We start from the raw sequence: 142,207 nt of genomic DNA, 5'->3' as shown, positions 1-142,207 counted from the left end.
CGTCATAGTATAGTATGGCGTTTTTTTCATCACAAAAAAGTCAAAAATTTTTTTGACCTCAAAATGTCATAAAAAACGTCATAGTATAGTAAGGCGTCAAAATTGGACAAAAAAAGTCAAAACTTTTCTTGACCTCAAAATGTCATAAAAAACGTCATACTATAGTATGAAGTTTTTTTCGGGCAAAAAAAGTCAAAAATTTTTTGACCTCAAAATGTCATAAAAAGCGTCATAGTATAGTATGGCTTTTTTTTCGGGCAAAAAAAGTCAAAAAGTTTTTTGACCTCAAAATGTCATAAAAAACATCATAGTATAGTATGTCGTTTTTTTCGGTCAAAAAAAGTCAAAAATTTTTTTGACCTCAAAATGTCATAAAAAACGTCATAGTATAGTAAGGTGTCAAAATCGGACAAAAAAAGTCAAAATTTTTTTTGACCTCAAAATGTCATAAAAAACGTCATACTATAGTATGACGTTTTTTTCATACTATAGTATGACGTTTTTTTCGGACAAAAAAAGTCAAAAATTTTTTTGACCTCAAAATATCATAAAAAAGTCATAGTATAGTAAGGCGTCAAAATCGGACAAAAAAAGTCAAAAATTTTTTTGACCTCAAAATGTCATAAAAAACGTCATAGTATAGTAAGGCGTCAAAATCGGACAAAAAAAGTCAAAATTTTTTTTGACCTCTGAATGTCATAAAAAACGTCATACTATAGTATGGCGTTTTTTTCGGGCAAAAAAAGTCAAATTTTTTTTTGACCTCAAAATGTCATAAAAAACGTCATAGTATAGTATGGCGTTTTTTTCGGGCAAAAAAAGTCAAAATTTTTTTTGACCTCAAAATGTCATAAAAAACGTCATAGTATAGTATGGCGTTTTTTTCGGGCAAAAAAAGTCAAAATTTTTTTTGACCTCAAAAAGTCATAGTATAGTATGTTGTTTTTTTCGGAAAAAAAAAGTCAAAATTTTTTTTGACCTCAAAATGTCATAAAAAACGTCATAGTATAGTATGACGTTTTTTTCGGGCAAAAAAAGTCAAAATTTATTTTGACCTCAAAATGTCATAAAAAACGTCATAGTATAGTATGCCGTTTTTTTCGGACAAAAAAAGTCAAAATTTTTTTTGACCTCAAAATGTCATAAAAAACGTCATACTATAGTATGACGTTTTTTTCGGGCAAAAAAAGTCAAAATTTTTTTTGACCTCAAAATGTCATAAAAAACGTCATAGTATAGTATGGCGTTTTTTTCGTCACAAAAAAGTCAAAAATTTTTTTGACCTCAAAATGTCATAAAAAACGTCATAGTATAGTAAGGCGTCAAAATTGGACAAAAAAAGTCAAAAATTTTCTTGACCTCAAAATGTCATAAAAAACGTCATACTATAGTATGAAGTTTTTTTCGGACAAAAAAAGTCTAAATTTTTTTTGACCTCTGAATGTCATAAAAAGCGTCATAGTATCGTATGGCTTTTTTTTCGGTCAAAAAAAGTCAAAATTTTTTTTGACCTCAAAAAGTCATAAAAAAACGTCATAGTATAGTACGGCGTTTTTTTCGGACAAAAAAAGTCAAAATTTTTTTTGACCTCAAAATGTCATAAAAAACGTCATAGTATAGTATGGAGTTTTTTTCGGACAAAAAAAGTCAAAAATTTTTTTGACCTCAAAATGTCATAAAAAAGTCATAGTATAGTATGCCGTTTTTTTCGGACAAAAAAAGTCAAAATTTTTTTTGACCTCAAAATGTCATAAAAAACGTCATACTATAGTATGACGTTTTTTTCGGGCAAAAAAAGTCAAAATTTTTTTTGACCTCAAAATGTCATAAAAAACGTCATAGTATAGTATGGCGTTTTTTTCGTCACAAAAAAGTCAAAAATTTTTTTGACCTCAAAATGTCATAAAAAACGTCATAGTATAGTAAGGCGTCAAAATTGGACAAAAAAAGTCAAAAATTTTCTTGACCTCAAAATGTCATAAAAAACGTCATACTATAGTATGAAGTTTTTTTCGAACAAAAAAAGTCTAAATTTTTTTTGACCTCTGAATGTCATAAAAAGCGTCATAGTATCGTATGGCTTTTTTTTCGGTCAAAAAAAGTCAAAATTTTTTTTGACCTCAAAAAGTCATAAAAAAACGTCATAGTATAGTACGGCGTTTTTTTCGGACAAAAAAAGTCAAAATTTTTTTTGACCTCAAAATGTCATAAAAAACGTCATAGTATAGTATGGAGTTTTTTTCGGACAAAAAAAGTCAAAATTTTTTTTGACCTCAAAATGTCATAAAAAACGTCATACTATAGTATGGCGTTATTTTCGGGAAAAAAAAGTCAAAAAATTTTTTGACCTCAAAAAGTCATAAAAAAACGTCATAGTATAGTATGTCGTTTTTTTCGGACAAAAAAAGTCAAAATTTTTTTTGACCTCAAAAAGTCATAGTATAGTATGTCGTTTTTTTTCGGCCAAAAAAAGTCAAAAATTTTTTTGACCTCAAAATGTCATAAAAAACGTCATAGTATAGTAAGGCCTCAAAATCGGACAAAAAAAGTCAAACTTTTTTTTGACCTCAAAATGTCATAAAAAACGTCACACTATAGTATGGCGTTTTTTTCGGACAAAAAAAGTCAAAATTTTTTTTGACCTCAAAATATCATAAAAAACGTCATACTATAGTATGACGTTTTTTTCGGGCAAAAAAAGTCAAAATTTTTTTTACTTCAAAATGTCATAAAAAGCGTCATAGTATAGTATGGCTTTTTTTTCGGGCAAAAAAAGTCAAAATTTTTTTTGACCTCAAAATGTCATAAAAAACGTCATAGTATAGTATGGCGTTTTTTTCGTCACAAAAAAGTCAAAAATTTTTTTGACCTCAAAATGTCATAAAAAACGTCATAGTATAGTAAGGCGTCAAAATTGGACAAAAAAAGTCAAAAATTTTCTTGACCTCAAAATGTCATAAAAAACGTCATACTATAGTATGAAGTTTTTTTCGGACAAAAAAAGTCTAAATTTTTTTTGACCTCTGAATGTCATAAAAAACGTCATACTATAGTAAGGCATCAAAATCGGACAAAAAAAGTCAAAATTTTTTTTGACCTCAAAATGTCATAAAAAACGTCATAGTATAGTATGACGTTTTTTTCGGACAAAAAAAGTCAAAATTTATTTTGACCTCAAAATGTCATAAAAAACGTCATAGTATAGTATGGCTTTTTTTTCGGGCAAAAAAAGTCAAAATTTTTTTTGACCTCAAAATGTCATAAAAAATGTCATAGTATAGTAAGGCGTCAAAATTGGACAAAAAAAGTCAACATTTTTTTTGACCTCAAAATGTCATAAAAAACGTCGTAGTATAGTATGGCGTTTTTTTCGGACAAAAAACGTCAAAATTTCTTTTTGACCTCAAAATGTCATAAAAAACGTCATAGTATAGTATGGCGTTTTTTTCGGACAAAAAAAGTCAAAATTTTTTTTGACCTCAAAAAGTCATAGTATAGTATGTCGTTTTTTTTCGGCCAAAAAAAGTCAAAATTTTTTTTGACCTCAAAATGTCATAAAAAACGTCATAGTATAGTAAGGCCTCAAAATCGGACAAAAAAAGTCAAACTTTTTTTTGACCTCAAAATGTCATAAAAAACGTCATACTATAGTATGGCGTTTTTTTCGGACAAAAAAAGTCAAAATTTTTTTTGACCTCAAAATATCATAAAAAACGTCATAGTATAGTATGGCGTTTTTTTCGGACAAAAAAAGTCAAAATTTTTTTTGACCTCAAAATGTCATAAAAAACGTCATAGTATAGTAAGGCGTCAAAATCGGACAAAAAAAGTCAAAAATTTTTTTGACCTCAAAATGTCATAAAAAACGTCATAGTATAGTAAGGAGTCAAAATCGGACAAAAAAAGTCAAAAATTTTTTTGACCTCAAAATGTCATAAAAAACGTCATAGTATAGTAAGGCGTCAAAATCGGACAAAAAAAGTCAAAATTTTTTTTGACCTCTGAATGTCATAAAAAACGTCATACTATAGTATGGCGTTTTTTTCGGGCAAAAAAAGTCAAAAAATTTTTTGACCTCAAAATATCATAAAAAACGTCATAGTATAGTAAGGCGTCAAAATCGGACAAAAAAAGTCAAAATTTTTTTTGACCTCAAAATGTCATAAAAGACGTCATAGTATAGTAAGGTGTCAAAATCGGAAAAAAAAGTCAAATTTTTTTTTGACCTCAAAATGTCATAAAAAATGTCATAGTATAGTAAGGCGTCAAAATCGGACAAAAAAAGTCAAAAATTTTTTTGACCTCAAAATGTCATAAAAAAAGTCATAGTATAGTAAGGCGTCAAATTCGGACAAAAAAAGTGAAAATTTTTTTTGACCTCTGAATGTCATAAAAAACGTCATACTATAGTAAGGCGTCAAAATCGGACAAAAAAAAGTCAAAAATTTTTTTGACCTCAAAATGTCATAAAAAAACGTCATAGTATAGTATGGCGTTTTTTTCGGACAAAAAAAGTCAAAATTTTTTTTGACCTCAAAATGTCATAAAAAACGTCATAGTATAGTAAGGCGTCAAAATTGGACAAAAAAAGTCAAAATTTTTTTTGACCTCAAAATGTCATAAAAAACATCGTAGTATAGTATGGCGTTTTTTTCGGACAAAAAACGTCAAAATTTCTTTTTGACCTCAAAATGTCATAAAAAACGTCATAGTGTAGTATGGCGTTTTTTTCGGACAAAAAAAGTCAAAATTTTTTTTGACCTCAAAATATCATAAAAAACGTCATACTGTAGTATGACGTTTTTTTCGGGCAAAAAAAGTCAAAAATTTTTTTGACTTCAAAATGTCATAAAAAGCGTCATAGTATAGTATGGCTTTTTTTTCGGGCAAAAAAAGTCAAAATTTTTTTTGACCTCAAAATGTCATAAAAAACGTCATAGTATAGTATGGCGTTTTTTTCGTCACAAAAAAGTCAAAATTTTTTTTGACCTCAAAATGTCATAAAAAACGTCATAGTATAGTAAGGCGTCAAAATTGGACAAAAAAAGTCAAAAAAATTTTTTTGACCTCAAAATGTGCCAAAAACTCCAAAAATTTTTTTTACCTCAAAAGTTCATAAAAAACATCATAGTATAGTAAGGCGTCATAATGGGCCAAAAAAAGTCAAAAATTTTTTTGACCTCAAAAGGTCATTAAAAACATCATAGTATTGTGAGGCGTCAAAATGGGCCAAAAAAAGTCATACTTTAGAACGGCCTCAAAATGTCATAAAAATGGTCATCGTATAGTAAGGCATCAAAAGGGTCAAGTTCATGACGGTGCCACGGGTAGACCGTGTAACCCACACCAAAACTTTTGATAACTTTTTGTCCTTAATGCCTTAAGATTCAACAGACAAAATTTCAGCCCGATCGGACCAATCCCCTAGGACAAGTTCATTAAAGTACGGCCAGTCCGAAACGCCAAATGGCGGCATTTTTCCAAAATGGCAGACTTCCTGTTAGAGATAGACCAATATGGGTTTTTCAGGACCAATACCGATTATTAGTAGTCAAGGAGGCCGATAACTGATACTTAGAGCCAATATTCATTTGCAGTAAAAGTGAAAATATTGGTAGCAAAATTTTAAATAATACAAACTCGAACGCTTAACTTCGTTTAAATGCCTTAAGCATATGTTTATGAAATAGATTTTCAGATTTGCTACACATTAAATCTGAGACAATAGACATCTTTGTTTTAAAATTCTAATAGTGTAGGGAGTTCCCAGATTTTGCAGATTGTGGTGCAAAGTTGTTCAGCGTGCTCTCCAGTGAGACAGCTTCTCTTGCTCCCATAAATTGCAGAAACTTCACTGAAGACTTAAGTCATGTGGTTCATGTAGGCTTTATAATGCAGTTACATTATGTCTTAAGTCTTGAACAGCAACATCCTGCTCCTCTCTACAAGAAACTATCAAAGACAGCTTCAGGACACACTTCATCTAACAATGTGTCATTTTCTGCTGCTTGGGATCTCAATCAGCACAGAAAAAGGTAAAGTAAAATAACTTGGTAGTTAAACATACATTACTGCCCTACAGTTTTCTCTCAGACAGATGGTGCTTTGCTGTCAATTTCCACACACACACACACACTAATCTCTAGCCATCCCCTCAACGTGCTTCCCTGCAATAAAACTAACTCGATTTTACTCTCTCTCACACACACACTCCTTACTATTTTCACTATTTCCCTATCAATATTATCAGCAACCTTGTTTCAAGTGATTAAACCGTTAAAAACACTAAATAGTCTACAGCATCTTCACTTTAATAATCAGTTTTTATCATAGGAACAGACAGCTGCCGCTAATGTATTGGGCCTCACAGTAACATTAGCAGTCGTGAGTTGTAGAGTTTCTCATGTAGCTTCCACACAAACACACACTACTCTCTACCATAACAGACATTCTCCCCATTGCTACAGTCTGCTGAGCATCTAGAGCCAGAGGAGGAGAAAGCTAACGTTATGCTAAAAGCTAATCAGTTGCGCTAAAAGCTAATCAGCCTTCACCTCAACGTGCTTCCCTGCCATAAAACTGGACTGAATTGAGTTCATTAGGTTTTTACTCTCTCTCTCACACTCACACACACATTGTAACTACACCGGTCCAAAGAAATAATGGCCACGCATCATACAGATGTCTTTTTGAGTTTTATTCCACCGTACTTCCTCCTCCGCAGACACCGTGAAAACTACAAAATAAAGACATAAAATGTTTGAAATACACATTTCTTGTTCTTTAGAGTCTCTCAAAAAATGTCCAGAGTTTAGACAGGCTCAACAATAGCATGGGCGCTAATACCCAAACATAGACAGGTCCCGACTAGCTAGCATAGCAGCAGAAACATATTGTCTATTCAAGGCCACATAAACATTATAAACAATTACAAAACCATATAAAAGTGCAAAATGAAGGTTACCGTGTGCGCCTCCTGGACCATGCAGTATATTAATATTTTGCGGCCATATGTACTTCTTTTGTAGCCATGTTGGCGCTCTGCTCTGTAGCCGTGATGGCGCACTCCGCCGCCGTACTGCTTCACCCCACAATGCCACAGGTGCGACCTCTGAACTCTGATCATGTGACCAATTACTCTGAATCAAAATAAACTTAAACCTACATAAGGAACAACACTTCTTTTTCAACCAAACAATATTTCTACAGGTAGTGTATTTTGGATCATTTTCAAATTAAGGTCATCTTTTTAACAACCTAGTTCTTACATTTTTTTAAAATCAGTTTTTAATAACCATGAACTGAAACATTAATAAAATTATGACAAAAATGTAAAATAAACATCTCAATTAAATTTCAAGAAAAATGTCTCTCAGACAGTTACACTCCCACCAAATTACTATGATTTATGATAACTTTTGTGAAAACATTTGAATAAATCAAGTAATTTCTAGAACAACTGGTATCTTATACCTCTCACATCTGAACTGATACTTCTGACTTTCTACACAGATATATGTTTACAGATTGGTTACATTGGAACACATTTTAGTTGTTTTCTACAAGCACAACTAATTTATGAATGGGACGTTCAAGGATAGATAGATAGATTAGTGAGTCCTTGACCCTCTTTCCCTAGCTTTCTGTTTCCCATTTGTACAGTGTTCCTTTTGAACCAGTCCATCCTCATCTTTGCAAACATCTAGCACCCTTCCAAGTCTCCACTCACTACGGGGAATCTCTTCCTGTTTGACAATGACGATATCTCCAATCTCTACATTTCGTCTTGAGGAATGCCAGCGTTGTCTGAGCGTGATGTTTGCCACATACTCCTTCCTCCATCTACTCCAGAATTGCTCCGTCAGGTACTGCACCCTGCGCCACCTTTTCCTGGCGTACACATCTTAAGCCACAAATTTTCCTGGGGGAGACAGCGGGATGGAGCTTTTCATGGTTAGTAAATGGGTTGGTGTGAGTGGTTCTAGACTTCTGGGATCATTGATACTGTTGGTTGTGAGTGGGCGGCTGTTAACAATTGACATTGCCTCATAGAAAAATGTCCTTAAAGAAGCATCATGTAGTCTTCCAGCACTTTTGGAGAGGACCCAGCTTAGGACACTCCTAACTGTCCTGATCTGCCGTTCCCAAACCCCTCCCATGTGACTGGCATCAGGTACGTTCATAGTGAAGTCACGTTGTCTCTCAGCCAGGTAAGCTGTCAGTCTGTCTTTGTCCAGTTCTTTCAGAGCTTTTGTCAGTTCATTTTTTGCTCCAGTGAAATTTGTGCCTTGATCCGACCTGATTTGTCTTACAGCTCCACGAATTGCTATAAAACATCGCAGTGCATTGATGAAGGCATCCGTTGTTAAGTCTTCCAAGATTTCAATATGGATTGCCCTTGAGGATAGGCAGGTGAATATAAGCCCATACCTTTTGTACTCTTTGCGTCCCTGCTTTGTGAGAAAGGGTCCAAAACAATCCATTCCACAAAAGGAAAATGGTGGTGATGGATCAACATGGCTAGCAGGGAGATCTGCCATTTTTTGTTTTTCTGTTGGTCGGCGAGCTCTCCTGCATGTGACACACTGTCTGATGTAGTTAGCTACAACTTTGCTGCCACCAACTACCCAGTAACCATTTGCTCTGAGCTCATTGAGGGTCTGGCCTCTGCCTTGGTGCTGAGTTTTTTCATGACAGTAGCCTAGGATCAGCTTCGTGACCACACCGTCTCTTGGTAAGATCGCTGGATGTTTCAAGTCGTAAGGTAAGGAGGCGTTCTTTAATCGCCCTCCCACCCTGAGAACACCATCTTGCAATACTAGGTTAAGCTGAAACAACTGATGGCTATGAGGCAGTTTGTCATGGCTCAGTGTTTGCATCTCCTCTTTAAAGGCATCCTTTTGTGCCAGCTTTACAAGCACAAGACTGGCTTGTCTTTTGTTTTCAACAGTTATGGGCTCTGCTGTTTTGTCTCGTTTTGCCAGTTTCTGGATCCGAGCCACAACATTTAATGCTGTATGCCATCTTGAGAAACGCTCAAATCTCTCCAAAAACTTGTCCTCTTCCATTACATTTGTTTGTAATGCTTGTGTTACTTTGACTTCTGGATCTCCCACCATAAGCTGTGGATTTGGTTTTGGTGTCAAAATCTCTCTTTGCCACAGGAATTTTGGTCCAGTAAGCCAAGTCGAACTAATCAACTCTGCCACCCTGAGGCCTCTGGAAGCGTGATCCGCCGGGTTTTGGTCAGTCTCAACGTGGTACCACTGTGTTGGGTCTGTTGTTTCTCTGATTCTTTGAACTCGATTCGCTACAAAAACATGAACTCTTCGAGCTTCATTGTTAATGTAGCCTAAGACTACCTGTGAATCTGTCCAAAAGTATTCTTGGTCGACTTTGAGCTCCTCTTTGAACTCTTCCTTTAACATCCTGCTGACTGCTGAGGAGACCACTGCAGCTGTTAACTCCAGTCTAGGTATGGTTACAACTTTGGTGGGTGCGACCCTTGCCTTACCTATGACTAGGGAACAATGTACTTTGTCTTCTGTCACCACTCTGATATATGAACACTGGCCATACCCTTGGCTGCTTGCATCTGAAAAATGGTGCAACTCAATCCTCTGAACCTTCCCTAGGTTTTCAGGGGCAAAGCATCTTGGGATCTGGAGCTTTTGCAGATTTTGCAGGTCGATCAGCCAGCTCTCCCATCGTGGCTTTAGCTCTGTGGGCAGTTGTTCGTCCCATCCAATGCCCTTTTGGCACATTTCCTGGAGTATTTTCTTTCCCAGTAGAAGGAAAGGAGCCAAGAAGCCTAGTGGGTCGAAAACAGAGGCAACTGTGGAGAGAATTCCCCGCCGTGTTGCAGACTTCTCATCCAGGACAAATTTAAAGGAGAAGGTGTCGCTGTTTACACTCCATTTTACTCCCAACACGGTCTGGACTGGGAGTTCATCATGAGTGAGATCGACATCTTGAACTCCACTAGCTCGTTCACTGTTAGGAATAGATTCCAAGACTTCTCTATTATTCGAGATGAACTTGTGGAGGTGTAATTTCCCCTTTGCACACACATCTTGTGCTTCTCTCACCAGTTTGATGGCTGTGTCCACAGATTCTATGCTGACGAGGCCATCATCAACGTAGAAATTCTTTCTGATGAAATTGGCTGCTGCGGGATAGTCGTTTTCGTTTTGGCTTGCAAGGTGCTTAATTCCATAATTTGCGCAGCCAGGAGAAGAAGCTGCTCCAAAAAGATGGACCCACATGCGGTATTCCTTTGGCTCTGATTTTGTATCGCCGCTTTCCCACCACAGGAAACGTAAGTAGTCTCTGTTCTCTGGACTTACATGGAACCTGTGGAACATTTTCTCTACATCACAGATCACTGCAATGGCATGTTTGCGGAACCTGCAGAGCACTCCTGTCAGTCCGTTGGTGAGATCAGGTCCAGTAAGTAAGTGATCGTTCAGAGCTGTGCCCTCATACTTGGCGGAGCAGTCAAACACAACCCTAATTTTTTCTGGCTTTCGAGGGTGATATACCCCTTGGTGAGAAATATACCAAACATTTCCTGTTTTGGGTTGGTTGTCAGCTCTCTCTGCGTCTCCATCCTTAAAGACACTGTCCATGAACTTAATGTAGTCATCCTTAAATTTGGGATTTTTCTCAAATTTCCCCTTCAGCTGCACCAGAGCCAGCCACTTGTTTTCTGGCAGTTGTGGGGGTGTCTTAAAGGGGAGAGGCACTTCCAGGTGCCCATCTGCATTCTGATGTATTCTTTCATTCAGTAACTGTGTGAACTGTATGTCGCCTTGTGATATACTCTTTTCCCCAGGGTTAGTATCTCTGAAGTCAGCTTCAGGGGCTTTGATGACAGTGGCTGGTGTCAATGGTGGTAGTTCTTTGACAGCTATGCGATGGCACAGACCTGTCACTTCAGTTGACTTTGCTACCTGTGGTGAGCTGCCGACAATGCTCCAACCTAGGTCAGTCTTGATGCCATACGGCTCATCATCACATCCTGTGATGACTTGTCGTGGAGCCAAGGCTTTGGGGCAGTCAACCTCACACTCCATCAGCTCTGGTATTTCCTGAGCTATTCTGCTCAGATGTTTCCACTTTTTGGCAGTTCCAGGGGTAGGAATGTGAGAACGCTGAAGTGGGATGAAATCTCTGGTATAAGCAGGTGGCAAGTTGACAAAGCCTTGTCAGGAAAATCCTCTAACTCTAAGACCACTGACTCTATCACTCTTAACGATGGAATCTTTTCCCACCATAGTGGTTAGCTTCAACTTGACAGGCTCTAAACCCACCCCCATCTTCTTACATAGCCCTTGGTCTACAAAAGTGTTGCTACTCTGTGTATCTAACAGGGCAAACACTAAGGTCTCTGTTTCAGGGGTGGTGCTTGAAGATATCCATACAGGCACTATCATGGATGTGCTCCCACCTTCGTTTCTGTTCACATAGCAAGAAAGTGCGGATGTGTTTTCTTCTGCTTGCTTGGCATGAGAAGAGGATGTGTCTGTAGCAGCAGGACGTTCCTCATGAAGTGGTGTTGGATGAGGTTTCTTACAAATGCCACAAGTGGCTTTATTCTTGCAGTCCTTAGAATTGCGTCCTCTCCTAAGATAGCCATAGCACAGGTTATTGTCCATTATGAACCTTCTCTTTTCCTCTACAGGTTTACTGGCAAGCTTCTGGCATTTATGGATGGAGTGACTTTCTCCACAGAATATGCATGGGACTGAGTTTGGAGATGTAAATGAGGTGTTCACTTTCTTTGATCCGTTTGAATCCTTTGAGCTGTTCTCCACAGCACTGTGTGTTTTCAGCACTGTAGTTGATTTATCTGATGCTTTCATGTTTGTAATGAACACATTAGCCTTTGGGCGCTTTATGTCTCTAGTTGGCTTTTCTTCAACATGTTTTAAAGCATGAAATGATGTCACAGGATTGCATGCAATATCTGCCTCCTTAGCCACGAAATCAGCAAACTCCTTGAAATTGGGGTATTCCTCTGTTTGTTGCAGCTGCTTTGTGACATGGCGATTCCAGCGAGAGGCCAACCAATCTGGGAGCTTTTGGAGCATCTTTTGATTTTCCTCACAGTCATTTAGCACCTGGAGCCCTTTGATGTGTGGCATGGCGTTGCTGCAGGCTGACAGGAAATCACTGAATTGTCTCAGTTTGAGCGACTCTCTTGAGCCAATCTTTGGCCAGTTATTCAGTTTTTCTCTAAATGCACGCTGGATCACGAAGGGGTGGCCATACCGAGTGTTCAATGCCTCCCATGCTTGGTCATAGGCTTCGTCATCTTTTCTGAAGAAGCTTCCTTCCACTGCTGATCGTGCCTCACCACTGATGTATTTCTGTAGGTAAAACAATCTGTCTGCTGGATTTGTGCATCGCCGTTCAATCAGTGCCTTGAAACTTGTGCTCCACTCTAAGAACTTAAGTGGATCTCCTGAGAAGACTGAAGGCTCAGGTGCAGGAAGTCTGGTAAGTACCATTGTGTCATGAAGGGCTTGTACTAATGATGCTTCATGTACTCAGTATTGTTTATTTGGTCTTTGTTATTATTGTGACATGTTTGTTCCCTTTTAATTTCTTTACAGGGCACTGGAGGACTGGTCACCTTACTGTGTGCTGCTTTATCTTCGTGGCAGACCTCACCTGAGTCAGCCTCAGAGTATGCTTTAAGCTTAGCAGCTATCACATCAAGATCTCTCTGATTTTCCAGTCTTTTAAGTTGTTGCTTTTGTGCAGCAATTGCCTCTTCCATGTTCATTTCAGCCTTCTTTGCAGCTAACTCTGCAGCGCATTCTGCTCTTTTTGCTGTAATGCTTTGCTGTTCTGATGAATGGCTTAAGTGGTGACTGCGAACATTAGATTTGGTGATTGTAGACCCAAATATGGACTGGGCATACTCTCTATCAAGCACCATATGAAGCCTTGCATTTTCTGCTTTAGCGTCAAATTCCTCTTGTCCCACTTCACTCATGCGCACTTTCATCAACTCCATCAAATCTCTTGTTACTGCTGTGCAGGAGTCCATTTTTCTTCTAATCTCAGTAGAAGGTGCTGAATGAGATCGTATATTTACATATGCATCTTTCACTTGTGACTCCAGCCCCTCAACAGATCCATCATGTCACCCAAGTCTCCATCGGAGCATTCATCTTTCAGTTTGGTGCGTGAAGCTTTAACCTGCTGTTTCCATTTTTCGTACAGTGTGATGAATTTACTCTCTCTTTGAGAAGCCTCTTATTGCTTCAGTTCCAGCATTTTAGGGGTTAACTTTCTCTCTCTTGAAGATTTCCTGGGTTGAACTGTTTTGGAGGTAGGCTCAACAGCTGCTACTCTGAGTATTTCTATTTCAGCATGAATATCACCTATAAGTGCCTCTAATCTCTCCTTTTCAGTGTCATCCGTTTGTGATTTTAATTGTTCATTTAAACTGGCCAATTCTTCTTGGAGGGACTCTATTTGTTCACTTAAATCAACACCTAGTGATTTTTCCTCATGAAGTGACATTGTACCTTTTTGAAAGGACACTATTTAGAAAAGGCACCTCTTTTTACAAAGTTGTTGTTAAATATGCAAATAAACCCTTTACCACTATGTGGTTATCAGTGTAGTCAAAGTACTAATGTTTAGTAACAATTAACTCAACTAAACCTCTTCGGCCCTTCAGCCCAATTCACTTCTTTGATTATGAATTCAAACTTTCAGATAGAAAAACACCATTAAAACATTAATAACAAATACACTGACAAAGCAGGAACAATGAAGAAAAATCAATTACTCTTTCAGTAATGAACCAGTATTTTTTTTTTTTTGTTAAACAAGACTTGTCTTGCACAGTACCTCTCTTGAATAACTGCTTTCTTTGAAGTTGTAGAAACTATCCATAAGGAAGTAGAGATGGTACAGTCAAACCTGGCGCCGTCAGTAGAGCCGCCCTCTGTGTTGACAGCGGTGGGATGAAACAGTCACTGCACGCTGAAGCCTGAAGAGGATATTTGCAGAGCTGTAGTCGCGCTGATGCTGCCCTCTAGTGGCGAAGTCGCGATACTCTCCACCCGGTATTAGGAGCGGCTCTCCCGTGTCCTCTCAATCGGCACGCCTCTTCTCCGGTCTCGTCTCTGGTCACATGCTGCTCCGGTGATTGCGCTGCCCTCTCTCTCCTGGACGAACACCCGCTGCTCTGGACTTTCACTCTGAACTCTCACTCTGGATTCTTGGCCATACTGGCGTTACGTTTTCACTGTAACTACACCGGTCCAAAGAAATAATGGCCACGCATCATACAGATGTCTTTTTGAGTTTTATTCCACCGTACTTCCTCCTCCGCAGACACCGTGAAAACTACAAAATAAAGACATAAAATGTTTGAAATACACATTTCTTGTTCTTTAGAGTCTCTCAAAAAATGTCCAGAGTTTAGACAGGCTCAACAATAGCATGGGCGCTAATACCCGAACATAGACAGGTCCCGACTAGCTAGCATAGCAGCAGAAACATATTAAATTGTCTATTCAAGGCCACATAAACATTATAAACAATTACAAAACCATATAAAAGTGCAAAATGAAGGTTACCGTGTGCGCCTCCTGGACCATGCAGTATATTAATATTTTGCGGCCGTATGTACTTCTTTTGTAGCCATGTTGGCGCGCTCCGCCGCCGTACTGCTTCTCCCCACAGTGCCACAGGTGCGACCTCTGAACTCTGATCATGTGACCAATTACTCTGAATCAAAATAAACTTAAACCTACATAAGGAACAACACTTCTTTTTCAACCAAACAATATTTCTACAGGTAGTGTATTTTGGATCATTTTCAAATTAAGGTCATCTTTTTAACAACCTAGTTCTTACATTTTTTTAAAATCAGTTTTTAATAACCATGAACTGAAACATTAATGAAATTATGACAAAAATGTAAAATAAACATCTCAATTAAATTTCAAGAAAAATGTCTCTCAGACAGTTACACACATACTTCTACTATCACTGTTTCCATATTATCTGCAACGTTTCCAGTGATTAACACACATCTGAAGGGACTGCAAGCGAGCAGAGCTGCTGCTCTGTTTATATAACGTTATTGGGCTCACAGTAAAGTTACTAGTAGTTGTGAGTTGTAGAGAAATGGGGTCTTTATTACAATTTCGGGAGAGTCTGCTGCCCTTACTTACATTCGACACCTGCGCTCCGGAGCTTGTCCACTCGGCAAAACTTATTCTCTGTCGTGTGTGTGAGCACTGTGCATGCACAGCTTTCACTGCTGATTGGCTGTTACCCGTGCCAATCAGTTCTGCTTGTAACCAATCACGCCCAACTAAAACGGTGCCCTGTGGCAAGACTTGTAGGGGATTATAGGTTTCAAGGCGGAATATTAGCCAGAATGGATGATAAGTGGGAAAAACCCAAAATCCTAATTTTCACAAATCGGAGGGTGAGTTTGCGGTGGTGCTCCGCCCACATCTTGTAACATAGAGAAAAGCTTTTGATCATTTTGGACAATAGTGTCTTAAGAACAACATGACAAGATTTCAGCCCCATCCGATGATTCCCCTAGGAGGAGTTAATTAAAGAAAAAAATGAACCACTGCCATTAGGTGGCCCTGTGACGATATCATCATATTAGCATATCAATCTGTTCAGAATCAAATGCTCGTTGTGCCTGATTTTTTTCATCCACATTAGATGAAGTATGTGTGAGATACAGCCACAAATACATTCATTTCCTGTGTGTAAAAAGTTATCCTGTACATCGTGGAATTTTGCTCCAAGAGGCTTTTTTCTTGTCTCAACGTGATGCATCTGTGTACCGATTTTCAAGTCCGTATGTCTTACGGTGAATATTTTCACACTTTAGGGGGCGCTGCAGAGCCGTTTGGCCACGCCCGGTCGCATGGACAGTGTCAAACGAAAATTTTCGTCAGGGGACAATTTTGAGCAAAATTTGTTGAGTTTTTGTTTTATGTTGAGGGGGGTAAAAAAAAAAAAAAATAAGAAGAAGAAGAAGACGAAGAAGAAGAGGAAGAAGAAGAATCATAATAAGAATCATTCCAATACCAATAGGACCTCGTACGAGTTTTCGTGCTCGGGCCCTAAATAGTCTGTTACACTTTAAATCCCCCAAAACAGCTTTGGGAACCATTCGTCCAACATGACGTCGGCGAGCAGCGAGCCTGTGATTGGTCAGTTAGTGTCAGGAAGCGATGAGCTGACTGTTGACAGCTCTCTGGTGTAGTAAGATGGTGTAACGTTATTATCCACCGAATCGGTGGCAACGCACTGATCCTACGGCAGTTTGCTGCGCTCCAGATTCGTGTCGTCCCCTGTAACTTTGTGGGTAACAGGCAGGGTTGGAAGTGGATCATATTAATGCTTTTTTGTTGAACACGACTAACTACTAGCATAGCTTGCTAACTAGCTTAACGTTATTAGTTAGCTCACTTTGGATATTCTACCATCTGGATCCGGCGCCATTCATCCGTTCAACAGCCGCCTGTCGGTGGAGGTCTCGCTGTCGCTAACGTTTATCAGTATTTAGACTTTTGAGAAATGTATATTTTTGCATAACTACCTAGCTTAAAGCTGCTAGCCTCGCTTAGCCATAACATGATTATTAAACGATGTAGCTACGTAATAGCTGTTTATCCAGCTGGTAATGCCTCACATGTAACCTCACATGATGTAACAAGTGAAAACCTCAATATAGTTTATTAGACATAAAAACACTTCGCTAATGTTATGCTTTACATGTTAACTTCAGTTTCTCAGAATTTTAACAGAAATTTCGGTAGCAGTTTCTTATCGATATATACACTTGTTGAATTGTTTCAACTGCAGAGCATTGTTTTTCTGTAATTTGGCAATGGCATTAAAAGTTGAAAATCTGCAGACATATGTGCGCCCTGGTGAATTATGTGAGTGCCGAATTATATTTATAGAGAAGTAGAGTTATTCTTTTCTTTTCATTTATACTAAATGTGAAATAATGTTCTGTTTGGTGCATTTTTACGGAGCATCAGTTAAATTGCCATTATTTCAACGGAGTTTGGAAGCTTTTTCTCCATGCAGAGGAGATTGGATGAGAGCTGTCTGTGTAACTAAAGTGACTAATGATTGTCACATTGCCTGTTCACATTTAACTTGAGCTTCATGAATGATTGATGTTCCTGGTCTGTCTACTTGCAGCCTGACTGCCTGAGATGGACGGTGGAGAAGAGGTGCGAGTGGAAGCTGCCCCATACTGCTGCTCCACCTGTGATGGAGGGGAGGTCACCAGCCATGGCCTGGCTCGACACAACAGGAAGACCCGCAGTCTGAGCACCTCCTCAGCCAGCAGCTCCTCTGAGTACAGGTAGGTGTGGAAGAGGGGGCCCACACAGAGTTATTTCAAACCAGAAATACTGACACTTGTATTTCCCGATAACTGCATGTCATTATTTCCATCTTCTCCTATACTGTGCTTTAAACCAGCTTGTGTTCTGGCCAAAATAGTACAAAATAGGAATTTATAGTGATGAGTAGGATCTCACTGGTAGATTCAGAATCACCCTTTTGCCAAACCCTTGTTGCTATTTACTTATCAGACTTGTGACCCTTGTGTGAACTAATCTTAAAGCAAACATATCTGGGTTTGCATCTTGGTGTTATTAAGGATCCAATCCAGTCCATGTGTCGGTTTCACATAATGTGAAGCATTAAAATGTTATGTCGTTACCACTCGCTTGACAGAATCTGAGATATGAGTGTCAATTCAGACGACTGACACCAGGACACACCAACACTTGTTCAGGTGTTCAGGCACACCTAGATGTGTTCAGCTTGAATGAGCACATCTAGGCGTGCCGGATCCTGAAGGATAAAGATTTTGATTTAGTAGAGCTCATTGCCACAGCACAAAAACCTGGCTGAGTTACTGCTGTGGGGGTTTTTAAGAACAGCTGCTGTTGCTCTAGTTTGCTTGGGAAATGCCTGAAACAGCCTTGTGACATGATCTGTGTTGCATTTGTGACAACGGTCACACGAATGACTTTAAAGAAACAGAACCTATGAAGCCTGAAACGTTTGGTCACTGTGGGTGTTGCAAGGACTTTGTGTGTTTTAGCAACTGTGATGAAGTTTCTCATAAGGAGAAGTGAAGAGATGCGGACCTGTCTTAACAGCGTCTTCAAAGCACCAATCTGAACTGTGACATTATTAACTAACCAGTCACTCAAAGATTACACTCACACAAGATGTTGAAACACACTCCCACAAATACAGTTTTATTGAGTTTTTCCTAATTTGTCAATGACACTTCTCGTTTTTGTGACATTTGACAGAAGAGTTACTTTGTGATTATAGGGCAGTAGGGGAAAAAAACACCGAACATGAGGGAAGTGGGTTCCCTTGGCTGAAAGGTGCTTGGGATTTGAATGTAATTTTGTTTGGTCAAAAGCCTGACATAAAGTCTGAGATTGATCCAAGCTGATCATTTATATTCGGAGTTTAACATTTAACATGGCTAAATAATCTCTGAGTGTAATACTGGTGGTATTTTATTTCTTTTAGTTCAAATTAGCCTATTGTTAGCTTTTTACTATCATAAGTATCACATGGATATTTTACTATCATGGGATTAAACACATAGATTAACTGTTAGTTGAAAAACTAATCAGGGTGTTTTGGTACCACTCCTGTTTTCACTACTTTGAACTCACCCAACCTCGCGGAGAGTTCAATGTCTAACTTATTTAACATTTACTGGACGTTTGCACAGAGTCGGCTCCAAACTCGTTGACATCATGTCAAAGAAGTCATTGGTGCGGCTGTATTTTATCAAAACAAATAGTTGGGTGTAAACTTTGCAAACAGCAGTTTGCATATGACAAGTCAACAACCAACATGCCCTGTCATCTAAAAATGATAGGTTAACTCATCTGCGTTAGGATGCTCCGTCAACTTTTGTCAGTCAAAGCTTGAGGCTTTGAACATAGCAGAATTGGCATATTTTAAATTGTTTTGCTGCCAAAACTAACTATTAATGTTTATTTAAAATTACACTGATAAGATGACCAGGTAGAGAGCCCTCAGGGCACTGTGGCCGATTTAGTGATCTACAGATAACATGCAGATGAGTGGGTACAATTTCAGTCAACCAGAATTTTTGTTGGTTGACTCCCGCCCTTCAACACTGACACATTTAAAGTGCTAGCAAACAGTTGCCTACAGTCACTATCAAGCCACTGGATTTGTGCCTCCGGGCTAATACCAAAACACTGAGCTAAAAAAAGGCTTGAAAACACTTAAGAGTTTTGATTTGTCACTCCTGAGCATCTCCTGTCACGTTACACACATTCATTTTGTTCAACGTTAATATGAAAATATTGATTAACGCAGCTTTAAAGGCCCGGTAAATGACAGATGGTGAATTTGCAGAATCAGACTGCTAAGAGGATTTGTTGGCCGAGTGATGTGACCCAGCATGAAAGCTGCTGTAGTTCGAGGCAGCCGTCTTGTTTTGCTTCACAGCTCGACATCGCTGACCAGAGAGCAGCCTTTCTGTGCACATGAGCTCCAGAGCAGATTAAGACATCTGACACTGTCATGTTAATGGTTATTAAAACTGTTGGGGTGTGTTTCATCATTTACTGATACAGTGTTTGTTCTGCAAATAGGATAGATAGAAGTGTTTGTTTTTCAAATGTTTCACAATGCTTTATTACCTTTTGCCAACAATTGTGAAATACAGACTAGTACACTACATGGTATCAGACTCATTGTTCAGCATTAAAGTGCTGCAATAATAAATAATTAAAATGTGGAAGTGTTTTGGCCCAGGCTCTGATTCTAAATGTCTTAATCACCGTCTCTTCATTTCTCTTTTTTTATTTAAAAACAAAGAAATGAAAGTGAAATTCATTTGGTCAGAAAATTTAGTAATGCAGAAATTTCAGAGGCCTCCATCATGAGCTACAAAGGATGCACAGCATTGACTGTCCTTCCCGTTCTGTCCTGTGAATGCAGTAGAAGAGGTTATGAGGTTATCTTTCATATTGCACCTGAAATAAAATGAAACTTTCACTTCTTCTTTTACCCGTTTAAAAAAAATGCACTTCAAAGCCATTGTGTTTTTCTTTAACAAATCGTAGTGCTCTTCATCTGCATACTCGCCCAGCAGCTTCCTTAATTTAAACCTGAATATGTCTCTTTTTACACTCTCTTTCAGGAGAACTCAGTCACTTCATGGACCAAGCCCTGTGACCACGTTCGGCCCGAAGGCGTGCATGCTCCAGAATCCACACGCTGTAATGTAAGTTGGACAGAGTCAGTGGTTTCTACCTCATAAGGAGTGTTTGTATGTAACAGTCATGAGGGTTTAACCTGTTAAACACTAAAAACCCTGAAGGCCGTTTGCTGGTGCTTTTAGATCTTGCTGGTCATTAGTTAAACCTTCAACACCAGGTCCACCAGTATCCAAAGATGCAGGGAGCAAACTGGTTCTCAGTTTTAGTCAACTAAAATCACATCTCATCATAAATTACTGCTTCACAGTAACGGTTAATATTTCATTGACAATATTTGCAGTGTTACAACTGAGCTGTAACTCTAAATATTAACCGTGTCTGTGGAACTTTGTGGAATTGGACACTACTGATTTAACTAGAGCGCAGTTAGCTGCTTATTTGGCAAAGGTTACTATTTAAAAAAATAATATGTTATTTATTAAATGTATTTCTTTAATCTGGCAAATGTATATCTTTAATCTGGTTCCCATCACAAACTTGTTTGTGATGTGAGCAGGTTAAACCCATCGTCCCCTGCGTGTTTCCTGTGTCACTGCTAAATACAGCTTACCACTTTACAGTATGTGGTAAACTTCTCCTAAACTGGCTGTTTAACATTTTAACCTTATGAGCCCACTCTTCCACTTAAATTTCCTAATATCCTCTTATGTAACGTCCAAATTAAAAAAGAAAAAAAAAGGTTGCCACACACTGTATGGCAATGTCACGTACGCATTATATATATATATTTATATTTATATTTATATAAATATATATAGGACAACCATCCTAAACACTGAGACAGGGCAGCTCTGGAATTTAAAGGATCATTGTCCTTGACTGGTCAAGTCACCTGACTTCTGTCCAAATGAGCATGTGTGTGACTTGCTGTAGACCAGACTGACAACAAAAAGCCCCTGGAATCTGTAGAAATGCATACTGACCTTTTTTTTTTTCCATAGTAACTGAAATGTGTCTCCAAAGACTGTCCAGTACAGAAAGTTGACATTAAATGCCTGGTCAGATTCATAATCTTGTTTATTTTTGTTTGTAGGTTCATTTAATACATTTATGAGCCCTTTAGATGTAGTACCATGCACTTACCAATCTAGATTCAGTATGTAATGCTATTCATTATATACAACGTGGGCCTTAAATTACTAGAAGATTTTATCAGCACCACATTCTGGCAGATGATCTACGGAGGCTGACTACTTCACAAACGTACACAGGTGTTTAATTGTTGCTGAGCTGTAGCCTTGGATTGTGTTATAGATAAGAGGAGGTCACATTACTGTATTGTGTTCACCTACTGAAACTGCTGCATAGATCTATATAGTAAATCACCAGGCGGAGATATGAAAGACTGTTGGTGTCTTCCTGTCAGAGCTTGGTCGGACTGTTGGCCTTTTTAACTCCCCCCATAGTCACATAAGTGGTTTCCAGCACTGTTTGTTTTTAGGCAACAGTAATTGAAGGATTAGCTTCCTCAAAGCTGCTGGACAGGTTAAAAGTAGCAAAACCAGGCTATCTTTATTCCAAAACAAAGGTGAGGCTGAAGTACTTTTAGGGTGACCTAGTTCCACAGAGAAACACTGTGCAAATGTACTGACGTTGCTTGATTGCAGACAGTGGGTATTGTGCTTTACTGCATGAAGAAATAAAAGAAGGTGTTATTGCACCAAATATGAAAGTGAAGTAGTTGCTGTTTCACCCTTCAGGACAGGAAACCAACACTGGTCACTTCATTCGTTCTCTGTGGAAGGGTGTGGTTGTACTACTGCTCATTATAGATCGTCACAGACACCTTGTTTTTTTCATTTGTTTTTTTTTTTTGTATTGCTTTTAGCATAAATTGTTGGAAAGCATTTGTTGTTCCACTACAGAGAGAGTTTCCACCCTTCAGGTTGGCCACCGACGCCCTAAACACACCCTGAAACGAAACACAACAATGAGCCAAGTAGTCTCTTTAGAGGCAGACATGTCAGTACACTATGTCCCACATTTAGTCTTTTTCACTTCTTCAGAGTCAAGCCTTACAGCTTACTGAGTATCTGCTGTCCAGTCGAGGATTTGCTTACTTTGTCACCAGAACGTTTTGACGATTAAAAAGAAAGAGAATTTACCTAGAGCCAGTTACACAGGAGGGATTTATTTAATCTGGACCTGTGTGTTTGTCAGTTTAACAACTTTAATTACCACAGTTTCACCTTGTAAAACAAAACCTCTGCCATGTTTTCCACATTCATGCACAATTATAAATGCAAATTCGTCCCAATCAAAAGCATATGCAGCTGTCGTTGTTTTGTCTTTGTAGTCTGACCTGGAAAGTAGTTGGAACAGCCTTCATGTCTAAATGATCGCTATCATGGCAACTTGTGACATTATAGAAAAAGAAGAGATGAAAGACCTATGGATGAGATAAAATTGCCTGGTGAGAGTAAAAAGCAAGTCACAGATTGGCAGCCAGTGAAGATGATACATATAGTGTCAGCATACATAATACATACTAATGTAGGTGCTAAATCTTTGGTTCAGGCTTTCCTGAAAGTATAAGAACACGTGAAAGTTACACTGCATGGCCCGTTTATCCTGAGGATGATGTTATGCAGCTACCACATGTCCTTAGTACTGTAGATAAAGATGAATACCATCAATAAGTTAGAAGGTTTGTTCTCAGAAGTCTTATATTGTGCATTATCTCAAAAGTGTGATATTTTACATTAACAGAACTGCTTAATTCATTATGGTGACCGTAATGCGACATTAGGAAGCTCAATTACATCCTGTTGTATTCCCATAATACATAATTGCATCACTTACTCACGTGGCCCTGTTGATATATTTCACCCTGGACTTCCCCCACCTGCAGCTCACCAGACCATACAGCCTCTTCCTCAAAAATGCACATGCAGTAACGTGAAGGTGGTGTTCTTCTGAAGCCTGACAGAAAAATACATCAGTTGGTTCATTTGTAAGAGCTGAAGTTTGACAGTGTTGCGTAACTGGAAGATAGCAGACTTAAAAAGAAAGAATAAATGTGGAACAATACTGAGCTCACTGAGCTATAATACCTGTCATTACTGTGGTTGTACTAGTCTTAGGAACAGCCGTGTCATTGTTGTGTTTCAGTGAATCACACCTGTCCAATAAGGAAAGCCCTTCCATGTGATAGGCGTGTTCAGCTCAGCAGAGTGGGCGGGGGCTGAGATAAAGTCAACCTTAAGATGAGTGAGAGCTTTAATTCAGCAGGGGAATGCACCAGGAAGCTTTAGTGTTAAGTCCTCACGGGAACAAATATAGACACAGTGTTTCCAGCTCGAGGGGTTGGTAGCTGATACCAGAACCTGACCATAGTGCATGGAGAGGCTCTCAGCCTCACTCAGCCTCTCAGTCAGCCGTCAGCCGGTCGCTGACTCACAGCTTGGCCGCAAGAAGCGAACAGACTCTGTTGCTGCTGCAGCTCTACAATGTGGAGCATTCGAGGAAGTTGCTGAAGGCAGAATGAGTTGTTTTGACAGAGTGCACCGCGTGGACAGAGCCCTGTTCTCCAGCTGAGTCGACCTGAAAGCCAGCATCCTTGTTACATGTGTACAGTCATGAAGTTCAACCAGTGCGCGCTGCAAGACACACCTGGGAACCACGAGGAGAACAAAGTGTGGAAATGGTGAGAGGAGTGTCTAGCATCTTCGCTGTCTGTTTCTCAGCAGAGAGAACACGTTTGATATGTGAAATATTAAGTGGCACCAACAGGCAGTGTATGAATTACTGCCAGCCAGATGTTCAGAGGGCTTCACTTTTGTGAGCTAATAGTAATATTAACTGTCATGTCAGAGCTGAGAATAATGTCTTCCTTTTCTTGGGGTTGTTTTTTAAAGAAAAGGGAAGAAAGCTAACAAGGATTATATTTGTCCCAAGTTTTGTGGTAGATTTTTAAAAAATATATATCAGAGTTTGGTTGTACTGTATCAAGTGTTAGTTGGAACACTGAAGTGTCCGTGCGTGTTATCACATTCATGTTGTTGTAACATCAAGGCTCTGTGATTTGGACAGAGCGGGGTTTGTTGAATGAAACGGAAGGTCAGGGTGTGGATGCTTTGAGGTGGTCAGAGGAGAAAATGTGCATGAATAGAGCACAGCTCGTCTCCTTTTCAAATGCTAATGAAGTTTTGCTTTGAGTCTTGTGTTTGTATTTGAAACCCAGCCTCACGCAATTTCTGTTTCCTATTTGTATTTGCCCACATTTGGGTCATTGAGGTTCACTAAATTTAGAAAATATTTTATGAAATGTTGGTGTTTTCTTCCAACTGGAGCACTTTTTTTTTAGAAGTTTAGGTGCCACAGGGATGGACACAATAACCTCTACACACAATGCAGTCTGATACTAGTGGTTAGTATACTTCTGTAAATCACCTGTGGGAATTTCAAGGCTTTAGTTTGTGATGTTTTTGATTCTAAAATATTGTTTGGTGATTTCATACATTTTGAGCGTTCAAAAAAAAAAAAAAACAGGAACAGGATATGTTATAATGATGCTTCTCTCTTACATTGTATGTTTGCTGAGAGGAGTTTTCTGTGTGTGTGTGTGTGTGTGTGTGTGTGTGTGTTTAATTGAAGCACTGGTCACAAACTACTTTGAGTATCACAGAGTTTGCAGGAGTTCACAGGCTGTAATACGTTGTCCTCTCAGGGTCCTCAGGTGTAGAAGAAACCTGCAGACTCGTGTGTCATTCTGTCAGAGGTCAGTTCACAAGAAGTGAAAGAGCAGGATTAATTCCTGTTGGCACAACGTCCAAGTAATCACAATGACTTTCACGTTGTTGTGTTTGATTTAGAGTCTATCTGATAATTTTAATATTTATCTTGGACTACCAACAATAGCAGAGCGGTTGCCACATGTGCGGCCGGTGTTGAGACAAAAAATTCATTAGACGCCCTCCAAAAAATGACTTATTAACCCTTTTACGGAGCCGTAAACCTCAAGTATTTGCAGTAAATCTGACATGGTGTGAACGCAATGTTGATTCTCCATAGCACATTGGCTTTCCCTTGTGGTACATATATGATCAGTGGGAAACAATAAGTAAAAGGTCTTTCACACTAGTAAATATTTATCAAGATTTATTCAGACAGAAAAACAACATGTTAAGGACAAAATAGGCACATTTTTGTCGGAGAAGAAAAGTGATGCTCAGCCACCGCTGCAGTAATAAGATGCATGGACTCACATGAGCTGTTGTAATACGTTGTTGTGTAATACCTCTCAGAAATCATTTAGCTTCATAACACTTCAGTTTCATATTATGACAACTGGATATATTGAATGTAACCCCCCCACCACACACACACACACTCACCACCACTGTGGGCTTGAGCTGTCCACACAGCTTTATTGACACGTTGAATTAGTCACTTTTGTTTTCTGATAGAATTAAATCGAGTCAAATGATTTGTTTCCTTGTGCAGATGCAAACCAGGAATCATTTCCTCGTTCTCTCATTCAGCCTCAGTGACGTCACCTGATGGATACAGCTGCTTTTAACGGGGCTTGAAACTGCCATTCTCCTCATGTGATTGCCGTAAATGTCATAGTGTGACACTGATGCTAATTCACAAGCTATTTAAAGCAGAGAAAATGGCCATGAGGTACAGTGTTTGGCTATGTGGACAGCCTGTGTCAGGATAGCCCCGCCCGCAGATATAGATTATGTATTGGCAATGTGACTCCAATTAGATATTTTATAGAGATTTAGTAGATGGACTAAAGAGGTGTGTTGTGTAAGATTGTTGCTAGCATCAGCACAGTATTTTCAAATCCATGACTTACATTCAAGTGAAAAAGACGTAGACACGTAGATGTGTTTGTGATAGTTTGGATTTCTTCCTGAACATTAGTTAGGGCAGTTTGATCTGATGACTTTTTTCTTAAAAATCTGGACTTATCTTTTCAACACTGTTGTTCAGTTAATGCTGACACTGAGGCAATACAAACATTTAACAAAGCTCACTTCTGTTACGTGAAAATGGCTGCTTCATAGCTATAATCATATCAATCACACAAATAAACTCTTGTGTAAGAAGCAGACTCAGCCTGTTGTACAATCAGTAACGTTCCTAACAGTGTATATATATAACCGAGACGCAGCTAAGTCAAGTCAACAGACCTGTGTTGGTCAATAATCCTAGACTTGGACCCCTTGGCAGTTTCAGCTCTTACCCATTTTCCATATGATTTGGTTTGGTTTGTGCCAGTGGGCAGTTCAGATTTTCATGCCTGCTCTTACTTAAGTCGTTTTTTTTTATAGTGTGTTTTTACTCTGAGAACCTTTGTCCTCACAACTCGTGGCTCCTCGCTTGCCATCCCAGAATGCACAGCAGCTTTAAGAGCTGACTTTTTCTCTCCTCATTTTTTTTTCTCTCAAAACACCCCTCTCCCATTTTTATCTTGCCTTTTTCACAGATGTGTCTTTTTTTTTAAACATTTCACATTGTGCTAATAATATCTCACGATCTCTGTCAGAGGTTGAGTTAAGGTGAAGGCCCTGCAGACGACACATGGGGGTCAGCAGTACGGTACAGTGACTGAAAACAGAACTAGACTTTAAGCCGATGTCTCTAATTGGATAGGTACTAAGCAGTCCAGGTTATGACAAATAGTGCAAAGCTGCAGTTAGTTAACAGATCTTACATCAGCTAAGATCTGAGGCTCAATGTTCAGGTCCTAGCTGCTGTAAGATCTTATTGTGATTTAGATGTTTTGGGTTTTTTTTTTTTTTTTGGTTTTTTTTTGTTCCTGGTGAATCCTTGACAAGGGATTGTTGAGTCTGTTTTGCCCTCCTGAGGTCAAAGTTGTGTTTTTGTTTTCAGGCACATTCAGGATCCCGCCAGCCAGAGACTGACGTGGAACAAGCCACCAAAAAGTGTCCTTGTCATCAAGAAGATCCGAGATGCCAGTCTGCTTCAGCCTTTCAAAGAGCTCTGCAAATTTCTCACCGAGGTACGACCACATACTGACAGCACCCAGTGTGAACCACAGACTGCGACAGGCATTAAACCATGAACATAAGAGGCAGTGTCTGTGGGTGTGAAGCTGGTGAGGGATCAAGCTAATGAACCTTATGTTGTAGTGTTATGTTGTAACCTTATGTTAGTGTTAACCTTGAAAATAATGGGTTGAGGAGATCATTAAGCCACATGAGCACGTTATCCTTTGCATGGATATGGTGTAATTACATACTGATTTTTTTGAAGGAAATGTTCATTTAGCTGCTGTTTCTTTTCTTGTGTACTTTTGTGTTGTTGTAGGTGAAAAACATGATTGTTTACGTAGAAAAAAAGGTTCTGGAAGACCCAGCTATTTCAGGAGATGAAAACTTCGGGGCCATTACCAAGAAATTCTGCACTTTCCGAGAAGGTATGAAAACCAGTCAGTCATCTTTGTTGTGATTACTAAGGGCACTGGCTTTTGTATAAGTCCATTAAATGCTTTATTGCTTTGATTTTTTTTTTTAGATCTTGATGACATCTCCAATCGTGTAGACTTCATCATCTGTCTTGGCGGAGACGGGACGTTGCTGTATGCATCTTCGCTCTTCCAGGTATTCAGCAGCCGTCACTTTAAAACCAGCCTATGTGGGTTTATACATTTATTGATTTGACCTCACAATCCTCTCCTTCCTTCCTGTGTTTGTTTGTTTGTAGGAGAGCGTTCCACCAGTTATGGCCTTCCACCTGGGCTCCCTGGGCTTCCTGACTCCTTTCAAATTTGACACCTACCAGTCTCAGGTCACCCAAATTATTGAAGGTACTGAATGTTCTCTAACTCGTTTCTCAGCCTCGGTCTTTCTGCAGCATAAACCGCTCCTGTTCATTTGTGCAAAGCATATGTCATGCTCCAATTTTCATTTACAAATGGAAACTTCATATATTTGCGTGTGTATTCTTTATAGGTAATGCAGCCATTGTCCTGCGAAGTCGCCTGAAGGTCCGGGTGCTTAAAGAGAACTGGGAGAAGAAGGCCAGAGTGGACGAAAAGGGCATCATCCTGACCAATGGGGACATCGAAAGTAGCCGCAAAGCCATGCAGTATCAGGTAACATCAGCACTTTAAACCAGTACTTTGTTATCACTTGGTAGTAAGAAAAAAACATCTGATGTCTCTGAACGTGAAGGATTGCTCTGCTCATCAGTTCACGTTGGAGGAAGTACGCACCAACCCAGGGAGATGATCGGCTTCTCCCAACACTTTGTAGAGTGACTGGAGGCAGATAACATCCAGGGTGGAAAGTCATTAACAACAACAGTAAAAATATAATTACATGAATATTTGCTGTGACTACTATGACAGAGAGAAAAGGGGGCAAAAAACCTTTAGCAGTCAGACTCTACCCTGTAAATATTTTAACACCAAAACCACTCACCCATGTGATCTCTGTCCTCATAATGACTCAGCTGTCTTCAATCTGATGCCTGTGGGCTTTGAACCTGTTGGTCAAGACCCAAATGAGCAAACAATGTCTCTGTAACATGGAATGTAGCTCTGGCTGCAGGTTTGAGGTTTTACTGCTGAAAATCTTCCTTGAGAGAAGAGGCAGCTGATGTTTTCAGTTGTGGATGAGTGTGACCTGAGAGTCTTTTTAAGCTTTTGCTCAGTGACTGCAGATGCTGTCACTGATATCATTTCAAGTGTAATGCAGACACAGGAATTTATGGCAGACTGCAAAAGTTAACCTGTAAACCTGTGTTCCCTCTGTGTGTTTCAGGTTCTGAACGAGGTGGTGGTGGACAGAGGACCCTCCTCCTATCTCTCCAATGTTGACCTGTTCCTGGATGGACACCTGATAACCACAGTGCAGGGAGACGGTGAGTGTGCAGATTACCTGTCTTTCTTTCCCGTGGTCTGGGAAAATGTAAATACTCAGACGTGACGTACCACTACTTTTTAACAAGTCCAGAGTCAGAGAGTGCCGACACATAAATCAGATCAGTGTTATGTGTTCTTAAGGATGCCAAGCATGCACTTTCATTTCCAGGACTGACTGGTATTTAATGTGAAATCTCTCTGGCAGCCACAACAAGATATGGATAAATGTGGATGGGGCAAAGTTTAGTCTCTGCACCTTTCACCTCCCAGCAAGCAGTGCACTTTGTACAGACGTTTCTAGACATCACTGTTGTGTTAGACAGGGCATTCATTAAATAAACAATACATATACAGAAAAATTCTAGTTTGACACTTAAGCAAAATATTTGAAGAACACAAAAGATTCACATCTGTCAAAATAGTAATTAGTAGTCAAACCCTTCCAAGCGAGTCACACTTAATTATGCTGTAAAGTACTTGAGAAATTGTAGGTTGTTTGCAGCTGAACAAAATATTTATTGACTTACTTGCAAGTAAGCTTTATACGCACCCCGCCCTGCACTTTGTCACCATAGTCCATGTTCTAATGAAAATGGTACCGGTTTAAGCTGGTCATCAGTCAGGTAATGTTAAACCAAACAACATGGACATGTAATCCACCAGCAACAATACAACTTCATTTGTTTCTGTTTTTTTTTCAATGGGGTATAGTAGTATATTAAGTCCTCTTGAAGTATTGTTATAAAAAAGTAAAACCTACGCGCCACTTAGCACAGAGGTGACATTTGCCTTTAAAACATCCATTGTTCAATGCCTGTTGGAATGTTAATGAATAATAATGTATGTCTAAATTAGTGCTAAATGTAATAGTGCTAAATGTAAAAATAAAAGTACCATTTTATCAAGCCAGGTGTATTTAAGTTTTCAAACAAGTTGGCATTTGTAGAGAAAAAAACTTTTATTGTGAAAAATGAAAATGAAATACAGGAACCTTTTTAATGCCTGTGGCAGAGGGGAGATGTTTGCCATGTGGTCACGCTGTCACCTCCTGAGGTGACTGTTAAGTAGCTGTATGAATGTCATGTGCCTTAACACAGTCTGTGCATGTGTGTGTCCTCAGGTGTGATAGTATCTACACCTACAGGAAGTACAGCGTATGCTGTGGCAGCAGGAGCTTCCATGATCCATCCCAATGTCCCGGCCATCATGATCACCCCCATCTGCCCACACTCACTCTCCTTCAGACCCATTGTGGTGCCTGCCGGGGTGGAGCTCAAGGTATTTCCACTGACTGTTTGAGTCTGTCAGGGAAGTGGTTTGGCTTGCACTGATATCAGATGTCAAAGCTTTTAGCATTTTCTTCCTCAACAATCAATTTTTCACATGCAAGAGGGACAACGCCTACACAAGTAACATTTTGATGAAGATCCTAATCATAAGTTTTAGCTTTTTCGTCTGACTGTATTTTGAATTTAAGAATGAGTAAATTTCATTTGAACTGAGCCGTGAGGACATGTTTTCTCTGAGCCATGCAAACAAAACTGTTTCTTCCTGTGACTTTTCTCTATTCTTTGTCTTTTTTGTTTAGATAATGCTGTCATGTGATGCCAGAAACACAGCCTGGGTGTCATTTGATGGAAGAAAGAGACAAGAGATCTGCCACGGAGACAGGTTAGTTCACACACGAGTCAGTCATCACACCTCAGCCACACACAACAATGAACAAAAGAGACAACATGGGTGAAGCAGCAGTAAATAAGTCAAAATAAAGCCCAGCAGATTTGGTGATGGATAATGAGTTTAACCCCCTCACCAGCTGCCTCAACACTTCCAGGCTTTGTTACATAACCTTATCAACCTGCTTAATGGGCTTGGGGCCAGGAGTGTCCCTTGTACCAGATCCTGCTTCTTCCTTTATGTAACCCATCCAACCCACCTGTCTGCTTCTTGAAATGAGCTGTCAGTCATTTTGAGTTAGTGAAGTATTTTTCAACAAATACCCAGTGTTGCTTCACGAGGAAGTTGTGTTACTCCATCTGATGTCAACACCTCCTTTTGTGTTCTAATGATTACAAATACCTGTACATTTCTTTCCTCGTTCAGCTTGCAGCCTTTGAAGCATGACACCTTCTCAGACTTTGATTCTCTTTTTCACATCCCTTTTCCAGTATTACCATCACCACTTCCTGCTTCCCCGTTCCCTCCATCTGTTTCCGGGACCCAGTCAATGACTGGTTTGAGAGCCTGGCCCAGTGTTTACACTGGAACGTGAGGAAGAAGCAGAACTACCTCAGCTCAGAGGATGAGGAGTTCTGAGGCCGATTCCACGATCTTCAGGGTCTTCTCCAAGGTCTCTATGATCCCAAGGTCTTGGTTTTAGCTTGACGGTGCTGTGTGCCGTTTTGTCTTTTATGGATGGAAGGCCTCATCAAACTCGATACAACAAATGCCTGTCATGTTAGTGCTGCCCTTCATGTTCATATTAAAATGACTCCATAGAGTACTGTGGTAAATTAACAAGTATTGGGCCAAAGAGCACAGAGTGAAACATGAAATTCCCAGTCTTCAATTAAATTTAAGTGAATTAAATAACTAAGGCATTTAAAAAGAAATAATCAGGAATAACTTGCGTAAAATATAAATAAGTGAAATAATTTAAGAAATGACTGAAACTCAAATCATTATCATAACATAACAGTCTTGTCTTTTTTATAGCAACAGTTTTAGTTATTTCATTTTTATTTCAGTCTGTAAACTTTTACAAATGCTACCTAGCTAACTAGCTAAGTTTGTCTCGTAGGCTTTGACCATTACTCATCATCAAAGTGAAAAGCCAGTGTTACCAACCACAGCCAGCTGGTTAATTCAGAGTTATCTGTGTTGTCACAGATATCCCTCAGAGGACGACACATAACTTATCTATCTACTATAGTCTTTGGTTGTTTTAGCCAACAGGAGCTTGTTAGCTAGCTGTCAGTTGCTAACAGAGTCTTGCTGAGAGGTTGGAGCCATGTGATTGGCTGAAATTTTGAAATAAAAGTGTCATTAAGAAAAATGCAAATATGAAATAGACTTCTGAAAAAAGCCATTTTGAAATAATTTTTATAATGAAGAAAAAATGAAATTTAAACACTAGTTAGTATGAAAAAATGTTGAAATAATGTTCCATTTAAAATAAAAGTTGAGTTTTTGTAATTTACTAAATTATTTCACTATTTATTGAACACTCTGGGGCCCCATAGTAAACAAATCTAAACATCAAGCCTAATAAAACTCACTCATGTTACTCAGAGAACAAGGATTACCAGGATTATAAGTAACTACCTACCTGTTTGTATGTTAGAAATATGCAGCATTATCAGGAGCCTGTAAAATTCCCCAAAATACCATGTTCTGATGTGTAAGCATGTTAAAATGGTGGATTTTTTAATGGAGTTTGGCCTTACTGTTGGTCCACGATTGCTCCTGTGTGTTCTCTGTCTGTATACTGTGGAAACTGAAGTTTGTCAAGATGCAGGCTGTAAGCAAAAGTTGTTAGACTAGTAATCGAACAGCTTTTCTTGGGATGATCTTGGACTAAAACACGCAAGGTCAGTTGTGGATGGCAGTTACAGTATTGCAGTACTATTGACGGGTGTTATCAAGTCTGTTCTAGCACTTTTTAATCTTTGAGACAGATGGCAGAGACACAGCTACTACTTTATAAACAACAAAAGCTAGTTCTCTCAGTAGAGGTGAAGGCCGGGTTGCACTTTTATCTAAAAATTCTTTGGAAAGAAAAAGGAAAACTTTCCTGAATTCTGTTAATTAAATCAGGACAAACTGATGAAATGCCATCACTGAATGATAAACGTTGTTTTACATGTTCAGGTGCATCCTGACGAAGAGCAGATTTACAGTACATCTACTTGGCAATAGAGGCCCCAAGTGTACAGACTGTGCCTTAAACACTGGTATCATTAATGTATAGAAATATTATTTTTCAAGGTTTACATTATGGTATTTTTTTCTTAAATCACACTCTTGCACAGATTTGTGGTTTGTGCATTTTCACTATAACCACATCGACTTGTCTTTGCTGTCTGCAGCACATGACACTTGATTCACTAACTGAATTATGTAGTCTGTTCCTTAGTATCTCTGTCCTGCAGTCATGTAGTGAGGGCGTTGGATGACATGTCAAGTGATTTTCATTCCAGGCAAAGAGACGACAGCTCAGATGTCTTTAGCGTCTTTTTAACATCTGTTTTTTCAAACATCCTTTAAGCCATAGCTGAACTCTGTGTAGTTTTTATAGACCAATGTCTGTGAGCTGCAGGTGGTTTAATGATCTGTGTGTGTGTGTGTCTCTGTTGAGGGATTGAATCATTGCAGACCTGGCTGCGTCCTTTCTTAGCAGTTTTCTACAAGTCTGCCACTGCACAGCCTTTGCTGAATATTTTGAGGTGGCCTACCTTACATATCTTTTCAGACATAATGTCCAGATGTTTATATATATATATATATATATATATATATATATATATATATATATATATATATATATATATATATATATATACACACACACACACACATATACATTGTGAACTGGCTCAACTAAACGTGTCAGGATGAAAAGATTAACAGTGGTGTCAACGCTCAAGAGGACCAACCGAGCTCTGAAAGGCAATCATTCCTTTAAGTATGTATATACGTATGATGCTTGAATAAGATGTATTTTGTAACGTCTATATGTTTATTAACCAGTTTACAATGTATCATTGCTGAAAATAAATCTGTTTGGTACTTTTTTACATTAATAAGCTCTTGGTTGTTAATTCTTTTTACCCATGGAGAAAAGTTTTATCAGTTTTGATTCCATGACCCGACAGTTTTTAATTGGGCAGAAGTACATGAAGTAGAGTAGAAGAAGCATCAAGTGCTTCAACTAGCGAGTCTAACAGTCTAGTTTTCAGATGGAGTTCTTTAGTCCATGTATCAAAACAGTTATCGCCAGCAGATGCAATTTATTTCAAATACTGGTCTGAGTGGTTTAGTCCCAGTAAAACCCAGATCTACAAAAAGCCCAGGCTTTGGCTTCTCTTTTCTGAAGCTCTGTCATTTCTTCTCTCAAAGTGCTTTTCACTTTTGTAACTCTGAAATCCTCTAACTCTGACTTTTGTATCAGTAAGTTTGTTAATGTTTCTAAAATGAATTCTGCTATTTTCTTTCTCCAGAGCACTTTAATAAACAGAGAGGAAGTTTAACCAGGAAGTGTGTATCTGCCTGTTTGATCAATGCGCTTCACACCTGAAACCAGTCCTTGCGTTCATGTTTGGTGTAAACTACAAGAATGCGGTGGATGTCGTTCAGTTTGTTAGCACTATTCACTGGATTGAGGAAAAAAGTAAGTTTAAAAAAAAAAAAGTTTTTCAGATGTAACACCGATTCAATGACAATGTGCTCAGCAAAGAACATCATAGAACTGATGTTACATCCAAATAACTTACTTATCAAAGCAGCAATCTGGTTTTGGCATTTTATTAAGAACCTTGAATGAAAAAACACTCGAGGAAGGGCAGTAAGGTGCAGCAGAAAGTTTTGTTTAAAAAATAATAATAAAAATAAAAATTAATAAAAAAATTTCCAGTGTTGCTCAAAGAAGTAGTCTAGACAATGCACATCACAAGATTTAAGTTAGACAGTTACAATTTACAAAAGCAAACTAAAGTAATTTACAGAAGGAAATCAAATCAAAAGTTTTTTAAAAGGTTTTCAGGAACATTTTAAAGAACTTTTTTTTTTAAATTAAAGGATGTTGGCCACTTGGAAAAAAATAAACTTTGGCGTCTACACATGGAGAACAATTAATAATCACCATGAGTCCATGTCAAGGCATGTCATGTAGTTCCATAGAAAAGTGTTTGAATACAGTGTTACAGTTGATCTGTGGTGCTTTATATGCTGTAGATACAACAGGCACACTGACAGAAGAAATGATGGCTGAATAAAATAAAATCTATGCAGGAAACAGAACATTAGGCTAAAATGTAAAAAGATCTCAGCTCACTGATCATTTTGGTGGAGTTGATGCTGAAAAAAAAAAAATCTGAGCTTCACAGAGCTAAAGCTAACTTTTAGGCCCTCAACATGCAGCTGTCTCCTTGATCCAAGACCACTGGGTGTTTTATCACTTGCTGGCTGCAAACACTGCAAAACATACATATATATACGTAAGATTGACAACAACATTTTGGTATTCTGACGCTTTCTCTAGCCAACATAAGCAACCTCAAGGCTGGTACGGTCAGGAAAACGCAGGTTTCTCAGAATAAGAGATGTGATCGTTACAACGTAAAGAGGTACGTAGAAATTTGTTACGCTGATTAGTCAGTATTCTAATGTTTGTTTTGTCTTCAGCTCCTCTGCACTTCTGAAGGACTGAAACCAAGAAAACATGCTTGTGTCAGACAGCATACTCACTTCTCTCCCTCAGGCCTTGGCCGAAGCTGTGCACCAGTCTGATGAGGCCCCAAAATAAAACCACTTTGATCACCAGTGAAATGGAAGCTCCAGTGATAGCAGCTGCCTCCAATATGTACGAGTCGTCCTCAAACCATTTCACCACCACCTGTAATTAAAGCAAACCGTCATTTTCACTGCGGGGAATCTACTGCTGAAGGTGCAGCTCATCAAAACCGGGACACAAAGGACACACATGAAGGAGTTAGCCTGGCTCTACCCAAAGGAAAAAAGTCAACCTACAAGCACCTCTGGAAAAAAAAAAAGCTGGTGATATTTCATATTTTTGTATTGTTAAAAAAATAATAACGAACTGATCATAGTAACAAGTATTATCTGTGATTCCAAACCCTGACGTAGCGTATTCCTCTGCACCACTGATCTCTATCATTGTCCAAAAACAATTAAAAACACACTGTCACACTGACATGTTCCTTCAATACCATGAAAATGGACGCTGTAGTTTATATTGACTAAACCCTCGTACTCCATCATGCTACTGTAAGTACTCACTAATCATCAAACGTTTATTGAAAATAGTCCCCAACTGATACTCATGCCTGAGTAATGTTTGCTAAAAACAACAGCGCCCACATACTTTAAGAAACTATACGGATACAGAAAAATTAGAAGACTCAAATAAATCAGGGAAAACGTGAAGCTCACCGTATACAGCAGATAAACAAAGAAGGCTCCTTGAGGAAGGTTCTGCACCATGAAGATCCAAACCAAGACCTTGGCCTCCTTTAAAACCTGAAAAGCAACAAGTGTTTACAACGACTGACTGTTTTTGAATTTCCAATGTGTGAGCTCTTGACTGTTCAGAGTGCATCCTACATAATCTGTTTGTCATTAGTCGGTTTTTTCTCTCATCATGTGAACAGACACTGGATAGAGAGCTCACTCACCGCAACAGCACCTACAGCGGCGGTCAGGCAGGCCCAGACTACGCCAACACCCAGGATGATGGTGTTGCGAACAGACATGGACGCGTCCGACGTCGTGATCAGGATGCACAGGCACAACTGAAACACACCAACAACACATCATTAATGAAGCCAGTAAGCAGTTTATTTCCTCTTCTTCTAAAATCACATGTTTCAAGGTTTTTTATGTAGGTCTCCTGTGTACCAACAAACACAGGAGGCACAGAGACCAGTTCCTCCAACAACTGCTCTACCAGTAGAGCTGACAAGAATGCAACCACAACACGTGCTGTGCTCTCAAAGTGGGACACACGACTCGACTGGAAAAACTTGCCTTCTTGCTGCTCTCACTGCCGTCACCGTTTTTACTCTCTCCATGATCACAACAAATCTAACCACACACGTTCTCTGGAGGCTGATGAAAGTTTGTCTGTGACAACTGGGAAATCTCTGACTGAGTCTGGATGAGGGAAAACTGGCTCAATTAAAACTAATCACGAGGAGAAAAAAAGAAAATCACAGATTTATCATTCATTTTACAGTGTGAAGGACAACTAACGGTAGATTTTACCTCACAGAAACTCTGGTATGAACTGTATTTTTCTTTATTATTTTATTTAACTTGAGGTTAGTTGTCAGAAGTTACAACACAAAACAAAACCAAATTATTACTTGGCCTCTGGCTGGTGTTGAAGCTGTCACATTTTTGCAAAGAGGAATGTAAATGTAACCTGAGCCTGCAGGTCAAAGGTCACCATGGAGAAACAGAGGTTGAGCAGGAAATACTGCTCCTGGAGGCTCTCTAAGGCCCCGCCCACACGGAATGCCATCATGTTGGGCCTCCGGATCAGCAGCGAGGTGCAAAGGACGTGCACCGCACCCAGGCTCATGATGCACACGAAACGAACCTGTAACACAAACAGATCACAGCCAGTTCATTTTACAAATACCGGAAATATTTTACAGTCGCTCAGCTTAATGGCATCCTTTCACAAATCACTGCAAACAATCTAAAACATTTTGATACGCATCAGTGATGTTACAGAGAAACTGCCAAAATGAGTTGGTGCGCGGTGCTGTACAATCTAAGTCAGGCGATCAATAAATCATTAGGATTAATCTTCTGGAGATCACAAACGTCTGTACAAAACTCTCCAATTCTTGGTGAGATATTTCAGCCCGGAACAAAATGGTGGAGATTTCTGTACAAACCAAACTCATAATTTACCATCAGGTAAATTTCACCAAATTAAGACCAAGTTATATACTATTAACATACGTACAAAAATTGTGTGAATTATTTATATACTATTTATTTAATGTAAAGTTGTTTAACAACCAAGGACAAACCCTGCACTTTCCTGTACAGCTTTTAAGAAAATCCACCTGACTTACAATTAGCAAAGTGTATTGTTGTATATAACTATCATAGTACAGCGTATATTCAGCACATAGCTTAGTCTAGTTATGCTCTAGTTAAAGTTATGTTCTATCTGTGGTCTCTATTTTATTTTTATTTTTAATAGGGTTCAAGATCTGAAGAGGCAGAAGCCTATTGTTTAATAATAATGGTTTAATAATTGTATCTGCCATTTGTTATTATTATTATTATTGTTGTTGTTGTTGTTGTTGAGTTGTTGTATTATAATCATATTTATGTCCAGTGCAGTAGCTGCTGTAACAATTCTTTTTCCTTTTGGGATCAATAACCAACCTTTACCTTACCTGCTATCTTTCTGTGACTGATACCTACAGCAATAGTGCCACCAAGTGGTGGAACCGCAACTTCTTTCAACAGGAGGAAAGGAAGCTCATTTCCCCACTGTCATTAATAAAGTGAAACTAATGGCAGCAATCACCAGCTGATATGAATCACTCTGTCAATGAGGCTGGTGAATCAGTGCCAATCTTCTCTTTATGTTGGAATTTTGATGTTGGAAAGGAATTCAAGTGGTTTGGCTCAGGTTTCCAGTGACTCCAGTGAGCAGAGAGTGTTTACTGTCAACTCTTTTAGCTGCTCAAGTATAATACTAAATACAAATATAACACTAAACGCAAATATAATACTAAAAGTTCATCTGTATCTGTGGTAAGACACAATCCACCTGCAAAAATTCAGTTTTCAGCTTCTTAAACGTGATTGTGCTCTAGTGTTTGCATGTTTCCCTACGCTGAAGTCCACTCGAGATTCTCTCCCAAACTTAAAGATACTGTGTAGACTTTGAAATTCGAGCTGTAACATATTTTGACTGATGCCAGGTTGAAAGGTATAATTTGCTCTGGGAACACAAGGGCCGCCCCAGCAACCTCTGCAAAGAACGCAGACAGACCTGTTTCTTCTGAAGCTGATTTAAACAGTTAGGAATTAGAAACTAATTGAAAATTTAATAATTTGTCTATAATGATTGAATGTTAGAGTTTTAGATTTATATTTTCTCTTTTCCCTATGCGTTCTCACATTAACATGTTATCTCTTATAATCTTATCTGTCCTGAAAATCCATAAATGAAATCAATAAATCTCAAACTTAACTAGGTCATGAAATTAGAGTACAGCATCAGCACTTCCAAAGCTGTATTTGCAGGTATGTTTTTTTTATTATAATAATTTAAATAATGGTTCATCATAAAAAACAATACATAAACTTTTTGGGTGAAGAAGCTTCCACAGACATCTCATCATGCAGTGTGTTCTCTCAGTGTTCGGTAGAGGACGACCTACCAGCAGCTCCTGCTGGCCCTTCGACCCCAGCACGGAGAAGTTGACCACCGATCGAATCATGACCACCAACACGCTGAGCACAAACACCACCAGCTCCTGTCTGTTCTCCTGCAGCACGCCACGGATGATATAGTAGATGCAGAACACTGCAGGAGACAGACCATACAATGTCTTTCAACATTACTTTATTATCTTATCCAATCTGTCCTCTCTGTATGTCTGAGTGTAAAGCCCTTAGAATGCTGTGATCAATCATATCTTCTTCTGATTAAGGTCCTGATACTGCATCAGCTGCATCTGCTCCATTTGCTGTATCCTTATGTTGCATCTGTAGAGAGGCACTTGCTCATTTGTCTTACTACTGATCAATTTTGAGATGATCTTCTGTTTTACGACATAAACTGTCTGTAACAATGACAAATGAATGCATATCACACATTAAATGACTGAACTTTTAGATATGAAGACGTCACCTCGGGCTCTGGGAACTCGTGATGTGCAGTTTTTGCTATTATCTAACATTTTATAAACCAAACAATTATTCTAGAAAACAATCTGTAAATTATAGTGATAGATATGGTTAATAAGTATTAGTTGCAGCCCTACGTTCATTGGTTATTGTATAGTTTAATTGGAAATGACAGCTGGAAATCCATCATTAAGAAAAGTTAAACACTGGAAAAAAGATCCATCCAGACACTTTACAAAATAAGTCTTCAGCATTTAGTGGAAAATGAATGAAAAAGAATTAAGACTCGCTGCAGGCACCATGGGATCATTTCATCAGATCACACACAGAGTAGCATGGTTACGCCATTGCATTCACCTCCTCCACAGTTTTCATCACATTTACACCAGGAAACATCAGTGTGGTCGGCCGTTAAACAGGCGCGGTGTGAAATCAACTTCCTGAAGACACTGACAGCACACAGCTGTCTTGGTGCTGATGCTGTGATATTACTCACATATTCCCACCAGCTGGATGAGAGACACAGTGAAGTTGTCTTCATCGGATGCATCTGCTGCCATGTGCTGCTTGTAGACGCTGGTCAGGGTGAGGCCGAGCAGCGCCAGCAGAGATGCTATGGTGAAGCAGAAATAGAGCTTCACCAGACATGACAGCTCCGACCAGGGCTTTATCTGCCAGAGGGTGAAGAAGGAGAGAACAATGAATGTGAAACAACCTGTGGTCGCCACAAAACTTGCATTGGAAACAGTGTCTGCAAGTCTAAGCAAGTTAAAGAACTATTTCGCAAGTGAAACCAACTCAGGTATGAGGATGTACAAAGATGACGGAATGGAATTTCTGGAACCTTCTTCGCAACTTTTTTTTTTTTGAATGAGGTTCAAAATTAATTAAAAGATTACATTCATAGAATTGCAGTTTTTCTAACTCACAAAATTTGTTTCACTTTCATTATACCGTGCAAACCAAACTGAACTTGAAGTCTACTTGCAGAATAACTAATGTTTTAGTTCCTAATGTTTTGGTTTCCTCAGTCACACTGATGCACCGTGATAATGGGATAAAAGTAGCTGCTATCTCACCGGACCACATGGCGTCGGGATCAGTTCCCGGTGTCTCGGCCTCAGGTTTGGAGACGGAAGGTCTGGGCTCTCTTGTGGTTGGTTGCCTAACAAAGGCCTGCAGTGGAAAAAACAACATGAATTATACACAGGTGCAGCTTTGTTAATGCAATGCATGAATCAACATGAATCAAATGAACTTTATAATAAAGTAAATCAGCTGACAACTCTTTATAGCACCTGTCAGAAGAAAGAGCCACAAAGACAGTCACTCACCCAAGTCAATAAAAACAGAGACACGAGACAGACACGAGACAACAAACCAACACCTCACACACAACATCAATAAACAGTCTGATTGTATAAGAAGGACTTCAGGCAGTTTCCGCAGTCCACACTGATAACTGATGCTGCTGCCTATAGGAGGGGGCCTGCTGAGGCCAGGAACTGAAACAGTCAGAGCAGGAAACTGATCCTACTGTGAGACCAGAACAGCGTGGGTGTGGATCTACAGTTGGTTCTACAGTCAGTTTTTTAAATTTCAAGTCAATTCAATTTTATTTATATAGCGCCTTCCACAATCAAAATTGTCTCGAAGCGCTTTACAGAGCCCCAGAGCCAGCACTTAAGGCGACAGTGGCAAAGAATAACTCCCACCGATGATTAGGTTTAGGCAAGTTGAAATTTTATTTTTAAAAACCAAGGAGCATACTTAGATCTGACATGATTTTGTCACTGAATATTTGCTTTCAGTGGAGGCTGAAACTTTACATTTTTCTGTGCTGGGACACTGAATGTTGCTTTGAGTGCAATGCTCTGCTTTTTTTTTATGCCTGTGCTTTTAAAGTGGACCACGGGACAGTACTGAGGACTCCCTTTGGGAAATTTTTATTACTATTATAACTAGTGAACTGGGGGTGCTGTCATGGACAAATAAAACCCCCAAATCCTAACTGACAGCCCATTTTCTACTTATTTCTTGAGTGATGTCTGACATTTCACTCTGCTGTAGATCACCCTGTCTGTTTTGCTTGTTTTATGTATATATTTTGTTTTGTAAGTTTTTGTTCTGTTTAATGCAAAAAATAACAGTAAAAAACAAAGTAATTAAAAAAAAAACAAACAAAAAACTACAGAGCAGCCAGGATGAGGACAAAGACAGGAACACTGGTGGAAAGTAGGAAATTTGGGAACATGACAGTTACTTGAAATGTTCAAGGTTAAAATACAACAGATCTTTAAGAAAAAAAAATCAGATTTAAAAAAGACAAATAGCATGTAACAGATCAAAACTGACTTATTGCAAGAGCAAACAAATAAATGATTAAAATGGCCAAATAAGTAGCACAAACATCTGTTTTAAAAAGTTAAACAAACTAAAAAATGTACAGACAAATAATGGATTGCTACACAAATCAAACAATTCAAAAACACACTTTCATATTTTATCAGCAAAGGTTTGACCACAGCTGGGCAAATGAGGATGAAGGGAAGACAAACAAAAACAACCGTGGCAGCTGACATAAAAAAAAAAAACAATCCTTTCTCAAATCTTACTCCACTGTTACTTTGGGTTTCAACTTAGACGTTAATGGACTCTTTGGGACTGGGTTGGGTCAGGATAAACTCTATTGACTCTTCAAACCTTTGTTAACACTCACCAACCATGAGATCAACAACTGACTAATGACCTGAAAATGAAACTAATGCCTACAAAGTGGTGTGTGTGTGTGTGTGTGTGTGTGTGTGTGTGTGTGTGTGTGTGTGTGCGTGTGTGAGCGTAAAAAGATATCAAAGTACTTAAACAGCTTAAAACAGCCACTGTCCGAAATGTTGAGAAAAGGCACATAAGGGGAACTGAGTAAATCAAGACAAGATCTGGAAGACCAAGACAAGTTTCAGATGAAACTGGAACTGCACTGAGCTTCTTTGCAGTCATACGAGGATGCACAAACTTCTGTATACTACATATATATCTTCATATACCTAATAATATAATAAAGCAGATCAGTCAGTTTTTTTTTTTTTTGGATGGCTAATCTTAGATCTTGGACTTCCCCAATGTTTCCATTTGGAAAGGAAAATCCACGGGACCTGTCTGCACACAGAGGACACATCAGGACATGCCTTGGAGGGGAATCTTGAGGAGTAGTTTAAAGGCTGCATGAATGTAAAATGCACTGAAAAACACACACATACTGTCGCTCAGCGTCTGTGAGCATTTTATATTTTATATTATACATTTACTTTATCTGTATATATTTCTGATTGGTATATTTCTGAGCTTTAATAACCCGTGTCAGGGTTAGTCAACACGTGGTTCTGTTAAATAAGGAAGCCAGCACACAGACTACATATTTAAACGATCCTTATACACGATCTCATCCTGACAGTTAACATCACATTCAAATAACACTGGATGTGACGAGAACATGCCGACATGAGTAACATCTCCCTGGACACACAGGCTGTGACATTTTCTCAAGACGAAAACGACCGAATAGCATCAAACAAAAAAAACATAACCTGTTATAAACAAGTCTTCGAATTAAGCTGCTGACCTTATCTCGTCCATTTCCCTATGGACCAGAACGAGGGACGCGGAGCTTACATTCCTCTTGCTGTCTGACTCTGCCCACCTCCACCTGACAAAACTTCGGTTTCACATCTAACAATATAAACAGGAACGAGTCTCTTCTTCTTCTTCTTCTGTTCTCACTCGTTCTTCCTCGTTTTACTTTGGGTGCGCCAAAGCGCTGCTGCCCCCCAGAGGACCCGAGAGGCTTAGCTCGCCTCAGATACACCAACGCTCATGGACGGTCCCTGATGTCCCACCTCTCCTGTGTAGGACCCACCTGACTGAGGGTTTGTGTGTCTTTATAAACATTCTTAGCCTCTTCTGTAGTTGTTTTGCTTGTCTAGTTGTTTCTGTGGCTGGATGGTAACTGATACACAAAACTGGCGCGCGGTGCGTGCACAACATTTCAGAGTAAAAGCCCACAATAACACAATGAGTGAAAGTTCTTATATGACAATACTCAACACCCCCACTCGCTTTTAACTCATTATCTGTTATTATCTGTTGAGTTACCTGAAAACATAACAAAAACACATCTTCCTCTTTTGACCTAAATGTAGGCCTATACAACAAACACAACATTAACACGTTTATGTACCAAACATATCCTGAGCAAACCTTCTTAGTTTTACTTTAGTGGCCGGCTTTGTCATCACATCAGCAAGCATTTGCTCAGTAAGACAATTAGCCGTTTCAGATATATACATTCCTGTATAGCTGATGCTAAAGCAATGTATTCTGCTTCGCCTCAGCTGTTTTCATCTTTTCTGCGTCTTCAAAAATTCTTAGTCTCCTCTTGAAGTCTGTGAATGCAACATTGTCTTCGTTTTGTGTTACATGCACAGTCTGGTAGCCCGCCAAGCATCATGATTAGCCCATCATCCATTCTTTCACCTGCATTTCTCAAAGTTGTAATAAGATTCTCTGTTCTTATTATATAAGTCGGTAACACTTTCGTTGTCTGCCATCCGCAGTTTGGTCAGCGTCATGTATAGACTTATTATTCTTGGCTTGATTTTCCCAGAGTAATGGTCTTTCAATATTTTCAGGGCTTTCCTGCCATCACCTGCAACATCATGCCTAATTAGCAATAAACTTATCATCTATCAGTCTTATCAGCTCGGCATAGCAGCCAGCATTCTTATGCCTATTTTTGGCTAGCATCTCTCCACAAGCCTCATTAGGTTCATGCAAGATGGTCTCTTTTAGCTTTAAAATGTGTGCGTGACCAAGAAATTTTGTTTCTCACAGGTGATACTTACCTCCTGTTCCATCATAAATGAGTTGCGGTGATATCGCTCCTGTCCCTCCTCTGTTCGCCATTTTCGCGCGCGTATATTTGTTGATAGTCTTCTTTTCTGCTAATTTCTTAGCTCTGGCGTTCGCTTAATATCTCGCGAAACTCTTCTTGGTAACTTCCTCGTTTACTTATCTCCGAGTTGGCCCTCATCTCCCACAGAAACTCCGTGTAATACTTAGCGATAAAACTTCTGGTAATGGTTAGCCGTTAGCCGTAGTATCCAACTCTGCCTGGGCCCATAACCTATTAGGCAGTGTGCGCAGTCTCCTTTCTACGTGAGGACCAAACAAACGCGCATCGTTACCTTTTAGCCTTTCGGCATATTTATTCATTCCATGAACACGTTATTGAAATGGAAAACAATCATGCCAATTATCTTCGTTTCTCTGGATGGTAACTGATACACAAAACTGGCGCGCGGTGCGTGCACGTCACACCCGGAAGTTACAACACATTTCAGAATGAGTGAAAGGCGTTCTTATATATAGAATAGAATAGAATAGAAATACTATATATATGACAATACTTAACGATGCTTTCTTAACTATCAACTAATCTTCTCATTAAAATTAAATATAAAAGTTTTATTTCATATTTCAGGTTAATTCAGCTTAAAACTTCCTGTTTCATTTTCAGAGTTTAGTCAACTCATAGTTTTGTTTTTTTTTTTTTGTTTTTTTTTTTTGTTTTTTTTTTAAAACATCAGCATCAGATTTTGAAGTGTGTTTTGTAGTTAAGAAAAGATAGATACTGCAGAAAGACAGACATCAGTAAGGGGCTGCCAGATAAAGCTATAAAATGTTATCTTAATACAAAATCTACTTCTTCTTCTAAATATTCAACAGTTAGAAGTTACATACAATGTACTTCCAGTTTTCCAAAGAAACAAACAAACAAACCAAAGCTAAGTGATCTGAGGCCAGTGAATGGGGTGGAAGGCTTTGCTAATGAGTGTCTAGGGGTGCTAACATATACTCACCAGTAGTGTGGTCACAGCACAACACACTCATACAGCCAACAGGTGAACCACTTGGGTGACACAATCCCAACAAACCATGAAGGGATCTCACCCAAGGTGATAAACCTTCCCAGTAGACCAGCACTCAGCTGCGCTAAATATAAACTAAAGAAAAATAAACTACAAACAAAGCTAACAGAATAAACTAAAGATGCTAGTATTTTAAAATGGTTACAAGCATCACTGTATAAGCAGTGAAATGGATATGGTATCTAAAAATATGGCAAGTATTTGAGCCAAGACCAGACAAAAGCAGCAGCAGGTGTGGACAATCAATATAATTAGAATCATCCTCAATCTGCATATACAACAAGACCCTTTAACAGATGTCCAAGTCCTACTTACCACCATGGTATGAAAAAGGTTACAACCAGGAGGTCTCACTGGAATACAGTAACTGTGCCCACCGGTAGAGAAGTCCCATCATAACGCAACTTCTTCCTAAAGCAAACAAAACATCAGACTATGTACCTCTGCAGTGGGAAAGAGGTTTGCCAGTGTTCTCTACTGCAAAAGAAAATCTGACTGTAAAAATTGTCAGTGTGACTAAAACCTTGTTGATGCAATGTGATATCAGTCTACTAGACATGGGAAGTTCATTCTCCTCTGTGAAAACAGATGGAATGTCCCGTGTGGCTCTGGAGGAGCTTTATCATGTCTGAGAAAACACCCCTGATGGTGCCATCAGAGTTATCTCAGCATGGGTGTGGAGATTTCAACCTGCTAATGGACACACCAGGGGCAAGAAGTGGAGAATTACTAGGCATTGAGGGTATAAAGATGATACTGGCTTCATTATGGTGAAATGTATAGGCTCCAGTTTTTCAAGCATGACCCATTAATATCGATGTAATTGTTACTGGATGTCTATGGGTGCAATTTTGTATTAATGTGATTGATTCAAATCGAAAACAAAACTTCACTTCGACCCACTACCAAACAAAAAAAAAAAAGGAAAAATGGAAGATGTGCTTTGTTGTATCAGTATTAGCAAATGTCTAATGTCTCACAGCCATTGGTCATGTGTTCACTGCCCTCTCCTGGCCACAGCCCGGAACTGCAAGACACAGATTTGATGCAGGGCTCCAGAACAGGGCCGTCTAATTATTTCCGTTGACACGAGTTTTAATACATTTCATTGTCAAATCAGATCATTTTTTTCCTGATCACTAAAAACAGGTTACAGTCAGAATGGAAAGCTTAGATGAAGAACATGAAGGCATCATTTTGAGCATCATGTATTTTGTCTCGTGGCAGCTGCGTCAAGTTCAAATGAGTCTTACCGGAAACTCGGTGATTGTATCCTAAAAAATAAAAGCGTATTTTATCAATTCAGAAGAAAAGTATTTATTTAGGATTAAGCTTTTCAAAAAAAAATTAAAACTAAAAATCTGAAAATGTTCACTGTAATGGAAGACCATTACAATAAAATAAGCTTGAACTCATCAACCACCGGGTTAGTATTGAATTTAATTCGCGGATAGGGGATTTAATTTGAAGGATTTTTTAAAGCTTGTATACTGTTGTTGTTTCGCGTTGTCTTGACAGTTTACGGTGCGTATTAGCAGCCACGTCTCAAAGTCAGGTGCATAGATATGGGTGACTGAGATTGATAGGTGACTGTGTGTGTACAGTGGGTGTAGTCTCATATAACGCCTCATGTTGTGGGCGATGGCGGACAGCACCGCTGGCTTGTCAGCTTTCACTCCTTTACATCCTTTGTTGCTACAAACAAATAGCGGTTAGCTAACGTCAATGTGCAACTTCCTCCTTCTGTATCAGTCGCCGCTGTTTCTTTGACCACCTGGGTTTATTTTTCAGTGCAAGCCGAAGCGTCCAGATTCACAGAGAGGTAAGAGTCCGTTTTCTTGTTTTTTTCTACGTTTTTTAGTTTGCATTGAATCCTGACACCTTGTGCTCTTGCCAGAAGAAGCTAGCTACACCAAACTTAATATCCTCTGTCTGTGTGAAGGTAACGTTACGTTGTTTTCATTAGAGGAAAACCTAATGTATATGTGTTGTTTTATTTGTTTTGTTTTCTGTGTGTGTCTGTTGTATTTCATAGGTGAATTAAGAAGAAATACTGTTTAAAATGAGGCGTTTGCAGCATCAATACAGCGGGCAGTACATATTTATTAAATACAGTATGATGAAAAAACGAAACTAAGTTAAAGTGTAGTGAATAGTCAAAGAAATAGCATGGATGCATTAAAAACGTGCATTATGATACATACACAAGCGTAAGACAAAACACACTATATTAACAAAACTCTAATAAGTAGATGGACAGTTACTGCTTTGCAAAGATTTGTAGATTCTTCTGTTGTTCTCTCACCTGACAAATGATAATTTTTATTATTTCCAGCTGCTGCAGCGGAGAACCGGTACTTAAAGCAATCCCAGCAGCCCCTGCACTACTGAGAGACTGAGCAATTGCTGGACCAATCAGAAGATGGACTAACCTTTTTCAAACTTCATCAGCTCCTCATCTCCCCTCTCATTACCCACCTGTTGGGCCCCTGAGGGCCCTCAGGCAGCAGGTGCGATGCCGGGCAACAAGCAGAATGCCAGGCACCCGCTGTGGGGCCTCCTGTCACCGTTCCGCACTCGCCAGGAGCGAGTGGTGCTGGCCCGCAGTGAGAGCCTACCAGGGGAGCAGGTGCTGAAGATCACGGTCACAGAGACCACAGTGATCGAGGCGGAGTCCGGGGTGTGGAACTGGCGCTCCCTGACTTACTTGGGCCTCTGGTACTTCTTCAGCTTCTGCACCCTGTTCCTCAACAAGTACATCCTGTCACTGTTGGAGGGGGAACCCAGCATGCTGGGTAAGGAGGCGTTAAGTACATATAATAACTTGTATGTTATTGCTTCGTATGTTTGTTTTACAGGTATTAGCTCTTTAACTATGCTGTATATTGCATATGCACTTTGTGTTGGTGTTGATCATTACTTACGCACCATTAGCTTTAAGATTGACTTCCTTCCAGGCATGAAAAAATAATTTGCTCAAGTCAAATTGACTGCATAACTTGTGACGCATTTATGAGCAGAGACAGTTTTGAAGAAACTCTTCTGGTGCATTCAGGGACTGCTCAATCTTCCCAATACCAGAAATTGCGATGCAAGAAACAACCAAGTGCAAGTGACCTATTTCACAGTGACTACATTTGGTTACTCTTTTCCTTTTAGTTTTAAGACACACAAGTTACATTAAAGTTGCATTTGAAGATAATGTAACATCAAATTGTTTGCTAGGTTTCCTAACTTAGCCATTTATATGTCGCTGCAAGTTAATTCTTGTTGTTCACTAAAACAAATGGAAATTATTAGCTCTGCCTAAAACACACAAAACCAACAGCAGGAGCTGTACTTCTGTATATAATTAGGATAAACTTGTTTCTGTCTTTACTGGTGTAGCAGCAATGGTAAATATTAGGTTACAGGTGCAGCTCAAGAAATTTGGCATTCATGCTGCAGGGGTTTGTTGCTGTAGCTTGTCGTTCATATTCTCCCCAGGTGCTATTCAGATGCTCTCCACCACAGTCATTGGCTGCCTGAAGATGTTCGTCCCCTGTTGCCTGTATCAGCATAAGTCAAGAACTGAGTATCCCCCCAACTTCGTCATGATCATGTTATTTGTTGGACTCATGAGGTGACTTTCAAACTGCACTTACGAATGATAATATTTTTACTCATGTTTCTTCATCCTAATTCACCAGTTTGAAACTAACTAGTTTCTTCTAAGAAAGTCATACAAACTTTATAATGGATTTTACAAATACAATGTTTCTAAAAGTCCAGTATTGACCCCACCTTTGTCAGGTTCACCACAGTGGTTCTGGGATTGGTGAGTTTGAAGAATGTGGCGGTGTCATTTGCAGAGACAGTGAAGAGCTCAGCACCCATCTTCACTGTCATTATGTCCAGACTGATCCTCGGAGAGTACACAGGTACACGCTGTTAAAAGGCTCAGGTACACTGATGTATGTCTGCATGGGGGGCCTGGGTGTGGAACGTTTATACCTCAGTGAGACAAGGACAAATATTGGACTTCCGCATTATACTGTGTTTGCATGCAGGACACACTAACATCAGCCATAATAGAAAACAGAAAATTCTGCAAGACGGCAAAGCTGTTACTTGAAGTTTTCACGATTTGCCAAATTTGTTGTAGATTTGTGATATGTGAGTTTCCTCTCCATATCTAACAAACAACTTTTTGCTTGTCGTCTTTGCAAATGTGGAAGTTATTACAGATTCTTGACTTGACAACATCTTGATAGTGTCGTTGTACCTTGCAAGCCTGTCACGTGTTACTGTCCCAGTGTCAGTGCTTGTAATGTTAGATGAGAGCTGTGATGCACAACACTGTCACTAATATTAAATGTCCTTGTCTGAGAATAACTAATAATAATTAATGCTGTTGCATAATGAATAATGTTGGATCACTGTTTCTTATTTCATGGGCTTTTTGCGATTTTTGTAGTGAAGCATATATAACGATAATCATTATTAATAAATGCAGCGTTGGATTAGTGATTTGGACGTTGAGTACCTTGACAAAACCTGAGGTCTTCTATTTCACACAACACCACCTTGATGTAATTCTTTGTTGGCATATGCATGAAATGTGCTCATACCAGTAGATCATCCACAGGGAAATGAGGGCATGGGTTACATGGTGATAAGTGTAGAGACTCATTTTATTGTGTGTGCAGGGCTGTGGGTGAACCTGTCCCTGTTCCCTGTCATGGCCGGCCTGGCCCTCTGCACAGCCACGGAGCTCAGCTTCAACATGCTCGGCTTCTCCGCCGCTCTCTCCACCAACATCATGGACTGGTACTGCAGCGCTCTACACACAACATTCCACAGCAGTGTAATACTTTAACCTGTTTATTTAATTTACTATTTATTTAACCTTTTTTTTAAATTTCTTATCTCAGTTTGCAGAACGTATTCTCCAAAAAGCTGCTAAGTGGAGACACATACAAGTTCAGGTAAAAGACTATGATACTTCCTGTTCACACATTATTGTTACACAGTACAATCACACATTTCTGTGCCATGAAAAGTCATTAATTATCTAATTATCTGACTTATTTCAGCCCTCCAGAGCTGCAGTTCTATACCAGTGCAGCAGCAATCATTATGCTTATACCTGCCTGGGTATTCCTCTTGGTAGGTCACAATATAATTAGTGCCACAATTATTGTTGTATTAATTTATTGTCAGGGCCGTACCAGTGTAATTACTGTAGATACTGTACCTAAAGGCTGTAGTCATTTGTGGGATTAGTGCTCTTGAATAGAAGCTAATAACTGGTGAACAATTTCCACTAGTTATTAGACAATTGAGTAGCAACCCATTTGTTAATAGTGTATTAATTTGAAATGCAGAATGTGACAGGACTGAAGGTTAAGGATAAAGCACCGGTTTTCATGCTTGTCCCACTCTGTGTCCATGTTTTCAGGACATTCCAGTGATTGGGAAGAGCGGGCGGAGCTTCATCTTCAGCCAAGACATTGTCCTGTTGCTGCTTTTCGACGGCGGCCTGTTCCACCTGCAGAGTGTCACCGCCTATGCTCTCATGGGACGGATTTCCCCTGTTACCTTCAGGTAGGAAAGCCCGTCTGTAACAGGGATCTTAATCCGTACTGGACTTGGTGAGTGAGTGTTATCCAGTCTAGTGTTACCCCTCCATATTTGTGGCCCTTTGTACCAGCTGGAGGTTTTGGTTTTCTGATGAAGCTGATGCTGAAGATGATTATACACATTTTATTTTATTACATACACCTTCCTCATGCTGAGTATGATCGGTTTTATCTCCAGTACAGCAGAGTTATTGGTAAGGTTTATGCTTATTAGATAACAACTGCTGAGTCCTCAGAACACATGCATGTTGCACATCCTCATCTTTCTTATCTTAAAGGGCAGATGCACTGACTTTACACATCAGAGTCTGTTTACAGGTCTTTGGGTGTAGTAATGCATATGTGTGGGAGCTGCACAAAGTCTGAGTTGGAGTCTACATGTTTGAAAATGAAAAATAAAGTCTGGGAAGTGGAGTTAGAGGGAAGTGAGCTTACCAGACGTCAGTAGCCCACTTCTCAGGTCTGCTTAAGCTACTGCTAGCATGACACACCTAAATCACACTGAGCAAACTGGGGTGGGGAGACTGGGGAGAGGTGAGACGCGGGATCATAACTCAGTCAACACACAGAGGTGAAACACATTTTTAGAGCAATTTACTTCCCATTGATCTTCGATGTCCGTTGGGAATAAATGTCAGTAAATGCACTTGGACAGAAAAACAACACTCTTTATAATGCCAGAACTTTCTCCATGTTGCAATATCAACATCTTTTTGACTTTCCCAAGTCTCAGCACGCCTCAGATGAGCGGCGTTGGAGGGTGTAGTTGGTTGTAGTAGTCTGGATTTTGTCTTAGGAGGGACCCACAGTTTTGGACTTTGAAAGATCCTTTTCTAATGCATAGTCAAACAGTAACTAAGCCTCTTGACTCTGGCTGCATGCCTTATATATTGAGTTGCAGCCACATAATTGGCTGTTTGGAGGTGCCGGGAAACCACATGATGTGAGTGTATGTTTGCTAAGTGACTTCAGAAGGACCCATAATGTGAGCCTTACTGCTGTGTGAAAGCAGTTAGATTAACTAGTTTAAAATGCATGTGACCTAGTCATATAAGCAGTGTTTTCTCATAACAAATAATGACCTCACTCAGACCACAAACTGTGTGAATTTGATATTAACGCCCACCCTTATTCCTTCCTCTCTCAGTGTTGCCAGTACTGTCAAGCACGCCCTGTCAGTGTGGCTGAGCATCATCGTGTTCAATAACCACATCACCATCCTCAGCGCCACCGGCACTGTCCTCGTGTTTATCGGAGTCTTCTTGTACAACAAGGCCAGGCAGATCCAGAGGGAAACCTTACAGGCCATGGCTGCTGAGCAGAACCACAAACCACTACTGCAGGACCAGGACTTCCAAGCTTCTCAGTCTCACTGAGGACTCAGCACTTAGAGGATTAACAAGCTGCTTGAAATGGGATCAAGGTATCAACAAAATTCAGTTTGCTTACCTGTGACTGTCCCGACGAGTTGACTGGATATTTTCTTGTTCCTCACTGTGCACACATTCCAGTTCAACAGGTCCCACTAACTTTTTTTTTTTTTGTTCCCAGTTTCCTTTCAGTGTCACTGTCATGTCTTAGAGCTTAAAGCAAACTTTGGTGACTGACCTGGTAAAGGTCACTGCTTGACCAAGCGTCACCACTCCTGTGGAACATTATACACAGTATTTTCTTTATCCTGATGACTTTACTTACTCCTTGATCCTTTGTCTAATTTTGTTCCGTACAAGAGGAAGCTCAGGGTGTCCTTCAGCTTTTTGAAGGAAGTAAGCTTTTTGTCTTACATCTGCATTCCAGAGTGCGCTGGTTTATCTCTCATATGTGGTACAGCAGCTGCTGAATGTATGTTATTGTGAATATCTGTGGAACATTGAAGCAGTAAGATTTTAATTTGTGATGGTGAAACCTACACTGTATCATACAATGTAAAGATTTCTCTTCATTGCATCTGAATACGAGATGTGAATCGGGCACAAGCGCCTGAGATGTTCGGAGGCTCGTCCAGCCAAAGCTGAGACCGGCCGTGTGACACATTGGTGAACAATGTGTGGAACACTTGAAAGCCACATACTGCATTCTACGAATGCTCATCGTCTATCACAAGCTGTTGTTGCTGTATATAGAAATTTATTTACTGTTTTTGTTTTTGGGTTTTTTTTTGCGAACTGACTCACCCCCAGTGCATGCTGGGATAGCAGCCTGGCAACCCTGATCAGGAAAAGAGGCTACAAAAATGAATGGGTGAACGCTTTTACAATATTAAAGGAAAAACAGGTTTATTACAAGTTGGGTTTTGTTTTTGTTGTTCAGCCCATTGGCTTGGATCGGTGATGTCTGACAGTCAGATGCTCAAACAACACCCCAAGTTAGTAAAATAAAAAGGTTAATGGTAAAATGAATATACAAACATATACAAACCAAACTTTCTGGTTCAACTGTGACCGACTGCACTTACTATAGTTGTTTGCTATGCTTCTTGTGCAAGGAGGGATTATTAGAGACATTACAGACGTATACACGTTTGATTTTACCCCCAAGTAAAGTGGTAAACTCAGTATCAGTCGTCTGATTTATTGATTGCCCCGTTGGATCTATTTTATCAGTGTCACTGTGTTCAAAGAGCTCAGGTGATTGCTGTGTTATCATATACAAATATAAAACCTAACTTGTAATAAACCAGTTTTCTTGTAAACGTAAAAGCTTCATGACACTTGCTTTAAAACAGGTTCAAAGCCCTGTCAATTTCTACTTGTAGGATTTAATGTAAAACCCATCTCTATGGGCTCTCGTAGCTACTTCAAAACAAACAACATACATCAGCTGTTCATGAGTAAGTTCACAAATACACATTCACTAAGTGTTGCCACTGCTTCCCTTTCTGTCCTTGCTGAGTCTCACTTCAGCATCTGTGGTGAAAGTGAAGCTTCTTTCAGAGAGGCCTTTCTTCTATAGAAACACATCAGTGCCACATCTCGCCAAAAACAGTCTCCTACTCTGCTCATGCGTGTGTCCAGGCTCCTTTTCCTGTCTTCAGAGGTCAGTGACTGACAAAGTCCATCAGGTGTCTGATAGGACAAATCTGTGTTAATCATTGTCTGATAGCCACATGTTTGTTTTTGAAAGCATTTTTGTAAAGCTTTATGCTTGCTTTACTTTTTTTGTGCCACAAAAAGAAGTTTTCTTTTTCTTGTCTGACTTGCACGTTTTTTGGACTATGATTATGTTGACTATGATTTAATGTTGATTCCCTACGAATATATCTTTTCACACTAATCTTCCATATTAAGTCTTTGTAGTGCTGCTTCAAGAGGCAAGTTCAAACAAGTTCATGCAGAGTTTTTCTGGTTATTTGTATCATCAAAGGCTCATAAGTGGAAAGAGCTGAGGTCGGACAGAGCAGTTATGATCTGTATGTTTGGGAACATGCAAAGATATTCAGCGATGTAACTCCTTAGTGAGGATGTCATGGTGTTCGGTGGACACTGTGCAGAAAATAAAAGTATTTTTTCTTGAGCACCTTGTGAAAGTGTGTTTTGTTTTCAGACCAGTCAGCAAGTACTGGCAACGATCTCATGTTGCTTTTCTGATTTAAATGCACACCAGCGTCCTGTCTGGTATATAATCTGTTTATCCCACATTTGCACATGTAAACACATTTTTGTTGCACTTGAAGTTTCACTTTCACTCTTGACGTGGGTCAAGAATTCTTAAACCTGCAAAACCTGATTTTTTTTTTTGTGCGCCACTTGCAGCAGCACAACAATCTGTAAACGCAACACTGACAAATCACCTAAAGTTAACGACGAATGTGTTAGCAAACATGAATCAGCATTAGCTTTCTTTTCCAGTCATGTTCTACCTATGCATATATATTATTTATATAGAATGCTTGGACCATAATGAAATCAGCTACATTCTCTGTATTATTTATTAGGAAATCGTGTAATAATTTTGTCCAGCTGATACAAATAAAATGCTTCGAAATAAAAAAACAGACCTATAGTGAATAACATGAAGAATGTGGCACTGTCTTATATATAAGAAATTATAATGTTTACATTCACATTTTGTCAAGTAAAATGGATTTGGTTTCCAGTAAATACAAGCTGCTTAACCTTGATACTGTCCATCTAAACAGGTTTATCCACAGAGGACTCCACAGGAACTTCAACATTTCCATCAAACAGTTAAATTCAAAAGTGTGTTCAGGTTTCTGACACTAGCCAGATGAGAGTTGACCTATTCTACATTGACTTTAAAAAGTTCAAAAACAGTATCTCAGTACTCATTGTAAAAAAAAAAAGTTTAAACTGAGACTGTTTCAGCTGATAATTTTAAGTAACCCTGAGAATATCCAGCCTGCAGTCAAATGGTGTGTATTAAAATCACACTGTGGGAAGATCTTTCAATTTTCAATACAAAGAATGTATTTGCTTCGTCCATTCGCTGCCAGGACTGAGGTCATCTCGCTGGTGGACATAAAATCTTCATCAGACTCTCGTAGCTGAGGAAGGTGACGGCGTTGACAGGGAAGGCCCTCAGGCTGTTCAGCAGGAGGCCCTTGAAAAAGACCCTCACTCCCTCCTCTCTCACACTCACTCTCATGCAGTGGAGGACTCCACTGTACTCCCGGCCGCCGGCCCCTGACATCTGGAGCCGGGCTTTCACCACGTCCATAGGTGTGGCAAAGGCCCAGGTCACTACGCCCGCCACGCCGCCTGCCATCAATATTGCAAAGGTACCTGATGACAGAAAAGTGTAGCAATTAATGTAAATCTCTGAGGTCGTGTGTGTAGTGAAGAACTACTGTATTTTAAACGAACCATGGACATGTGGAAGTGCTGCTATAAATCCAAACTTTAACCTAAATTCAAACTTTCAATCAATTAAAAAGAGGTCTGTCCACAGAAAGATGGGACTCACCAATGTTACATATTTTGCTTTTTTAAACTATCTTTAGGCATGTTAAATTTTCACTTAATATATCACAATTTTGACCAAGTAAATCAAATTTTTATTTATAGATTTGACCTATAAAATTTGGACCTTTTTTTTTTTTTTGTCCTGACAGAAATGAGCTTCCATACCTCACAGAGAACTGACTACATAGGTACTGTTGCTCCGTGGTATAGTTGTGCTCTCTGTAACTGACCTGGCTGTTTGCCGCTCTCAGTCAGAGCCTTTCGAGTGACCTCATAAGGCAAAAAGTAGAGTCCATAGCAGGGTACATCCCTCAGGGCGAGGGCCAGTCCTCCTCTAAACAAACCCCTGAGGCCCTCCTCCTTCAAGATGATGGCAACACAGTGAATGGGTCCACGGTATCGGTCAGCAGTTGTTTGACCCTGCAGACGCACCTTCACCAGGTCTATGGGTGCACAAACAAACACCTGAAAGCAGATCATGGTAAAGGGTCAGTTCACACAAATGATGCAGTAAATATTACTGTTTCAAGATACCAAGCTTTTAAAGTCATATCACCTTAAAGGATAAGGCTGGTGACAAACAATGAACTGATCCTACCAAGGAATATTATCTGCGCATCCAGAGCCTGATATAACTCATCTGTTTCATAGAAATTTATTGCTTTTGAGGAATAAAGTTACTGAAGAGGTCTGAAAAGGCACAGAGTTGGCAACACCGACCGTAAACGCCTCCTTGTGATGCAACAGCCAATTGGGAACTTCATTGCTCAGTCAATCTTCATCCATCTTACCTCAGAAAATGCGTCTCTTATAAATCATAGTTACAATGGTCACACCAACATCATCATCATCATCATCCATAGCAACAAAGTGCTTCCTTTCTTTTTCCTCAACACGTTGACTGTCAGCAGTATTGTGAATAAGAGAGAACTCTTGTTTAGGAACCTCTAGGAAGCCCTCTGGTGGTCAGATAAAATATTGTGAAAACTGACTGTCCGCAAATTTTGATGAGGTATTCATGATCCTCTGAGGGTGATACCTAATTACTTTGACCTTTCCTTCAGCACCATCGGGGCAGAAATGAATTCTTGACCAGTACTTGGTCCACGATGAGGATTCACCATTGACTGCTCTTATGGTATGGTGTTCATAGTTACCTCAGGATGAATCCTAATGATGTTAGTGAACCCCTGACTCTTCTATCTATTTTCACACTTAGTTCAAAATTCAACCTTAACTGACACTTGTGACAATGACAGGGAATGTTAAAAACGAAAAATCCTGTTGTTTCAGTCTGTACTTGGGCATAAGAATCTATGAAATTTCCTTTTGAACACAATTACTATCAAACTTAACACACTTAACACTTTCTACAAGAGTTTTGTTCTGTGGGTTGTAGTGAACATTGCAACCTCTAGGGCCCAGAAGCACCTTGCACTTTAAATCTTTTTTCGCACCACATTTGAATTCTCCTTGGTGCTCCCCCTCCACACCTGCCCTTGGGGAACACACATGCTAAATGAAACTAGAAATAATTTGCGAGAATGGTCAGTGTCTGGACCCCTACGGTTATCATGCCAGTAACATCTGCAGGTGTGGTCCTGCAAGATGCTTTGGATGAAACCAGACAGTGAACGTCAGGTATTCTTACCTGCACCAGACCTGAGAAGCAGCCAGCAGTGAAGACCTGTGCAGCAGAGGCTGGTTTGCCTTGACTGCGGTCCCTTTGCTGAGACTGAGTGAGGTAATCTAAGGCATTACTGTAAGAACCAAAGACAACAGAGTTGGTGATGCCGGTGGTCAGCACCGGAAATGCCATGCCCTTGAAGAATCCATGGAGCTGATAATAAAAGCATAACAAACAGGTGTGGATCAAGACTTTGTGTCATATGAAGGCTGAGGCTATATACAGTATGAAGTGACACAACACCTACCCCTTCATGAGAATATGTTTTAGCCACACAGTGAAATATGCCTTTATACACAGACTGGGCCTGCAGGCGCACCTACAAATAAAACACGAGGTGTTACAAAAAGCGTTTTTATACACATTTGGGCATGTTTACAGATTTCAGTGTATCATGTAACCTTCACGGTGTCTAATGGATGTCCAACTGCCAGTCCGACTGCACCTACAATATGATAAAGCATAAGGAAATGTTATTTCTCCAAATGCATACAACTACTATAGTGTTATACAAAAAATATACTGAAATTAATAAATTTCTGTATTCCGTCACAAATGTTTTTTTGTTTTGTTTGTTTGTTTGTTTGTTTGTTTGTTTTTTCACCTGAAATGCTGCCAGCTATGAATTCCAAAAAAGGCATGACTCACACAATTTCACAACCTGCAAAAAAGAGCAATGTGTTTGACCTGTCATAAAGATAAAATACAAGGATGGCGTTTTACAGCTGCTATTAAGAGAACTGACAATGACAGCCAGGGACAGTTAATATGTGACTGATAGTAACATATAGGTAAGGTATACGTTTACATGCAATTAAGGACCAAGGTGATGGCAAAATCCTGCCAAGCAGTCAGAAAAATATAAAACACACAAGTACTCTTGTTATAAGTGGATTTAACATCATCTGACTGATGACATTTCTTTTTTGGAGCATTTTCCACAACTCTGCATTTGATTTTTCCTCCAGTTGTGTTCGGCTTGACCATTAATAGCTTAAAATATATATTTCGCAAGCAGAAACCATTTACACGATTATACTATGTTATCATACGATGCATTGATGCCGTTGTTTCACGCGAAAAAAGATTTGTTGTCTTAGACCAGGTGGCTTACCTTAAGGTAAAAGTCACCTCATTGTTAGAACACCTTCGGAATAGTCTACCTTATCGCCGTTTTCTTGCAGTGCCACAGCTCACAAGTGAGCTATGGCTCAGCGGCCAGAGTCACATCCACCGACATTTAAAAGGCTACATTTCCTGTTTGACTGGGTTCCTTTTCAAAATAAAAGCAACCTTGAGCTACATTATGGTGTGGTCGATGCAGCCTAGTATACAGGCCAAATATATAAATAAATAGATAAACAAATTAATTAATTAATTAAAAAATAAAAATGAATTACCCACTCACGTTTGAAACAATTTGGTTGGCGCAGTAATACTGAAATGCAGTCACAGGTGCGCTTGTATAAAAAATTTTTACAACGACTTCAAAGGCGGCTCAGCAAATCATGATCAATGTCCGGATCTATCCATTTAATGATATAAAAGTCGACATATATATATCAGCTGATTATGCAGGTTTAAGCACCACGTCGGTGTGTTACAGTGAAATGGTTTGACCATTAAATATTTTAGTAAACCACACTGTGAAATCACGTGATTTCCACTGATTTTATTGTGAAGGAGAAATCGCCTGAGTTCCGCTAATTTTATTGGGGTTGGCTTGACTGTTGGTGTGGTCTGAGTATTCTTTTGTTCAAAGGGTTAATTGTTGTAAAATCGATATGATTTGACTTATTCCCTGACAGCTTTTTAGTCTCTGGAGAACTGCACACTAGATACACATCACGGACAACAACATTTGAGTCCACCGAGCTGAGGACTGGGATTGTTGACTGATGCGCTGCCCCTCTTTAAGGGGCCTGTGGAGTACGGAGTATAAATGCAGTACATGAGTATTTGTAAAGGGAGCGGTTTATTTAGTTCTGTATTTTAAGACATTGATTAGAAATTAAACTAACGAGTATGAGTGCAAACTCTCATTTGTATGCTTTCACATTCACATCACATTAACAGTGAATCCCTACTCATACACAGTCTTTAGAATAGGGTGGCGGTATTGCACCTAAAAGCTGTTTGCCAGCCGCTAATAAACACAGAAGAAGAACAAGTAGAAGCGCAGCAGGAGGAGGGGGGAGAAGAAGAGGAGGCAAACGAGAAGATGTGTCTGCATTTTTTTGTAATATCTTTTTAAAAACGGATTTTTTTACTTTCCTGCTGGTTAACATCGTTAAACCAGGCAGCGACCAAAGAACAGTATCGTACAAGTAAAATCAGCCTCGAATAGAAAATGACCGATTAACAGATTGCTGCTTCGCTAACTTTAGCCAGCTAAAAAACAAAAATAGCTATTTGTGTCATCTGACAGTTTCTGGGAAAGAAAATATGACAACTCTAACCAGACAAGACCTCAATTTTGGACAAGGTAAGGCAACCAAACTAGCATGAAATGGTCAAGCTGTGTATTCCTCTAGCTGTGGACGCCCCTACATCGCGAAACGAATGCCTCGACAAAGCCTTGTTGATATATTTGGCAATTAAAGTTGACATTGCCAAATAGTACATAAACCATTTACATAGAAATGGTACAATACATATGCTGGATCACGGACATATGCTGTCCATTTCGGCCTAGCATAATACAAATAAGCGGTGTATTTCTATAAAATCTCGCTTACTTGCTGTTGCTCTGTGTCGCTTGTTAGGAAACAGCAAGTGAGCTGATGAGGGAAAACTAAAGCAACCAATATTTGCATTGAGTTCGGTGGGAATTTCTCTCAATCCAAGCACAAGGAATGCATGGAACATCTTTATCACCCTATGGATTCGTCTCTTTTCAGTGGTTGCTGACATCCTGTGTGAGTTCCTGGAGGTCGCTATTCATCTCATCCTCTATGTCCGTGAAGTTTATCCTTCTGGAATATTTCAGAAGCGAAAGAAATACAATGTGCCTGTGCAGGTACGGATGAATATATGTATGTAATTATTATATGCTCACAGTTTGTAGGAGGTCACATCTATTTATATCTCTGACACTGGTCTTCTGTTTTTGGTGTGTGTGTGTTTTTTTGTTTTTGTTTGTTTTTTTTTGCAGATGTCATGTCATCCAGACCTGAATCAGTATATTCAAGATACACTACATTGTATAAAGCCACTCATTGAGAAGGTAAGACATGACCTGAAGCTGATGGCTTAATATTAGGTAACATGTGTCACCTCTGCTGAAGTCCTCCATGTCCCTCTCAGAATGATGCAGAGAAGGTGGTGGTGGTCATCATGGACAAAGAGCATCATCCAGTAGAGAGATTTGTGTTTGAGATTTCCCAGCCTACCTTGCTGTCCATCTGGTATTTTTTTTATTTTTTTAGAAATGAATGTAAACATATTACATTTTCTTCACATACTGTTGAAAAATGAATGTGCTTGTTTTGTGATACGCTGTGAGTGTGAGCGTGTTCACTAACTGTGGCTTGGTGTTTACAGCTCTGACACATTACTTTCACATGTGGAGCAGCTGCTGAGGGCATTCATCCTGAAGATCAGTGTGTGTGATGCTGTTTTAAATAATAATCCTCCAGGTAATATCATGGATGATTACTTTAGAAGTACACTACAAACACATATAAAAACACATTATTATTATACTCCTAAATCTAAAAAAGGGGTTTGATCTAATTCCTGACATTTTATAGTTAGCTGGTTAACACTGCATGTAACTGTCTTTTATGCTGAAACAGTATAACATTGATGATGGCTCACTTCCTGCAACTAATGCAGTGTATAGCGGCACTTAATACTGTTATTAGTTACACCTGTGTTTGACAGAGCCAATGTAATTTATCACATCTGCTCATTCATAAATACGCAGATGCTCGCTGTATGAAGTAATCTTAGACTTAATTGATCTTCGTGTGCAGTTGGTTGGAATTCAAACATTAATAGACTTGATTGCTTCTCACACCATGGACAAGGTAGTCTTTACAGGTAACTGAGTCCATCAGGCTGTGTAGCGCCCCATCTGACTGGGGTTGGAGCCATATTTGGAATTAACATCTGCCAATCTTGGAAAAGGAGGCAGGATTTGGGTGTAACTTGAGAGAAGGGGGAAGACTGTGAGGTGTAGTTCAGGGTATAACATTATCCTGGGTCCTATGCATATCTCTGAGACAATTCTTCAGAAGCACTATGCTTACTGAAATTACAGTAGAGTACTATTTCACAAGCATACAAGGAAGTAAATTACTTCTTTAAGTTATTTGAGCTGAAAGTCAAGTGACTAGGGAATTAAAAGAGAATTAAGCTTGTGATGGTAATGCCTTTGTTGTTAAGGGGATTATATGACATGTAAATGATATTCAGGAGGGAATCGATACAAATCATAGACCTGTTTGTGTGACTTGTTGTTTTTCTTGTCACAGGATGTTCATTTACAGTGCTAGTACATACCAGAGATGCTGCCACACGCAACATGGAGAAGGTTCAAGTCATCAAGGTGAGGTTTTTAAAACACTGCAACCCCACAGATTAAAACATGATGCACTAACACAGCAGCATCTTTATTTCTTGGTAACACTGTATTCTACTCTGTTTATATATTAGAATAATTACATGCATATGTTGTGTCACATTTGTGCATTTCCCTGTCAGGATTTCCCATGGATAGTTGCTGATGAGCAAGAAGTCCACATGCAGGAGCCGAGACTCATCCCACTGAAGACCATGACGTCTGACATAGTAAAAGTGAGGAGAAACAGCAACTCACTGATCACTTTATCTGTTCAAGGGCAAAACATGGACACTGAATTTTAATTCTGTTGCTCAGATCAACACTGTGTCACACACTACTGATGACTGATTCCATGATTATTGAATTGTTATTAATATCATGTTGAAGTTCCCTCATCCTTACTGATGTTTGGTTGTTCTTTGTCTTTCACAGATGCAGCTCTACGTGGAAGAGAGAGCCCAGAAAACATAGGTAACTATGTTCTCTGCAGAAAGGCGGGATATTGCTTCATGAGCCAATCTGTGACAACGCTGAGTCACGAGCCAAGGACATAAAGCCACCTCAGAGCCGCTACAGTCCGAAAGAAAGATGAATGTTTGTTGAACACATGGGATTAGTAAGAGTGACATGTTCCTTATGGAAAATGTTTGTGAGGTACCTACATTATGTTGCAGTTTGGGTTGGATGTTACATATGGCTGACTTGTGTTGTCTTCATGTGATTTAAGCACATCCCATACACATATTCATGAGAATGGTTCTAGATCAGTATAACAGTATAACATCTCAGCAACATCAGTCTACAAATCATTGGCTGTGTCGTAAATTTACTGTAAAATGATCCCAAATGGTTTTGCTAATGCTCCCTGAGAAGAAATAGTCTTGTCATCCTGCTTGAAGGATTGTTTCTTAACAGAATACAGCGTCTCACTGAGCCATAGCAGGTCTGTGCATGGTGTGTGTCAAAGCTTTCAGGTGGGTTTGGAAGAAAAGGATCTCAGTGTGTTTTCATGTGTACTTCCACTGTTCCACAAATGCAAAGATGTAATTTGCATTTAATTTTTACTCCTCATAGCATTGTGAATTGATATGTAAAAAGCTATTAAATTTTAATAAAACATTTTTAAAGCACCACCACTAGAAGTCTCTGTCTTTGTATGTAGAAAGATCTTAATAGAACGACTCTTGGTAATAAGCTTAATTCATTAATTGATATGAACTAAGGATTCAGGCAGAAAAATACACACTCACTGAGGTTTAGGACCCCGAACCAAATGGGGTCTGGGATGTGATAAGAAGGAACATGTAGAAACATTTGAAATTGAAACGCTAATCACCTAACTGAGTAGTAATGGTGCTGACATCAGTGAAGTCTGAGTTTTACTAGGTGGTGGTTCTCATTCTAACTTTCAAGTTGGTTCAAAATCCAGGAACAATGCACTGAAAAGTCTAATAAATATAATGAAATCTGTGTTGCAGCAGGAAACAAAGCAGCTGTCCAGGATTCAGACACTCACACCAGACTGATTAGGTGGATTAAGACTTTCAGTGCTTAGTGATCTGCACCACGGACCTTCCAAAAAGACGCTAAAATTTGATTTTTTTTTTTTAAATATTCAGTCGACTTTTAATTAATGCATGGTCACAACCCTGAAGATTTATTAAGACAAGAGATATTAATTAGAATAAATAATATTTTACAAATGTTTATAACTGTTGATGTATCAAAAAGATTAATGAATGAAACTAAATTCCATTACAAACTGATGTTTTACTTGTAATATCTATATCAGTATTGAACTTGTGTAATTTCTTGTCAAAATAAATGACCAGTCACTGCTGAAAATGGCTCATTTGGTTTTTGTTCAGCATAAAACACACTGTGTTATGAGCACATCCTTCTTGGTGAGTTTTGTCTAAATCTAAATCTAAATTTATCTACAATGTTCAAGTTCTTTTCTTTTCTGGCTGGGCTCCACCATCAGCACCTATGGACGTAGTATCCTGTCACGTATCCTATGATGTAGATGGACACCAGTGCAGCCAGAGCTCCTGCTGTCTTCACTGCGATTCCAGTGCTGCCGACACACACTCTGTTGTAGATCCTGTGAATGTAAGAGAAAGGAAGGCAGAGTCAAAGAGTTAAACTACTGAACTTTTGTTTGACTATTTGCAATGTTTACTAGAACTATAACATTCAACTGAAAACTGGTTTAAAAGATGATTTTACAATTTGTGACATGAAATTAACCTTGTTCAAACCCATCCAACTCATTCATCAGTTTATTCCAGACGTGTCTCAGTGTTTGGTTTCATCTATTACTCATCTTCCTACATCTCTACAGGTTTATTTATGAAAACACTACATCCAGTCTTTGGATCTTTATGTCAGGCGTCACTTTGCTTCACCTCATCGTTGTGGACTGTGAAGCCTCAACGTTCATGTTGATGTTGTCCTCGTTCCAGCGATCATACTGCACGCTGCCGGCACCGTTGGAGTCCATGTGGGAAGTCATTTCTGTCCTCAGAGGTTTATCTGCTGCCTGGAATCACTGCTCACTCACTGCTCCACTGCTCAGTCTGGACACATAAACTCTGTGCTGTGAAGATGAAGAGTCTTTTTTTTTATGTGCAAAAAAATGTTTGCAACTCTGCTCAAGTATTTATCATTTATTGCCTCTTGATAACAGCTGAATTGAATATGATATCATAATGTAATTTTGAAAATTAAAGGTAACTTCCTGCTGTTTGATTGCTTTTACTGCTGTTAATGATCTACTTCTAATTCATTCTAAAGCATTTAACATGCTGTTAAATGTGTTTTACACATATGACATTTAAAATTTGTTTTGATGCAGATGAATCATGTCAATCAAGGATTTATGTTGTTTACTCAGACCACATGTCTGAAATAATCAGATTAGGCAGTGATTTGATGATTGTCACTCAGAGCAGAATTCAGTTTATATCTCCACATTCAAATAAGCTTAATTTGTACTCACCTGAGTCTGAAACAATCAGAGACCTGCAGATACAGCTCTGATTTCCAGCACGTTTAAAGCCACGACTGAGACTGACAGAGCCATTCCTCCTTAGAGTGAGACCTTGGTCATAGTTCATGTGTTCACTGAGGTCAGTCAGTCTGTCATAAATTCATGGTTGTAATCCAACTGTTGTCTTTCACCTCCTTACCTTTCACTCCTACTCTGTGATAAAGGGCAATTCAAACCCTAAGTGCTGTGGTTAGTCTCCAGTTTCATCACATCCTGTGCAGATAATAGACTGCAAAGCAAAAAAAAACTTAGTCTTACAGATTTCCTGATATTCCCTCACCTGCATAAAAAAAGTGATTTGGTCAAATATGATATAACTTGTAATATCTATATCTATATTTTAAACATTTTTGTTGGCTGAAGAGGAGAAACATGTTGCAGCTCTGTTTCAACTGGAGTAACAGTGCCCTCTTCTGTTTTTAGATGTAATCCAGCAATCTCAGCTACTCACTCATTTTATTACCATAACTACACTACTGTTGTGTCCTACTGAGTTTATGAAGACCCACTGAGCTTAAAATGTCTCATTGAGGATTTTTCAGGCAGGGAAACAGATTCCTTGTGATGTCTGCATGTGGGAGACAGATGTTTGGTACGCTTCACCTGTGGAATTAACATGCATTCAGATTACACTGGGATCCAAATCACCTGATCTTGACCCAGAAAAAGTCTCCTGCACTTGCATTGTTTTCTTTTTTTTTTTTTTTTTGGTCACCCTGCAGAGACTGGTGGAGTTAATAGCTGTTCATTTATTAACTGTAGGAATAGTGCTGCACCCTCATGGACAGGCATTCAGCGTTTGACACTAAACACCTGCTATATTTTCCCGTCCTTAACTCTCTGGTATACACCCAGAAATAATATAAGTCCATGTTTCCTTCCATTCGCTGCCAGACATCTGATTTTTTAGTGAACCAATAAAAGGACATTTTGTTGTTTTGTGTTGTTTGTGTTGTCTACACATGTAATTGCAATACACTGATGTTTGAGCTCCATCTCCTTACTATCATACTATCATACTTACTACTTACTATCATAAACACTTCAAAGACTTTTAACGTTTGCTTAAATTATTCTGTTTAACACACTCAGTATAGCTCTTTAACTGAGTACACATAATATGCTGCTGCTTGTCCTCAACTCTACAACTGCTACTTCTGTTTTCCCACATGGCACCTACTGCACTGCATATACTGTTTATACTATGGATTGTGGACAACCAGACAGCACAATTAATGTCTGCCATCACTTTAAAGTGTAAATTTTTCCCATGGCGCAATAACCTCCATTATCTTGTTATGACTCAGACTGCTGAAGGCCTCTGCTCCACCAACACTCAGATGACCTTTGGTACAGGACACAGGCCAGGCTTCTGGATGAGCAAAGCTCAACACTGAGGCAACAGAAATAAACAGAAGTGCAGAGCGGATACTCCACATAATCGTAACCCGACGTGGAATAACCAAAAAAAATAAATATGGATCCTGAGTGTGTGATTGCTTAACCTAGATTTGCCTAGATTTACCTCCTGCGAGTGTACCTCCCTGCCTTTCATTTGAATTTTCTTCTTTTAAGTCAAAGGTAATACTATGTTATCCTTTATCACGTCGCTTCTTCCGACTTCATACTTCCTACCAGGATGGCTGACTCTGGATACAAATCCACTGGATAGCTTACTTCAAGGTGAGCTCCTCATCCTCTTCATTTTCTCTGATGTCAGCATTGTTTCAGGCTGTTTCTAAACTGCATGGCAGGCTGGAGTGTGTTATTGTAATGCAAATTCAGTGTTATGTGACCTACAGGGCTGGTAGGTGCGTGTGGGATCTCTGTGCTCTGCTCGTTGATGAGAGTGCACATATTTTTAGAGGAGGAGAGGTGAGGAAATGGCCTTTTAATAGATTTGTACTTAAAGATAAATTTGGTGTTAAGTTGTATAATCTGACCAGTTTGCAAGATTTCAAATTTTCACCAGTCTCATGAACATATTCCTATTCCAGTGCTGGTTCAGACTGCTTAGGTTTTACTTTTATTTCTTAACCATCCTTTTCCCCACAACCCACAGCTGGAGCAATGAAAAGGACAGAGACACATCAAGCCAGAGGCAGCCCAGTCATCAAAGGAGAACTAAAACTGGACTAACTGGGATGCTCCAGTTTTTCTTGGTGACTGGGGTACTGGCTGTTGTGGGCTCCCGAGTGGCATCCCTGGTGGTACTAGAATTTTGTCTTCGGGCTGTTTCTGGATGGGTTACAGCAGGACCAGTAAGAAACCAATTATATGATTTAAAAAAATATGTAGCTGTATTACTGCAACTGTAATACATGATTCACTTGTTACATCTACTGTTCAATTTTTGCTAAGTCAATATCCGGATTTTATCGTGTCGTGATGACTCTTCATGCCTGTTATAACAAACAGGCCATCACTGGTTCTGATTCATCCAACAGTTCTCTTCATGTGCTCCTTTATTTCCCCAGGAGTCCAGGAAATTTCTGCAGCAGCTGTTAGTTCAAAGCCAGTTCTCTGTGGGCTGTGCCTTAAGCTGCAGTCTGTACTTTCTCCACGAGGGGGCGTCCCAGCGCTGGCTATGCCTGCTCCTGGCAGCAGCACTCAGCTGGTTCCTGGCTAGGCAGGCCACACGCCTGCTGCACCATGTCATGGCTCTGTATAAACTCCACAGCTCACAGCGCTACTGCGGCATTTGCCTCAGCCTCCTCACATCAGGCCGCTGCCTGCTTCCCACACTGTGCAGGACACTGATCATTACCTTCTCTGTGGCCGTGGTGGCAGCTGTATCAATCATTAATAAACACTTCCTCTCTGCAACAGAGGCCCTCAGGTTTTGGACACCACTGACTATCTGTTACACACTGTTGGTGGTGTACATGCAGGGTGAGAAACGTAGAAAGCTTGAAAATCAATACCAAACATTATGATGTGCACCAGACACTCATGAATTTGGGCAGGACCTTCAATAATGCCACAGCCTTTAACAGTGTGATAATATGGACCCATCTCAAAAAATCAATGATTAAATAATTGATCAGTTTGTTACTTTCTTTCAGTCTTGTCTGATCACTAACATGTCTATCATTCACACGTTTATCTCTAACAATGTATTCTGGTTCTGCAGAGGAGCAGCACCGTCTGCCTGGCAGCCAGGCTGTCCTGAACGCTGTGGTGGTGCGTCTCGGGGGTTTGATGGTCCTGATGCTGACTGTTGGACGCTGGGCCGACGTGCTACACATCTTAATGTGCTTCCTGGGTGAGGCCAGCTGTCTAATCCCCACTAAGGATCTGCTGGATGCTGCATCCTCACAGGTCAGTGAGTCTCCCTGGAAGCAGCACACAGGGCCAAAAGCACTTTCTGTCCATCGAGACTCGAAAACTGGGGCAGAATATCAATGCGTTCATTAGACTGGGTCCCAAGATGAGACCGAACTTCTCAAACTTGTATCCCAGGTGGAGAAGGTTTAAGACCCCCACGACAGATTCAGGTCAAAGTGTTCTCTGATTCAGAATACTGAGCCTACTTTTCCTTTCACTGAGATACCCTGATTAAATATTTGAGAGTTTCAAATAAAGGGCGTGTCGCTGATGCCAAGTAAATAAAAAAAAGTTTATTTTAAGCATTTTAAGCTCTTACATTTGCTTTCAACAGTGGGTTGAATCCATTCTGCACATAAAAAGGTAGATGAAATGAATTCAAGTTAGATTAAATTTACAGACCAAAATCATACAATTCATAATAATGTAGGTAGGTTAAAACACCAGACAAATGTTCTGTATAATATTGTTGATATTTATATTGATATATATGTTTTTTGTGTTAAAATTAATGATTGTGATCATCTGACAGACAGAAGCAGTGTCAGTAGATGTCTATCTGTAGTATATTCTCTTCCTGCAGCTACAGCAGCTTACTTATACACTCTGTTATCATGTTTGTCACGTTTGTTGTGTGCACACAGGATGAAGAAGATTATACAACCTACGCAAAAAGAACGCATCGACGAAGAACAGGAGCACAAGAAAAGGAGCACCAGAGTTAGTCACTCCGTGATTTTAAAATGTAGTGTCTCTTCCTTTTAATGGGGTCATTTAGTGCCAGTCCTATTAGGGCAACGCCAGCAATTAATGCTTTTGTACTGACAATGTAATATTTTTTCATTAAAAATTCCAAGCAGCAATTCATTGTCTAGCATGTGATTTGAAAACTCATGCCTTACGAAAGATTTTTTAACTTTTCAATCATAATTTGATATTTGATAAACAGTAACACATTATTCAATTTATTTGCAGAGAGAGGTTACCAACAAAAGATGGCTCTATGTGGAATAGTAATATGACACTCACTATAATCTGCCACATATTATTCCAAAGGTCTTGGGGTTTATCATTATGCTTATTTTCTAACTCCAGGTCAGAGATCGATGTTCCTGACAGTTATTTTCTTAGACAGCTTATTTTCTTTCTGATTGTTAGTTCACTGACTCCAGCAGCAAGCTTGCAGCTGTGGATGTTATTCTAGGAGCATGTGTGACCTCTTGGATGTCTTACTGCTGTAGGCTAATCTTGGAGAGATTTTGGCCAGTTACCTCTGGGAAGATTCGTGGTTACAGATTTTCTTTGTGGGGCCTGTGAGAGCTGTAACCCTTTGCATGGCCACCTCACACATTAAGGTGAAACTAAGTGAGGTTTATACTGCTATTTTAAATATCCTACTAATTGCTGTGCTCTTAGGAGGGAGAAATAAGTAAAGAATGCACTTTATTGCCTTTTATTCTCAATAATGAAAGAAACATTTCCTGCCTTAAAAAAAAAAACATGAACCTCCAAATGATCTTGGTAAAAATAAATAAATGTAAAACCACAGTTATACGTTACTTCAAGCACATTTAAGATTTAAAGGTGGTAAATTTCGTGAGACTGTCACACACAGCTCACATCGAGGTTTTGTCATAAAAGTAGGCTAATCCGTATTTACTATTGTAGCTCATAAATACACCAAAGACAGAAAAAAAAACACTTAACAGGATCCAGCTCGCATTTTTAATGTTTTATACAGTATCTGACATGACCAACAAACGTCCATTAACTCCATACCTAGCTACTTACGCAGTGGGTAAGCTTATTGATTTTTATTATATTGTCAGTAAGCTCATTTCCGAGTAACGTGTGGAACAATAAACATTATCCCGTTTTTCTGTCGTCTTTGTCCAGACATCGTCTGCACGTCGAAAAGAAAAGGCAAAATGGCTGACGGCAACCTTAGTGGTTTAAAGTCACACAAAATGGCGTTAGACAAAGAAAAGGCTCGGTTACTTGGTTTTACTCTGACCTTTGCTCCGTCGAACAAAGACCGTTTTAAGAAAGTCAACAAGCCGCATCAGTGGCCTGTGTTTGCGGACTGACACCAAATTCGCTTTATTACAACGGATGTTTTTTTTTTTTTTTTAATTAGGGGTGTTACTGTTTTACAGATTTACATGCTAAACTGTCTCAGTAACGTTACAGCCTGCCTTCTTATGGCAATTTAGAGGTTTTCTGACACCCACGTCAAATTAAATCCACATACTGACGCCGGTATTATGCCCAATAGATGTGTCTTTATTGAGAGCTGAGGACTGACAGAAACATATTCCATGAAAGGGTATTTTTTTGTGATATCAGTCCGGTCATTCCGTGACAGAGGAAAAACAAAAAACACGAGAGGCTTGTGAAATTACAGTGGGCACATTGGCCTGCCCGTCCAGTTTCCAAGATAGATCCAGATCTGGAAATCACTGAAGAGGACATTTAGATTTGGTGTCTTGTCGATCCACCAAAATAGGAAATTGTACTCCCATGGGTTTTATTAGATTTTAAATTGAATATAATTCCACACCAGGACGAATTCGGTAGACACAGGGAGGACCTTCTCCATGAGCACCCGAATATGGTGAAAATGCCCATTGAAATGGCTGCGCACTTGTTGTCGCCTCCTCTGGAGATTTCCAGACTTTTCTGTTCTCATCTGATAGGCACGCTGGACGCATGCGCACAGCGGTTTTGCTTGTCCCCTGTTACCGCATTTCAACGCATGCGCACTCCTGTCCTTCAATGTGCATGCTTAATATAGTAACAAAAGCAGAATAGTGCTGTGGTGTAGTAACAGAGCTGTTCTGAACTAAACTTTAATTCAGTGATCGTTTCCTATAGGTTACACTCAGCTCCAGCATTTGAATGGACAAAATGCACTGAGGGGTACAATAACTAAACACTGACGTATATTTTTTTCTACACATTAAGCAACAGTAAAAATGTTACTGACAGGGATCGTGTTTTAAGGACAACACATAGAAAGGGTTAGGGTTAGCAGGTTTTATTTACCCCTCTCATCAGTGCTTATCACCACTGATCTCTTGGACCTTTGGATAGGGGCCCAATTGTCTCATGTTACTGATTAGCTTAAAGCAGAGCTCAGACCAGGTCAAAGTTCTTGACTTAATAGCCTCCATGCCATTTTGTTGCCCACTAGTAGTTGTAGAAGCAAATTAGTCAAATCTTTATTAGCCCTGACAGACTGGCAGTATTACAAGCAAAAGGCAGACAACAGATTAACACAAAGAATAAAATATCATTATATTTATATTATGTATAGGCATGTATTATTATATTATTATATCACTATGATAAGTTGTTTATGAATAACATTGACAGTATCATGTCTGTTGCATTGCTCATCTGCTCAGTCTTGTGCTGAACTGTGACAGGTGTCTCATCAAGTCAATCAGCAAAACCTAACATCCCATGATTTATCAGTTTCTAACAACAATGATTTTGTTTGATTGAACACTACTTTCTCTTTTTTTTTTTTTTGTTGCCAAAAACATTAATCCCACAGCTGCTTCTCACTTCTTGAGAATATTCTTTTAAACTGGATCTCTGACACTTAAAGTATCATTGCACTAATGAAAAGCAAGCCCTACTTCTTACTTTTGCTGAGATGCATCAGCTTGGGTTATGTTTAAGTTACAAATTATATGATTTTCTCCAATTCAGCTGAGTCTTTCATCTTACAGGCTACAGTCATTGTGTATTGTATTGTATTGTATTGTATTGTATAGTGTGCTATTACGCAGATAGGTGAACTTTATTTATTTATTTCTCTGAGCTTTTCCTTTTGTTTGTCATCTATCTACAGACCAAAAAGTAAATTAAAGATAAAAAACCTCTCTTTAATTTAGAAATACAGAATGTAGACTGTGATGTATTCTGTTATCCAGATTTACAGAATAGTGAAGCTGCTCCACTGACTTCAAGGAGTTCATCTGAAAATAACAGAAAGTGATATTTAACGGAGTCTATACAAATTGTAGCGAATGTCGCACCATATTTCTGTACTGAAGCTCATCACAAGCACAATGTTGTAATCATTAACATTCAGAGTCGCCTACAACAGGCCCTTAGTTTCCTGTTTCCTGCAGGCTTAAATTTCCGCTTTATATGTCAAAGTCTTCAACGAAACCTTTTTTTTTTTTTTTTTTACTACTAGGTGGAGGGAGCCCGTGTGACTGAATGCTGGTATGAAGTATTGCTTTACTCATGTAAAATGTTTATATAAGTCCTGGAGATAAATAAAGCAATTAGTGATGACTAATAGGTCATCAGTAATTAGTCCACTGATCTATTTTTCAAACTAGTTATTCTGTTCAGGCTCACAGGAGAACTGGAGTCCTGGCACACCCTGGCCCAATACCAATTACACCCTGTAATTATTAGGCTAGTATTCAGCCAGTGATTAATGTTTGATATATGTCAACAAACTATCAGCTGAGAGAGAGCACTCTTGAATGCTCCTTGGCTACATTTTTTTTAATGTGCACCTGTGGTTCACTTGATCATTTTGGGCTGATTTTTTTTCTTTCTTGTTTTTTTTTTGATAAAATTTAAATGCAGCCTATAATAATGACAAAACATTCTAAAAATATCAAACCTGGGATAATTTAGTTTTACCAGCCCACATGCAAAGTGCCTCACCTTCCCACACCCAACGAGCACTGATGGGATCCTCCTGTGAGTCAAAACCTTAGATGTCAAAGCACCAACATTCAACCAGGGGTTTTCTCACGCATGCGCAGGGTAGGACGACTATCTCATCGGGGAGAAAAAAAGAAGTTCACACACAAAGCCACGCCTGCGCTGTGTGCCTCTCATTACAAGCGAACTTGCTGCATCTTTTTAGGAAGCTACATGCTTTCTTTCGCCATCCAAAGGTCGCATGGTGTCAGGGACGCGCCTAGTCACGGGAACAGTCCGGAGCGCGTTCATGAGGTGCAAGATCGCGCTTTAACAGTGAAGAGTATCAAACAGCGTGCGGGGATCCAACCTAATGGTTTACATTGGGTCACAACGACCAGTCAATGATTTGCGCCGAGTATTTCTTTTTTTTCTTCCGGCGTTTATTTTGCAATCCTTTTCTGTTTTGCATGGGAAGAAACTGACATAGCAAACTCATCTGTATGATCGGGGAGCAGGAGCACACAGTATGGTCCGGGAAACCAGACATTTATGGGTGGGAAATTTACCCGAAAATGTACGAGAAGAGAAAATCATTGAGCACTTCAAGCGGTGAGTAGAAACGCCAAGTGAGCGACGTGTGTTTTGTAATGTAACGACGAGTGCACCGCCAGCATCTCTCTCTCTGTTGTGTCACATTTTAGTGAAGTCGGGATGAAGCAGGAGGTTCCCCCCGTAGCAAAGTCCCATTTGGCAACTGTGCTGTCAGCCCTCCATGAGCAATAACACTGTGCTGCATTTGAGCTGAGATAAAAAAGAAAACGGCCAGCACGCTTCAACCACCCAGCTAGCTAGACATATGGTTTTGCCATTTTGAAACGATTACTAACTTGTAGCCTGGTTTAGGTGATAACTTTACCTGTCATTTCATGTAGTGTGGCTGTACATTCTCACCAGGTAACTATTTGACTTTTAAACACCCTACCTTTTCACCTGGTGAGCGTAAAGAAAACGTTTTTTTTTTTTCTTCCTACAGCTAACAGCACACAGTGTAAACAAACTTCAGCCTACCTGGCGAGCTGCTAACACCGTGCAAGCATTTAACAGCATGCATCTTTGGCAGACAGCATGAAATCTATCGCCGTGTGATTCTGGTTCCTGAGCAAATCGGGGACCCGGTGTTTCACTTGTCTGTCTGCGAGTTTGGTCAGGTCACTACCTCCAACCAACCGTGTGCACAAAGTAGCCTGTGGTTAATTTGCACACCATGTACGTGTCCGTCAGAGTGCACCGTAGTTGTTGCAACAGTGGGATTTATTATCGTTATTATTTTTTAATTAATCCAACACAAGTCGGCGAAACCTCAAAGGTACGTGACGCGACATCACGCCGCCATCCACGCTGCAACATTGTTGCAAGCTGGCTGTGATTGAACACGGTGCTGTGTGCTAACTGATGTGCAACATTGTAACGCCGTAGTAGGCTACTGGTGTTTACTTTGTGCGCGTATGAACACAGAAAATGGTGCTCTGCCACATTGTGACCGCCGCTGCTTCCCCCAGCCGCTGACTTGCACAAGCCTTCTCCGATTTAAGGGAAATCAGACAACATGATCGATGTTTTAATGATCATATCCCCGTTGAGCTCCATTTGTTCTTTTTGTTTTGTTTGGGCTACTGGGGCAGAGCAGACACACATACCATTTATGGGCTTTCAGTTCTTTGTTGTCTTCCTGAGACGGAGGGAAATGTTAATATGATTTTTTTTGTGCGTGAATGTGTGTGTGTGTGTATATGTGTGTGTGTGGGGCTATCACGATTGTCTGCGCGCTCTCGTCCCTCTCTTCTCGGCTGTCAAGGAAATAGCAGCCCGCCTCTCCGTCCATATGTGCTGGAGACCAGACTGCTGAAAAACATCATAGTCTACCTATATGAGCAACGTTGCTTTTTTTTTTCTTACCGTGTAGGCGTCGCCATATCGGGCGAAAGCCGCTAAATTACCAGCATAAATCATACACCTCTGATTAACAAAACTAACCGAAAGGCTCATTTGTCCCACAGCATACCCCCAAAATACGACAGCGTAAAATATAAAAACTGATGATAATAATTTGATGTTTGCTCTCTCTTCGTCTTATTATTTACAGTAGACGGATTCAGGGGCTCGGCTACAAATATGGTCCGTGTCTTATCCATGAAGCCTTGCACAACGCACAATAATGGGCTTCCTATATGTAGTTTTATTTACATTAGCCCGTGCTATGATGTGCGTAACATTATGTATGGGGGTGGAGGGGTGGGTGACTGACAGCATGTTATTGCAATAGCGGAGGGGAAACTGTGCCGGCCAGTCCTTTTTAGCATGCTGTCTCAGCTCCAGCGTTAACCCAGAGGTAGTCAGAGTATGCAGGTGCATGACAGTCCAATGTGTGATAGAAGTCATTGAAGATGGGGGACGGCAGAATGAGTAAGCAGTGTGAACAGCTTTTCTAAAATGGCGTCGAAGGCTATTCAATGTTGGGAACTGGCATGCCAATAAATTTATGGGCACCCTACTGTCTCTGTCGGACAGCGAAAATACACTCCCGAAAGATTCTTGGGAGGGGGGAAAATACTCAGCCCATAAAGATGATAGCAGGCTTTGTAATCCTAGACTGGACTTTTGTGTAATAGGCTTCCCATCAGTCAATTCAGCCATCACTTAGCGAGCTATTTTGTGTTTTACGAGCTTATCAAGGAAACAGTGGAATTGTTGCCATCACATATATCTGCTAAAAACTTGTTGTATCTTTATCAGTTATATTTCAGACTCGGAGGTGGGGACTGATGTTACATTTCTAAATTTGCACCAAATGTGCTTTTCTTATAGTGGAACTGAAAAAGCTATATAGACTTGCATAATGCATTAAAAAAAAAGCACAGCAAATCAGGAAAACATCACCTCTGTCCAAATGCTGCCCAGACATGTGTGTGCTGTCCATGAGCTAAAAGCTTATGAAAGCATCCTCCTCCTACAGAACATGCTAATATTGGAGAATATATGCATTTATTACCATCAGTGTGCTGAGGTTTGAAGATCAGTTGCTGGGTTACTGTTGCCCTGTATGAAAGTACCACAGATCAGAAAATAGGAGCAAAGCAAAGCCACCTTACCTTTAGCCCCTCCCCAGTCTCTCTCTCTCTCTCTCTCTCACACACGCACTAACATAACTGAATTCATTGCTATGCAGTTTGAGAAATTGCAGGATTTTCATTAAAAATTGAAACGGAACACTCTGTTTGGAAATGTATAAATACAGATGCAGTTGAAAACCTGGTGATCACTTTGTTTTTTGTTTGCTTTCTTTAGATATGGACGTGTGGAGAGTGTCAAAGTCCTGCCCAAGCGGGGTTCAGAAGGTGGAGTCGCAGCCTTTGTGGATTTTGTGGACATTAAAAGTGCTCAGAAGGCTCACAATGCTATCAACAAGATGGGGGACAGAGACCTGCGCACTGATTACAATGAACCAGGCACAATTCCTAGTGCCGCGAGGGGGCTGGACGATAGTCTGTCCTTAGGCTCTCGTGGCCGGGATGTATCAGGGTTCACAAGGGCGGCAGGGGGGGCCGTGTATGGGCCCCCCACGTCGCTCCACAGCAGAGATGGACGCTATGAACGCAGACTAGACGGGTAAGTGGACAAAGTTTCTCTGAAGGCAGGGGGAACCGTGGTTTCTGGTAAACACCTTACCTCCAAGCATCTTTCCACCATCTGTTCATTTACTTGTCTGGGGGTTAAAGAGGAGAAAACAAGTTCATGATCAAGAATTAAATCTTATAGGGATTCCCTCTAAAGTCCGCAGAGCGTGGCCAGTGCTCCTGGATTAATACGTACAGGTAGACACCGAGATATTCCGTAAATGAGAGCGTTTTTGTACACATGTGTATCTGTCACTTAAATGAATAGTCAATAGTTTAAATGGCTGTTGGGGATTATCTTTGTGAGCTTTAACATCTCTGTGAGGTGGATATATCATTTGCGGAAAATACGGGGCAAAGATTGGATATCGTAAAATTTCCCAGGATTATTGGAGATTGCTGGAGAGAGAGAGAGAGAGGGAGAGAGAGAAAAAGAGAGAGTGGTCCAACGGCCATCCCTGGGATTCCCCTAATCTGGAGTTACATGCCCTGCTCGATGGATTAATGTCACCCTTTTTTTCCAAAACAACAAAACAACCAAGAGCACACATTATATGTATAAGACACCATTGTTTGGATTAGTCTAATTTGGTTTTCAATTATCGTGCACACGTCACTGAGGTGTGCACTTCCCTCGTGGGCTGGAGTCATGTGGATAACCTACACAGGATATTTATTCCCAACTGTTGGATTAACCCTGGCCAGACACCTAAAGGATATGCTATCATGCTAAAGGTATGGGTTGCTTTCTTGGTGCTTTGTTTTTTTTTGTTTTTGTTTTTTTTTTGTTTTTTGTTTTTTATTTGGGATTATGTCTCAGAGATCAGGGCATTACAGTTTGAGTGCTGGGAGACCTCTGCTGGTGATCCAAGTCAGTAGAGACCACAGAAACAAGTGAGCAAATGACTTTTTTTTCCCTACATTATTTTTTGTGGAGATTATTTTTATTTTTCAACAACTGAGACCCACAGATTTGCTGAGGACCAAGAAGGACTATGTTTGGATCATACAATTCAAAGAAGAATGCTGGAAATTGTGACTGGAAAAGTTATTCCATCCTTACTGTTGGAGATAACCTCATCTCATGTCTGTGGATTATCTCTTCCTTCCTGAATGTGGAGCTATAACTAAACCTTGGATACAATCACATACAGAATCAGAGAACAAAGTTGCACCCATGAACTGCATATTTTCATTGACTTATCCCAGGTTTGGACTCTGCTCCTTGTAAAGGAGATCATGGATAGACAACAGACATGAACATCTACAAGCTTCAAAACTGAATCTTCTCCACCATGGGAATGAATACAGTGCCACCATGAATAAAAATATGGATTACCGTTAAAAGACATCTTCCTAATCTCTAATGGGCGTTTTTCCCTTCTTCTATCAAAGGATTTTGACAACTTTACTGCTGTGCACAGTGTGACCGAACTGGAATGTGCAGGACTTCACAGATGAAGATGCAAAACGTAATTTATTTATTTATTTTTTTTAAACATTACTTCCATCATTGCTGTTGGGGAATCAACAGTGCAGTGCATTGCAAGATGGACTCCTGGATATCATGCATTTATTTCACTGGACTCAAGTGCAACACAGATTTATTTTTTTCCCTGTGCATGTTTGGATGGATATATGGACTCAAACAGACATTTTCCAGCATACAAAACCTAACCTGGATCCGTACAAGACCAAGTTTGTTTTTGTCATTTGAATTAAAACGGACACTCCATCTCATCTATGCACACGAAGTCCCCTGTCCTGAAGATGAGGATTACGTTTTCTGTTGTGAACAATTTTGCTTCGTTTTTTTCCCCCCTCCACTCAACATTCAACATTTTTGCCCATTTTTTTCTGCTCACAAAGTTCTGTCTCCCTAGATTGTATTTGGAATTATAGGTCAAGTTACCACTCTCTCAAAAGGTTGGTATATCCTGCCCTGTGTATTTTAGCTGTCCTCTCTAACCCCCTAGTTTGAACCCCTGTCTCTCTCCATTTTCCCCACTAACCGAAGTAGCTGGTACATAAACTACTATTATTACTGCCTGTGTGTCTAAATACAGAAATCTGTACCTTACCTTGTATTGTTTTCCTTTCTCTTCCTCTCACCTGACCCCACCTTCAGCTCCTATTCCCTGTTCTCCTTACGATGAATAGATCCATATTGCAGCTGTCGATGAGTGATGAAAGCAAAAAAATGTTGTACCGTCTTAATATAACACAAAGATTGGACTGTGGAAGCAAACATAAAGATTCAAAATTTGTCATATACTCATATTTGCAATATGCATATGTGTAGTGAAAAATGGGGCAGCACACTCTAGAGGATGTGCTAAAAGATTAATGTGCATTAATAGTGATTTAGAATAAGTAAAAAAAATGACAAAATAGAAAAATAAAGGGCAAAATTTCAAAGATAAAAATTAAATTGATAAATAAATTAATGCAGCATGTATTTTTCAGACAGAATCAAATATTGGTCTTATCAAGCAAAAATGACAAACATGAGAATTTTATGCGTTTCTGTTTTTATATCATTTTAGGTTAAATACAATTTTCAGACTAAATTACTGATTTATTAATTAAAAAAGAAAATCTGTATATTCGTCAATAACGACAGTAATCATTAGTTCTTGCCCTTGTGTCTTTTGTTCCAGCTTTGCAGATGCTGTTTTTTCCGCTGCTTTGATTTTTTTTATTGGAGGATAGTGGCACATAAACACTGTAAAACCTGTCACATGGTGCAGACTCAAAACCTGATTCTCAGCCTTGAACTGTGAAAGAAATATAACACATTTAATATTATTTTTTGTAACATTTCGCTCTTTTTAGTGAGTTTATCATTGTTAGTGACAGCAAACATGAATTTAGAGAGATGTATAACATCCGTCTCTGACTGGATTCACACTCAGGATGTCACAGCTCCTTTTAGGGTTGGCCAATAAAATGATAAAGTATAAACTGTTTATACTTTATTTCTGGTTGTATTAGACTATTGCAGGCAATGTCAGTGAGTAGGATTGATGAATGGCAGCACTGGGTTTATAGTTTATTGGATCAGTTTGATGGATTATCTTGATTTGCCAGGTATTTAATTTACTGGATTAACCAAAAAGACATTTCACATTACAAATTTTTCTCGTGAGTTTACAGAAAAAGTTCTATATCCCAGTCTATTTCAGTAATATGGAGTAAATGACGTGCACGGTGATAGAAGGATTTATTCATATTGCCAAACCCGAGCTCCATGGTTTTTGCTTTACCCTGCAAGGACAACCGGATGCTCCACAGCTGCACAGCTAAACTGTTAGTTTGCATGGCAGAAGGATATTTAACAATAAACTGCTTATAACACTTTTGGAAATTTTCGAATTAAATTAAAACACATGTATTGCTCCCACATGACTGAGCCTCCACATAAGAAGCCTTTTTAGCATGCTGCTGGAATGCATCCTTATAATTATGCTGTTCACGTAATCCCAAAACAGTTGATGTGCTTGGCATGCACCAGAGCAGACTAATAATCAAACACTGATGGAAATTCTGCCAAAAAAAGTCTAACTGAATTATTTTTAAGCTCCATGAATAATGTAGAAGCTGTTTTGTGTGAAGTGAAATTGAAGTGAAATTGAAGGCTATCTATTGAGCAGTGAGCCTGCGCCACCAAATTTGCATTTTTGAGAGCATGTAGGGGTCAAGGTAATCCATCAATTTCACAGCAGACGTCGTTATGCCATAGATGTTATTCATGAATCCTGCATATGGATGATTAAATCAAATAAGCTAGAACAGAATTTGCCCCTGACCTGCTGTACTTTATGTATTGTGCAGTGAAATACAGACATAGTGCCAGTCTCATAGACAGTTTATCTTAACATGCATGAGAATATGTGCATCCCATGCAGCCTTTTGTTCTTGTGCTTCACAGCAAAAGACTTTGACATATAGACTTCATGAAAGACTTCCATTTCTTACCTAAAATAATGTTAGTGTCTATAGATTACACATCTCATCCTCTTACATTAATGAATATTTCCAGTTTGGTTGAGTTTTGACAAAGCTTAGTGTCAAATAATTGCACAATGACTAATCTTGCAGTCCCTTAAATCCAGTCAGTAATTGTCATTTGGTGTAAAATTTTGTATGGTTAAAAAATAAAAATAAAAGTATAGAAATACAGTTTTTTGGTTGGGAAGGGCTAAAGGGTTTATAATTTGATACGGAGGCTTGAGCTTGGGGATTGTGCAGTCTATTAAGGCCCTGTCAAGACTAGCAGTAACATGTGAGTGTGAATATAGGTAAAATTGTTCTTTGTCAGGTGTAAAGGTCAGGCTGGGCAATTTAAGAAGCTCCTCCCACTGGCCATTCACCAGATGGCCTTTCAGGACATCACAGGGCATCAGTGATGCAGAGGAAGAGGCTTGTGTCATATATGGTCAGAGAAATAGCAGCAGCTGTCTTGTCAGCACCTGGTATAACCCATGTTGGTTTCTAAAGCTCAGATTGAAATGCAGGCAGCTCTTGGCAGTCCCTGTTTTGTCTATGGAAATTCTCTGATGTTTGAGATCTTTGAATCACCCCAAGACGAAAACATTGAAAGGTTTTTTAGTTGTAGCTTTTATATGAGGACCAGTTTTTCCATCAACTGGTTTATAAATTCCTACAGCCAAAACAACACAGATAATTTCTTGAGGAAACACCACATTACGCATCTTTCAAACTTGTAAAACACAAGAAAGCTGGAAAATAATAAAAATAAAAATGTTGCAAAAGGGAGCCTATAAAAAATGTGCAATGTGTGCCTGAAGGAACTAATTACAGACACTTGGTTAAGATTCAAAACAAAACGCATTGTGACCTCATTTGCACGATTATTAAGAAAATACTAACCAAAAGCTGCTGCCAACTTCTCTTTAATGAGATAAACTGTTTCAGAAGTTTCTCCTTGTCGCAGATGTCTTTGATTTGTACTTACAGATCTTTGTTGGCGTAGACAGTTTAGCAGGATGAAAGCCAACAAGAAAGCAGAATTCAGATAGACACATCTTTACACAGATGTAGTCAAAACATCCCTGATGGTCTAAATCAATAAAAGATCCAAAAGATTTGGAATTCCTTTACTGATTACCAGCAAGGGAGAATTGTGAATCCTCCCCAAGGAAGCAACTGGGTTTATTTTTTAATAGATTTCAGACCTTTTCTCATACTTGATATGATCATTATCAACCTGAAAGGAGACAGACATTTAATTGAAACTTAGATCACAGTTTGGAAATGAAATTCTCTTTCTTTAAGACATTCTTTGAATCATTCTTGTCTTAATGGGATAGCAAACAGTGAACATTTGCAGAAAATATTTGAGGGTGGGAGATGGAGGTAATGAGGACCTGAAAAGATTCCATTACCAGGAATGTGGGACCTTTGTCCCATCCCAGACTCAAACCAAGAATGTCACAGTTAGATGATATGAGCATCAGAGCTCCAGTCCAGCAAGACGCTGTGCACATCGATTGGTTTTCTCAACCACGTTACATCATTTCTGGTTTGATTGGAAAGCTTTGATTTCTCTGACTAAATAGGAACATTCATATTACTTATCCTGTTCAGTCTTAGTTACAAGTCACATAGTAAAATCATCCAAGATTGCAGATATATACCAGCATATATACAGATACATAATCTCAAATGTGTTACAGGTATAATGTTATACTGATTTCCTTTGCAGTAAATTATTAAAAAATTGATTTTATTTTTTTATTTATTTATTTTTAACCATTTTGACAGTTGAGGTTTGTTAGCTGTTAAAATCAGTCTTGAATTTTTCCATCCTCTTCTTGTCTGAACTGGACAAAGAATAAAAACACAGCCCCTTATTTTAATTACCACTGTAATGAGGGTTTGTAACTGTTGTTTTATTAAAACATATTCTGCCCTGTGTTGGAACATCATTGCTAATTTGCTGATTATAATTTGATCTGATTTCAAACAGTGGTAATTGCTGTCCTGTCCCGCTCATTATGGGGAGTTTGGTAATACGACTGCTGTAATGACACAGCAGTCGTATTACCAAATTAAATTCTGATTGCTTTATTCAGACAGAGGGTCTACAGGTCTGAACAGGATGTCCTTATTTGCCCTGTTTCTACCGTGCATCTTCATAAAAGCTGCTTTGAAGAGCTCTTTTTTTTTTCAGGAGAACAAGTGGTGTCAAATTGTGTAACATCATAAACAAAAGGCTTGTCATAAGTCACCTCCAAATGCCTTCAACAAAGCCTCTCAGATGGATGATAAAACGCCTCAAAAAGTGGCTTTTGTGATAGTTACCAGATGTTACAAGACCAGAATGACTTGACAGTCTATAAAGTCATAATCTCTCACTTAATTCCTTCTCATTATATGTAATCTTTGTGCAAGCCTGGTATATCCTGCAGTTAAACTTTGAAGTAAGCTGCAGATTTCTATCCTATTAAACACTGAAAGCATGCCTTTTGTTAAACATGTCTTCTTGTTGATCTGTGTTGATTGTATTTTCAATAAAGTGTGCTGCATTTTACAATAGGATAAACTAGTCAAATATTTCTTTGATGCTTGAATGAAAACACATGCATTAGGGTTAGGGTTTTTTCATAGGTTTGTTTTATTAGGACCTCATCAGGACGTTATCAGAATATTAGAGGGTAGGTTACCATCTAATGTAAAGTTTCATGGTCAACCATTTAAAAGAGAATTTCATTTTTTTCCTTCAGTTTAGGGAATGTATTCCTCAAAGTTGATCAGTTTTCGTATTTCATACATTTCTACCTGTGTTCTCGTTGGTGTGGTGGCAGAAGAATCTGACATGTTTAATTTCCAAGTCATAAACAGTTATGCTGAGAAAACGTGCAAAGCTTGATGCTCAGTTGCCTCAAACAGTCAATCATTTAAATCCCCTTGCAGTTCATTTTGCAGGCTGATAAATAATTCTCTTTTTAGATGCTTAAAAACCACCCTTCTCAAAAACCTTTAGTGCCCCATCCCCCCATGTCTCGAATTAAGACAACCCCACCAGAGACACCTGATAATTTAGTTTGTCTACTGTCTTATTCTAGCAGCTTTCTTAAACATGAATGTAAACTTGAATGTAAGTGTAACGTGCTGTTGTTCTCTGTTCCTGTTTGTTAGGACTGCTGAAAGTCGGGAGCGGGCATATGATCACAGTGCCTACGGACATCATGAGCGTCCTGGTAGCAGTTTCGACCGCCAGCGGCACTATGAAACGGACTATTATCGTGATGCAAGAGAGAGGACTCTAAGCACAGCGGGGAGTGGGTCTGGTACCTCCAGTGGAAGCGGTACAACAGTGTCGTCAGGAGTCGGTGGGACTATTGTTAGCTCTGTTGCTGGCAACACAGGAACAAGTGGTTCAGCAGGGGCCACGGCGGGAGGCAGCGGAGGATCTACATCCGGCGGGGTCGGCTTCTACCGGTCCCACAGCAGGAGCCCCTGTCGCTTTGAGACACCAGAGCCTCGCTACGAGTCTCGTACCAGGGAACCCTTTACTTTGGCCAGTGTGGTTCACAGGGACCTTTACCGGGAGGACAGGGGTCGCCGCGGGGAGCGGTCATACCGTCACAGTCGTAGTCGGTCTCCGCACTCAACGCATTCGCGAAATCCCTCTCCTCAGAGACTGGCGAGTCAAGCTACACGTCCTCCACGCTCCCACAGTGGATCAGGCTCTCGCAGTCGCTCCTCCAGTTCAGACTCAGTCAGCAGTACCAGCAGCAGTACGAGTGGCAGGTGAGTGAAGCTAATCTTGTGCCCTTGTGCATTGTTGTTTTGCTTTGTGCATCCCAGGCTCTAATGAGAACTGGACAGAGTAAACATTTTGAATGCAACACACTGAATGCTGCTTCAAATGACTGTAAACAGTATTTTACATAATTAAACAGTACATGTTTAAGTTCACTGGACCAATTCAGAAGATTAAAAATGCCACCTGGCCACCATTTTCTCCTGCTTATCCGAGTCCAGGTCACACTGGTGGCACAGGGGGGAAATTTATTTGTAATAAGGCTAAACGGGTTTAATGTATGGTGTAAGTGCATTTCTCTGAGGTATTTGCTCAAATGTGTTCATGTGGACCACTCAGGATTTTGCAAAACAAGAAAACCATGTAAAAATGTCACTGAACCCATAATGGAACAACTAACAGACCATCTGAGTGTGGCTCTGTGGCTTTCTGGTGACTTTCTAAAATGTGGACCTGAGGATCCAAATCGATTTCTATATGGGAAAATTACTTCATTTTGTATAACACAGTCGTTTTTAAACACTACGCAATTTCCCCCACACTGGCTCTGTTGAAATCGGCATCTGTAAACCAGTTTTGCCAACAAGTCTTGGGTGTAAATTTGATTTCTGGCATTAGTTATTGGGGACTCCCATTAAGAACAATCTGTTGCACAACATCTCTGTAACACCGTTTCCAGATATCACAACTCCTACTACTGTACCATTATGTCTGGTTCTTCACTGGATACTGTATCATTTCCTTTATTCAAGGGTGGTTAATGGAATTGACATAATACCTTGTGGCGGTTTAAAACAAAACAAATGCGTTGCATATTGCAAAAGTTCACCTTCAATGTAGCTGGTGCAATAACAGGCTTGCTTCTTCTGTTTTCAACATTTGAACATACCTCTATGCTCCACCCTGCAGGTGGCACACATTGCATGCAAGTTTCTGCATGTTATAAAAAATATTAAAACACCCCATGACAGGTACAATTAATGTTTGCATATCTTTTTTTGTTGTTGGTTATCCCCATAAAATTTGAGAAGTTAACGCAATCCACATACGGGCAAAGGCGCTACCTTAAAGGATGACAACACCAGATGTTTTCATGTTTTTACGTTAAAAGGGTTTTAGGAATAAATCTAAACACTCTAAATACTCTCAGTTACAGGTAGCTAGTCAGGTCTCACACACCCTAACCTTTGGTAGAATCACTTACCTACAATAGCCACAACTATTACCATAATTATTCTGGATATATGTAATTAAGATGTTGTCCTGGCACGCTGTGAGCGTGTTTTAATTCTAGTGTTACAACCAGATATCCATCAACACAAACACTGGCTGTCAAGTTTTTTTGTTAATTTGTTTTTTCATGCCAGTCAATCTGGTCTCACCTCTGTTTTAACTTTGAAATGTCAGATTAGCTTTTTTTTTTTTTTTTTGTGGAACCCTGAGTGTTGCTGAGTGTTGAATTTTTTTTGTGATGATGTTTGTGCTGAAGCTCTTGAAAATGTATTTCTTTTTATTCATTTATTTGGGTTGTTGTTGAAGAGTTACTGTATAAGTCATATATAAATAACAAGTGGTAAGAATAATGAAATGCAAGTGAGGTCTGCAGTTTTAAAAACATAAGCATTTCTGCCCATGGAACTTGCTCCACTGTGTGAATTCACCTCACCCGTGTCCATTTGTTTATTTTTTGTTTAACGGCGTCACCTTTGGACAGAGTCCACAGCTCTGATCGACATGTAGCGACACATGTGGCTTGATGAGGTAGTGCTATGGGGGAAATTCAGGAGACGGCTGGTATATTTTTCTCACTGCCTACCTCTCTGTATGGGTAATGGCTCCCCCCCTCCGTGAGATCCAGTTGGAACTGGAAATTTCTGGCCAGTGCTGGCTGCCTGCCCACTCCCACAGGCCAGGCTCCTGTCAGCAGCACTTCCGGGAGTGTCTGAGCACAGGAGGAGAAAGTGAGAAGGAAACAAACAGCAGAGGGCCTAGAAAGCTGAGATAGGCATGGGAATGGTTTGAGAAAAAAAAGGTGCAGGAGGCAGTCGTGAATTTTCCACTGACAAATCCATCTTTTTGATAGTAAGATGCACCATATAAATATGAATTGGGGTGGAGAAAGGGGGTGTTTTTCTCCTCTACAGCTGAGAGATGTTTCAGTTTTTAAACAGTAGAAAGACTCATTCACAGTGGATTGCATCAGCTTTTATGCAAATGCACCACTATAAATGCATATAATCTAAAATGTGTGCATAATATTGCCCGTTTAGTACAGTAAGTAGACTAATCCTCTGTTATTTTTCTCGTCTGGCCAGAACAACCACACATTTTGTCACCTTTTTTGAGTCGGTATTTACCAAAACCACACTTTGGCTGCTGTTCTTGACTGTGTACTGAAATGTACCTATTAGCACATATTATTCAATCTGTGAGAGGTTCTCAGAGGCAGAATATGTAGCACTTGCTGCACAACACTACAAAATACCAAATTTGTTCAAAATACACTTATTATATCACATCAATTTATTATCTTATATATATATATATATATATAAACAATTAGATGATGTTGCACTTCTCACAGTTTTTTTTTTTCATCTTCTTCTTTTGCCACAGTGATTCTAGCAGTAGTTCAAGTGATGACTCCCCGGCACGTTCAGTGCAGTCTGCTGCAGTTCCTGCGCCCTCAGCACTTCCCTTATCCTCCCTTGACAAGGATGAACCACGTAAAAGCTTCGGCATCAAGGTCCAAAATCTTCCTGTGCGCTCTACAGGTTAGTTAAAGGTGTTCTTGCAGTATGCAAGCACAAAGAGCTTCTTTAAATGTTGAAATAGTGATGCATTGTGTGTGTGTATATATATATATATATATATATATATATAGATATAGATATAGATATAGATATAGATAGATAGATATTTTTTTTTTAGTAAAAATCATTACCAGTAGTTTATTACTTTTTCAGTGAACATACTTAATAAAACATATTTGGTGTATTTACAGATACGAGCCTGAAGGATGGTTTGTTCCATGAATTTAAGAAACATGGAAAGGTCACATCTGTACAAATCCACGGAGCTTCAGAGGAACGCTACGGGCTTGTATTTTTCCGCCAGCAGGAGGACCAAGAGAAAGCACTTAGTGCATCAAAGGGGAAGCTTTTTTTTGGCATGCAAATTGACGTTACAGCCTGGAATGGCCCCGGTAAGTTCTGATCATAAACTGTGTTGCAGCAAAAACATGATGATTGGTAAAACACGAAGGAGGTTACTATGAGAATTTATGTTTCAGAGACAGAAAGTGAGAACGAGTTTCGGCCCTTGGATGAGAGGATAGACGAGTTTCATCCAAAGGCCACGCGGACATTATTCATTGGCAACCTGGAGAAGACCACCACTTACCATGACCTGCTTAACATCTTTCAACGCTTTGGAGAAATAGTGGTAGGTTAATGTGAAGAGAATCAGGCCACATGCAATGACTACTGTACTGCACAGTTTCAGATTACCACGCTTACTGACGCAATATTTCTTTTTTCTTTTATCTCCAAAGGATATTGACATCAAGAAGGTGAATGGAGCCCCACAGTATGCCTTTCTACAATACTGCGACATTGCCAGTGTCTGCAAGGCCATAAAGAAGATGGATGGCGAGTATCTTGGTAACAACAGACTAAAGGTGAGAATCGTCATATTAATAACATTTTTAAATCTTGTGTTTACATTGCTTCCACATTCTTGTCTTTTGCTGCCATACTCAGTATTATTTATGAGCACACTTAAAATAAAATAAAATAATTGCCATCTGACACTTTAATTTTCCTTTTTCAGCTGGGCTTTGGAAAGAGCATGCCTACAACGTGTGTTTGGTTGGATGGGTTAGCGTCAAATACAACTGAGCAGTTTCTTACTCGTCATTTCTGCCGCTATGGACATGTTGTCAAGGTAAGTCTGCTTATCCACCCATGCCCCTTAGTTGCCCATTGTTTATTTTTTGGCACCTTGTGACCCTGTTTTCCTCTTTCTCCTGCAGGTTGTATTTGACAGAATGAAAGGAATGGCCCTTATCCTGTATAACAACATTGAATATGCACAAGCTGCTGTCAAAGACACAAAGGGTTGGAAAATAGGGGGCAGTAAAATCAAGGCAAGTAAAACATAGCTTTGCTCTGAAATTGAGCTCTGTAATATTGTGTGTTCTCTAAAAAGCGCAACTTGTCATTGTTTTTTGTTTTTTAGGTGGACTTTGCCAATCAGGAAAGTCAGATGGCTTTCTATCGTTCAATGCAAGCATCTGGCCAGGATATTCGAGACTTTTATGACATTCTCTCTGAAAGAAGGTTTGTGTAGATTGCTTAAGGAATAATAATATTTTTTCTTGAATACACCTTAATATTAAAACTACAATTATTGGTTCCAAAGCATGAGGAAATTATAGCTTGCTCTTTTGGTTTATTTCTTGGCAGGGATGATCGACGAACTCAATATGAGTTTCAAGCAGAAAGACAATATTATGAAAACGTACGAACACCAGGAACATATACTGAAGATCCTCGTCGTAAATACCCTGCCAGAAGTCGAGAGTTCTACACCGAATGGGACCCATATCAGGGAGACTACTATGATCCACAATACTTTGAAGACCCCCGGGAGTATCGGGAATACAGAGCTGACCCTTATGAGCAGGACATTCGCAAATACAGCTATTTGCAGCGGGAACGTGAAAGAGAGAGGGAACGTTTTGAAACAGATCGTGGACGTGATCATGGGAGGAGGACCATTGAGCGTAGCCAGAGCCCATCTCACATTGCCACTCGCCGTCCTGCAAGCCCCACTGCATCTCCTTCACTCTCTGAGCGGATACCAAGTGACTCAGACCGCCGTATTTGTTGTCGATCTTCTGACAGAAGCGGAAGCTGCAGTTCGATCTCTCCACCCAGATTTGAAAAACTTGAAAAAGCACGCTCTGAAAGGTATAATAAAACTGACAAACTTGAGAAGGATCGAATTTTCGAAGTTGAAAGAGGGAATTTGGCTGAAAAGGAGAAGCGGGCTGGGTGCAAGGATCGAGGGGACAAGGACAAAAGTGAGAAACAGAGGCTTAAGAAGCTCAAAGTTGCATCACCTATTATCCAAGCATGTGAGACGGAACCAGAGCTTGAAAGAGAAGTTAGCCCTGACTCTGTTCTTCGAAGTAAAAACAGTAAAATTCTGAAAGAAAGCTCAAGCAAAGGAAGGTTAGATCTTCTGCCTTGTGTTGTGCAGTTAACACGTGTAAAAGAAAAAGAAGGAAAATTGATTGGTCACGCTGTCCAAGAAAAACAGACACAGAGAGGTGGAAGTGACAGTCCTAGATTGGCATCACCTTCAGCTGACCAGAGGAGTCCTCCGTTCCGCTCAGAGCCTTTGAAAGGTGACGTCTCTAAGCATGGAAAGGTGCACAGGGACAAAAATATGCACAGTTTAGTGGAGGTTATTGACAAGGATGCTAAAATCAAATCCAAAAAACATGGAAAATCTGAAATGGGATTTGACAGCAGTGTTTCTGTGGACATTGACCGTTTAGCTGCAAGAAAAAGGCGCTTTGAAGACTCTGGGAAAACTGATCGACAAAAGAGAACCAGCGAGGAGGACCTTGGCAGGCCTGGACTTCATAAACTATGGAATAATGCTAAGGAGACAGATTTGGATAAGAACCTTTTGATAAAAGGGATGCATAAAAAGGAGCACCACAAGGATAAATGTGTCCGGATGGTCTCAGTTAACAGTCCTAAAGATGGACAAGAGTGTGAAAGCAACTCTGTAGGGCTTTCTTTGGAGCGGCATTCACGGCTAGGGGAGCTACCTGAAGATTCTACAGATCAGTTAGATTCTACCTACCTGAAAATGGACTTAGAGGGCTCAAAAAGTGAAAACAGCTCCAGTCTCACAAAGATGTCTGATGACGGCAGTCTAGATTTGGATGAATTAAAAGAACAACAGAAACAGCTTTTGTTTGAAAACGAACAAGGGAGAGGGAAGTGTAGAGACTCTGGTGACGGAGATGAACACTTTGTGCACATTGACCAGGCTACTGTTTGCACAAAACAAATTGAACAAAGTCGATGGCTTCGACCAAAGGTTGGCGATCCTGATAAGTTAGTCAAGTTTGAAATCCCACAAAGTAATGAGACTCGTGACTTTGAAAAGGATTATGCCATGCATGAAGTTGGAAAACCAATTCAGGATATGGCCAATGATGACTTTTCTTCATGTAAACGAAAGAAGTTGGAGAATTTTGACTTTGAAATAGTCACTGCAAAAAGTGAACGCAATTTTGCGAGTTCACAAAAGTTCAATGAGGCCATTTATCAAAGTATGACATCCTCAATAGGAAGTGGTCACTTTTCTGCAAATGAGGAAGATGAAACTGTGTCTGTGTCAGTTAGTAACAAAGAAAGAAAATCCTCTCCAACAACAGATGATAAATTTTCACACACAGAGTCAATAAAAAACAGCTTGGGCTTGACAGCCAGGCATTTTCAGTCTTCTGACACTGAGCTCCCAAAACTAAAGACAACCTTGCTTGGATGTGATGAAGAGTTGATGCAACGTTGGGAAAGAAGGATCAAGTCTGATTCACTTAGAATGGAAATGACTTTCCCAAGTGATATTGCAAAACGTGAAAGTATACGTAAACGTCTTGGCCAGGATTTAGAACCTGGTGAAGTGCAGTCTGATTCGGATGACGAAGCAGAAAACAAACACATCTCTCCCAAGTCCAATAGCTCCTTGTCTTATATCCTCAGGGAACGTGATGAGAGGATGACAGATCTGAAACTTTCAGGCTCCTTGGAAAAGAACAAGTTTTATTCTTTTGCATTAGATAAAACTATAACTCCTGATACAAAAGCACTCCTTGAAAGAGCCAAGACGCTGTATTCCTCCAGGGAAGATAACTGGTCCTTTCTTCCCTCACGCTTTCCAACCTCCCACAGCTGTTCAGATAAGGACAAGGTAGAGCTAGAACCTCGACCTATTCCTTCTTGGTATATGAAAAAGAAGAAGATTCGTACTGACTCTGAGGAAAAGCTGCACAATAAGAAAGAGGAGCTTAAGCCACAGGACCAAGAGCGCCAGGAACTGTTTGCCTCTCGCTTCCTGCACAGCTCAATCTTTGAACAGGATTCCCGGCGCTTGCAGCATCTTGAACGTAAAGACCAAGATTTAGAAGCTGGAATTGGTAGGTCTTTTGGTAAGCCAGGTTCTAGTGAGTCACAGCCTGAATCTGGGGGAGGTGACATCCCGCAAGAGCCCATAGTGCTTTTCCATAGTCGGTTTTTGGAGCTTCAGCAACAAAAAGACAAGGACCATCCCCCACCTGATACTGAAAATGATTCAATAGTGGCAGAGATTAAAAGAGATGAAGAGCAGAGTTTTGATTCTGTGCTGTCTGATAAGGAATCTGAGCCAGTGCTGAAGGTCGATGAAAAATCAGCCAGCCCACCAGTAACATTGTCTGTTTCACCATTTGTTCCTTCCCCTAAAGAAATGTCACCAGAAAAGAAAGAAGTTTTAACTCCATCCTCAGATCAACCTGTCTCAATTGTCAAAGAAGAAAAAGTGGAGCCGGTTCTTGAGGTGTCTCCACCCCATTCACTTCCCATGGAAGACTTCAAATCAGTTGCTCCTAAGCTAACCATTACCCCTCCACTTGTGCTTTCAGAACCAGAAAATGAAATGGAAACAAAAGTAGAGCCAAATGAACCCAAAGTGAAAATTGGTAATAATTTGGCAGTGGAACATCACAATCCTCTTGTGGAAGATAAGCCTCCCACTCCTGGTGGTTCGCTAAGTGGGTTTGAAAGAGAGACAGCAGAATTTGCTTTCTCCGACTATCCAAAGATTGAAGAAAAATCCGAAATTGAGACAGAGCCTAAAATAGAAAATGAAGAAACAAAACACTTTGAGGAATCTCAGAAGACTGAGACAGATAGTGAGGCATGTATGCCAGAGCTAGAGGTTGAAATAAAACCATTACCAAACCGCAGACAGCCCAAGAGTAAAAGGGCAAAACCACCATCTGTACTGCGTACCTCACAGCCTTCCCAAAATGTTGCCACTGAGAAACCTGCAACACGAAAGAGTGAACGGATTGACAGAGAGAAACTCAAAAGGGCCTCATCTCCTCGCGCTGATGCACCAAAAGCATCATTTGAGTCTAAAACCACATCCAAGTCACCAATTCATGCATCAGATTCTGAACAAAATCTTGAATCAAGTTTGATCCATGGAAGGACACGTCGCAGGAACGTGAGGTCAGTCTACGCAACGCTACATGAAGATGACCAAGCTGGCAAAGAGGTAGTTGAGTCATCACGCTCCATGCGCAAACGTGGTGCAGATAAAGAACCAATACAGCAAGATGTTCAGATTCCTTCTACAAATACTAGGCGTGGACGTCCACCTAAGAGAGGGGTCAAACGAGGCGACGATGCATCACCAGTAAAAGGGGATCAGCAGAAAATGACGGAAGAGGACGCAGAAGTTAAAGAGACCTCAAGTACTACAGAGGTTGTGAAATCTTCTGAGGGATGGCGATCACCCCGCACACAGAAAGTGCAACAAACACATCTAACTTCATCTGCTCCAGTAAACAAGAAAGGAAGTAGAATAGACAAACAGTCCGCCAGCACTACAGTGTTAACTGAACAACCTGATCTGGCAAGTCATGATGACTCAGAGATGAAGCCGAAAGCTGATTCAGACCTGTTTATGAAGTTAGCAGAAAGAACGGAAAATGCAATACCTCCAGTTCACAGAAAGGAAAAAGATTTAAAAGATTGTGGCGGAAAGAAATCTACTGATGGTGAAAAGACAGACACCAGTCCCTCTGAGAGAAGGCAGCTTGAAAAGTGTGTTAAAATGAAAACACCAAGGTTGAAAAGAAATATTAAGGTAACTGAAGATCAATCACACAGCCTAAAAAATCTTGAGATCCGCGTAAGCGTTGATGATGTGAAAGGTTTACTTCGTTCAGAGGACGATGAGCATGAGTCATTTGAAGCTCCTGCTGTTACAAAAACCAAGACAGTAGTACAAGAGAATGAGGAAACAAAGGTGATAGGGTTTCCAAAAGAATCAAAAGAGCATGGTATACAGGAGAAGGAAGACACTCCATCAGAACCTGAACTTCCTGCTGATCCAGCTGCTCTCTTGGCACGGCAGATGGAATTGGAGCAGGCAGTTGAAAATATAGCCAAACTTACAGTTGAGCAGCCTCCGCGGCCATATAAGGAACCGCCATCAGGGCAACCTACCATCTTGCCTCCTGTCATAGTGGAACCAGAAGCTGAGGTTGAGGAGGAAAAGCGAGCAAATCCTGCAAGTGAAACTGAACTTGCAGCCGCTATTGATTCCATTACAGCTGAAGAAACATGTGCAGATGCAGATGGGTTCACCACGACTCCAACTTACACTACTCTTGTTCCTACCCCTGACTCTTTGATATCCCCTTCCTCCAATGAAATTATGGAACCTGAAACACACATGGTGATAAACAATATTCTTGCCGCTGACTCAGATGATGGTCCTCCAACACCCAACGCAAAGGGGTCAATGACAGAGCCTAAGGCCACTGAAGATACCCCTCTACTTGAAACGCCTAAGAAAACAGGCAAAGTTAGAGCAAAAACCCCAAAGAAGTCAAGAAGTCGTAAAGGTGCAGCTAACAAGAAAGGGGATACTGTTGAAGAGGTTTCACATCAAGAGTCCTCTCCAGTCAAGTTACCTGAGTCAATCCCAGAAGACCCAGAAACAATTAATCCAAAAGCAGTCACTGTCACAGCAGGGGCATCTGCAGCAGCCTCTGTGGTCACTGCTGTTGCAACTTGTAGACGTGACGTTACAAGCGCTATAACTGTTGACACGCCCAAAGAGGCAGAACAGCCTGAGGTTGAACAGCCTGTACCCAAAGAATCTGCCTTCCATTCAGGGACAAGCAACATTTCTAGTTGTAAAAAGCATCCCCAAGCAGCAGAACCATCTACCCCTGTTCTTGCCCCTGCTCCTACTCGCCCACAGGCTGTATCCCAGTTCAATGTACCCGTGCTTCGTCCAGCCAAAATGCCACTTTCGCCTGACTGGCCTCAGAGATCTGAAGAAAGTAGAATCTATGTTGCACCATCTTGTCACGTCACAGTGGTAACTCCCTCTGCACCAGCATCGACTGCACTTGGAACCCCTTCAGCAAATCCCCCAATCCCCCCTGACACCAAGGCTTCAGATATTGACCCTAGTTCTAGTACCCTAAGAAAAATTTTAATGGAACCCAAATATGTGTCTGCATCAAACAGCAATTCTATACCTACCACTATGGTGACATCTGCACTGTCAGATCCTTCACGGATGTCAGAGAATGAAAATCGTTCTGACACAATCGGTTCAAGACAGTTACATCCTGAAGAGAGACCGCCTTTTTCCATCCAGCCCGTACACCACAAACCATCTCCGCTTACAGAGTCCCATCAGAACTGTGGAGAGAAAACCCAGCATACAGTAATTTCTCCTGCTACCTCAGTAATAAGTCGAATTCCAATGCCTTATGATACAGAGGAAACTCCACGAATTTCCTTAAGCAACAGAAGCATTGGCTTGTCTGTTCCCAAGCCAAAATTTCGATCAAACTCCAATGAGAATAATCGCTACCATGGCATGGATATAGTAGAAGATGGGACTAGAGGGCGTTCTGTTGTTGAGCCCACTCCCTACAGCACAGGCTCCAGTCCAGGCCTAAGGGTCAATACATCAGAGGGTGTTGTCGTTCTGAGTTACTCTGGTCAGAAAACTGAAGGGCCTCACAGGATGAGAGCCAAGATTAGTCAAATCCCTCAAGCCAGTGCTGGTGATATAGAGTTTCAGCAATCTGTGTCCAAATCTCAGATAAAACAAGAGCCACTCATCACATCATCCCAGTCGCCTATCCCAAAAGTAGCCCCAACTCCTACAGCTTATGGGCACACAGGCGTCCTCTTGAGTGGCCAGTCCTATAATTCTCAACCTGTCATTTCCAGTACCAAGCAGGAGAGTCTTGGATGTGACAAATCTGAAGCTCCATATCACACAGCATCCCAGGGTGGCGTGGTGAAGATGTTCCAACAGCCAGTTAGTTCTCCTCAAGTCTTGATGTACAACCAAGCTGTGATACAGCAGCAGCATGGCAAGAGAGGACTGGGGACAGAACCTCTATCCAAAAAGATGGACATTAGCAAAGCTGTTCCGCAGTCTAACCTCAGCCCAGTCATGAGTCCACATCACCCATCGCTGTCTGGAACCCGCATGAGCCCCAGCCCCGGCATCCCAACTGATCGGCCGGCTATACACCTCAAGCAAGAACCCCAGTCTCCACGAACAGCTGTTCACTCACCTTCACACTTTGTCAAAGCCTGTCCTCCGAGTGGTTCTCCCATTGGAACTTCTGTTGTTCTTGGTCACGGGATGTCACCAATATCTACATATCATTCTAGTATGCATCACCCACACTCAGAGCAGTCCTCTGTCATAATTCAACCTCACAGTGTCACCCAGTCAATGGCTCATGAAGCGAGGATGAACACCCCACCAATGTCTGGAATAAACTATGGAAGGCGAAGTGACTCCCTGTCCTCTCCCCACCCAGGACCACCTCAGCGCTCAAACACGCCACAGCCTAATGTCATCCGAGATATGGTACTGCAGTCTCATTCAAGTCCCCAGGGGTCAGTATCAGGTGGTGGCAGCAGCAGTGTAACTGAGGAAGACCCCAGACACTTTAACCAAGCCCTTAGTAGACCATCAGTGCCCCAGCTCCAGTCAGATGTAATGATGATTCACAGTGATCACAGAGGGCTCCACCCAAGCATACGCATGGACCAGTACAGAGACATGCACCAGCGCATCCTCATGCACCAGCAACTGGGAGAGCAGGCCGTTGTAGAGGCAAGACAGTCACGCACCTCAGAGGCTGGAACAACGTCTTCAAGCAGCATCTCTGGGCCTTCAAAGAGTCCTATAGTGGGGAAGACCATCGAACTTTCTGCAAAAGAATCTCTCAAACCACTAGAAGGAAAGCTGATACATCCCCCCTCCAGCGAAAGTAGAATCCGGGGAGTCCATGCATCTAGTCCTGTCATGGTTTCTCCTCACACTCATGGGGTTCAGCTGATGCATCCAGGAGGTGCAGGCTCCTTTCCAGTATATCGGGACATGCGGGGCTTCCCATCTCAGTTTCCTGGACATCCTTCATCGGGACACAGCCTGGCAAACCAAGGCATTACATCTTCACAGGTCACTTGATATTCTTTTATAATCTTATAATTTTGCTCAAATAGTTTAGTATCTTTATTATGCAGCATATATAATTACATTTCAAAGTTTTAGATCATATTCATAAAACATGTATAGCTCTATTAATTTGGTATTTATTTTCTTCACCAGGTCCCCCCGGAGCCTGACCTGGTTCACAGGGGTAAAATGTCTCAGTCACATGGGGGAGGAAGTGATTCCAAGCCTGAGAGTTCCCATCTTCGCCATGCTACCTCTACTGACCCTTCACACATTTCCCGGATACCAGGGGATACAGTCTCACCCTCATACCAGTCTCCCATGACGTCCCCCATGAGTCTTACTCACAAGTCAGATCTATCCCTACAGAAAGGCCCTCCAGCCTTCGTGCCAACCCCTCCGCCAGCAATGCCCCCATCAAGTTCATTGCAGCCACGGCCTGATGCTAAGCTGGAACATACGGGACACCGTTCTATTGACATGGTGCAGCTTTTGACGGTAAGAAAGACAGACGGACCGACAGTGTCTTCACACATTTCAAGACAATAACAAAGAATAATAAGTTTAAAAACTGTTTCTGTTTTCTATGTACAGAAATATCCTATTGTATGGCAAGGCCTGTTGGCACTGAAGAACGACCAGGCTGCTGTCCAGTTGCATTTTGTTTCTGGCAACACCATGCTGGCCCAGCGCTCTCTGCCGCCCCCAGAGGGAGGTCCTCTTCTCCGTATTGTTCAGAGAATGAGGCTTGAGGCTTCCCAGCTGGACAGTGTGGCACGCAGAATGACTGTGAGTGTGTTGGTTTTTATTAAATCTGAGCAGCATGTTAAAAAAATTTCATATCACACATTTAATGAGACTAATCAATATCTATCAAAGACTTGATTATATGGATTCTACCCAACAACTTGATAAACACATTAGAAAAAGGATGCATTTATGGGGTGTGTTTTATGTCTACATGTATGATATGGGGTGTGTTTTATGTTTACATGTATGATAAACGCTTATCACTCATGGCAGGTGGAGAATGACTACTGTTTGCTGCTGGCTCTACCCTGTGGTCGAGACCAGGAAGATGTCCTTGGTCAAACCCAAGCCTTGAAAAGTGGCTTCATCACCTACCTGCAAGCCAAACAGGCAGCTGGAATCATCAATGTGCCCAACCCAGGCTCTAATCAGGTCTGTTGTCAAGCTTTTTCTGCTCTACTTTTTTTAGGTTTACCTTTGTCTCATAATGAAATTCTGTATCACGAGGAAGTTATTCTCTTAATCATCATTTTGTTTTCATCTTTGGATTCACAGCCAGCTTACGTGGTGCAGATTTTCCCGCCGTGTGAATTCTCGGAGAGCCACCTTTCTCGCCTGGCACCAGATCTTCTCAACAGCATCTCCAGCATTTCCCCTCACCTCATGATTGTCATTGCCTCTGTTTAATTACCTCCATTTTGTTTTTGTTTTTTTTCCTGAACAAAGCCAACACCAGCCCTTTTGGACTCGTCCAGTTTTGTAAACTGGAATTGCCTCATATTTTTATGAGTTTGACTTTTTAAAAAAAAAATCTAATTTAGCATGCACTCACTTTTTCTCCTTCACTTCACCGAGTCCTTAAGTCACCCAATGACATTGTATTCCAAAAACTGTACCTTCACGGAGAGGATATGAAGGGTCTAACGGGGATTTTTGATGATCATTTTTGATTACTCATTTCATTTTTGCCATTTTTGGAAATGTTGTGCATAGCCTTTTCTAATTCATAGCATTCATAAAGCTATGGATTGAGACCTTCCAATGGGATATTTTTTACCTTCATAAAAGTGATTGTGTTTTTTTTCTTTTTTCTTTTTTTAAAAACAAACTATGTGAGAAGTCATTGCACTATGTTAAGGAAAAAAATTGTGAACCCTGTACAGATTTGAGCATAATAATATGATACATGTTATGGAATTAGTCTCGCAATCAGCCATGCTTGCGCAAGATAAAAGAAAAATCATTGCCTGGAAAATGATCACGAATCATTTCAGCCTGATCAGTCATTCTGCTTTCAGTCCTTTACCATCAGCCAACTTCTACTTCATTTCTGGACTCAACTCTCCATCCCGAAGTGTTCCCTGCCCCAGGAACGCATGAGGGGACGTTTGGAGTTGTACAGTTTACACTCAATGCCTCAACAGGGGGACTATATAAAGAATATTTAATTTGTTTATTTTTGTTTGCATCTTCTTTAAGCCTAAGGGTATTGTGGACTATTGTGAAACTGTAAATATTATAAATATTTAAAGACTGAAGCAATGTGGAGAGACCAAGTGAATTATTTTACAAGACAGTTCATCAAATGTTTTCTTTTTGTCTGTCTTTTTCTTTCTTTTTCTTTCTTTCTTTCTTAGGGCAAGGGCATGACGGGGGATGGTGGGAAGGATCTGTACAGGATCCAGGAGTGATATTCACAAAAAAAATATTTTTTAAATTGATTCTGTGCCAAAATGTCTTTTGCAAACGCTCACCACACACAATGTATCTAAAACAAAATTTGATCAGAACCTATTTTCATATGTGACTTTGTATTTTGCCACTCAGAGGGCAGACATGATTCCTGTTTTTTTTTCTTTGTTGTTTGTTTTTTTTTTTTTGGTATTGTTCATCAGCCCAACTCTGTTACTACAGTGCTTTTACATTTTGAAATTGTATCCTCATTTTGAAGGAACCATTGTATTGTAGGAGTTGCCTTTTCTGTTTGTATTCCTATATTCCTCCTCCGTGATGTGGTCCTCTACTGCCCCCTGCTGTCTGGAAATCATTCTCTGCATCCTGAGGTCTTTCAAGCCCTGACTTCATGGCAGATTTGCTATAGCATGCTTTATTTTCAAATCTTAAAGGGTAAAGTAAAATCATAAAGGCAAAGAATGTGACTTGAACTTGACATCATGCCGCTAATGGATGTGTTGATCATCTGTCTCCATCCCTTCCCTTAACTGTCTCCTTGAGCCAAGCTGTAAATACTACTGTCCTTAATCTGTGCTCTTGTGTATTTTTCCCCTTTATAATTGTCTTTCTTCAGGGTCCTTATTTTTGTTTTGTGCAACAAAACAAAGCAGTCTGAAAGAGACGGGAGATGAGGTGTGTGAAACCGATGCTGAAAGTAAAACCATGCTTGTCAGTTTTGTGGTGTAAATATTTCTATGACTGCAAGCTGAATACTCTCATGGTTATGTTGAAGGCACTTATAATTTTTGATAAAACAAATGAGAAGAAAATACAAAAAACAAAACTTAAAACGGTGATTAATATGAAAACTGTCTTTTGATCAATCTTCATTTTGAGTGTATTTTGCTGTTCCTCCATGAGGACATTTTAAACTGTAAAATAAATGGTTGTTTAACTTACTTCTGAAGATCATTAAATGGTCAGTCACTCTGGTTTTGTGTTTTTTCTTTAGAATCTGAAATTATGTTGACGCAGGCTTGTGGGGAAATATCTGTCTGGGATCTTGGTGGTTGGGTTAAAAAAGCACTTGTTGCAATTTACAATCTACAATCCACAGCAGCTGTTTTCTACAACATGTTGCAACACTTTCCGAGAGTTGCAGCAGTTGAAATAGTGAAAATACTTTACCTGATACGTATGTCATTGCTCATCACAGTCAGTGCTGCAGTCCCCTCTGCAGTCAGAAGATGTCAGTATTTCACTAAACTACATGGCCCTGACACAGTTTAGCAGAATCAGCTTACCAGAGGTAAAGTGGTTTGTTTGTATGAAATGCTGGCCCCAACTTTATATGACTTTGTATTGCCAGGCACAAAGTTAGTAGTTTTCTATACATCTTTTAATGTTTTATGTGTCAAAGGGAAATGCAACCTTCAGAAGCAGGTTTTGCTTAGACCTTAAAAATACCTCTAAGCAACTAAGAATCATGTATTTCTTTGACTTGTAGTGTTTTTGTTTGCAACCAGCAAGACCTTTCTTTAAGTCTGGTCTGCCACAGAGGGAATTGTGGGGAATCATGTATTAATAAACATGTCTCTACACATAGGCCTGCTCACTGTATCTGTACCATAATGCATACTGAGGACGCATGCTCTGCTCATCCCTCTCCTCATATTATTATTATGTATAAATGATGAGAACTGGCATCTATAAGCGTTATACTGCCTAAAGGCACAACAGTTGTGCACAGTTAGCATTATCTAGCCACACGCTCTGGCATTGTATCAAAAACACATGAAATGACAAAACATGAATGCCAGTGACAAATCACAGAACTATTTTTGTGGTTCAGTTTTAAGAACAGTATCGAAACGGCTATGGAGAGAGACAAATGAGCACCGTGGCCGTCAAAGCTGCAGTTATAGACTCATCCCTGAGGCAAACAGCTCCATGGTTTTGGGAATTTTAAGACTGCGGCTTGAACATTAGGGTTTCCGGCTGCACCCGTCAAATTCAAGAGTACGCTAGCTGACAGATTCCCCAGAGGGAGGCCCTTAGGGATTCAGTGGCAATCGGAATTCTGTTTGGGAACGTTTGGTGGTCAGGGCTGCAGCATCTTTCTTTATTTTTGGAACTACTCCTTCGAGAGCAATTAATTACAATTGAATGCAGACGGCCTGTGAAGAGACACCATATTAGTACATGACTTTTAGTTATTAGTAAACGTCTTAGCCATGATGCCCTGATGTTGTTTATGTAACAAAACAACAGCCAGCAATGCATTATGGACTGTTATTCTTCATCATTATCCCACAAGTCTGGTGCAGTAAGTCGAAGCTTCCCATTAAAAATAAGGATGACACTGAGGAACACCAGCTGCAGCAACATAAGCTGTTGATTGCGCACCCACAGGAGGGTGAAGAGGGGCACACCCGTGATTTACCCGTTTTCTCTCTCTTCTCATTAGGCCAACAGTAGAAAGAAAGGAGTCTGACCACGCAGAAGAGGTGAGGCATAAATTATTTATAGTGCCCTGACAGGACAAGAACTGGAATGTTAACCGATGCACTTCTCTCAGCGTGGGAAGAAGCAGATCACACTGGGACACAGCAGACAAGGAAGACTTGAGAGGAAATTCAAGATACTTCCTTTCACGTTGTTTCCCCCCCTGTTCTTCTCTCAATTCACGGTTCTTCTAAGATTACAGGCTATGCCTCTGAGCGATGCAGCGAAGCTGAGGAGGAGACGTGTGCCTGCCCTTGTCCTTAAAGTAGACCTCACTCATATTTCCGAGCTATTCTCCTCTTAAATTCTTTGCCACAAGATGACATTTTGAAAGCCCAATTTTAGCTAGAAAATGAAAAGAATGTTGAACATTCAGAGGCTTTTTTTTCAGACACTGATAAGTGCTTGTTTTGTTGTTTATGTCCTTTTGGCATTGAGCTCCCAACATTCCATGGTGGTGTTTGGACAATTTGTCCTTACATGAGAGCACAGAATAAACCAACTGAAAGCGACACTTTGATAAAAAAAATAAATTACTCACTTTGATTACTATGCTTCATATTTTTTAACATCATAATTTTTTTTCTAGTCATCATGCGTCTAACAGGTTACCTAAACCACAAATCACTGTTGTGGTGAATACAAAAAGAAGCAGGATTAGTTGTTACATTGCTGCTCAATGAACTTGACAAGAGCTCTGGAAAAATCATTTTTACAAGCCCATACACACATGCATGCTTTTGTTTAGGCTCTTAACCATTATGACTATCAACCAGTCAATCAGGATACTTGCAGAAAAGGCTGCTAAGGCTAGTACAAAGGAAGAACTATGGAGAACCTCTGCTCAACAGATGGTTGCCAGGCTGCTTTTCTTGCCAGAAACCTGTGACGGCCTAAAAATCTATAAGACCAGAGGCTGCAGTAATGTCACCTTTTAAAAATGTGATAAAACAGAGAAGCCTTCAGGTGCTTCACCAACATCTTTTCTGCTGAGCTGTGAGCCTGAAGCTTGATTTGCGGTTATAGCCAACGACTTCAAATAATTTGGCTTGCCTCTCCCTACAGCTGCGTGGGAGAGCTTTGATACAGCAGTGTTGTGATTTGTTCCAAGTCACAGACATTTGGAAGCTTTTGTAGTTGTGTGGACTCTTTTGTGGACAACGACTCCCTCATGTGATGCTCAGATTTGGGCTGTTAATTGCAGTTGTTGGCTGCTGGGAATGTAAATCAGGCTTTAGTGAATCTGAGTGTTTTCTGTGATTCTTGTTTCACAGGAAAAAAAAAGCCTGTTCAAAACATGTTTTTCCATCTTTTTTACCTTTCACAAAACCTCATACATTTCTTTATCAGCTCATGCCTCACAATGATGACTAATCTGTACAATGAATGATCAGAGAAATACATAAATCCTGATATTTTAACAACTTATCTAAAAAATACAGCATGCTGAATAAGTGATGTTCCATTTTTCCTCACTGACAAAATGTGAGAAAAAGAAAAACAGTAACAAAAAGTTGGGACCGTCATTAAAGGTGTTACTGGAAAAAATTCTGCTTGTCCAAAGTTTTATGTTTATGGTCGGCAGAGTTTTTCATGTGAGCAGATAATTTAAACTTATCAGACACACGGTTCATCTCTGACGTTGGGTTTCAGAGGGTTATCGTTCTGTTTACCCCTTAGAAAAACCCACAAAAGTAATCAAATACAAATATAAGATTTCTGAATAAAATCTGTGAAGATGAATATTGAGTGATGGAAGCTGATGAAGAGTGTAAGTGAAAAAGATTTCGTAACTGAGGTGTGAGCTTTGAACTTTCTCCAGGCTGCATTTGGTTTCCCAAAACATGGGAGAATCATCAGAGTGGTGTCTGAGCTGGGTGAGTCTGAGACACCTGCAGGAGAAGAGACGGAGATAAGATGAGCGTGTGTCTGCAAAGACCCGGAAGCGGGTCGTGTTGAGTCGTGAGTCAGTGATGAAGAGGATGAGGACCCTCAGACTCCGGAGTCTCTTTGGGGTCAGGTACTCACCGGCTCCACCATCCTGTCCTGGACGCTCTGCTGATGAAGGGCGAGATGATGTTTGCCATTTCTGCTAAACAAAATTATTAAATGTGCATTGTATTAAATAGTTTCATGTTATGCTTTAATTTACCTCTCTTTGACGAAGACTAATGAAGTAAAGCATATGACATAAGGTTACTATGTGCTGGGGCAGGATTTTCTTTTGTAATTTATGTTCTTATAAATGTAATGTGTTGATGTGATTTAGATTTTCCTGAAACCAGATCTGGAAATTGTGGTAAAGCAAATATTTCATGAAGAAACACATTACAGTCTGGAGGCACTAAGGTGCTTTTAGTGGTTATCCTTTGTTCTATGTCAAAGATACCAACAGAATATCCTAATAGAACAGACACTCACAAAAAGTACACATGGCCGATTTCCATGTTAGCATGATAAGACACTGTAATACAGAATATAGTATTTGTTTATTGCTAACATTACTGTTTGCTAATAACTGATCAGGGAACTGTGTGGGTGATAAACGTTGACTGGAGCCTGAGTGTAAACGCTTTAATCCGAGAGATTAAAGCGCATAACGTGACCTCAGGCTGCAGAGAGACCATGGAATGAGTTTGATAAGATACTGTTTTAGTGTTTCTGTTGACCTATCAGAGCTTTACAACCAGGAAGAACAAGAGGCAAAGGTCATGTAGATAAATACACAGGCTCTATCAGGTCAGAAAATATTTACAAGGCACTCTCTCTGCAAAGTTTCCACGGATTTATGAATTCTTAAACACTCCTTAATGCACTTCAGCTTTCAATCCATCTTGCAACCCTGTGAAATAAGTTGTCAGGCAAACAATATGACACACAGCTGACTTATAATACCTGCCAACGAAAAGTGAGAATGTTTCTCCAGGCTGAATATGAAAGGTCAGCGTCAGGCAAACACCACTGAATGAAATGCAGTGATGTGATTGCTCCGCTTTACAATGGACAACAGTCAGAAATGGGTCGAGTTACTGATGGGGTCACAGTACACATAGGTGTGGACAGGCAGCACTGCAGCTACACGGCCTCACCCTGCTGACTCAAGCCTCATAAACACAACACCTTCCTCTGACATCATGGCTCGGTGTCCTAGTTGCAATCTGATATCTGAGATGTAATGTACAAGCTTTCATATTCTATTTCTCATTCCACTCCATTTTGTTTCATAAAACCTCTGCTAGACCACAAAATATAATATATAATTGTGACTTTTAACATTTTTTTAGAATCTGTTTTGCAATTTGACGCATATAAATGGTCAATGGTCATTTCTTTAGGGATGCAGAAATGCAGCTTAGCCACAGATTTTTTTTTATCAGTACTTTTATCCAAATGCTTCACATGCCACACAAAATATAAATAAATAATAATACTTTAAATACATTTACAATAAAACAGTCAAGTACACATGCACAGTAGGTACAAATGATGTTGAATCAACACTGGCTGCTACTGAATTCAAATAAGCAGTGGTTAAATATAGCGCTATGGTCCATATATTACAGTGAGACTATGTGTGTGTCTTGTTCCATTCCTTCCACCCCAGAGCAGCAGGGTTTGGGTCGTGATTTGGCTCCAGGGAGAAGTGAAGTTGATTTGCGGTTCTTTCACTTTTCAGGGAAAATAAAAGACAGGCTTGTATGTTGTTGTCTTTTTTTTCACCCTCCATCTATTCTGGGTTTAACCGCTCTCCGCCTCCAAAACCCGATCTGTCAGCCAGTGTGAATAAGTGTGAGAGAACTTGAGATTGTGCCTTGAGTGCTCGTGTGGCAAAACTGGACTCAGGTCTCTTGAGGTGGGTGCAGGTTTGAAAACAGCGTGCATGTGCCTGAATCACTCTGAGAAAGTTTTCCAGCGGTGGGGGTGCGGGAATACAAAGACCTATTATGCCAGTCAGGATGTGCTGATTGTTCAGGGCACTCTGCCTGAGCAACACTTGCTGGGAAAATTATGGGGTTAGAATTTTTTAATACTGGAAAACACTAATGTGGAATTAAGGAAGAGATAAAACACAAAAGGAAGCCGTTTAACAAGGACAGTCAGGCCTCCTCAGCAGTGCTCTCTTCCAGGGTGTGTGTGTTGAACTGCTAATTGTTCTCTCTCTGCATTGCTGGTTTCTGAATCTCCTCTGCTGAGCATCCAGGGCACTAACAAGCTATAAGCTGTTTACAAGAATATCACTGCTGCCCTCAAACCTCAACCATGTTATGATTTATGGAAAGCTGTGGTCTCACCAGAGATTTAGGCAATTACCAAAGTCTAGTTTCACATAGATTTATGTCTTGGTGAGAAACTCTGGAGCCTTTTAAGTTGTGTAAACTGGAACACTGTGCCTCTGACAATACTGATATTTGGCCATTTTTGCATTCTTAGAGGAGGTTGGTTAAAGTTGTTCTTCTTTCCCAGATTGAGTTGATTTCTCTCATATGAAGCTGCTTTTAAAGTTCTACCTTGAGAATATGTATTTTTGAACAGAGAACAGATGCTTTCTCATGTGTTAGAGGAGTCTTGTTCCACATCACTCCACATTTTTCAGACAAGCTCTCTTTTGTGGCTTTAAGCAACCGGTTAGCAAAGAGCCATGTGAAGTAGGATTTCCTCTGTAAACCAGGGAACATTACACTGTAAGTGTACATTCATTTCAAAAAGCAGACCATTTATCAGATGTTAGGAATCCTGATGGTCATAAAAGCTGGCACATGTACATGTAACTTGTTTTAAAAGTTAGGACATCAACACTTGAACATTTCTGTGAGGTGACGTCAGTAAACTGCACACAGACTTTTATTTACCAACCTAGACACTCACCGCTGATGTATTATACAAAAGAAACCCAAGGGACACGAGAGGTTAGAGATTTAATTTCAAAATATGACCACATAACTTCCTCTGCATAGAGGAGATCTGATCATACCTGACACCAGAATTACATTTGGGCCAATCAAGCAGCCACCACCATGGCCAAAAGCTGAAGTCAGTGCAGAGCTGCCTCAAGGTGCAGTACCACTAATGGTTAGCAGATGCTGGCTGCAAAACATTTCTCACTGTAGAAACCTATTTTAAAAGTCCCAATTTCCCTCAAGTAATATCATGTAATTGATCATTTCTCACATAGAGTTAGACTTTAGTTTTTGCTTAAGTGACTCATGTCTCACTTGTGAGCTGTCATGGTTGCTGCTTCAGCTCAGACGACTTGTTCAGTACAAAAGAGTTTGAAAAAAAATCTCAGATCTTGACTTGAGGGTTGTGATGAATATTCAGGGAACTGTTTTGTGAAAGACACATTGCTGCTGATTTCATTATAAATCAGTCTTTCGTTTTTTTTTTTTGTTTTTTTTTTCTTTGATCATCACAAATTCAGTTTCATTTGGCTCCATTGTATCTTGGTGGTGACAGAAATCTCAGAAGCTGATATCTCAAAACCACAGCAGATAAGAACGAAACTATCTGCATGGCTACATCATATGAGGGTATGTGATTAAATATGTTTTTCTGTTATTTGAGTGATGTCAACCTTCTAAAATGCCTCCGGAGAAATCTATGGGCCTGGGTGGAGGAAGTACTCACATCTTTTTACTTTGGCAAAAATTACAAGATGACAGTGTAGCAGTGTAATACTGTTACAAGTAAAAGTCCTGCATTCATGATTATACTTGAAATAAAAGTATTTATCACAAAATGTACTTAAAATATTTAAAGCAAAAGGACTCATTATGCAAATCACCCATTTTGTAAGAATGCATTAGTGTTGCAATTGACAGTTATTCTCATTATCAATCCATCTGACCTTTATTTTTTAAAAACGTATTTATTTTTTCATCGTTTTGTCTATAAAATGTCAGAAAATAGTGAAAAATGCCCATTATAATTTCCCACAGACCAACATGTTAACTTAAAATTTGTTGTTGTCTGACAGGTGTATCAGTGTACCAGTGTGTGACCATCACTTTAATGTTGTAAAGACGGGATGGATTGACATGAAGTTTGGTGTAGTCATTCATGGCCACCAAAGGATGAATCCCCCTCTAATCAGCAGGTCAAAATTTTCATTTTTCCAGTGAGACATCTCAACATGCACCTGATGGACTGGTACAAAGTTTTGTACAGGCCGCTGATGTGTTAGTAGATTCCTGTTCCACAGCCTATGGGGAGTCTGTTTACATGCAGTTAAGAAACCAGGTTACAAAGAGAAATCAAATCAGGCAGGTAAACAGAAACGTCTCTCAACTTACGGGTCCAGTTTGTGATTTGGGCTTGTAAGAAGATAATTAGTGAGACTGGACAAATCCACTTGGGAACATGTGTGGGCTGGAGTTACAGAGAACAAAAGCATGCTCAGTCACACACAGTCATTACAAAGCTTATTTTCTCTTTTATTCCTGTCTCACGCCCTCGTGCAAGCAGGCAGACCTCATCAACCTCACAGGTGCAGAGAGAGACTTGCTTTGGTATTTGGTGTTTGTTGAAAGAGATCAACAAGCAAGAACAGGCTCTCCGCGAAGCCGTCCTGACAGACAGGCATCAAAACAAACCCGCCGTTCCACAAACAGCTGTCATGCGCATCGCTCTGCTGAACCACCTTCACCACAAGCACCAGCACCAGCAGCTCCCTCGTCGCTCCTGTCCAGTGACTCTCTAATATGGCAAAGAAGCAAGCAGGTACATGAATGCACCATGTCTGTGCATGTGCACACACACACACGTAAGCATGCACACACACTCCCACACTTGAATATATGGATGTAACAGCTGCGGGAAGGCTGTCTAAACACTGCAATGCAACTGCCTCTTCTGACAGCGGCGCAAGTGAGAGTGAACGTGTGTGTTTATAGTAATTTGCCATCTGGAAGGTCATTTTAGGTGTGTTTATGATGGCAAAAGGTTAAATGGCCCTGGAAGTTTTATACCTCTCTGGCTAAGACAGCAGTTGCATGGCACCACCTGAGGCCCTCTGTAAAAAAGGAAGTAAAGCGATACCATCTCTTATGCTGGCATTTTATCTGCCCACACACATGCATGCCTTGCCTTGTAGTATCACCTGATCTGCAACAGCAAATTTTTTTCTCTTTTTCTTTTTTGACAACTTTGTCATCCTTATCAACACACCTAGGTGTGGCAAACTGTGAGGGTTTTGCTCTGGGTATTTTTAAATGTGACTTCCAAGTATTTTGTCTTGGTATTTTTCAATGTCTTACCATTTTAATGACGGAAATAAAACTGAAAAACATCACAAGTATTTCAGTGTTTACAGCAGGAATTTTTTGCTTGCAAAGTGGTAACCGAAACAGTGCTTACACAATCACACAAAAGATTTCCTCACTGGAACCAAGGATACTATTACAACCACTACCACAATGACTTCTGGACTACTACTGCTGCTATTTCTACAGCTCTACAGCTGCTGCTGTGCTACTACGATTACCTATGTGAAGATCTGGAGGCATAAATTGGTTGACCAAGAAAATATGCTGTGAATCTATGCATAAGGATATAATATAATATTTATTGAAAATTAAATTAAAATTAAATTGTCCAGTCCTACATATTTTTATATTAGCAACCCAGCATTTGTGGCATTGCATTCTTCCATTTCGTTATGATTATCACTATCTTTAGTTTTATTAACATTTACTGGATCTTAAAATAATCTCCAAGACATGAAGAAGATTAAGTCTCTTAAATACACACCCAGCCTCCTTTAATATCTGCATGTGAGGACACACACACGCACACGCACACACACACAGCTGTCCCAACACTTTCATTGGCATAACAGCCCTTCATTACTTGGAGTCAGAGTTAGACATGCCTGACATGCCTACCTCAGCAAACCACAAACCACCATGGGGAGGTGGGCTCTAACCACCAGGACAGGTGCTGATGAGGTGACATCAGTGCCTATTGTGGGTCGATGCTTCTCGAAAAGCTCTGGCATATCCAGGACCAAGCAGTGATGACAGCTACAACTGTGAGATAATGGAGATATAATAATAAAGAGAGTATGGCTGCCAGTGTAAGTGCTAGCACCGCTCTCAGTCTCTTTGTAAGACATCAGACTAAAAGCTTTTAGCGGCAGTAGAGATAAACTGCAGCCATGACAGAGATTTATGAGAAAGCCAGGACTTTATGGGATCACAAAGAAAGGAAATGATGCATTAATCATCCTTGACGCATCAACTAAAGGCTTTATTGAGTTAAATTTAAAAAGTATTCATGGCTGTCCGACTGCTCAGATAATCAAAGAGCAGCCTGTGACTTTGAGCTAAAGAGTTAAAGTTCCTGTGGGTTGGTTATACAAGTTGATATTTTGCGTGAGCTCAGTTGATGTAAGTCCCATGTTGTGTGAACATAAATAAGTCGTTTTATGTGTCAGAATCTTGGCATAGTTGTTAGTCCTGTGTTTGCTTTCAAAGTGAGTTTGTAGCTTGGGCATCTGACCAAGTGGGATCAGTGTAGCATGAAAGCTGTGTTCTGTGTTGTCAATCACCTGTTGCTAATTGCCACTGGCAGAGTGCACGGAGGGAGGAGGGGAACGGAAACTACAAGTGTTTATCTTACTGTTGATCTTTAAACTTACCTACCACCGCTTCAGCATTTAAGGCACTGTTGAAGGTAGGTTCTTCACAGACTGACTGTGCATTATACTTATTCAGCTGGACTGGGAAGAGCAATTTTAGATATTGTTATTGAGGTACTGGCTGAAAGTACACAAACTCACTCACACAAACGGTCACTACTGTGGGTTTGCAGGGCTTTCACTGGATGTGTTTGCTGCTAGCGATGGAGTCATGTTATTTTGTAACTGGTGTGTTCGAAGGAAGGTGAGATGGTGCACAAGGGTCGAGGGCTCTCAAATTACCAGGGGATTTACAATCCAACCTGTGGTCATGAGCTTTGGGTCATGACCAAAAGAAAGAATGATATCATGGTTACAAGTGGCCCACATTAGTTTTCTTTACAGGGTGTCTGGGTAAAGTAGGGCAAAGTCCTCAGACATTTGGAGGGTACTGCTGCTCTGTCACACTGAAATGAGCCATTTGAAGTGAATGGTTTGGGCATTAACATACCTCCTGACCTGGACGCCTCTCTCTTGAGGTACTCCAGGCATGTCCACCTGGCAGGAAAGTAGAACCAGATAATTCTGGAGTGATATACATGTCCCATCTGAACACACTGGGATCCCCATATCGGAGGAACTGCAGGACATGGTTGGGAAGAAAGACATCTTGGTTGCCTTGCTAAGCCTTCTGCCTCCATAAGGTAAATGAGAAAAAAAAAAGAATGAATGAACAAACTTTATTTAGATCACACTGATCTGATCTGATCTGAAAAGCTGAAAGTATTTTACAAAAACACAGGTTTAAAACCATACACATAAACAAGGAGGGAAGGAGAAAATTGTGTTATTTTATCTAAATAATTGTTTTAATTAAATTCAGTTCATTTAAAAATTGATGTCTTTTTCCTCCTAAAATTCTAACGTCCGTGTTTTCATTTTTTCCATGCATATTTTCTAACAAATGTTAGCATGCTAACCTGGCCAACAAAATTAGCAAATGTGGTATACATTACCTGCTAGCTCAACAGCATGTTAGAGTGCTGACACTGGCACTTCACTCAAACACTGCTGGGCCTATGTAAGGCCTCACAGAGCTGCTAGCATGATATAGCTATTTTGTTTAATGTTTAATTCCATTTGTTCTATTTTACTTTGCTCTCGTTTTGATAAACAGGACACTTGAACATAAAAGCTCATTTTCACACACTCTTCCATCACACACTCATCTCCATTTCCTCCCTCTCTCCATCCCACCTGATATCAGTGAGCCCAGTAGGGTCATCTGGAACTGAATCAACAGGTGGCTTTCAATGGAGGCTCCGAGAACAGTCAGAGCCTGGAGGACGACCTTCCTCCTCAGCCATTCAGGAATCCACCGCCACTTTATTCTAAGCTCTGCCTCCTTTTGCTCTTGCCTCTGCGCTTCCTTAAACATCCACAATGGCCTTTAGGCTGGCAGTCACTCGATATGGAAGGAGGAGAAGAAGAAGGCGCCTTAAGGACCAGGTCATTCTGCTTGGGTAAGCAAATGGGAACATCTGCCACTCTAGTTTGACTCATGTCTCCAGTAAAAAAAAAAAAAACAATACAAACATGGGGAGTGCCCTGTGAAGTATGAATTATAGATACACTGATAAAGCCCTTATTTAAAACTCACTCTGACAGTTTCCTTCAGAGATAATGGTTAATGGAGATGTCTGTGGGTCACCAAAAACAAAAAAGAAAAGTTTTTTGAGAATGGTTATCTTTGGGTGTTCAGGTAAAAAGCTCTTAACAATGCTGCAACACAACCAGGTCCAGTGTCCAGTCCTAAGCATTGATCTAGATTTGTGAGCCATGAGTTCTCTCTGCTAAGAGTTAGCGGAATGAGGATTGGGTGAAAATACATAAAATAATGTGTCAGGATAAGATCAAGACAGTTTTGTGTTTCCTTCTGTCAGATAAACCATTAATCATTAAATTCAATAAGCTGCCATCATGTGCTCTGTTGAAAGTCAACCACAGTGGTTTAGAAAATGAAGAGCCCACGCTTGTTCTCTTTTCAAATCAGTGAAGATTTATCCTACCACTTATTTTTGGTCACACATTTTTAGTTTTAAGTCTTACGCCTGGACCACACACCCTACCTGGTGTGTGTTTGACCGCTGCCTTGCTGAACTGCTGTGGTTGTGTATCCACACTGCCAGCGGGTGTGCCGTGACGCTGCTCCTGCCAGCCCTATCTTTCTACAGTTTGCTTTGGATAATGGCCATCAATGATCAAATGTTTGATCTGATTTCATTATAAATGAAAGTTCAGACATGCTGGAGGAGGAGTCCAAAATGATTTTTTTTTTAAACCGTATCATTATATATATTGGTCTACATGTATATTTAAAGATACAGTAAAAACAAAAAACAACCAAAAAAACCCCCAAAAAACAGCTATGTTTTCACTCTCATTTATCTTGGGTGATAGACAACATGTCATGCATCACAATATATATGTAAACATGTAAATATGTACTCACCGTCTGCACCAACAGCTAAGGAAACTTCATCCCATGTTTTCCCCTTTTTTTTCATGTGTTCATAAAACAGATTCTGTGGGTCGTAGAGCTCTTTGTGATTTTCATTATCTCCACAATGAGTTTAGTGTCATACATTGATTTTACACATAAAGTTTTTTTGCTTGCCATTCTTTGGCTCTGGAGGAAGCCTGTCAAGTCAACAAGGCAGTGATGAGTACTCAATATAACAAGGAGATGCTACTGGTGCATTATGGGACTGTAGGTACCAGTATTTTTTGTAGGTTGACCCACACTACGGATTAAAAGTCAGAAAACATTGGCCTCTGCTGCTTCAACTGTGACTATTAATTTCTTAAAAGGAGTCTCCTGTATGTTTCTCAAGGTAATGATTGGAACTGTCATGATCAGCCCCTAAAGGGGCTGTTTTCTGAACCCTTATGTTTTGTTTTGAACTCTTCTTAGACATTTGTTGAACCCTTTACAGGCCCTTGTTAGTTTAAGTTCTGTTAGTAGTTCCTGTTTTGTTGTGAAGTCTTGTCCCTGGTGTATCTGGTCTTGCTCTACTTCCTGTCTTTGTATGGTTTCCCTCCTTTTGTGATTGTCTGCCCTGCCCTAATTTGTGTCACCTGTTGCCCAATGCCTTGTGCATATAAGTCTTGTTGTTCCTTGTGTCCCTGTCAGTTTGTCTGTGTCTCTACCTGAGTCTGCCTGTGTCTTTAGCTGTGTTGATTCCGGTGTGTGCTTCAGCCTTGTCTTCCTGAGTCAACCCTCCCCCCCCCCCCCCCCCATGATTTTTAGTTGTTTAAGTTTTGTTCCCTGGCCCTGGACTCTTCCAATGATTTTGAGTTTAATTAACAGACTTTTCAGACAGTTTTTTCATTGCCTGTCTTGGTGTTTCTGCATTTGGGCCTCTCTTCCCTGGGGTTCCTGGCTGCCCGGTTGTGACAGGAAACCCGTATCCTACAATGTGCCAGGTGCTTGTTAAAGAAGACGTATGCAAACATTAAAACATTCACTTTTAAAATTTGAAGAGGGGCCACAAAGCAATATGCATTAGTATTTTAAATGTAAACTGCTCAGTTACTAAAGTGACTGACAAAACATACACGACTCAGAAAAGACAAACAAAACGTGGAAAGTTAACCATGAATAGAATCACAGGCTAAACTTTCAAAGTATGGGAGATTAATCTCAGCATCAGCTGTCACTGAATGTTTCCCTTCAGCACTGGCCTCTTAGGTTGTTTGAAATACAAATGACCACACTGAAGCCAACCACACATGGTTAATTTACGTTACAACTCAACACGTAAGTCACACATGCCCTCGAACTTCCCAACCTCTCACCTCAACGCACACACACACCAGGGCCAGATTACCACCAACATTTGCTCATTACCACATACACACATGTATGCCTAACATATACAACTTACAGATGTCTCCCTTGTATGTTGATTCGAGAAAATCCAGCTGCCATGTCTGTAGCTTCTAGAGTGACTGATGGAAACTTTTAACAATATGTGGTTTCAAGCTGTTCATCTCTCTCTCTCTCTCTCTCTCTCTCTTTCTATATATATATATATATATATAATTAAGAAGCAGGTTCAAGGTACATGAGGCTGTTTGTGTGGATGACTTCACAAAGTCACAGGTAAAGGAAGGATAATGGTGACATATATATACAAAGATACACAATTTTATATATATATATATATATATATATATATATATATATATATATATATATATATATATGACTTTGTGAAGTCATCCACACAAACAGCCTCATGTACCTTGAACCTGTTTCTTAATTCCCCCTCACCATCCCCCCTTATCAGGTAGCAGTAAATCTGACAATCTGACAAGCCACATGGAACTACTTTCTCAAACCTGAATGTAGCTGGATCAACTGGATCAGGTGTTGTTTTGTGTGTGTGTGTGCGTGTGTGTGTGGGAAGGAGATGGAAGGCCAGGCTATATAGCTAATCAGACTAACAGATGAGCCCATATCCTGTTCTCACACATGCTGGCCTGGCCCACACTTGTTGCACTTTATGTGTGTGTGTGTGTGTGTGTGTGTGTGTGTGTGTGTGTGTGTGTGTGTGTGTGTGTGTGTGGAAACAATGGCACTGCTGTTTGCCTATCCGCCATTGCTGCTGTAGTTGTCTTACACCTGTGCTTGGCAGCCCTCCCAGCACCTGCCCCCCCCCAACACACACACATATTACCCCAATCTACCCACCACCTCCAGCCCCCAACCACAGACCCCAATCCACTTTAGTTCTCGGTTTACATCCTGCATTAGCGTTTAGTGCTGCACTACAAAGAACAATGCATATTCAACAGGCTTATCATTTAATATCAGCACAGAAAAGTGGCGATATCAAAGGTTTCTTCATTCCCCTGCTGTACTTACCCCATCCTATCATTACCTAAACCCATAACTGCGTCACCCTCCCCTCCAACTCCTGCTCATAAATGAGGACAAGGAGTGAGAAAGGAGACGGTGAAGGGAGCGTTAAGGCGGCTGTGGTGGTAAGAGTGGGAGGGCGAGTGGTTGGATTTTAGGGGTTCAAAAGCTCACAGAGATCCATGGCGTTCTTCTGTGGTTTGAGGGGGCCTTTGTGAAACTGGAGACCCCAGAAAGCACATGGTTGGGGAGGGGTGGGGTGGGGGGTGCAAGAGGTGTGGGAGGAAGGGAGGGTGCAGGGGTCGGGGACACAGACTTAGCAGGCACAAGCCCACCTCTTTTCCCGCAGTGTCAGCGACACAGGTGTGTGAATAACAATGCCTGTGTGTGTTTGAGAGAGAGAGACCCATGTCCAATCAATGACACTGTATTGTAATCATCTATTGTGCAGACAAGGCTGGTGCTCAAAGGTAAACACAACTGGGAATAAAATCTTAGGAACCGGGTACAACCCTCCGGCTAGAGCCCTGTATTCATTGGTATACAGGACCAACCCAGTCTCACACCAGGTTGTGAAATAAGTCATGAAATTTAGTGTATTGATTTGTGTATATGGACAAGAAGTTTCAGTTTTTCCTAACAGTAAAATAGCAACAGTAAAATGGCTACAGCATCTTTACACTTTTTTACAGTTATGTTTTGGCACTCACAGCACGTGGTCTGGTTTAATCCAGAAAAAGTTCTCTGTGACTTCAGACATGGCGTGGTTTATTTAACCAAAACCTCGAACTTTCACTAACCTTCACTAACCAAAGTGCTTTTGTTGCCTAAACCTCACCACACACAAGCCTCTGGATCCAAGCCCCGGTCTTTAGGGTGACAGTTGGTTCTCTTTGTGCGCCTGTCATCCACCCCAACCACCTCCTTCTAACTCCGCTGCTGTTTATAAATTGAACGTTTCATTCATTCAAAAAATACATTTCCAAGTGAAATATATAAGTTTGAAATTTGTCATGAAAAAAATTTGTGTCTATGTACTCAAATTAGTAGATTACATTTTGTAATATTTCACGAATTGCAGTGAGAGCGGGTTGACAGGACGAGGCGACTGGGAAGCAAGATGTCAAGCACAGCACCTCCTTATCGTTTCCATAGCTGTTGCTCAACATTTTGCCATAGTAACATCAGGCAACAGACAATGAAAATAAGTCAGATAAAGCTGCACAGTGAATTCCTCTCTGCACCAGTTGCTAGGTAAAGGACTTATCTTAATTCCCCATATTCATAGAGAACTCCCCCACGCCTACTCCCTCATACCCTCCTGAGAGTGAAAAACTAGATTAAACATTTTTTGTTCGTGACTTGACCACTGTCTATCTGCAGGGTCGGCAGGGTGCAACATTTTTGGGATATTTCCCATAAATTATGACGGGCTATCAGTAGGCCAGCTGTACTCTTGAATTCTGGTATTCACAGTTGCTATTATGTTTATATGAATACATCTCTCTCCGCTTGTCACAATGATTCCACCTCTGTATGTGGGGATGCTCAGAACAAAGAGCTGTCAAGTAAAGCGGCTCACGCTCCCTTTTCCCTCCTCAGGCCCATTCAACACGCCAAACAATTCTAAATCAATATCCCCATGCAAATGATTCTTGTGCCCTGCAGGCTGCTTGATAGCCAGGTAGGCAAAACTGTAACCACCGTTATGGTGCCTTCAAGAGCCCACTGTAAAATCTCATTCTTTTGAGTGGCTGAGAAGCTGGTACTTGAAATTTACTTGGAAATGAATATAGTGCAGATTACTGCTTCATTTAATGATCAGCATCGGAAGTTAATCTGTCAGTTGCTTTACTGATTAAAGAATGAACAGTTTAATCTACTTTCAGAATAAAAGTTTCACTATATGTAAAATGGCCATCACAGTTTCCCAAGGTCCCAAGGTCACAATTTCAGGTTCACTTTAATGAGCGCTCTCCAGACCAGCAGATTTGACATTCTTGTTCAATATGTGGCATTAAAAATGAAATTATTTGTCAAAATAGTTGGTGATTCATTTTCTATTAATAAATTAATTTACTAATTGTTGCAACAGAGTTCTAAATACTATTTGTAAATAACCTCCAGGCTTTGCAAATATTGACTTACCTCCTTATTTATTTATTAATTCAGTCACTTACCGTGCTATGTCATATGCCTCCTTAGTACAGCCTTCTAGTGTCTCAGCCTTCCGTGGATGTGAGCCTAAAAAAATAAAGGCAATGAAAAAAAATAATGCAACATTTTCCATCCTTCACATCCTTCGTTTCAGTGAACCCACGCAGTAATTTGTTGTTTCTGTCAATACAATAAGGAGCAAACAACAAGAAAATGACTGTGAAAATGAGCAGAGAAAAAAAAGTCAGTGGAAGCAGTGATAACTGGAGTTGATGATTCATAGGCCTGTAATTTACTTTATTGTTCTAATAATATTAGTTTGATCCTGCAGTTGCTGTTTCACTTTCCCCCCAGAAATTCAGTAAAAAGAAGCTGACAGACTTTTGGCGCAGAGATGCTTACTATAGCCTTTTTATATACGTATATTTGCTCAATGGACATAAATCAGACTGTAACTGGAATTTCAACTTCTTTCCCACTTTTTTTCGCGTGCGTTGCCAATGTGCGCAAAATTGAGAAATTCCGACAGTCCCTAAAGGTCGCAAAAGTTTCTCATGTGCCACCATCCCCCTCCACCCCTGTCCCCTGATAAAACACACTATGCACAACACATACCCACACACATAAACACGCACACGCACACACGCACACACACACACACACACACACACACACACACACACACACACACACACACACACACACGCATTCCAGCAGGCGGGGTCCGTGACGTGTTGGGCCGTTTGTGAATGAGCTGCGGAGAGCAGCGCTCACCTCTCAGAGCAGAGTCCCAGCCAAGCCCAGGAGCCGAAAGAGAGAGAGAGAGAGGAGAAGGAAAAGTTTGCCAAATGGATTTCTTTGGAGGAGTCAGATCTTTATTATTTTCATATGTTCTCATTAACGGTATACTAATTACAATACAGACTAAAGAAGGTGAGTGCCTCTCTTTAAAATTATTTCCCAGAAGTTGGTTGACTTAAATCTAAGTTTTTTAAGTGAGCACGCGTGCCATGCGGGGAACTTCCTTTAGAAAACTTTAAAACAAGGAAACATTCTTTCTTACTTGTGTGACAGTCACATAGCGTCTAAAAATCTTATTTTTATAAAAACGCTGTAATTGTATAAAAATGCTTCTCGTTGAAGTTGTGTATTTAGTGATCAATAACCAGTTGATCTGAGACAGTAGACCGCATGCATGTGCGCTTCTGTAGACTTTGTAACACCAGCAGGTGAATTCTGGAGAAAGTTTGTTGAGTTAAACGCCTTTCTGAAAGTGTTGGATCACTTTGTAATCTTTTTTTCGCCCCTTTTGTATCAGCGTTGTATAAACAATGCTCATTTTATTTATTTATTGTGACATTCAGATACACACAAACTCTGAGCACAGTTTAGTCTATGTAATAAGTAATATAAGCAGTAAGTATAGTAGGGTAGAAGTAATAAATATATATGTGAGTGAGTAAATAAATATACATATAAATATAGATATAAGACTTTATAGAATAAAGTATTACAATACATAATAAGGCTACATCAGAAAAATAAAGCTAAGATTACATGTACGTCCAGAGGTTTGAGTTTTAGTTTTTTAAACTAAACAAAGTGTTCAGCCTTAAAAATAGATTAGATCAGTAATAGCATCCTGTAATCTTTGGGGTGGTTATGCAGCAACTTTAAACTCAGTCAATGGTAAATATCAAATATTAATATTGATGAAGTCAGATGATTTCCATCAATGCTGAGTCAAAACATATCTTTTTTGGTGAGTTTAAAGGTTTACTCTCATGTAGTAACGGTGTTCTTGTGTCTTCACAGAGGTTCTTTTGGATATGAGGGCAACAGGAGGTGAACTGGGCTGGTTGACATGGCCCTTAGATCAGGGAGAGAAGCCTGGGGTGAGTATCGCTCCGTCCTCTCCTCCAGCTCCCACTCTTGTGTATGGAATTTGCCTTGGGATAAATCTAGATGTAGAAAATGCATAGGAAGAACCTGGATAAACCGAGAGCCTCCAGTGCAAAATATTTGACCATTTGACTTGTGTGGTGAGCTGTTCAGTGGGCCCCGTGTATATACATGTCAGGTTTCTTTAAAATCTGGCAGTTAGAGCCTAATGGTTGCTCGGGTATGGAAGGAGTTGTAGGATCCTATCAGGAGTTGCCTGCAGAGCATGTCTGGGCTACACCAAAGCTTAGGCAGACAGAATAGCTGCTAGCTCTGAACTGGGAATACTTGTGGCTTCTTGTGGTTTCAAGGCTTCAGCTCCAGAATTGTATGTTAGAGAGCAATTAACTTTTAAAGTTTGCAGCATGTGGTACCTCTTTTTAGAGGGGGAGGGGTTTTAGATGGCACTAATCAGCCAGAACTACCTTTTCCTTAAACCCGGGGAAAATGTCTATGTTCAGAGATGCATCTGCAGTATAAGCTACATTACTACACCCAGACTCTGTGGTTATCTCTTTGCCAGTATATACAGGAGGCTTGTGTGCCTTCTTCCATATTGTGGTTTCAAAGTAATTGACCAGTCAAGCTCATGCAAATTCACTGTAAAGAGTCTCATTTGATGTGCTGATGAGTCAAAGGCATGTGCTGATGTGCCGTTCACAGTGGCTCACCCAACTTTCTCAGAGGTTTCACTGCTTAAATAATTACTTTGATACTTAACTTTCACTTTTTGTCCTAATAAGCATCATGTGTTGTTTCTTTTTTTTTTTAGGTTTGTTGGAAACATTTTTTATTGTGCACATTTTCTCATGTAACTACCACCACTTATGACAATTATTATTTTAAGTTTTAAAGGCCCCTCATAAAAAATGTTCACCAGCTGTTTAATAGAGGTGTTGGTTCTGCTGTTGTACATCAACATTTATACGCAGAGCCACACACTCAGCCAACAAAGCACATTCCTTTAATTAATAGCACAGTGGCTGCATGCACAGAGCAAACCACAGGCTCTGCTCCTGTGGGGGCCAATTGTTGCTCAAGAGCCAAGGTTATGTTAAAACATGCTGTCACTTTTTTTTTTCAGAAATATTTGTGGCAGTGTTTAGTATGCAAGCTGCAACGCTATTTGGGGAAGATGCCAATAGCATCAACAGCATGTGAAAAACTGAATTGGAAATAATTTGGTATCTTTGCAATGTCAGAAATGCTTTCTCACACATAGTCCTTGAGTGTGCTGTATTGTTGTGCTGTAAAGGCTCATAAAGTGGAGTTCTCCACATTGTAGAAATGTGGTGTTGCATTGAAGGATTGTGAAAATATTCAGGGGAGTAATTAGCAATGTGTGGAGTCATGGGTGTCCCTGCAGGCAGACTGTTTTTGTTTCCAGGATCAGATTACAGGGGTTGAACCCTCATGTGAAGTGTTATGGTGCCCCTTTATTTTTGCCTCCCTTATAGTTTTGGTTCAACCCAGCATGCTTAGGGGCTCCCCAGGGGTCAGTGCTCATACCTCTAACCTTGATGGTTTGTGTGGTTTTGTTTCAGTGGGAGGTTGTCCAGAGGACTCTGAATGGGTCTCAGCTCTATACCTACTCCGTCTGCAATGTTGGTGAACGTGAGCAGGACAACTGGCTGCGCACCACCTTCATCCAGCGGCGTCCGTCAGCTTCGCGGGTTTTTGTTGAAATCCAGTTTATTGTACGTGACTGCAACTCTTTTGACGGTGCCTCACTGACCTGCAAAGAAACCTTCAACCTCTTCACGTCTGAGTCGGATGCAGATGTGGGGACTACCTTCCGCAAGGGCCAGTTTAAGAAGGTGGCCACCATAGCTCCTGATGAGATCACCAGCAAAAACGAACTGCGCATCAACACAGAGACGCGAGTGGTGGAAAACCTGTCTCGAAAAGGCTTCTACTTGGCTTTTCAAGACATCGGAGCCTGTGTTGCACTTCTCTCTGTCAGGGTCTACTACAAAACTTGTCCGGCCACGGTGAAGAGTCTTGCATCGTTCCCTGAGACCGTGGCTGGAGGTGAAAACCAGGCTCTAAGGGAAGTGAACGGGGTGTGCGTGAATAACGCAGTCAGCGAGGAGCTGCCTCGCATCTACTGCACTGTGGATGGGGAGTGGGTGGTGCCAGTCGGACAGTGCCAGTGCAAACCAGGCTATGAGGAAGTCAAAGATGTGTGTCAAGGTAAGGGTGCACTCTTGAATCTTTGGTACTTTTAAAAGTCTTTTTGCCACCAGACATTGCATCCTGTTTGGATATAAACCCATAGGTGTTTTTTAAAGAGACCATTTGACATTGGTCACCTTTTACCTTCATTGTAATTGCCATAGGTTGTAAAACAAGCCTGTATGGCAGTGTGCGGATATTTATCATAGGTGTTATTATCATTGTTCAGTGGAATTCTCCCCTTGGCTAACATGGCCCCTGTGCAATGGAAGGAATGCTTAGGCCTACCTGTACATGTCCCGGCATCATCCCTGACCTTGAACTGATACCTATAAAATTAGGAAATGTGCTTTTCAGTTTCAGTTGTGATTCAAACGTATTCAGTTGTATGGAAACGTTTGTACAAGCTCAATCTGCTTGAGTTATAAAATGCTACACCCTTTGTGTCATCAGAGGCTCAAGTTGAGCAGTGAGAAAAGGCTCTGCTCCAATATAGGTTGTACCTGCTGGTTTTAAAACCTAAATTAACACTTTTTTTTTTTTTAGGTCTGAAACAATTTAAATAAAGTTGTTTAATGAATGTTAAAGTCATGCTCAGACGCTTCCCCTACTTCACAACTCTTTTCATAGTTCATAACTTACAGCCTGTTGTGTCAGGTGATTTCCTGCTCTCTCATTATCATCTGTTCTCTTATCTTGATATGGGTGTGCTACATAGTCCAACCATCACTCGGTCCTTTGACTTTGTAGTTATGGCGTAGTTGTGTTTTAAGTCCTGCAAAGAAGGCTTTTATTGTTGTGGGCAGGACTGTCAGGGTGACTGAAAGTGATGAAAGAAGCTGGGAGGCTACTGTACTGTGATGGATTAGCATCTTCAAGGCTGGTCGGGGGAGAGGGGAGGGGGCAGGAGGAAACTTCTGAGCCTCACTGACTTTGTTCATCTCAGACATCACAGAATGCAGAGGCCCTCTTCGTGTGATGGGGCATGCCAACTACAAGTTCCCCTGTCTGCCCAGGCATCCATCTCTCCCTCTTCCCCACTGTTTCACAAATTTGCTGAGCCTGAGCTATGGGGTGTATTGTGTGACTCCAGCGGTGTATGTGAACATACAACACAGGCTGGCATGCACGGGCCTGTTCAGATCTGTTCCATGACAGAACACCTAAAGACTCCCATCAGTCCAAAATACTCCTCCTGCTCCACTCCTTTTTTTTTTTGGCACTCATGCCTTTACACACACACGCGCATAACCTGTATTAATACACACCTTGGACTACAGTTGTAAATCCACATGCAGCCTGCTGATAATAGATTTGCTTTCCCACTTAGTTTTCTTCCCATTGGCAACAGACTGATAAAAGTGATGAAGTTTTCTGTCAATACATCATTCTTAGCTGCGGGAAAGTGCCAGGTAAGATGATTAGGGAGGGGGCGGAGATGAGGCAGGAAGGAATGAGAGAAAAGTCATAGAAAAGCGATAGAGAGGTTGTGTTTAGTGGAGGGGTGTGATTTCTAAAACAGAGAGAGGTGAGGAATGGAATGTAAAGGTAGGAGAACAATGAAGAGCTGTGTTTCCCTGCAAGGCTGGAGGAGCCCACCTCCACCTCCGCCTCCTCTCCCGCTTGGTTGGTACATTCCTGATCAGTTTGTCGAGGAGGAGCCTCCCAACATTACTCCAGACCTGTGGAATTCCCAGGGGGGGAAGAGCAGCTCCGGGTCAAGCCCTCACATAAAAATGACTAAACAAAGAAAACCCCCCAAAAAACTACCGAGATGAAGTCAAATGAGCGGTCTGGGATGCGGGAGGGCAGTCGTAGATGAAGGTGGACATGAATCACAGGGTTGCAGTGCGGGGTGGAGATGTATGGCTCGAAGGGTTTTAAATGGAATCTCACACAGACACACAGTTAATCATTCTCCCCACTTCTTTCCTGTACTGTGTGCTGTTCAGGCAGAAACCACAAAACTTCAATTGTGGTGCTTTTTCTTACTTGGGTTGAAAGTTTCCATGTTCGGTGATGTGATCACTCAGTTTTATGGCTCCTCGGCCCCGGAGGACCTGTTAAAGTAGAAATCTGTGACTTTATCTGGTTTTCGTCTCCATCTCTTCATTAGCTCTCGCTGCTGTGGTGTTTTTGGCTTCGAGATCACTTGTCTGTCCAACTGTGTTTCTAGGCTCCTTTTTCCCTTAAACTCCCAGTTGAGGTATCTGTAGGTGGCATGTGACGCCCTTCTCTCGGAGGCTGTCATTGCTCATACTAAATACAGAGTCCTTCTTTTGGACAAACAAACTCTGAAGATAAAACACATCACTTCCTGTGCCACAGAGACCTACCAGAGTGTTTGGAGCAGCAAATGTAAAAGCTTTTATGAACTGGTTGTAAATCATATCAGTCCGCAGAAGCAAGGCACAAAAGAGGCCTTTACCTTTTATGTAGGCATTACAGACTGTGCTATAAAGGAGAATAATTCTTGCTCTCAAAATACATTAGCATCAACTATGAAATGAATCAATATTTATGCATACTACCACTATCCTCACAAGACTGAGAAAGGCTGTTTTTGTGTTTTTTGACTATTTGTTAATTACTTTCTTGTTTACATTCATTTTGTTGTGTATTTACTTTTTGTCTTTTTTTGTTACTTTTTAAGATTCTGATGAAACGTAAAGATAATAACCATCTTTTTCTGGTGATAGAAGGATTCACATCTTTTACTTCAGTAAAAATGCATATTACTGGATTATTATTACTGATGAATGTATATATACGCATATTTAGAAATTTTGCATGAAATCATTAATCATAATAGTAGTCATTTAAAGTGTATTAAGTAAGAAGTACAATATATACTGATACATAATATAGCAGGATTACAGAGCAGCATAAAAGGGAACGTTTCAATACCTCAAAATTATACTTAAGCACAGTACTTGAGTAAATGTAATTAGTGTAACAGAAAAAAGAAAAAAAACAAAACAAAGGATGTCAGGATGTCGTGTTTTTAATCTCCTTTGTGAGAAAATAAACATTCTTTTTTTAAAAATTCTGGGCAAAAAAAAAAGCAACTTATTTGCTATTGAGAGGTCGGCTTTTAATCCCGGCAGCAGCGTCGTGGGTTTCCACTTGTGACTCACTGTTGACACTGACACAGTTTTCCTCCGCTGCCTATCACGCCCTTCCTTACCCATAATCCTCCCTGGCACAATAGAATGGCATACCGTGTGTCACCCCACAAAGGACCACTGGTTGCCCGGGCTGGTCCTCGGGATTGTGTTTAGCTGTCCAGGTCCACACCTCATCAGCCGCACTAAAGCCTCAACAAATAGGGCTTAATCCCACATTATGGCTTCCACAAGGCTGTATTTAACAAGGGAGACACATATATTTGGACTGCTGAGGGCAGTTTTGGTGTCTTGGAGAAAATGGCGTCTTGTGTGGAACAACTGTCCACCGAGTTCCAGTAAAGTTATTATTCCTTTCGCCAAAGAGGTTCCAGTAAACTATTTTCTGTCTCCCCCTCCTTCCCTCCCTGTCCGTGTCTCCAAACTCATCCTCAGCTGATGTAACAAACAGTTGGTGACTAAGTTGTAGTTGTGTGACTGCACGCTGTGGTGAGTGATTTGTATGGGTAGTAATTGACTTGGGTGTGTTTGTGCTTTTTAAGCGAAGTAACTACTGGTTCTGCTTGCTTTTTTGCCTTTGTGCAATCTCTCTTGCCGTTCTCTACCTCTCCCCCCACATCCTCCCTGTCCCTGAAGAGTCTTTCTGTTTTAGCTTCAATTTTCCACCTCTTGTCATGTATTTATTTGATAGTTTCTTATTTCAACACATAATTCCCATGACCATTGTACTGTCCTTAATGCAATTTACTCAAGAGACCTGCACTGTTGCGCAAGCTCTACCAAGTATAACAAACTGAAAGACAAAAAAAAAATTTTCCTTCATGTGTTGTGTTCTTGTTGTCCGTGAAATCACAGAGTGACTGTTATTCTTGGATGGATTTTTGGTGCGGGTCATGAATATGACACTAATCGAGTTTAAACATCCCGTTTCACACGGCCCTGGTGGAACTATTCAGACTGTATACAGTTCTTCTCTTGCTCTTTGATAAATACATTTCTCCTTGACTGACTCGTAAAGATAAATAGAGGCAAAACTTGAACAATGCTGCCAATCACAAAGTTTTTAGTGGAGAGGGACAGAAAAACAACTGGCCCTCTCACTGGCAACTGGCTAACATTTAGCGAAGGTGACATGTAAGCTTTCGGTTTCTATTTTTAATGAAGAATTTTTGAATTTTGATTGGTGCTTGTTCTCTTGGAAATACATCCTACAAAAACAGAGATCAAATGTTTCATAGCAAATAGTCTTTAAATCTCCTTGTACCTGGAGCCAGCTGGTTCATCATAATCACCCCAGACCTTTTAAGACTGAGGTCTTGTGCAATTTCAGCTTATCTGATGGGGAGTATACAAAGAAATGTGAGCAAGGCACCACACCTCAGGATCTCAGGGATTTGGTTTAGTTGGCTTACGATGGATTTCACATAATGGAATCATCTCACTCCTGCAGGATAATCCCTGCATTGAAATTTTCTGCTCTACCGAATTCCCTTGGCTCATGATCTCTGTGGCTGGTCTCAAAAAAAAAAAAAAAAGAAAAGGTGCAAGTCACAGACTTATCGGACGACGCTGCTCATTTGGATACACAGGCTGGATATGACTTCTCTTTTTCTTCCTCAGCTCTGGAAAGCCACTGTGATTACTTTGAATTTGTGGACTCCTCAGATCTCGTGCCAAGGTAACGTCTGCCTAGCGGGCTGAACTGAAGTTGGTTAGATAATGGGGGGACTCTGAAGATACTTTCAAGTGGTGTCATGCAGCGTCTTGTTGGGTCACGTTTTAGCAAACAGAACACTGGCAATTACTGCAAAGAAGATGACAGGAAATGTAGCAGAGAGATCTCGTGGCCCCTATGGCTCTTTAATGTGGATCAATCGTACTGTTGTGGTTTAAAAACTGTGATCAATGTGATGGTTGAGCCTCTGAGGTGTCAGAATGCATAGAAACCATGTTACCTTTGGATGCACCTCGCACTGAAGCTAATGGCGTTCTGATTTTGCTGGATCGTTTACAGTTTAGACCAGCATATTAACTTGAACTGATGGTGTGCATGTTAGCTTGTAGTGAGAATAAGAGAGTGTCCATCCGTACATTTTCAGTCTCAGCTTTTTTTTGTGTGTGTTTAATTGCAGTCTCCTGATTCAGTTTTTAAATGTCTGCCATTAGTCAAATAACTGAGCCTCAGCAGTTCTTGGCTGTTTAGCGCGTGTGTTGGTTGTGGTGGGGAAGTTAGGACATATTTCCTCTTTGTGACATTCCTGAGCCTGGAGGCTGTGTATATCTATGTGTGTGTTGTGGTGGGAGAGTCCAGAGCAATGTGAAGCACATTGTATTGTGCTGCTGGCGTGTGAGGTCAGCACTTTCCTTCCACCATGTCAGTCAGTCACCCCCCTCTCCCCCTCACCCCAACACAACACAACACAACACTCACCCACCCTTCGCTGCTAACAGGACAAGCCCGCAGCGGAAACCGGAGGTCACCTAATCCCTCGGTGACTCCCCGACCCGTTGGCTCAGGGCTTTCCATTGTCGCTCCACGCTCGGCGGCATCGCTCAGGCACTTTCCATTTTGTTGTCCAGCCTGATAAGTCATTTCGTTTATTGGTGCATTTGGTCCCATTTTGGCCCCTTCCCCAAACCAGGAAGTGGACGGTCCCCGGCTGTTGGCTCAGTGTGGTGTAGTAAAATGGTGTTTTGTTTGTCACCTGGCTCTCTGAATTTGACCAGCAACATGGAGAAATGTGGCCAAATGACCTTGACTGTGGTCCAAACTGTCTGTGATTTTCATATCAGCCAGGATTTTTGTTTCTTCAAAGTATCTGCTTTACATCAGAGTACACTGAGCACAATTTGTGCCTCCTATACTCCACTTTTCACTCCCAGTATCCCTCTTGTGTCAATGGGCCTGAGTGGACAGAGAGAGTGAGAGGAGAAGGGGGATCAGGGAATTTATTGTGTTTGTTAACAACCCCAGATGAAAGCCTGAGTGCAATTGTAAAACAGATGTAATGCCCTTACAGCTGCTCCATTGGTCAGCTAATCCTTTTGACTAATGCCCCCCCCCCCCACACGCACACACTTTCATCAACCCCTACACCTTTACTGCCTCCTGCTCCACCCCTCCCCTCCTCTACCTCAGTGACCCCTGGCTCATGTTACCGGCTCACCTCCCCCATCAGAGACCTTCATTGTTCCACCACCATCCGACTCCCCCAAAATGCTAATGACATGTTGTCACCCTGCATACAAACAAAATGACATGACATATTGCAATTACGGGTCGGACCAACTCAGGAATGAAAATCGGGGGGTGGGGTAGTGAAGTGAAGTAAATGAGGGTACAGACAAAGAAAGGACCCACTTGCCTCCAGATATATTTGGGGAGCTGCGCTGATAAGGATCAAAACATCTTTATTTCTTGTGGATTTATTTTTCCAAGATGTTCTTTTTTTATTCACAGGCCGACATCTGAATTTAACCTCCTTTCTCATGAGACATGCAACCGGCTGCTGCTGCAACTCTTTCTCCCTCATCCGCCTCATTGCGAGCATGTGTTTGTTTTACTTGGCCACTGACTCCCTGTAAGCCATGCACAGTTTAACTCACAACTACCCTGAGGCAGACATGACCTCTCAAGCCCAGCGCCGGACCCGATTGTGGGGGGGCCCCCCCTACTACTTACCCCTCTGGTCCTGAGGGCAATTTCGGTTGTCAAGCCACCATGTTACCCATTCATCCATCTATCCGACCATGCATTCATCAATGTCGGCAACCCATCCATCTTAACTCCTGCCGACAAACTGGGGGGCCCTTGGGCGCTCCCACTCCAGAGCCACTCAGGCTCCCAGAATGTAACAGGCCCCTGCACCCACTCTCAATAAACAAACACAGAGCCACTCAAGGTGCACAGGGCCTCTCAAATGACAAACAGTTCCTTACTTTGTAGCAATAGGGAGGGAAAAAGTGGCTGCTTTAAGTTTGTCAGATGTTTTGACTTAGAAGACGCTGAGAGACTTGTTTATGAGAGGGAAACGTTCATCTCAGGAACCCCCCCCCCCCCCCCCCCTTGAGTTTAGTGCCTGTGTTCATGTTGGGTTGACACGTTTTGACTTCCTTTTCAGTTATTATTCTGTCTCAGGACTCTGGTAGTTTCAATGCTGGTTCTTCTCTTGGTCACACTCCCCTGTGTTTCCATGCTTTGATTGGCTCCTCTAGGAAGGAAGGCTGCGTCAGCCTCACGCTTCCTGCTTCCTGTTGTGTCCAGCAACAATCCATAGTCCCCCCCCTCTACCTTCTCCATGGAACCAGGAAGTTTCCTTTCACTGGTTGTTGCTCTTTTTTGTCGAAGAATCCTCTTGTTAAATACCTCAGCACAGAGTCATCTAGTTTCATTTACTGTCTCTGTGACTCACATGTTCAAGCTACACAAACTCATTCACCTTTATGACGGAGGACTGGGCTGAAAAGGAAGCTGCAGTGAAGCCGCTCTGCTACAGCCCTCCTGTTGGGTGGTGTGCACTGGAATGTATCTTGATTATAGAGGCAGCTCACAGTGTAAGGCCATCATCTCCGCAGGCCTGACCACGATGCACTGCAGCCGGCACTGTAGCGCCAAAAAGAGGCTAGTCCTCCTCTATTCAGTTGCCATGTGGCATCTCGGCCATTCCCATCTGCAATGCTTGTGTGTGTATGTTTTTTATTTCAGCACTTGAATGGCATGGCATTCTCCTTGCCTGCTGGTCAGTGGTGAATAGCAATGTTAATGGGTTTGCTGGGAGCCTTTTTAGTGAGGTCTGGGAGGAGAGAAAGGAGGGGAGGAAGGAATTTGGGGATTACGAGGAGGAGAGGTAGGGGTATGAATCGGGGTTTGAGGCAGCAGCTGTTCCCCCTTCTCAATGGAGTTCACCCTGGCCTGTCCCTTTTCTTTCTCCTCTCTTTTCTTCAGCCCTCAGCAGGATACAGTATTCCTGTCTTTCTTTCCTGAACCTTCTGTTCCTTCATACCACTTCTCCTCTGCCTCGCCCGTACTCTGCCCCGTGTGCGTTAATGAGTAGCAGTAGTTGTTAGTGAAACAGCTGGCTAAGACAGAGAGGAGATGTCTTTCGGGGAGGATTGAGTAACCTGAAAGCCTATTGGACAAACTAACAAATTCTTCTCATGCTGAGTATGTTTCTTTCTACCACTGTTGTCATGCTCTTCAGTTAATGCACACCTCCTCACAGCAGCTCCGCCACATCTCGGTGAACCACAATGATAGAAAAAAGCCAAATGCAGTCGAAGTGAACCTCATGGTCAATCGAGTAAATCCCCTTGATATGACTTAAATGGAGCAGGAGCCATGTGCTTTCTGTCTTGTGTGTGGTCACTTGTGGCTTTTAAAATGAACTTCATTCATCTGAACCGCAGTGAAAGGCAGCCAATGACCAAGACAGTATCTCTGAGTGAATCTGATATTGTCTTTGTCCTTGGCTTTGCTTCTCAACTCTCCCCTCTCTCACTCTCCTCTTCAGCTGGAATCTGACATTAAAGCTCTGTGTTTGCCTTTGACTTAATGTTTCATTGCTTCTCCCTGGTCACTAGCATGAACCTCAGTTTCTCGCTACACATGCTTAATTTCAGTTGGCTATCATGTCTTCTTTCTGCCTCTTCTCTCTGTTTTCTCTTCGTCTTCTGTTGTCCTTTGGCCTATGTGTTGGTTCTCATTGGCATTGTCAACATCTTATGACAACTGTTGTGAGCTATTTAAATGCCCCAGGCAAATGACTTGAAGGGAAGGAAGGAAACGTGTGTGTGTGTGTATATACTCAATATGCGTGTGTCTGTGTGTGGCTGAACTGACTTGGAAGAGGGACATGAACAGGTGACAGGCAGCGGACATAATCCGTCTTCTGATGTCAGATTTACCCATGTGTCCACGGGTGTGCTTTGCATACATGTATGTGTATTTTGTGCATTACATATGGGTGGGGGTGCATGTGTGCAGTGCATACATGAAAGTGTGTGTGTGTGTGTGTGTGTGGATGAATGTGTGATGGTGTGAGGACATGAGCAGCAGCCGTAGGAATGCTCTAGCAGAGTTAAAGGGAGGGGCTGTCTCATTTCACTCTCCTTTATGGCGCTCTCTCCCAGAAATTTCACACCATATTAAGTTCATATTTCACCAGTGCTACACACAGCTGGATCTTCTACCTGCATTTCTTTATTCCCAGTTGGATGTGTGAAATTAGGTGTCATCTTATCTAGGTGATACAGTTTCAAAAGTCTACATGTGGACTGAAAGAATGATCTGGAAAAAATAAAAAGACTGTCGAGTGCAAACGGATGCACCGCACAAAGTCGCTTCACTTCTAATTCTCAGCGCTTTCTTGACTTTTGTTGCGTTTATTCCTCTTGTCTCGCAGCAATCGAAGACTGACTTACTGTTGTGGAATGTGGGATGACTGGTTGTGTTTGTTGAGAGAGAGAGACAGTAAGAAAGCAGCAGCAGAATGGGGTTGTTGGTTGAAAAAGTAAAGAGTAGGAGTGCCGGCTAGGCAAGGAGTCTGCGTTTTTGTCTTAGGGCTGGGCTCATGTGAGCAGTGTCTTAGCTGGAATGGACCGTGTTTTAATGAGTAGAGTCAACACTGTGCAGAACCTTGCCTCTGTTTTCCCTCCCACATCTCTGTCGCTTGTCCAGATCTGGCCTTTAGCCTCGACATAATAACATGTCCACTCAACCTTGTTGTCTTGCACTTAAGGTGAAAAGTTCACACCATCATTGATCTTTCAAAAGAAACTTGAATGATCTGGATGAACTGGCTATGCTCTCTGTCATATAGGACATTGCCTGGAAGGCATTGTCTTTGTTCACCTGCTTATGCAAATGTATTTTTGTGTTTGCAGAATGTCAGCCTGGCTTCTTCAAAGCTGCAGCATCCAGTGACAAGTGTATGCCGTGTCCTGCCAACACCCAGGGGCTGGACTCTGGGGCTTTGTTTTGTCCCTGCATGGATGGCTTCTTCCGGGCCCAGACTGATCCCCTTAAAGGACCCTGCTCAGGTAACAAGTCCATCTTATGAGAACCCTGCATTAAGAAAATGTAGAAATACTGGCCTTCAATGTGTTACCCCGTAATGTCACTTCCTGAGTTTTCTAGTGTGAACTCAGGAAGTGAATTTTATCTGAATCCTACAGGATGTACAGGGATTAAATATTCTTTTCTTGTTTTGTGTTGCCTGGTTTTCTTTGCACATATTAGTAAACGGTTTTGAGCACCATGATCCCATGAAGGAGGTATGACATCCTTTAGAATTCAAAACAGCACGTTTTCTAATCTCACTGTCATGAGGAAAGGAATCCACCACACATGCTTCCTGTATAACATCTCATATCCTTTCCCAATCTGTGTTCATCAGGCCTCCCCTCCGCCCCGCAAGACCTCATGGCCACTACCACCCAGCTCTCCGCTGGAAAACTCCTCCTCTCCTGGAGCCCACCCGAAGACACCGGGGGTCGAACCGACATCACCTATAGTGTTGAATGCCAGCGCTGCGAAGGCATTGTCTGCCAGCCTTGTGGAGAGAAAATCCGCTATGAGCCAGCCAGTGTGGGCTTGACTGCCACTAAGGTGTCAGTGAGTGAGCTGGATGCTCACCTCAACTACACCTTCACTGTAGAGGCACATAGCGGCGTGTCGCAGTTTGCTAGTCAGGCATTACCTCGGGCTACTAGACCACGATCCACCAGCACTCTGACTACATCTCTGCACTACACAGGTGAGTACTGCTGATATGAGGCAGCGGAGTGATGCTGTCTGTGCTGCAGTAATCAGAGATGCTATCTGTGAAGTAGCGACAGCCCAGCAAGTCAAATTGTGCTGCAGGAGTGAGATGAACTGTCAGATTGCATCTTCACTGCCACATTTTTCAGTTTTGACTATCTTCTGTCCCCAGATCCCCCCAAGATTACTGCTATGCGACTGGTTGAGAGGACCCCCACCAGCTTGTCCCTTTCCTGGGATGTTTCCCCACGACCATGGGTCCAAAATCGGCCCGTCCGATATGAACTTACCTATCGCAAGAAGGTCAGCCACTCTTGTTTACTCTTCTGCTATGTGTTGAAATGAAAGAGTAAATTTTACTACTGCGCAAGTTTAAAGCTGCTTCTATGATATTTAATTTTTAAAAAACTGTGACATTTTAAGGTCAGAGCTGATGATCTGACCATCAGCATGAGTTAAACATACATTTCATCAGCTGAAGCTTCAAGGAGACAAACATCACAGACCTGGACATGCTGACATTGAATGTGTGGCCTCAGTCTTCAGCAGTAACACTAATGCTTATGATTGACCTTCCTTCCTCTTTCCCAGGATGATAACCTGGATGTGACTACCTACATAGTGCTTATACGCAACAAGACCTCTGTACACATCAGTGACCTCGTTCCGGGCACAGCCTACCTGTTCCGGGTGCAGGCCCTTAACAGCGACAGCACCCCTGGAGGCTCAAGCGTGGAGGAACAGTTTGAGACCTCCTCTGAAGGTACAGAGGAAAACCAGTGTAGAGAAAGTTTCACTGTGTTCAAGACCGGGACGTTCTCTGATGTGTGTGTACGCTTTCTTCACCTTTCCAGCAGGCATCACTCAAAACAACACAGCAGTCATCTTTAGTGCAGCAATTGGAGGAGCGGTCATGTTGTTCATCGTGGTCGTGGTTCTGTTCATACGCAGACGGTCAGTAACCACCCCCGTCTTTCTGTCTAATCAGTTAGAATACACCCTCCTTCACTGGCTTCCTCTCTCATTCTTCTGTCCTTCCTTTGTGGGGCCTCCAAATGCCCTTTGCATTCACTCTCTCCTCACCTCTCTCTTTCTCTCTTCCTTTAGCCACCTTTCTCTTTCTCTTTATCTGGATCTGTGTCCCAGCACTCACTGGGGAAGAATTTGCGTTGAATGCGCCTTGTCATTGCTCAATGGTTATATTCTTGTGAGTGTTGGGGCCTTTGAAAGGAAATTGGTCCAGAGTGGTACATTGTTGGTGATAAGAGGCGCTTGGTTCTTTCTGTACCAGACTGCAGACACTTTGTAAAGGTGACCTGGGCCTGTACTGTAGCAGACTGTGGCCCGTCTGTCCACCTCCCTCCTGCCTGCTTGTCTGTCTTTCAGTCTTTAAATCAGCTTGGCAAACACAGTCTATCGTCAGCCTTTATCAAAGGGCCGCTTCTCTCTGAATGGTCTCATTTCACCACAGTGTCGGGATCCTTTTGAAAGCCTTAGAGCGCCTAGAAAAATGGTTACAAAGGTTGCTATGTGCTATTGATATTAAAGCAGGCAGATGATGTAGAGAAAAAAGTCCATTTGTTGTTTGAAAGAAGAATATTAATTTGCAAATGGGTTTTATTTTTTTATTCAGGAAGAGAAACCCTCACACCAGGCAAGGACCAGAGGACACCTACTTTTCCAGTTCAGGTACAAAAAAATCTCTCTCATCTCTCTCCTCACTTTATTCGGTGTATTTTCTCAATTTCCTAACATACCACAATCTTTTTTCTGTTTCACACAGAGCAACTAAAGCCTCTGAAGACCTATGTGGATCCACATACTTACGAGGACCCCAACATAGCTGTGCTTAAATTTGCCACTGAAATCCACCCCAGCCACATAACCAAACAGAAAGTCATTGGAGCTGGTGAGTGACAACCCTGCTGAGACAGTCTTCTGTGGGGTTTAACTCCGAGATGTTGAAAGATTTTTCCAATCCCCAAGTTTGCTGTTTATTTGGAGCATTTTCCACAGCTTAAGAAGCTGACTGACAGTGGTTACTTTAGCGAGATTAACATCTATCTGGCTGAGTTCTCACACAACAAGTTGAGACATTTTGTTGTGTGGCAACTCTTGGCTGCGTGATCTATGTGTTTTGGCTCAAGTTGACATGAACAATTACATAAAAGAAAGTGTTGCAGAAACAGTATTTTGGAAGGATATCACAGCACCTTCCCGGGCCCTGCCCAGATCTTTCCTACATGATACGTTTATTCAAGCGCGGCCACCTTTACCCTTTGAACCAAGAGTCTTTTTTCAACATTCATCCCCTCCCTAGTTCCCACGACCATGCCCCCCCTTTCTCCTCATGTGACAGCTGATTCCCATGCTCCGACACCACAGGCCATCCACCAATTATACAACATAGGCTCTGTCTCTCAACACCCAGCCAGAACACACCTCTGTGAGGAGGCCCCAGGCAAAACTTCCCTATTTTCATTCTGGTGCACAGAAAACCCCTGCAGCTAGTAACCTAAGAAAACAAATCAAACGCACACCTGATATCCCTTTGCCCCAAATCAATTGTTCCCCTGATGTATTTTTTTTTAACTTCAGGGGAGTTTGGCGAGGTGTACCGTGGTATTCTGAAGGTGCCAGGGAGAAAAGAGGTGGCGGTGGCTATCAAGACACTGAAGCCAGGCTACACAGAGAAACAGAGGCAGGACTTTCTGAGTGAAGCCTCCATCATGGGCCAGTTCTCCCATCAGAACATCATTCGTCTGGAGGGTGTGGTCACCAAATGTAAGGATTTCTGTGAGTCTTGCTGCTTTTTTAACTTTTTAAACTCATTATTTTCTCATCTTTTTTTTGGTCCAGTTTGGGCACATAGTTGTTTTTTTGTTTGTGTGCAGTTAAACATGCCATGATCGTGACTGAATACATGGAGAATGGAGCACTGGATAGGTACCTCAGGGTAAGTCCACCACAAAACATTTTTGCTGATGGAAATGTCTCTATCATGGTCATTGCTGTAATGATGATATGCATATTTGCAAACTGGAAAATTGCTCTATTTCTGGCGCATGATCCATTTTAGCATTTTCTATTGTACAGTCATGTCTATGTTTCTTTCGTTCTCTAAAATTCTTCCATTATTCCATTCCATCAGGACCATGATGGGGAGTTTTCCTCCTTCCAGCTGGTGGGCATGCTGCGTGGCATTGCTGCGGGCATGAAGTACCTCTCTGACATGAGCTACGTCCACCGTGACCTGGCTGCCCGCAACATCCTTGTCAACAACACCCTGGAGTGTAAAGTGTCAGACTTCGGCCTGTCCCGGGTGCTGGAGGACGATCCTGAGGGGACGTACACCACAAGTGTAAGTGGATATGAAACTTCCTGTTAGCTTTAAACAAAATATTTAGTCAAGGTGCAGCATGGTGTTAAAGACTTGAATTCTTTTTTTGATTCTCTGTGTCTGACTTGAAGCATTTTTCTTGAACAGGGAGGTAAGATCCCCATTCGCTGGACAGCTCCAGAGGCAATAGCATACAGGAAGTTCACCTCAGCCAGTGATGTGTGGAGCTTTGGCATCGTCATGTGGGAGGTCATGGCTTTTGGTGAAAGGCCTTACTGGGACATGAGTAACCACGAGGTGAGTTTCAGCGTTTACTGTCTGCACTTTCCTCTGAGGTTTTGCTGTTAGGGCCAAATGTCAACACAGACTCAGTGAGAAACGATATAATTAGCCACCTGATAAACTGCTTGCAGGTGATGAAGGCTATCAACGAGGCGTTTAGGCTGCCGGCGCCAATGGACTGCCCCTCGGCTGTGTATCAGCTGATGCTGCAGTGTTGGCTTCAGGATCGCTCCAAGAGGCCACGTTTCGGAGACATTGTCAGCCTGCTGGACAAGCTGCTGCGGAGCCCAGACTCCCTGAAGACCATTGCAGACTTTGACCCACGGTAAAATTTATTTACATACCAGACTAAGGGCTTGATGTGCATATTTTTCCAGTGCTGACCCTACAATAGCTGCCACTATCAGCAACCAGTTCTTGGAAACAGCCCTGAAACCACAACATTTGCAAGACAACTAATATAGATTCCACTTTTCTTCTCATTGCGGGATATCTCCTTCTGTACTCTTTAAATTTTCCTTCTGGTTGATGCTGTCAACTTATGTAGCACAAAAACCCTGCTATAAATAAGCACCCAGTGACATGCAGAAGGGGAACAACTTTCAAAATAGCTCTATAAGCTAAATTTGACTCCAGACTACGTAAAAACTTGACTTACATCAACTTGAGTGTTCAGCTTGACTTGGACTTCTTATCTTGATTTGGACAGGGAGCTTGTCCTGGATTTTCTCAAAATGGACATAAAAACAGCTCTGACAGCAGCTCTCGATTTACTTTGACTTAAAACAGTGCATGGTGTATCTAGGGTAGTTTTGGCGGAAAGGGGGAGTAGCTTTAAGAAGGCCTACTCAAACCATTAAAAGGACATACAGACACTTTGCCTGCCAGGCTAATGAAAGAAATCTGGGTGAAATGTGTGAACACTAAAACTCTTTTGTAGGGGATTGTATGCATGAACGCATAGTTTCCCTTTTGTGAAGGAGCATTAAAGCCAGGAACGGTGAGAAAGGACAAGAGGCTGTCATGCTTCTATCTTAATCAGCCCTTGCTCTGACTGCCCCAACTGGTTTTTATCACCGTCTTGTTTCCTGCGTAGTAATTACAGTCCTCAGTCATCTGCCTTTGTTGTGGGAAAGCCTGTTGATTATTATCGTTTGGATCTACTTTTTGCAGCGTATCCATCCGCCTGCCCAGCACCAGCGGCTCGGACGGTTCCCCATTCAGGTCTGTGTCTGAGTGGCTAGAGTCCATCAAGATGAGCCAGTACAGTGAGAACTTCACCTGCGCTGGGATCGTCACCATGGACCAGGTCCTTCAGATGAAGAACGAGTAAGTGGGAACTGAGTTCAGATTTTGTGACACCACATTTAAAAAAAAAATCTTGGATCTACTTACTTAATTTACTTATTTAGTATATTTTTCTCAAAGAGGAAGGAAGCAGGAATGCTTGGTCGTCAAATTATGCCATGAATTAAAAGCAACATATTGTACAAATATGCTTCCTCCCACAAAATGAAGTCTGTGATGAACTTCACTCGAGTAGTTTATGTATTTGTTTTCCTAAAAATGTTGCATTTAACAGCCAGCAGGATAGTTTGCACACAAAATAATCTGTAACCTCAGTTACAACTTGAGAAATGCTTGAGATGGAAAAAATAATGGAGGGAAGGAGAAGGAGTGGGCTCATTTGTGGTAGACTGGTGGTGGTGACTTGTGGTCGCTGCAGTCCTTATTCTTCTTTCTTCTCTCTATTCTTTCTCTCATCCCTCCATTCACCCACTCACACTAGCTGCCCTCGGCAGCACTTTTGCTTGAGACCCGAAAACCACCAGTTTTGCCTGTGCAGGGCAAAGGCCTTCTGTGGCTTCTTCAGCATTAAAGGAGGGAAGGAGGAGGAGGAGAAAAGAGCCTGTGGAGCAGGAGCAACTAGATGAGATTAAGGAACTGAAGTAGATGGATGAGATTTGCCTCCCCATAGTCGCCACGTTTAGTTTGTACTTCTAGAAAGATTGAAGAGGTGCACTCAGAGTGTACCCCCTGAACTTATCACAGGATAGTTTTAAGCAATTGGATCGTCTCAGATGTGTAGGAGCTCTAAGTAGGCAATTTAATGAAATGGAGTCAACCTTTTGGAAAAAAAAGTGGCTCAGTGAAGCACATGATATAAGGATGTTCTGGGGCAATAATGAGGGCCAGAGCTTTTCCTAACCGCATGACCAGCCAAAAGGAACCCCCTCACCCTACCCCTTCCTCTGCCATGGCCTACGTATCTCAGTTGGTCTTGCTCATGATTTAGGGAGATGGGCAGACTGTAAAGCAGACGACAAACCCTTTTGAAGTATTTGTCATACAGAATGGTGTGATTTCATGGCCCCATGTTTCCATCTCAGAGCATCTGGCAGCACTCTTGGAAAACCAGCAGTTATTTACAACCCACCCTCTGCTTGCCAGACGAGTGATTCATGGTCAACAGGGAGAATCCTCGTTAAGTAATTAAAGCTGTAATTAAGGCTTTGACTTTAGACTGCTGTGTTGCAGGGCTTTTGCAGGTTTGCATCATGTGCTCGTGAAGGATATTAGCCTGTAATGGCAGAGATAATTTGAAACCTTGGCGGGTGTCTAACTTAGAAGACACCCCACCTAGCTGAACTGGTTCAGCGATCAAGCTAGAAATGAATGGAGCGAGCTCGAGGCTGGCATTTCATCACATTGAATGAGTCAGTGATTGCTTCAAGGCTTGAGAGGCAGGAAAGATGTGTGTGAAAAGTGTTGGAACGAGTCCAAAGTGTAAATCCATCTGCAGCTCCTCTTATATACTGTCATGTCTCTCTTTTCCAGGGATATTAAGAACATCGGTGTGAGGCTCCCTGGCCATTTGAAAAGAATTGCCTACAGCATCTTGGGTTTAAAGGACCAGACTAGCACCCTGAGTGTGTTTGCAGTGTGATCCTGACAACGAAGAGAATTAAAATCGGGCACTGAAGCAGGCAGCGCTTTGAACTCTAAGCTGAGCTGGAGCGAAACTGCAAGGACGGCATTGGATCGGCAGAACCAAGAGAAATGTCATGCCATCCTTTGGGGCCGACTGAATCAGACTGTTTTACTGTACATTTTTCATTTCTTCATCTTATTCACACGGGAATGGAGCAAATATACAGCAAAAGATGTATCAATTAGACTCTGTATATTTAGATATCTATTTTTATTATCCATGTCTTCTGTACAGATACAATTCATTGCTCATGCATTTATTTTTTTGTTCTTCATTTCGCATTCCAGCTTCATAAAAATCAACAATCAAGCCAGTTCTGGGAACAGCTTCAACTATAAAATTGCACCCTGAGCTTGTTGCATCCAGTGTCAAACAAACAAGGGAAGTGCAGTTAAGTGTGATAGTATGGGAGCAGTGGAATCCAGTCCCGGCTCAGTTTGTGGTTGGTGCTGATGTCACGGCGTCTCCCTTTAATTGGCACTTTGGTCCATTTCCTTTTAGACCAATGAGGATGGAGCGCCGAGAGGGCTGAAATGAGCTTGAGCTGGCCCAAAGTTAAAGACACGGTGTTGCTTAGTTGTGTAAACACAGACCGACCAGGTGTTGTTATTGGCCTTCTGTTGGCTCCAGGCTGAAATTAAGCTATAATCATCATCAAGTGATGTTAGAGCATATATGAGGTACTCTTTGTGTACAGATACACTTTTTTTTTCTTTGTGTTTGGGCGATTACCAAAAATATTGGGATTAAGAATTTATAATGTAGCACTTGGATCAAGAATCACGTGATCTTGGTTTGTCTCAGAATTGCAAGAAAAACGGTGACCACACACACAAACTCCTGAACTAACAGAAATCAAAGTGAGAAATTGTGTAAATTAAGGAAGTTTCAATTAGAGTGCAGTACATCTGTTTGTAGCGTGCCGGTAATGAAGAGGGAGATAGTGAAGTTTGCCAAAATGCACATTAAAACCCCCCAACGAAAAAAATAACAAAAACAAAAAACAAGACTTCATGATGATAAATGTTTTGTGGTTGAAATGATTTCATACTTAATAATAGTTTGGTTTGAAATTTCAATGTCTCATTAAGTTTTGAAAATATGCATTCATATTTCTGTTGGTTTGAGTAGCATGATGTTGACGGGATTAAACTAAACTATAAATTAAACTATATGCTTTGACAATTACGCTTGTTCTAGACATTTAAAGACATTTTGAAGTGCCTGTTTGTGGGAGCGGGAGTTTGCTTCTGTGTGTTTTAATGAAGCTCTCCAGTGTAGTGGGAAGTGTGTATTGGTCAGTTTCCCCCAGTGCTCTTCTTTGAATTGATGACTGCAAATCATTGTGTTACTGATGTGCACCTTCCTTTACTTGAAATTTTACTGTCTTTTCAAATGTATCTATAATTCTGTTGTAGCTGATAGACCCATCTTTGGAAAAGGGATTTTGTGTTGTTATTACTCTGGTTTACTGGTTGCAATTACACTTTTGTACATTTTTGTATGATTTCACTATTTGCCATATTACCAAACTGATTGTTTTTTTTTCCCATCACTTTCCTCCAAAGCTATGTCTCCTGCTTTTGCTGTGTTTCCAAACATTTTGAGAGTTCCTTCATCAAAGCGCAAACTCCTTCCCTTTTGCCTGTTGTTTTATACTGTATTTAATAGTCTATTTATTTTTTACTTTTATTTATTTATCCTGATAAACACTGAGCTGGGATTATAACTGAAGGTTGCGCTCTCATTCTCAATAATAAAAAAAAAAGCTCTAATGTCCCTCTTTTAATCCTGAATTATTCAAACCGGAGACTGCCTTCACTGCATTTGTTGGAGCAATAAAGTCTTAAATCTGGCAGAGCCTTCTGTATGATTGACACAAAACAGAGCGGAGGAATGCTGTTGTTTGTTTTAAATGGTGCCAGGATGTTTATACTTCCACCTGGATATCCTTATAATCCCGCTGGATGGTTTAATTCCACAGTTGGAAGCTGTAATAAACATGTGACTGCTTCATTACCTGCAGGGGGGAAGCTGATGTCAAGGCATAAATACACACACACACACACACACACACACATTGTACATTGTATTAGATTTATATTCTCTAGTTCAGTGAACCAGATATTAAATCGTGAGATGAAAGTAAACTTGAAAATCTCAAATTTAGCTCTGATATTTGTATTTATTAAACAAAAGTCACACTGTTATCTGCCATTTCATTACTTTTGCCTTTGGAAACGACCTTCAGTGTGATATCAACTGTTCTTCTCCCATGAACTCTTCTGTTACATTGGAAAGTCAAACATGAAGGTCAGAATTTGTCTCTTACCACTTGGACAAATGCAGTGGAATTTCACTTTGCAGTGGACTTCTGAGTAAGAAACTGAGGACAAGAAAACCTTTGCACCTGCTTATGAACTTCACTGCCTAAATGAAGTTTCAGCATGGCTTGACCACAAATCTATCAAAACACCTGTGTGGTTAAACATGAGGCTGCAGTTCTGAAAACTTCATGGACAGTAGTTTGTTTACAGTAAAAGATCATTCTGGTTTATAACAACTTGGGTTTTACTTTACACAGATGTCACT

The 142,207-nt window shown here is 40.7% G+C and overlaps 8 protein-coding genes across 14 annotated transcripts; 6 read left to right on the top strand and 2 right to left on the bottom strand.

Annotated features, from left to right (window-relative positions):
* The first annotated feature begins 16,223 nt into the window (after positions 1–16,223).
* nadka (NAD kinase a) lies at positions 16,224–33,490 on the top strand. 3 transcript variants are annotated; one of them, XM_041048507.1, is made up of 12 exons: positions 16,224–16,362; positions 17,215–17,380; positions 20,234–20,317; positions 27,159–27,288; positions 27,597–27,705; positions 27,804–27,889; positions 27,993–28,095; positions 28,241–28,383; positions 29,054–29,153; positions 30,275–30,432; positions 30,743–30,825; positions 31,323–33,490. In XM_041048507.1, exons 2-12 carry the CDS (start codon positions 17,229–17,231, stop codon positions 31,468–31,470), a joined length of 1,296 nt encoding a protein of 431 aa, XP_040904441.1. In that variant the 5' UTR covers positions 16,224–16,362; positions 17,215–17,228; the 3' UTR covers positions 31,471–33,490. The 3 variants fall into 3 exon arrangements, with proteins under 3 accessions (XP_040904441.1, XP_040904431.1, XP_040904448.1); XM_041048497.1 differs by lacking the exon at positions 16,224–16,362 and adding an exon at positions 16,391–16,524; XM_041048514.1 differs by lacking the exons at positions 16,224–16,362; positions 17,215–17,380; positions 20,234–20,317 and adding an exon at positions 23,555–23,958.
* A 1,171-nt stretch (positions 33,491–34,661) lies between these two features.
* Positions 34,662–43,531, bottom strand: LOC121188674. Its single transcript, XM_041048527.1, has 9 exons — positions 43,394–43,531; positions 40,854–40,950; positions 40,271–40,445; positions 39,306–39,451; positions 37,316–37,492; positions 36,567–36,683; positions 36,325–36,411; positions 35,620–35,767; positions 34,662–35,346 (listed from the first exon to the last, which is right to left on the bottom strand). Exons 1-9 carry the CDS (start codon positions 43,405–43,407, stop codon positions 35,327–35,329), a joined length of 981 nt encoding a protein of 326 aa, XP_040904461.1. The 5' UTR covers positions 43,408–43,531; the 3' UTR covers positions 34,662–35,326.
* A 91-nt stretch (positions 43,532–43,622) lies between these two features.
* LOC121199800 (solute carrier family 35 member E2A-like) lies at positions 43,623–54,892 on the top strand. The gene is made up of 10 exons (XM_041064754.1): positions 43,623–43,697; positions 47,550–47,580; positions 48,094–48,553; positions 49,245–49,380; positions 49,551–49,678; positions 50,447–50,567; positions 50,672–50,725; positions 50,834–50,906; positions 51,199–51,344; positions 52,527–54,892. The coding sequence occupies exons 3-10, from the start codon at positions 48,274–48,276 to the stop codon at positions 52,753–52,755; spliced, it is 1,167 nt and encodes a 388-aa protein (XP_040920688.1). The 5' UTR covers positions 43,623–43,697; positions 47,550–47,580; positions 48,094–48,273; the 3' UTR covers positions 52,756–54,892.
* Positions 54,893–55,290: 398 nt separating this feature from the next.
* On the bottom strand, positions 55,291–59,233 carry LOC121194859 (solute carrier family 25 member 45). 2 transcript variants are annotated; one of them, XM_041057952.1, is made up of 7 exons: positions 59,103–59,233; positions 58,593–58,649; positions 58,390–58,433; positions 58,236–58,307; positions 57,953–58,141; positions 56,532–56,766; positions 55,291–56,121 (listed from the first exon to the last, which is right to left on the bottom strand). In XM_041057952.1, exons 2-7 carry the CDS (start codon positions 58,627–58,629, stop codon positions 55,841–55,843), a joined length of 858 nt encoding a protein of 285 aa, XP_040913886.1. In that variant the 5' UTR covers positions 58,630–58,649; positions 59,103–59,233; the 3' UTR covers positions 55,291–55,840. The 2 variants fall into 2 exon arrangements, with proteins under 2 accessions (XP_040913886.1, XP_040913895.1); XM_041057961.1 differs by lacking the exon at positions 59,103–59,233 and having other exon boundaries at positions 57,953–58,061; positions 58,593–58,612.
* Positions 59,234–60,163: 930 nt separating this feature from the next.
* On the top strand, positions 60,164–63,688 carry mad2l2 (mitotic arrest deficient 2 like 2). The gene is made up of 8 exons (XM_041046105.1): positions 60,164–60,473; positions 60,889–61,007; positions 61,143–61,214; positions 61,295–61,395; positions 61,532–61,626; positions 62,467–62,540; positions 62,696–62,788; positions 62,988–63,688. The coding sequence occupies exons 1-8, from the start codon at positions 60,434–60,436 to the stop codon at positions 63,024–63,026; spliced, it is 633 nt and encodes a 210-aa protein (XP_040902039.1). The 5' UTR covers positions 60,164–60,433; the 3' UTR covers positions 63,027–63,688.
* Positions 63,689–67,015: 3,327 nt separating this feature from the next.
* Positions 67,016–69,749, top strand: tmem82 (transmembrane protein 82). The gene is made up of 6 exons (XM_041046210.1): positions 67,016–67,290; positions 67,410–67,482; positions 67,670–67,868; positions 68,085–68,499; positions 68,741–68,928; positions 69,579–69,749. The coding sequence occupies exons 1-6, from the start codon at positions 67,197–67,199 to the stop codon at positions 69,657–69,659; spliced, it is 1,050 nt and encodes a 349-aa protein (XP_040902144.1). The 5' UTR covers positions 67,016–67,196; the 3' UTR covers positions 69,660–69,749.
* A 4,084-nt stretch (positions 69,750–73,833) lies between these two features.
* Positions 73,834–100,793, top strand: spen (spen family transcriptional repressor). The gene is made up of 15 exons (XM_041063965.1): positions 73,834–74,220; positions 76,957–77,277; positions 84,450–85,064; positions 87,694–87,851; positions 88,082–88,282; positions 88,370–88,521; positions 88,631–88,756; positions 88,909–89,022; positions 89,111–89,224; positions 89,317–89,417; positions 89,544–97,380; positions 97,531–97,875; positions 97,972–98,166; positions 98,401–98,559; positions 98,683–100,793. The coding sequence occupies exons 1-15, from the start codon at positions 74,138–74,140 to the stop codon at positions 98,812–98,814; spliced, it is 10,653 nt and encodes a 3,550-aa protein (XP_040919899.1). The 5' UTR covers positions 73,834–74,137; the 3' UTR covers positions 98,815–100,793.
* Positions 100,794–118,794: 18,001 nt separating this feature from the next.
* On the top strand, positions 118,795–141,470 carry epha2b (eph receptor A2 b). Of its 4 annotated transcripts, none has more exons than XM_041048810.1 (17): positions 118,795–118,934; positions 119,817–119,896; positions 121,487–122,135; positions 132,125–132,280; positions 132,637–132,996; positions 133,174–133,304; positions 133,593–133,764; positions 133,859–133,955; positions 134,635–134,690; positions 134,785–134,910; positions 135,600–135,785; positions 135,896–135,957; positions 136,153–136,362; positions 136,489–136,638; positions 136,755–136,948; positions 137,797–137,952; positions 139,462–141,470. In XM_041048810.1, the coding sequence occupies exons 1-17, from the start codon at positions 118,850–118,852 to the stop codon at positions 139,568–139,570; spliced, it is 2,979 nt and encodes a 992-aa protein (XP_040904744.1). In that variant the 5' UTR covers positions 118,795–118,849; the 3' UTR covers positions 139,571–141,470. The 4 variants fall into 4 exon arrangements, with proteins under 4 accessions (XP_040904744.1, XP_040904727.1, XP_040904736.1 ...); XM_041048793.1 differs by having other exon boundaries at positions 135,600–135,797; XM_041048802.1 differs by having other exon boundaries at positions 133,856–133,955.
* Positions 141,471–142,207: the final 737 nt, after the last annotated feature.

This window comes from Toxotes jaculatrix, chromosome 2, assembly GCF_017976425.1.
Source record: "Toxotes jaculatrix isolate fToxJac2 chromosome 2, fToxJac2.pri, whole genome shotgun sequence".
NCBI classification, from domain to species: Eukaryota; Metazoa; Chordata; class Actinopteri; family Toxotidae; genus Toxotes; species Toxotes jaculatrix.
This window is presented reverse-complemented; position numbering and strand designations above follow the sequence as displayed.

Excerpts from the sequence above, each read along its gene's own strand:
- mad2l2 (XM_041046105.1), top strand. The coding sequence starts at position 60,434 with ATGACAACTCTAACCAGACAAGACCTCAATTTTGGACAAG. Across the intron at positions 60,474-60,888 it reads AGACCTCAATTTTGGACAAG|TGGTTGCTGACATCCTGTGT; the intron begins GTAAGGCAACCA and ends GTCTCTTTTCAG. Across the intron at positions 61,008-61,142 it reads AATACAATGTGCCTGTGCAG|ATGTCATGTCATCCAGACCT; the intron begins GTACGGATGAAT and ends TTTTTTTTGCAG.
- epha2b (XM_041048786.1), top strand. The coding sequence starts at position 118,850 with ATGGATTTCTTTGGAGGAGTCAGATCTTTATTATTTTCATATGTTCTC. Across the intron at positions 118,935-119,816 it reads TACAATACAGACTAAAGAAG|AGGTTCTTTTGGATATGAGG; the intron begins GTGAGTGCCTCT and ends GTGTCTTCACAG. Across the intron at positions 136,949-137,796 it reads ATTGCAGACTTTGACCCACG|CGTATCCATCCGCCTGCCCA; the intron begins GTAAAATTTATT and ends TACTTTTTGCAG.
- LOC121199800 (XM_041064754.1), top strand. The coding sequence starts at position 48,274 with ATGCCGGGCAACAAGCAGAATGCCAGGCACCCGCTGTGGGGCCTCCTG. Across the intron at positions 48,554-49,244 it reads GGGGGAACCCAGCATGCTGG|GTGCTATTCAGATGCTCTCC; the intron begins GTAAGGAGGCGT and ends TATTCTCCCCAG. Across the intron at positions 51,345-52,526 it reads ATTTCCCCTGTTACCTTCAG|TGTTGCCAGTACTGTCAAGC; the intron begins GTAGGAAAGCCC and ends TTCCTCTCTCAG.
- nadka (XM_041048507.1), top strand. The coding sequence starts at position 17,229 with ATGGACGGTGGAGAAGAGGTGCGAGTGGAAGCTGCCCCATACTGCTGC. Across the intron at positions 30,433-30,742 it reads CTGCCGGGGTGGAGCTCAAG|ATAATGCTGTCATGTGATGC; the intron begins GTATTTCCACTG and ends TTTTTTGTTTAG. Across the intron at positions 30,826-31,322 it reads GAGATCTGCCACGGAGACAG|TATTACCATCACCACTTCCT; the intron begins GTTAGTTCACAC and ends TCCCTTTTCCAG.
- spen (XM_041063965.1), top strand. The coding sequence starts at position 74,138 with ATGGTCCGGGAAACCAGACATTTATGGGTGGGAAATTTACCCGAAAAT. Across the intron at positions 87,852-88,081 it reads TCTTCCTGTGCGCTCTACAG|ATACGAGCCTGAAGGATGGT; the intron begins GTTAGTTAAAGG and ends GTGTATTTACAG. Across the intron at positions 88,283-88,369 it reads TACAGCCTGGAATGGCCCCG|AGACAGAAAGTGAGAACGAG; the intron begins GTAAGTTCTGAT and ends TTTATGTTTCAG.
- tmem82 (XM_041046210.1), top strand. The coding sequence starts at position 67,197 with ATGTTATCCTTTATCACGTCGCTTCTTCCGACTTCATACTTCCTACCA. Across the intron at positions 67,869-68,084 it reads GATGGGTTACAGCAGGACCA|GAGTCCAGGAAATTTCTGCA; the intron begins GTAAGAAACCAA and ends TTATTTCCCCAG. Across the intron at positions 68,929-69,578 it reads TGGATGCTGCATCCTCACAG|GATGAAGAAGATTATACAAC; the intron begins GTCAGTGAGTCT and ends GTGTGCACACAG.
- LOC121188674 (XM_041048527.1), bottom strand. Across the intron at positions 36,684-37,315 it reads CCTTTGACCTGCAGGCTCAG|TTGTGCCTGTGCATCCTGAT; the intron begins GTTACATTTACA and ends GGTGTGTTTCAG. Across the intron at positions 35,347-35,619 it reads CCAAGGCCTGAGGGAGAGAA|TGTTTGCAGCCAGCAAGTGA; the intron begins GTGAGTATGCTG and ends TATGTTTTGCAG.
- LOC121194859 (XM_041057952.1), bottom strand. The coding sequence starts at position 58,629 with ATGCCTTTTTTGGAATTCATAGCTGGCAGCATTTCAG. Across the intron at positions 56,767-57,952 it reads GCTTCTCAGGTCTGGTGCAG|GTGTTTGTTTGTGCACCCAT; the intron begins GTAAGAATACCT and ends ATCTGCTTTCAG. Across the intron at positions 56,122-56,531 it reads TGAGAGCGGCAAACAGCCAG|GTACCTTTGCAATATTGATG; the intron begins GTCAGTTACAGA and ends TTCTGTCATCAG.